Source organism: Phyllobates terribilis, unplaced genomic scaffold (genome assembly GCF_046119375.1).
Source record: "Phyllobates terribilis strain yellow unplaced genomic scaffold, ASM4611937v1 Scaffold_17__1_contigs__length_24005725, whole genome shotgun sequence".
NCBI classification, from domain to species: Eukaryota; Metazoa; Chordata; class Amphibia; order Anura; family Dendrobatidae; genus Phyllobates; species Phyllobates terribilis.
In genome coordinates, this window is record NW_027362777.1 from 1166951 (window position 1) to 1311129 (window position 144179).

At 44.4% G+C, this 144179-nt stretch overlaps 4 protein-coding genes across 4 annotated transcripts; 3 read left to right on the top strand and 1 right to left on the bottom strand.

Annotated features, from left to right (window-relative positions):
- Positions 1-2123: 2123 nt before the first annotated feature.
- LOC141176208 (gastrula zinc finger protein XlCGF53.1-like) lies at positions 2124-10057 on the top strand. The gene is made up of 4 exons (XM_073660193.1): positions 2124-2190; positions 9485-9622; positions 9752-9856; positions 9940-10057. The coding sequence occupies exons 2-4, from the start codon at positions 9554-9556 to the stop codon at positions 9991-9993; spliced, it is 228 nt and encodes a 75-aa protein (XP_073516294.1). The 5' UTR covers positions 2124-2190; positions 9485-9553; the 3' UTR covers positions 9994-10057.
- Positions 10058-10148: 91 nt separating this feature from the next.
- Positions 10149-16102, top strand: LOC141176209 (uncharacterized). Its single transcript, XM_073660194.1, has 3 exons — positions 10149-10244; positions 10441-10531; positions 12894-16102. The coding sequence occupies exon 3, from the start codon at positions 12980-12982 to the stop codon at positions 13916-13918; it is 939 nt and encodes a 312-aa protein (XP_073516295.1). The 5' UTR covers positions 10149-10244; positions 10441-10531; positions 12894-12979; the 3' UTR covers positions 13919-16102.
- Positions 16103-18913: 2811 nt separating this feature from the next.
- On the top strand, positions 18914-65825 carry LOC141176173 (uncharacterized). Its single transcript, XM_073660168.1, has 2 exons — positions 18914-19040; positions 63733-65825. The coding sequence occupies exons 1-2, from the start codon at positions 18914-18916 to the stop codon at positions 65334-65336; spliced, it is 1731 nt and encodes a 576-aa protein (XP_073516269.1). The 3' UTR covers positions 65337-65825.
- Positions 65826-79457: 13632 nt separating this feature from the next.
- On the bottom strand, positions 79458-118504 carry LOC141176174 (uncharacterized). The gene is made up of 3 exons (XM_073660169.1): positions 117929-118504; positions 96776-96866; positions 79458-80614 (listed from the first exon to the last, which is right to left on the bottom strand). The coding sequence occupies exons 1-3, from the start codon at positions 118502-118504 to the stop codon at positions 79746-79748; spliced, it is 1536 nt and encodes a 511-aa protein (XP_073516270.1). The 3' UTR covers positions 79458-79745.
- Between the last annotated feature and the right edge of the window lie 25675 nt (positions 118505-144179).

The following is a 144179-nucleotide window of genomic DNA, read 5'->3' on the forward strand; positions in this document are numbered from 1 at the left end:
CCACCTTACAATATATATATATATATATATATATATATATATATATATATATATATATATATACAGTACAGACCAAAAGTTTGGACACACCTTCTCTCTTAAAGATTATTCTGTATTTTCATGACTATGAAAATTATACATTCACCCTAAAGGCATCAAAACTATGAATTAACACATGTGGAATTATATACTTAACAAAAAAGTGTGAAACAACTGGTGCGGGGGTGCTTTGCTGGTGACACTGTTGGGGATTTATTCAAAATTGAAGGCATACTGAACCAGCATGGCTACCACAGCATCTTGCAGCGGCATGCTATTCCATACGGTTTGCGTTTAGCTGGATCATCATTTATTTTTCAACAGGACAATGACCCCAAACACACCTCCAGGCTGTTTAAGGGCTATTTGACCAAGAAGGAGAGTGATGGGGTGCTACGCCAGATGACCTGGCCTCCACAGTCACCAGACCTGAACCCAATCGAGATGGTTTGGGGTGAGCTGGACCGCAGAGTGAAGGCAAAAGGGCCAACAAGTGCTAAGCATCTCTGGGAACTCCTTCAAGATTGTTGGAAGGCAAGAAGTCCCACTTATTAAACCTGACAGGGCACACCTGTGAAGTGAAAACCATTTCTGGTGACTACCTCTTGAAGCTCATCAAGAGAATGCCAAGAGTTTTGCAAAGCAGTCATCAAAGCAAAAGGTGGCTCCTTTGAAGAACCTAGAATGTAAGACATATTTTCAGCTGTTTCACACTTTTTTGTTAAGTATATAATTCCACATGTGTTAATTCATAGTTTTGATGCCTTCAGTGTGAATGTACAATTTTCATAGTCATGAAAATACAGAAAAATCTTTAAATGAGAAGGTGTGTCCAAACTTTTGGTCTGTACTGTATGTGTATAGGGTCAGTATGTATATATTCTGTACTGTATGTGTATAGGGTCAGTATGTATATATTCTGTACTGCATGTGTAGATTTATAAAGATAAGTGATATAGTGATCGTACACCTCGTACACACACCGCTCTGCTCCGTACACCTTGTACACGCGTGGCTCCGCTCCGTACACCTCGTACAAACGCGGATCCGCTCCATACATCTCGTACACACGCGGCTCCGCTCCGTACACCTCGTACATGTGCGGCTCCGCTCCGTACACCTCGTACATGCACGGCTCCGCTCCGTGCACCTAGTACATGTGCGGCTCCGCTCCGTACACCTCGTACACTCGTGCCTCCGCTCCGTACATCTCGTACACACACGGATCTGCTCCGTACACCTCGTAAACACGCGGCTCCGCTCCGTACATCTCGTAAACACGCGGCTCCGCTCCGTACTCCTCGTACACACGCGGCTCCGCCCCGTACATCTCGTACACACGTGCGGCTCTGCTCCGTACACCTCGTACACATGCGGCTCCGCTCTGTACACCTCGTACACACGCGGCTCCACTCCGTACACCTCGTACACACTCGGCTCCGCTCCGTACACCTCGTACACACGCGGCTCCGCTCCGTACACCTCGTACACGCGTGGCTCCGTACACCTCGTACACGCGCGGCTCCGCTCCGTACGCCGCGTACACGCGCGGCTCTGCTCCGTACACCTCGTACACGCGCGGCTCTGCTCCGTACACCTCGTACACGCGCGGCTCTGCTCCGTACACACACGGCTCCGCTCCGTACACCTCGTAAACACACGGCTCTGCTCCGTACACCTCGTACACACACGGCTCCGCTCCGTACACCTCGTACACACGCGGCTCCGCTCCGTACACCTTGTACACACACGGCTCCGCTTCGTACACCTCGTACACACGCGGCTCTGCTCCGTACACCTCGTACACACGCGGCTCTGCTCCGTACACCTCGTACACACACGGCTCCGCTCCGTACACCTCGTACACACGCGGCTCTGCTCCGTACGCCTCGTACACGTGCAGCTCTACTCCGTACGCCTCGTACACACACGGCTCTGCTCCGCGGCTCTGCTACATCCACACTGTAAACCCCTCCTGACCCCACACATAAACTTCAGCTCATCCAGCACCATGACAACCAGCACAGCAGAGTCCTGCATCCACTGAGGCCCCTGATCATGTGACCCCTGACTCCTCCCCTCCTGTGACCTCATCACAGCTCCTGTGCGCACAGAGCAGCCATATATGTGGTGGCGGCTCTGCAGGTGGAGGTATGTGGAGACCCCATTACTGGGCGCAGGGGGTATTAACCCCTTCAGCACCGAGACTCTTTTGGGGTCTTGTGTTGCCCATTTATAAGAATCATAAGGTTTTTGTTCTGTTTCCTGTAATAGATACATACGACCCAACTATGGAGACAGGAAGGGAGGAAACGTATTGTTCTCATAGTACAGGACCCCTTTACTGGCCCCACAGTGTAATGCCCCCATTATGCCCCTTATGCAGGATGTTGATGCCCCCACACAGTGTAATGCCCCCATTATGCCCCTTATGCAGGATGTATGATGCCCCCACACAGTGTAATGCCCCCATTATGCCCCTTATACAGGATGTATGATGCCCCCACACAGTATAATGCCCCCATTATGCCCGTTATGCAGTTTGTATGATGCCCCCACACAGTGTAATGCCCCCATTATGCCCCTTATGCAGTATGTATGATGCCCCCACAGTGTAATGCCCCTTATGCAGGATGTATGATGCCCCCACACAGTGTAATGTCCCCGTTATGTCCCTTATGCAGTATGTATGATGCCCCCCACACAGTGTAATGCCCCCATTATGCCCCTTATGCAGTGTGTATGATGCCCCCCACACAGTATAATGTTCCCATAGTACCACCTGAGGTTTTACAGTTGGAATAATCCCTCTGGAGTTGGTTTTCCCTTTGCCTGCTCCCCTACATGTAGACCCTCGAGCATGTATACATGCATGTAGGGGAGCAGGCCTTACTAGATATCGAGGCTTTGTACAGTAATATACCGCATGAGGATGGTATCAGAGGAGTAAGACGTTTCTTGAAATCGAGATCAATAGAGTGTAGCAGACATAATGACTTCATGGAGGATCTTCTAAAATTCACTCTTACTCATAACTCCTTTGTTTTTGACAGGAAGTACTTCCACCAGCTCAGGGGTACTGCGATGGGTAGCCTCTGTGCCCCCTCATATGCTAACTTATCCCTGGACTGGTGGGAGGAATCCACAATATTCAGGGATGATGATAAGTGATGGCATCCATATATTGGGGTATGGTACAAATATCTTGATGACATTTTTATCACCTGGTCAGGGACGAGTGAACAATCTTTTGAATTTGTCGGGGAACTCAACATCAATAGAGTGGGCCTGAGATTTACATCTGAATTTATTATAATAATAATTTTTATTTTTATAGCGACAACATATTCCACAGCACTTTACAATTTTAGGGGGGACTTATACAGACAATACAGACTTTACAGAATAAGCATAACTCAGAAATTAAAAGGAGTGAGGGCCCTGCTCGCAAGCTTACAGTCTGTAAGGAAATAGGGGAGACACAAAAGGTAAAATGTATATATATTGTATAATACAGCCTTAATATACTAAATAGGGTAAGTACATAACACCACATGAACTGGTCGCCAGCCAGTATGTGCCAGTATTTTTGAAGAAAATTTTAATATGGGCCAAACTGGGACAGTTAGATAAGTGTGTTGAGGTGATAGGCCAATCTAAAGAAATGGGTTTTTACGGCGCGCTTAAAACTGTGAGTATTGGGAATTAATCAAATTGTCCTGGGTAATGCATTCCAAAGAATTGGTGCAGCATGCGAGAAAACTTGGAGACGGGAGTGAGAGGTTCAGATTATGGAGGATTTTAGTTTTAAGTCATTAGCAGAACGGAGGGCACGGGTAGGGTGATAGACTGACACCAGGGAGGTGATGTAGGGCGGTGCAGAATCGTCAAGAGCTTTGTGGGTAAGAGCAATAAGTTTATATTGAACTCTGTATTGGATGGGCAATCAGTGCAATGACTGGCACAGGGAAGAGGCATTGTTGTATCGGTTGGTGAGGAATATGACCCTGACTGCTGCGTTCAGGACGGATTGGAGAGGGGAATGTTTAGAAAGAGGGAGACCGATAAGTAAAGAGTTGCAATAGTCCAGACGAGAATGAATAAGAGCTACAGTAAGAGTTTTTACAGAGTCAAAGGTAAGAAAATTTCTGATTCTAGAGATGTTTTGGAGGTGTAGATGACACGAGCGAGCGATTTGATGTGAGGAGTGAAGGAAAGATCTGAATCAAGTATGACCCCAAGACAGCGGGCATTTTGCTGGCGAGTAATGATGGAGCCACAAACGGAGATGGCAATATTGGGCATAGGTAGGTTAGTGGAGGGAGGAAATACGAGTAGTTCAGTTTTTGACAGATTCAATTTTAGATAGAGGGAGGACATAGTGTTAGAGACAGCGGAAAGACAATCACTGGTATTTTGTAATAATGCAGGGGTGATGTCCGAAGAAGAGGTGTATAATTGGGTGTCATCAGCATAGAGATGGTACTAAAAACCGAATCTGCTGATTGTTTGTCCAATAGGAGCGGAATATAAGGAGAAAAGAAGGGGGCCTAAGACTGATCATTGAGGAACCACGACAATAAGGGGAAGGGGAGAGGAAGAGGAGCCAGCAAAAGACACAGTGAAGGAGCAGGCAGTGAGGTAGATCCACAGTGTCGAATGCTGCAGAGAGATCCAGGAGAATCAGCAGGGAGTAGTGACCATTAGATTTGGCTGTTAGTAGATCATTAGACATTTTAGTGAGTGCAGTTTCAGTAGAATGTAAAGAGCGGAAACCAGATTGTAAAGGGTCAAGAAGGGAGTTATCTGAGAGATAGCAGATTAGACAGCAGTGGACCAGTCATTCCAGGAGTTTAGAGATAAAGGGAAGATTGGAAATAGGTCTGTAGTTAGCAGCACAGTTCTGGTCGAGGGATGTTTATTTAAGTAATGGATGTATGCTGGCGTGTTTAACCCCTTTATGACCCAGGGCATATTAGTACGTATCTGTGCCCTGGGCCTGATGCGTATTAATACACCCTGGCGATTTCGCCCACACACAAGCGGTGCGGGCGAGATCGCCACCGGGTGTCAGCTGATTGTTACAGCTGACACCCAGTGCTATGTGCAGGGAGCAGCCCCGCACCGCTCCCCGCACATTAACCTCCGAAATGCGATCGAAATCAATCGCAGCATTCCGGTGGCAAGAGGAGGTAAGCTCGATACTTACCTTGTCTGCCGGCGTCCAGCGGCATCGGAGTCCGGTCCCGGATGTTGCCATGGTGACCCGACGTCATCATGACAACATCTGGGACACCAGGAGGCAGGAAGTTGCTTTGGTCATGCACAGTGCACGACCAAAGTAACTTCTCCCTGTGCAGCGCTGACAGACTGCATGGCATAGGGAGCTGCTGCTCTCTATGCCATGCAGCCGATCAGGCTGCAAAAAGTGAAAATCCCATAGTGGGACAATGTGTAAAAGTAATAAAAATGTCAGAAAAAAATAAATAAAAAATATATATATATATATATTGTACCCATAAAAAAATAATCTTATGAAAAAAAAAATAAACCAATAAAAGTACACATATTTGGTATCGCCGCGTCCGGAACGACCTGACCTATAAAACTGTCCTGCTAGTTAACCCTTTTAGTGAACACGATAAAAAAAAAGCAAAAAAACGAAACATAAAACCATGCTTTATCATCATACCGCCAAACAAAAAATGGAATAAAACGCGATCAAAAAGACAAATGTAAATGACTGTCGGCCGAAATATGGAAAAATTATAGCTCTCAAAATATGGCGATGTAAAAACTAGTCTGCAAAAAAATGTGTCTTTTAAGTGTGTGACAGCTGTCAATCATAAAAACCCGTTATGAATCTGGCATCACTGTAATTGCACCGACCCGAATAATAAAGTCGTCTAATCACTTATACCGCACGAGGAACGGTGTAAAAAATAAACTTTAGGGTTAGGGTTGTGCTAGGGTTAGGGTTGGGGTTGGGCTAGGGTTAGGCTAGAGTTAGGGTTGGGCTAAGGTTAGGGTTAGGGTTGGGGCTGGGATTTTTTCAGAAGTAGAAAAAAAAAATGACGATAAGGTGACTAATGTTGAACGCAAGTGCTCGCTACTTGAGTTTGCATCGGGTGCTCGGGTGACATGCTCGAGTCTCCGTCCCAAATGTTTTGCAGCTGTTATACAGCCAAAAAAACCTTGCGGGGATTGCCATGCACCAGCGATCCCCGCATGTTTTTTTTTTGGTGTCTAATAACCGTGAAGCATGCGGGGCGGGGACACGAGCATGTCACTCGAGCACCCGCGATACATGGTGCATATCTGAGCACCCGATGCAAACTCAAATAGCGAGCACTTGCACTCAAGACTAATGACAACTTATTAATATGATGACCTAATGTTATCAAATTCTGTGTCGTACCTCTGGGTTCAAAATGTTCACTATACCCCTTGATAAAATCCTTGAGGTGTGTAGTTTCCAAAATGGGGTCACTTGTGGGGGGTTTCCACTACTTAGGCACATCAGGGGCTCTCCAAACGCAACATGGCATCCGCCCTCGATTCCAGACAATTTTGCATTCAAAAAGTCACACAGTGCTCCTTCCCTTCTGAACTCTGCCGTGCGCCCAAACACTGTATTTTCCCCACATATGGGGTATTGGCTTACTCAGGAAAAATTGCACAACAGTTTTTGGGTTCCATTTTCCCCTCTTACCCTTGTGAAAATAAAAAAATTGGGTCTAAAACATAATTTTTGTGGTAAAAGTTAGATTTTTTTATTTTCACGGCTCCATGTTATAAACTTCTGTAAAACACTTTGGGGTTCAGGATGCTCACCACACATCTAGATAAGTTCCCTGAGGGGTCTAGTTTCCAAAATGGTGTCACTTGTGGGGGGTTTCCACTGTTTAGGCACATCAGGGGCTGTCCAAACACAACATGGTGTCTGCTAATTATTCAAGCAAATTTTACATTCAAAAAGTCAAATAGCGCTCCTTCCCTTCTGAACCCTGCCGCGCGCCCAAACAGTGGTTTTCCCGCACATATGGAGTATCGGCTTACTCAGGAGAAATTGCACAACAAATTGCTTAGTGCAATTTCTCTTACCCTTATGAAAATGCAAAATTGGGAGCTGAAAAACATTTTTGCTGAAAAAATGTGAACATTTTATTTTTACGGTTCAATGTTATAAACTTCTGTGAAGCACCTGGGTGTTCAAGTTGCTCACCACACATCTAGATAGGTTCCCTAAGGGGTATAGTTTCCAAAATGGGTTCACTTGTGGGGGGTTTCCACTGTTTAGGCACATCAGGAGCTCTCCAAACGTAACATGGCGTCCGCTAATTATTCAAGCAAATTTTACATTCAAAAAGTCAAATGGCGCTCCTTCCCTTCCGAGCCCTGCTGTGTTCTCAAACAGTGTTTTTTCCTCACTTATGGGGTATCTGCGTGCTCAGAGGAAATTTCACCACAAATTTTGGGGTCCATTTTTTTCTGTTACCCCTGCGAAAACAAAAAAATTTGGGTCTAAAGTAACATTTTTGTGAAAAAAGTTAAATGTTAATTTTTTTCTTCCACATTCCAAAAATTCCTGTGAAGAACCTGAAGGGTTTTTAAACTTCTTGAATGTGGTTTTGAGCACCTTGAGGGGTGCAGTTTTTAGAATGGTGTCACTCTTGGGTATTTTCTGTCATAAAAGCCCTTCAAAGTCACTTCAAATGTGATGTGGTCCCTAAAAAAAATGGTTTTGTAAATTTTGTTGTAAAAATGAGAAATCGCTGGTCAACTTTTAACCCTTATAGCTCCTTACTAGAAAAAAATTTTGGTTCCAAAATTGCGCTGATGTAAAGTAGACATGTGGGAAATTTTATTTATTAACTATTTTGTGTAACATATCTCTCTGATTTAAGGGCATAAAAATTAAAATTTTGAAAACTAGTTAGGTGAGTGGTGGCAGCTGGAGAAAGGGACTGAAGGAGATGTGAAGGAATAGGGTCACTGGTGCAGGTGGTAGAGCGAGAGGAAGCAAGGAGCCTTGTCACTTCTTCTTCCGTTACTGTTTCGAAGTCAGAAAATGAGCAAGATACAATGTGGGAGGGAGGAGCATGCATAACATGTGGGGATTGAGAAAAAAATTTCCTGTCGGATATGGTCAATTTTTTCTTTGAAATAATTGGCGAGATCGTCAGTGCTGAGGTCGGTGGTTGGGGCCTGTGCTTATTGATTAAGGAGAGAGTGAAAAGTGTCAAACAGGTGTTTAGGATTATTGGACCATGAGATGATTAGGTTGTCAAAGTAGGTTTGTTTGGATAGGTGAAGGGCGGCTTTATAGGTTTTAAGCATAAATTTATAATGGAGGAAATCTTCGGCCAGACAAGATTTTGTCCACAGCCGTTCGGCACACCTGGAGCACCACTGGAAAAAATGTGCTTGCAGCGTGTTCCAGGGTTGTCGCCGTCTGTGCCGAGTTGTTCTCTGTGTAGGAGGTGTGCCTTCATCCAGGGCGCATTGCAATGTTTCGTTATAATGCTTCAGTGCAGAGTCAGGGCATGAGAGGGAGGAGATTGGGGCCAATGATCATTGCAACGTTTTCATAAATTTCTGGGTGTTAATGGCATGTATATTTCTATAAGTGTGGAAAGTAGGGGTGTCTTGAGCAGGGTGACAGTTCTTGACAGAGAATGGGAGAAGGTTGTGATCAGAGAGTGGAAGAGGAGAGTTAGTAATGTCATGTATTGAACAGAGCTGTGCGAAGATCAGGTCAAAGAGTATTTCCATCTTTATGTGTAGGAGAATTAGTAAGCTGTGAAAGGCCGAAGGAGGAAGTTAGCGATAAAAGATGAGCGGCAGATAGGGAGAGGGAATCGCTAATTGGGATGTTAAAGTCTCCCATGATGGGGGTGGGGATGTCATAGGATAGAAAGTTTGGAAGTTAAGTGGCAAAGTGATCCACAAACTGACGGGAGGGGGCCGGAGGGCGATACACAACCGCCACTGGCAGGGAGAAGGGCCGGTAGAGTCTGACTGTGTGGACCTCAAAAGAAGGGATGAAAAGTGAGGGTACTGGGGGATAACCTGAAAAGTACATTTTGTTTAAAGAAGCAGACCAACACCAATTATTACCAGTTGCCTTTCCTGTATGTACTGATCAAGAAGGATTGTAATGGGACCATAGGGACACTCATCTACCATAAACCTTCAAGCACTAATAAACTATTGAAGTGGGATAACCACCACCCCCACCCCCATCCCCATAAAAAGAGGAAAACCCAAGGGCCAAATTTTACGGTTGAGAAGGTACTGCTAGAATGTCACAGATTTTAATATACAGGCAATAGACCTGAACACCAGATTAAGGGATGAAGGGTACTCATGGTACAGTTTAGATTCCGCATCATCGTTTGCAGAAAAATGGTCTTATCCATCAGCTTATCTTTTTCTCATTCAGATCTAAAATACCGGATCCTCTCAGTGAAAGTCATCTATATAAGAACATTTTCCTGATTTATCCAGGAAAATGATGGACAAGATGGTGGAGAGGATATTACACCTCACCCTAGAGATCCTTTTCCGGCTTACTGGAGAGGTGAGAGATTCTGATGACGTCACATTACATCATTCTTATCTATGGGAATAACAGATGGACAGAACTGGAGAGGTGAGGACTCTGGAAATGTCTGTAGTGAGATTTATTAATGTGTCTCTCCATAACCAGAGATTAATCACGAGGCCTCCACCTCACCCCCTGATACATGAGGACATCAATGACCAGAAGATCCTAGAACTCGCCTACAAGATGATTGAGCTGCTGACTGGAGAGGTGACACTGCTGGGAATGCTGGGAAATTATACAGTAATGATATGAAGGGATTGGCGGGATGACGGTATCATTGTATGTGTCAGGTTCCTATAAGGTGTCAGGATGTCGCTGTCTATTTCTCCATGGAGGAGTGGTAGTATTTAGAAGGACACAAAGATCTGTACAAGGACGTCATGATGGAGGTTCCCCAGCCCCTCACATCACCAGGTAATAGACAGGACTAAATGCACACGTCCTATAATAATCTGTATGTAAAGAATGAATTCAGTCCCTGTATGTGTTTCCTCCAGATCTATCCAGTAAGAGGACAACACCAGAGAGATGTCCCCGTCCTCTTCTTCCACAGGACTGTAAAGAAGAAGATCCCAATGTTCCTCAGGATCATCAGGTAGATGGAGAGAAGGTGTCATGAGATTTCCCCTATGATGTGTGGACGGCTGTAAAGGTCATGTCTTCAGTTCTGTTTTATCCACCATTATTATGTTTTATACTTGTGTAATGAGAACGGTGGAGATGACAGGATTAGAGCTGATCATAGATGGGACTTCTCCATCTGTCTGTGACTTTTACAATATTTGTTTCAGGGTGAAGATCTGACCCATATTAATACTACAGAGACATATGTGAGGGGTGATGAGCGGTGTAAAGAGGAGATTCCTACATATGACCACCCAGGTGAGTAGTAACCACTAAATGCAGAGAAGTCACAGATTCTTCTCAGTCCCCATCTGTGGCTGCTTTATCGGTTGTGTAGTCCGGCCATATCACAATCGTGTGATCACCATTTTGCCGCTAGACCACAACATTCTCCTCCGTCTGAAAATATTCAAATTTCTTTGTGTAATTGTGAAAGCCCTTTTCTATAGACCTTACAACCTGGAGGATCCACCAACCCCCTGGGATTAGGAGATGCTGACCGTTACCTGCTCAGATCTGCAAACTATAAAGACAAATGATCGCGTATGTAGAATGTGCTGACAAGTTAGAAAATCACTTGAAGAAAAATATTATGATGGGCCTGTAAGAGAAAGCGGAGGGTAATGATGCTGTTGGCTTCCTAGATCCCTGATATCTTATTGGATGAATCTACCTTCTCTCCCTTCTGTGCTGCTGAATGTGCCCATATGGTCCCTACAAGACCAGGTCCAGTCTTTCTGACCAAAGATCACTTTTATTATCGACATTAAATGTGCGGTGAGGGCCAAGTGTGAATTTCTGTACAATAACAGCAGAGTTTCCCTTTATCCTGACTTTTCAATTTCTTTTAAAACCAACTAACTTCAAACAGGATTGTGATAAACTATACAGAAAACATTACACCTGTGCCATGATATATCTCTAAGCTGTGCGTGGCTGATGGCTGTAATATACATTTATTCACGCCTGCAGGAGATGTGTTGGCATGGCTCGAGCCCTGGTTTCATGGATTCACTCCACGTCATAAATTCCATTATGTTTTCAATCCTAAGGAATTCAGATCACTGCACAATCTCTCCTGAAATGGGGGCACTAATACTTTCTCTACTCTTCTGGTCAGGACTCATAGTTGCTCCAATGGTCCACCATAAATGAGTGCAAGTCCAGTTTAGTGTTGGATTTCTCCCTTCATACATACGTTGTTGTTGGGGATGTTACATGTTTTTATATTCTTTCTTTTTTTTACAAGTTCATTCTGTATGATAGTTTCATTGTGGTTGGATCAGCCGGCCTCACTTATGTGACTCTATAACTCCCTGGTCGTCTTTCAAAAAGATCTCCATTATCTCTTCCAAATGCCCGAGATCTAAATTTAAGACGCCTCATCTCTGCAGTATTATATAAAAGTTCACTTTAAATGTCTAATATTTCTTCTTGACACTCATCTGACAGAAAATATTGTCCCTTACGATAGTTTAGATTGTAGTTACTCATTTTTCCCTGATGAAGACTGTTCAGTTTGATCATTTCAGTAGATGTTTTATTGTCTGTAGTCACAGTTTTTGACTTCAGTAATCCTCTGATTTAACCTCTTCCTGCAGCCAGTATTATGTTTCTAATCAGACCCATTTTTCAAATCTGACATGTGTCACTTTATGTGGTGATAACTTTGGAATTCTTCACAAAGGATAATAGAAAACAAATGGACCTTACAAATTATTTTCCAACTTCTCTTGAATCTGACAATCCCCTATATACGGTTGTACACTACTATCTGGGCACATGGCAGGTTAAGAAGGGAAGAAGCGCCATTAAGCTATTAGGAATGCAGATTTTGCTGGAATAGTTTGCAGACACAATGTATTGGGGGAGCTGGTCTTGGTCACCTGGAAGCTCAAAAGATTGTTACCACGAACAGGCTTGTCACTATCTACCTTTTTTACAGATTTCACAAATTACTTTGCTCATCGCCGTTTAACCCCTCTACATGGATCTGGACTTACACAGAGACCCCTAGGCTTGGGCCACGGTGTTACCTGCTGTTCTGTGGAGTGAGATGGGAAGAAGAACAGTCAGGTAGCGGGGTCAGAGCCAGGAGAGCAGAGAAAGTACAAAATCAGAAGACATAAGAGTAGTCAGTAAACGGGCCGGGGCCACAACAGGAAACAAATACACAAGCCGGGAGCTGAGCACAGATGACTGAACCAGAGGAGAACAAGGCTGGATCTGGCAGCTTCCGGCAATATGCTTCCAGCTTTAGTAGGGTGCGGTGCTCTCCAAATGGCTGAAGCAGGGAGCAGATTACTCCAGCTGGACAGCACGCACACCCATACTGCCAGACAGGATGGTACTACAGGTCCCAGGCTCCCTAATCTTAGTGGCTGGACAGAGCCTGCGCCTTTTACTCCATATTTGGGAGGCAGAATGAACAAACAGTTGAACACCACTCTCCACTGGTTCATCCTATGAGATTTTCTATTAGATGGTCATTGTCCTGGTGAATAAGTGAATTGTTTAATATAACTTGCCTTTTTTACAGTCAGTTTAAGTAGAAATGTTCAAATATATAAAATTCAAGGATTTTTTATTAAAAAATAATAATTGGTTTTCTTCTTGGCAGATGTCCGTACCAGGAGATCAGAGGGACAGCTGACACCTTCAATTTTCAAATCAGATAATTTTGAGATCTCACAGGATACAATTGAAATGAATGACATTACTCCAGATATACCATCATCCCTTCACAGCAGACCTCAATCATCTGATCCTATGAAACAGGTCCTGTCTTCTCATTCATTACCGACTACTAAGGAAAATCAAAGTCACAAAATAAGCATTAAAAAACAAACTGCTCCTAATGCAAAGAAGCCATTTTCACATTCAGGATATGGAAATAGTTTTCCTCTCAAAAAGTCTTTTCTTAAAAATCAAAAAATTCACACAGCAGAGAAAAGATTTTCTTGCTCCAAGTGTGGGAGATGTTTTAATCAGAAATCAAGTCTTGTTAGGCACCAGATAACTCACACAGGAGAGAAGCCATTTTCCTGTTCAGAATGTGGGAAATGTTTTACAGAGAAATCAACTCTTATCAAACATCAGAGAACTCACACAGGGGAGAAGCCTTTTCCATGTTCAGAATGTAGAAAATGTTTTAACCAAAAATCATATCTTAATATACATCAGAGAACTCACACAGTGGAGAAGCCATTTTCATGTGCAGAATCTGGGAAATGTTTTGCAAAGAAATCAAATCTTTTCCAACATCAGAGAACTCACACAGGGGAGAAGCCTTTTCCATGTTCAGAATGTGGAAAATGTTTTACAGAGAAATCAACTCTTATCAACCATCAGAGAACTCACACAGGAGAGAAGCCATTTTCATGTTCAGAATGTGGGAAATATTTTACTGTGAAATCAAATCTTATCAAACATCAGAAAACTCACACAGGGGAGAAGCCTTTTCCATGTTCAGAATGTGGAAAATGTTTTAACCAGAAATCTAGTTTTCTTAAGCACCAGAGAACCCACACGGGGGCAAAGGCTTTTTCATGTTCAGATTGTGGGAAATGTTTTGTACAGAAAGCGCATTTTGATAACCACCAGAGAACCCACACAGGGAAGAATGCCGCAGCTACGCCCAACTAGTCTCTGTACAGACAAGAAAGACCCTAGCTGCACAACTAGAAACGCCACCACAGACCTAACTCCCTAATAAGTCGTTGAGGAGTTTCTCATACCTCCTTAGGAATCAGAGGGGAGGCTGCAACACACTGTCAACAAGGGGAAAGGAAAGTATGAAGTAAAATACGAAGACCCTGAATGAGAAACAAAAACTCATTAATATAGGGCAAAGAAGGCAAGCTAAGGAGAACCAAAAATAAAAGGAACAAGTATAATCTCCCAGAAACCTAACATTGTTTGAATGAAAAGGTACTGGGAAGGAAAGCAAACTGACCGGGAGGATAGTTTCACCTTTGTGGTGAAACTTACAAAATTCATCCTCACCAACTGTATATGTAAAACCCGTCCATTTATAATGACCACGGACAAGATAAAGATTCCCAACTCACATCAGGACCACAAGATCCCAGGTACTTTCAGCTGCATCACAATGAACTTAATTATATGTTCCAAATGTCCAACTGGGGGTCTGTATGTAGGGGAGACAGGGCAAAAACTAAAAACAAGGATGAATTCTTATCGCCACACAAAAAAAGAAAAGAAAGAATAGACCTACTTGTGTCCACGCATATTTACGGCCACAACTGCTTATCCCTTTCCCATACTGATAGTTCTGCTTCACGTCACTTGTCTTATTTATTGCACTATTCCTGTGCCCTGTTGTGCATAAATATGTGACTCTTCAGATTTTTGTGTTATACTATATCTGATGAAGGACCTGAGTAGTCTCGAAAGCTTACTGACTAATGGCTAACTGAAAAGATGGTATCAACCACTGAGGACTTGCAAATTTTAATATTTTTCTCCATACAGCAATTTTAAGATCTCTCCACAGGTGTTCAATGGGATTTAGGTCCGGATTCATTGCTGGTCAGAACTGTCCAGAACTTTGTTTCCATCCATTTTCTGGGTGCTTCTTGAATTATGTTTGGGGTCATTGTCATGCTGAAAGACCCATGACCTAGGACGCAAACCCAGCTTTCTGACACTAGGCACTACATTGTGCCCCAAAATCCTTTGCTAATCTTCAGATTTCATGATGCCTTGCACAGTTAAGGTACCTAGTGCCAGAGGCAGCAAAACAACCCAAAACATCTTTGAAGGGCCACCATATTTGACTGTATGTGTTGTAAATTTATTGATTATGTTGCGCACCTTGGACAGAGGAACATCCGGATCTCTAAAGATGGACTTATAACCTTGAAATTATTGATATTTTTCAAAAATTTTGGTTTTCAAGTCCTCAGACTCATGCGAAGATTGAATCAACTTCTCCCTTTTTTATCTGGTTTTAGTTGTGATTTTCATATTGCCCACACCTACTATTTGCGACAATTGTGTTTGAACAAGCTTCACATGATTGAAACAAAGTTGTTTACCCACAATTTTGGCAAGGTGTCAACAATTTTGTCCGACCTATTTTATGTGGTTTTGTGTGAAATTATGTTCAAGTTGCCTTTTTTTTCTGTGTTTTCTTGTGTTGTTCCAATACACACAAAGGAAATAAGCCTGTATAACAAAACATGTAATTGCAATAATTTTCTGGGAGAATTACTTCATTTTCTGGAACAATTTCAAGGGATCCAACACTTTTCACCATGACTTGTTTTTGTTGCCTTTTTAATTTGTTGCAGCATATCATCCTTTTCATGTTCAGCTACAGTGGTGGTCAAAAGTATTGGCACCCCTGCAATTCTGTCAGATAATACTCAGTTTCTTCCTGAAAATGATTGCAATCACATTCTTTGGTCTTATTATCTTCATTTAATTTGCTTGCAAGGAAAAAACACAAAAGAGAATGAAGCAAAAATGAAATCATTGATCATTTCACACAAAACTCCAAAAATGGGCCAGACAAAAGTATTGGCACCCTCAGCCTAATACTTGGTTGCACAACCTTTAGCTAAAATAACTGCGAACAACCGCTTCCGGTAACCATCAATGAGTTTCTTACAATGCTCTGCTGGAATTGTAGACCATTCTTCTTTGGCAAACTGCTCCAGGTCCCTGATATTTGAAGGGTGCCTTCTCCAAACTGCCATTTTGAGATCTCTCCACAGGTGTTCTATGGGATTCAGGTCTGGACTCATTGCTGGCCACCTTAGAAGTCTCCAGTGCTTTCTCTCCAACCATTTTATAGTGCTTTTGGAAGTGTGTTTTGGGTAATTGTCCTGCTAGAAGACCCATGACCTCTGAGGGAGACCCAGCTTTCTCACACTGGCCCCTACATTATGCTGCAAAATTTGTTGGTAGTCTGCAGACTTCATAATGCCATGCACATGGTCAAGCAGTCCAGTGCCAGAGGCAGCAAAGCAACCCCAAAACATCAGGGAACCTCCGCCATGTTTGACTGTAGGGACCGTGTTCTTTTCTTTGAATGCCTCTTTTTTTTTCCTTTACACTCTATGTTGATGCTTTTTCCCAAAAAGCTCGACTTTTGTCTCATCTGACCATAGAACATTCTTCCAAAACGTTTTAGGCTTTCTCAGGTAAGTTTTGGCAAACTCCAGCCTGGCTTTCTTATGTCTCGGGGTAAGAAGTGGGGTCTTCCTGGGTATCCTACCATACAGTCTCCCTTTTCATTCAGACGCCGACGGATAGTACGGGTTGACACTGTTGTACCCTCGGACTGCAGGGCAGCTTGAACTTGTTTGGATGTTAGTCGAGGTTCTTTATCCACCATCCGCACAATCTTGCGTTGAAATCTCTCGTCAATTTTTCTTTTCCATCCACATCTAGGGAGGTTAAATACTTGAAGAAAGAAATACGACCATATCAACCCAAAATAATAATAAAATTTAACTTTTATTCATAAATAGTATAAAAAGTTACTTCATAATCAATATAGGGCACAGTACAAGAATACATAAAAACACATATCATGTATGATGACCATCTCATTGAAGGGACGATCCAGTCCACATGTAATAGGCTCCGAGGCACCACAGCAAAAAAGCATATATATAGTCCTTCATATAACAGACCAATAAAGAGGATTATCAAATGACCACAGTTCATAACCTATACTGTCAGGGTGCCATATACCTAGGCTAAGATATACCTTCATCATATCAAACGCCACATAAGGGACACTAGTAATAGCCACTATAGCACCATTATAATCGAGGTATAACAGCTAGAATGGTTCAGTTAATAGAGTTATGTTGACAGGGTGTATACCAAGCGAGTATAAAGATAGGTGAGTAAAAAACAAGTGCTGCGTTATGTAGGGGAGAATTACCTGGGCCACAAGCTGTGATGTCAGGGCACCCTCACGTGGACCGCTCGTCCACCCCAACGCACGTTTCGGCGTTTGCCTTCTTCAGGGGGTGTCAACTTCCTCTAGGGGCGTGTATATTTAAATGTTGTGTTGGCCAATCGAGTGAAGGGGGTGGACCCGCAGTAATGCGCGCAGCGTCCCCGCTACCAAGCAACCGGTGGCGCGGGCGTCATGCAAGGGATCACGTGATGGTCACATGGACCCAAGCGATACAGGTCCTTGCATAGAGACGCCAGGTGGCACGGGGTACTCAGAAAGCGGCGACGCTCGCGCGTAAGGTCCTTAAACCTCCCATAGTCAGGAACCATAGCAAGAGGTATAAGCTCAATTAAATGATATATATACTTCCACTACCACCACATAGATATATAGGTAGATCGTATAATAGAGACAGTATCCCAACCAAATGAATTAACAATATGGCAATCTGCATACAATATATCATCACATCAAGTAGTATATATAACAATATGACAAAATGCCTATACAGATCATGTTCAATCCCATATATATATAGAGAGAGGAATGTGGAAAAATCATATTGTCCTAGCATTAATATATAGTAGGTGGAATATCAAAAGATAACATCCTATATATCACCATGATTAAATCAAGGGGGACAATATCTAATGTAGGGGTAGCGAACTTCCCAGATATAACTTCCATTTAAACCAATTAACATATAAGGATCTTCAAACGCGAAAGGAAGATCCACAATATATATACACTGCAGTAGTCATTCCCGGATGAAATAGATTATTCAGTATATTCTTATTCACATATTCATCCATATGATATCAGCCATAATGAAGAGACAACACGCCAGAGGAAGTAAACTGCAAACGGATGATGAAGAATACTAAAAATAATAATAAAAAAATGTTAAAATCATAAAAACCACAACAAAATATGTGACAGGGGAGAGATTAAAGAAAGGGAGCGAAGCTGAGATTCTCATTCAGTCCATTGGGATGTACAGTATTTAATCGCCAAATCCATCTAGATTCGAGCTGAGCCAAGCGTTGGCTCAGTTTACCTCCACGAATACCAACTCTTAACGCATCTATCCCACGAACCCTCAGGAGGGAGCTATCGCAGTCATGATGGAGTTTAAAATGTTTAGGTATAGTCCTGAGTGTGGAGGGATCCGCGCAGTCGATCGCCGCCAATATCCCCAATACATGTTCTCTTATTCTCACTTTGAGTTGGCGCGTTGTTAGGCCAACATAAATAAGCCCACAGGGGCAAGTAGCATAATAAATAACAAAGCGTGAGATACATGTAATGCGGCTCCTTATTTCATAGGTTTTCGTGCCAGCTGCATTGGAGAAAATATTGGTTCTATCCATATTGGGGCAAGCGACGCATCGACCGCACGGAAAACTACCACATTCAGGACCCGATGCACCAAAAATTGTAGACATGCCAGACACAGTTTGGTAGTGACTATGTACAAGATAGTCACGGAGATTCTTGGAGCGGCGTACAGTAATGGGTGAGCGATCAGGAAGGATTTTTGACAATACCGGATCTATCAGGAGGATGGGCCAAGCTTGAGTCAAGCATTTCCTCATCCGTCCGAATTGTCCATGGTAGTTTGTTATAAATCTAGGTTTGTCATTGATCTTAGGATTTCTTTGCAAATAAAGCAAATCGTACCTATTTGAATATTTAGCGCGATGGTACGCTCTTTTAACCACCCGTTTACTGTAGCCCCTCTCATAGAATCTCTTCTTCATGTCCTTGGACTGTCTAACAAAATCTTCATCACTGGAACAAAGTCTGCGGAGACCCAGAAATTGCCCAGTGGGTACAGATCGAACCATCCACGGGGGATGGGAGGACGATGCGTGGAGCAACATATTCTTGGAGGTATCCTTTCTATAGATGTTTGTTTGTATCAAATTATTATGATCCCTTGTAAGGGTAACATCAAGAAAGTTCACTGTGTCAATATCCCAATTGAAAGTAATATAGATATTCATCTCATTAGTGTTGAGGAGTTGCACAAATGTTTGCAAGTCCTCAACCGAACCCTGCCAGATCAGCAGGATATCGTCAATGTAGCGCGTCCAAAAAGGGACGCGATCCATTGACGCCCGCCGATCCGGCAGGGAGAGGCCCCTCTCCCACAGCCCCAGGAACAAATTAGCATAGGCCAGCGCAAAAGATGCACCCATTGCAGTACCCTGGAGCTGTAGGTAGAAGGACCCCTTAAAAGTGAAAAAGTTGTGGGTAAGGGAAAATTCCAAGAGGCACATCACCAAGTCGACAATATCTCTCGGTAGATTAGAGCAGTGGTCCCCAACCTTTTTTGCACCAGGGACCGGCTTGAAGCAAGATCATTTTTCCATGGCCCAGCAAGGAGGGGGTGGGGTGGGCGGGGCTTTGGTCATATGGGGGCGGGGTAATGGAGGGATTTGGAGTTTAGTGCATACTTATCATATAGTGTAGACCAGGTCCCCGCCAGGAGCTATGCCAGGAGCCCCACATAATGTGCTGTGCCAGGAGCCGCATCACTGAGGCCCCATCACGCCCTGCAGCAGGACAGGGCAGCTGTCCTGACAGCTGCTGTTCAGCTGCATTTACTTCATCCCAGGGGCGGACACAGACTGTAGTGGGCCCCTGTGCAAGAAATTTTTGGGGGCTCCCCCCACCCTTCATAAGGCAACAAAGTTATGTAAACATAACCCCCCCATGTGCATCTCTCACCACCCCATGTGCAGCTCACCCCCGTGCATCTCTCATCCCCCTCCGTGCATCTCTCATCCCCCTCCGTGCATCTCTCATCCACCCCCCGTGCATCTCTCATCCCCTCCGTGCATCTCTCATCCCCCCCGTGCATCTCTCACCCCCCCGTGCATCTCTCATCCACCCCCCGTGCATCTCTCATCCCCCTCCGTGCATCTCTCATCCCCCCCGTGCATCTCTCACCCCCCCGTGCATCTCTCATCCACCCCCCGTGCATCTCTCACCCCCCCGTGCATCTCTCACCCCCCCATGCATCTCTCATCCACCCCCCGTGCATCTCTCATCCCCCCCATGCATCTCTCACCCCCCCGTGCATCTCTCATCCCCCCCGTGCATCTCTCACCCCCCCGTGCATCTCTCACCCCCCCGTGCATCTCTCACCCCCCCCCCGTGCATCTCTCATCCACCCCCCGTGCATCTCTCATCCCCCCCGTGCATCTCTCACCCCCCCGTGCATCTCTCATCCACCCCCCGTGCATCTCTCACCCCCCCCCGTGCATCTCTCACCCCCCCGTGCATCTCTCACCCCCCCGTGCATCTCTCATCCACCCCGTGCATCTCTCATCTCTCCCCTCCCTCCCATGTGCATCTCTCATCTCTCCCCTCCCCCCATGTGCATCTCTCATCTCTCCCCTCCCCCCATGTGCATCTCTCCCCTCCCCCCATGTGGATCTCTCCCCTCCCCCATGTGCATCTCATCTCTCCCCTCCCCCCCATGTGGATCTCTCATCTCTCCCCTCCCCCATGTGCATCTCTCCCCTCCCCCCCATGTGGATCTCTCATCTCTCCCCTCCCCCATGTGCATCTCTCATCTCTCCCCTCCCCCCATGTGCATCTCCCATTCCCCCCACTCCTAGTTAATTGTATTTAAAAAAAAATAAAACTTGTTATACTTACCCCCATGCGATCCCTGCAGAATCCTGGCGCTCGTCCAAATCGCTGACACCAGGTTCTCCTGACTTCCGGCCATGTGACGGCGCCGTCACATGACCGGAAGTCAGGGGAATCATGAAGGTGCTGCCGCAGCAGCGCAGCGCTAAGATGTCCCGGACCCGGCGCTTAGCATGCGGCCGGGGGCCCCATGAGGAGAGAGACGCACAAGAGGGGGGCTCCGAGGGGGCTCCTACCGGCCGGGCCCCATACTGGAGTCAGGGCAGTCATGCCCTGATGGCGGCCCTGCTGGAGGCTGGAGGGGCCCCCTCTCCCCGCGGACCGGCTGAAAAACCCCAACGGCCCGGTCCTGGTCCGCGGACCGGCGGTTGGGGACCTCTGGATTAGAGGTATTGAGGAAAAAAGCGCAAGCTCTTAGACCATCCACATGCTTGATATTAGTATAAAGTGATTCCACATCACCCGTCACAAGAATCATTTCTGGGTCCAAATACAATCCATCAACTTTCTTAAGTAGATCACATGTATCTAAAAGAAATTCTTTATTGGTCTGTTATATGAAGGACTATATATATGCTTTTTTGCTGTGGTGCCTCGGACCCTATTACATGTGGACTGGATCGTCCCTTCAGTGAGATGGTCATCATACATGATATGTGTTTTTCTGTATTCTTGTACTGTGCCCTATATTGATTATGAAGTAACTTTTTATACTATTTATGAATAAAAGTTAAATTTTATTATTATTTTGGGTTGATATGGTCGTATTTATTTCTTCAAGTATTTATCTATGTCGAACGACTTAACCTATATTCCTACCATTAGGTGCTAGCCATTGAGCAGTATATATATTATCTTTAATATGCACCAATTGAGAAACTTATATTGGATCTAGGGAGGTTAGCCACAGTGCTATGGGCTTTAAACTTCTTGATGACACTGCGCTTGGAAGACACAGGAACATTCAGGTCTTTGGAGATGGACTGACTTGTAGCGTTGAGATTGCTCATGCTTCCTCACAATTTGGTTTCTCAAGTCCTCAGACAGTTCTTTGGTCTTCTTTCTTTTCTCCATGCTCAATGTGGTACACACAAGGACACAGGACAGACGTTGAGTCAACTTTAATCCATGTTAACTGGCTGCAAGTGTGATTTAGTTATTGCCAACACCTGTTAGGTGCCACAGGTAAGTTACAGGTGCTGTTAATTACATGAATTAGAGAAGCATCACATGATTTTTCAAACAGTGCCAATACTTTTGTCCACCCCCTTTTTTAGGTTTGGTGTGGAATTATATCCAATTTGGCTTTAGGACAATTCTTTTTGTGTTTTTTCATTGAAGACAAATTAAATGAAGATAATACCAAAGAATTTGTGATTTCAATCATTTTCAGGAAGAAACGGAGTATTATCTGACAGAATTGCAGGGGTGCCAATACTTTTGGCCACCACTGTATATTAGGAAGCTTGTAGCAAAGTCCAATTAGCAGCTTTCCATTATTGCCATTTCCATGTACATCTACCCATACTGGTTTTAAAATGCAGAGGGCCAAAATGAAAAACTTGGACAAAGTTGTGGACCAACCAGTATACAGAATAATGGGCCCCACATAGTCCTCCATACAGAATAATGGGCCCCACATAGTCCTGCATACAGTATGATTGGCCTCACATAACTTTCCATACAGTATAATGGGCCCCACATAACTTTCCATACAGTATAATGGGCCCCACATAACTTTCCATACAGTACAATGAGCCCCACATAGCTTTCCATACAGTATAATGGGCCTCACATAGTCCTCCATGCAAAATAATGGCCCCACATAGGTGTGGTGGTTCTGGTGTCGTGGGTCAAATATAATCACCAAGAGTTGGGCATGTGTGCAGTACATTGTCGAAGCTCCCCCCCATATCGTCATTGAGCTTGAGGTCTTAAGTTGGTTTTAACGAAAATACCCCTCTACCTATTTTTCTTTCCTATCCGTTTCAATGTAGTCTAACCCTCTGTTTGTCACCCAGTCATGGCTTTCACCCAGCCAGCTTTCTGTAATGCCCACCACGTCGTAATCTGTGGCTGACCTAAGAGACTCTGATTCATTCATTTTGTTTTCAAGACTTCTTGCATTTGCCTGCAGACATTTAATACTATTAACACATTTATTACTGCTACTCGTCTCCTTACTTTCCTTGAATGTCTCACTCTCTGTCTACTCTACCCCCTTATTTGCACAGCTACCTTCCCTCCCCCCAGATCCTAGGTTGAAAGCTCCTCCATCCATCTGACCATTTTTTCCCCCAGCACATCTGCATTCTCCCCATTGAGGTGCAGCCTGTCCCTATCGTAAAGCCTGTAGCCGACAGAGAAGTCAGCTCAGTTCTCCATGAACCTAAGCTCTTTCTTCCTGACAATTATCTCCTTAAGTTCCCGCTGACTTTTTAGTGACGTAGTGGAATCAGCAGTATTTCTGAAGACACCACCTGTACTTCAGCTTCTCTCCTAATTCCCTGTAATCATTTTTAAAGACCTTTCACCTCCCTCTAACTTTGTCATTGGTACCAATGTGTACAATGACTGCTAGGTTTTCCCCAGCCCCACCCAATAATCTGTCTATCTGATCGCCTGAAGATCCCCCTGTTAGGGGCACACAAAATGTGTGTGTTCTCGTCTTAAGTTGTCTGCCGCCAAACTGTATATAGGATCTATACGGTTGGAGAAATCACAAATGAAAACTGAGTAGTGTCTCAAATAGGCTTTTTATAGGAAATATCAAGGACCTTTCCACACATTACCTCATTTCCTTATCTCATAATTATGGCTGACATCTGTCGCTAATGGGTCATTATTTTAATATGTAAACAATTAAGTCAAGCTGACTCTCAATTAAATCAGTTAAGTCTGTCTTGCAAGTAAGGTTCAAAGGTCAATCAGTATAGTCACTTATCTTTTATTATTCTGTAATTTCCCTAAAAGAAATAAAGATCATTAGCAAGCTCTTATTATCAGATTAATATGTTAGTCAATAATCATTAGGGATTTTCCATAATTCCATGTTCCACGTAGTATGTGGATGTTTGATCATTATGAGGTTATTGGTGCAATGTGGTACGGGCAGGAGGAGGGCATTTTGGATTGTCTGCAATTCTTAATACATAAAAGTATGGAGTTCCATTTTCATATAACTTCCATAATCATACATATATTTATCTATAACACCCCAAATTAACTTAGGAATTATTTTAAGGACCATAATCTTTCCACTTGACGAGATAATGCAGACGATACCTGACCCACCTGGAACCAAGAATTCGCCTTACTTCATACTCCCAATACCCTTCCAAATCCACCTCAATTATGTCTTGAGGTCCCCTCAAATTTTTTTAACCGCTTCCTGACCGCCCACTGTACATAAACGTCGGCGATGCCTGGGCTCTGTGCAGCGCCGACGTTTATGAACGGTCGGCGGTCCCGCAGCCCTCAGGACCCCCAGGGTCCTGCAAGTGCTGCGGTTGCGGTTCAGAGCGACAGCTCTGACAGGGGACATCTTTGGGACCTGATTGGATCAGGTCCCAATGGTGTTAATTAACCCTTTGCTATCTTCTACAGTACAGACCAAAAGTTTGGACACACCTTCTCATTTAAAGATTTTTCTGTATTTTCATGACTTTGAAAATTGTACATTCACACTGAAGGCATCAAAACTATGAATTAACACATGTGGAATTATATACTTAACAAAAAAGTGTGAAACAACTGAAAATATGTCTTATATTCTAGGTTCTTCAAAGTAGCCACCTTTTGCTTTGATGACTGCTTTGCACACTCTTGGCATTCTCTTGATGAGCTTCAAGAGGTAGTCACCGGAAATGGTTTTCACTTCACAGGTGTGCACTGTCAGGTTTCATAAGTGGGATTTCTTGCCTTATAAATGAGGTTGGGACCATCAGTTGTGTTGTGCAGAAGTCTGGTGGATACACAGCTGATAGTCCTACTGAATAGACTTAGCTGCTTTTTTCTTCCCATAATACAAATTCTAAGTAAATAAAAACGAGTGGCCATCATTACTTTAAGAAATGAAGGTCAGTCAGTGCGAAAAATTGGGCAAACTTTGAAAGTATCCCCAAGTGCAGTTGCAAAAATCATCAAGCACTACAAAGAAACTGGCTCACATGAGGACCGCCCCAGGAAAGGAAGACCAAGAGTCACCTCTGCTTCTGAGGATAAGTTTATCCAAGTCACTAGCCTCAGAAATAGCAGGTTAACAGCAGCTCAGATTGGAGACCAGGTCAATGCCACACAGAGTTCTAGCAGCAGACACATCTCTACAACAACTGTTAAGAGGAGACTTTGTGCAGCAGGCCTTCATGGTAAAATAGCTGCTAGGAAACCACTGCTAAGGACAGGCAACAAGCAGAAGAGACTTGTTTGGGCTAAAGAACACAAGGAATGGACATTAGACCAGTGAAAATCTGTGCTTTGGTCTGATGAGTCCAAATTTGAGATCTTTGGTTCCAACCACCGTGTCTTTGTGCGACGCAGAAAAGGTGAACGGATGGACTCTACATGCCTGGTTCCCACTGTGAAGCATGGAGGAGGAGGTGTGGTGGTGTTGGGGGTGCTTTGCTGGTGACACTGTTGGGGATTTATGCAAAATTGAAGGTATACTGAACCAGCATGGCTACCACAGCATCTTGCAGCGGCATGCTATTCCATCCGGTTTGTGTTTAGTTGGACCATCATTTATTTTTCAACAGGACAATGACCCAAACACACCTCCAGGTTGTGTAAGGGCTATTTGACCAAGAGGGAGAGTGATGGGGGTCACCAGACCTGAACCCAATTGAGATGGTTTGGGGTGAGCTGGACCGCAGAGTGAAGGCAAAAGGGCCAACAAGTGCTAAGCATCTCTGGGAACTCCTTCAAGATTGTTGGAAGACCATTTCCGGTGACTACCTCTTGAAGCTCATCAAGAGAATGCCAAGTGTGTGCAAAGCAGTCATCAAAGCAAAAGGTGGCTACTTTGAAGAACCTAGAATATAAGACATATTTTCAGTTGTTTCACACTTTTTTGTTAAGTATATAATTCCACATGTGTTAATTCATAGTTTTGATGCCTTCAGTGTGAATTTACAATTTTCATAGTCATAAAAATACAGAAAAATCTTTAAATGAGAAGGTGTGTCCAAACTTTTGGTCTGTACTGTATATGCCGCGATTTTTAGTGATCGCAGCATATAGAAGATAGTGAGCGGAGAGGGAGTCGTCAACTTACCTCTCCGACGGCCCCCTGATGTCTTCCAGGACCTGCCGTTGTTATGGCAGCCGGAGGTCACATGACCACCTCCGGATCTGCCATATATGGTGTCCTGCTAGGCTCAGCCTGCAGCTGAACTCTAGCAGGAGACACTGACTGTGAAACAGTCAGCAAAGATCTCATGCAATGCAATACATGTCTATTGCATTGCATGAGATCAGTGATTAGAAAAATAAAAATTAATGTCCCATACAGGGACTAAGTAAAAATGTAAAAAAAAAAGAGTCAAAAAATGTTTTCAAACTGTTAAAAATAAATCACAAAATAAATAAAAATAAATAAATAAAATATTAAACCAATAAATCCGTATATTTATGTAAAAACAAAAAAAGTACACATATTTGGTATCGCCGCGTCCGAAACAACCCGATCTATAAAATTGTCACACTAATTAACTCCTTCTGTGCACACCGTAATAACGGCCAAACAAAAAGTGGAAAAAAATGCGATCAAAAAGCAAAATGGAAATAAAAATGGTACCGCTGAAAACGTCATCTTGTTCCCCAAAAAAAGGCCGCCATACAGCTCCATCAGCTGAAAAATAAAAAAGTTATAGCTCTCAGAATAAAGCGATGCAAAAAAATTTTTTTTCTATAAAATAGTTTTATTGTGTAAAAGCGCCAAAACATAAAAAAATATACAGTAAGTGTAGTATCACTGTAAACGTACTGACCCGAAGAATAATGCTGCCTTATCACTTTTACCACATGCAGAACGGCATAAAAAAAAACTCAAAAAAGAAATCCTGAATTGTTGGTTTTTGTTAATTTTACCTCCCAAAAAAACGGAATAGAAAGCGATCAAAAAATATCACGTACCCAAAAATGGTACCAATAAAAATGTCAGCTCGTCCCGCAAAAGACAAGCCATCACATGACTGTCGGCCGAAATATGGAAAAATTATAGCTCTCAAAATATGGCGATGCAAAAACTAGATTTTGCAAAAAAAAAGCGTCTTTTAGTTTGTGAGGGTATGTGCTCACGTAGCGTTTTACAAGCGTATATGCTGCGGAATTCAAAAACGCATGGTAATCTGCCCCCCATGGTCCTCAATGACAAGCCGCACTGTCAATGCCCATGCTGCGAATTTTTCCGCAGCGTTTATGCTGCGCTCAAAAATCCGCAGCATGTCTATTAATTTTGCGGACACGCAGCGTAATCGCCGCCATTGACTTGCATTGGACTGCGTGACATCCGCATCACTACATGTGCACAAGCAGATATCACACGGTTCAATGTGCGGATGGTACCCAAGTCTGGAGGAGAGGAGATTCTCATCCAGACCTGGGTACCATAGAAACTGTGAAAAAAAGAATTGAAAATAAAAAATAAAGTTTATACTCACCTTCCGATGTCCTCCCAGTGTTATCTCTGCCGCGTCCGCTCTCTTGCATTGCTCCCACTGTTGTGAAGGACCTGCCATGACGTCACTGAGTCATGTGACCCATCACATGGCTCAATGACGTCACCGCAGGTCCTTCACACCATCGTGAGCCGCCCAACACACCTTACGCGGCGGAGAGAACACCGGGAGGACACTGGAAGGTGAGTATAAACTTTATTTTTTTATTTTTTACCATTTTATTCTTTTTTTTTAACTAACTTGGTCACACTACTATAAATCCATGCCGGTTGCATGGATTTATATAATGTGAACAAGTTGTCAAGCACTTTTCCAAGTGATGCTAAAATCGCTTGGAAAAGCGCTTGATAACCCGCATGCAGAAATGCATGCAAAGACGCTTTACAAACGCTTCTACCTGGCGGGAAAAATGTATGTAAAATCCGCATGCGTTTTTCCTGCCAGGGAGAAGCGTGAAAAATATGCTTCATTTCCGCAACGTGGGCACATAGCCTGACAGCTGTCAGTCATAAAAACCCAATATAAATCTGGTATCTCAGTAATCGCACCGACCTGAAGAATAAAGTTACACTGTGTTCCAAATTATTATGCAAATAATATTTTCTCAGATTTTCCCAAATTACCTATATGAATTGCAGTCATTGTAATTTTCCAGTCAAATAACTATTAGAGTACAATTGAAAGGTTTTTATACAAACTGCCTATGATAACAGTATAGTTTTAAAAAAATAAAAAACTCAAACTGCGCTCAAAATGCATGTTCCAAATTATTATGCACAGCAGAGTTTTCAACCTTTTCATTTTAATAAAGAACAAAAAAATGGTCATTTTTGAAATTATAAGCATTAGCAGGTTATTACAAACTGAAATCAAACAGTTTTCAACTCAAAACTTTATTCTAGGTGATGTTACATTTGCACATAGGACCCCTTGTTCGAAAGGAGCTTCTGAACTCTCTCGTCCATTGATTTTGTCAGGTTTTGGATGGTTTTTGCTTCAATTGTTTTGCATGAGGACAGAATACCCTCCCAGAGCTGTTGCTTAGATGTGAACTGCCTCCAGCCATCATAGACACTCCTTTTGATGATGCTCCAGAGGTTCTCAATGGGGTTGAGGTCAGGGGAGCATGGGGGCCACACCATAAGTTTGTCCCCTTTTATGCCCACAGCAGCCAGAGATGCAGGATGTGTTATGTGCAGCATGAGACGGGGCATTAATATTATTAATAGCCTAGGAAGGGTTCATGAATATTGGCCCCCTCCGAGGCTAGAAACAACAGCCCTCAGCCGCCCCAGAAGTGGCGCATCCATAGGATGCACCAGTTCTGTCACTTAGCCTCCGCTCTGCCCACTGCCCTGTAGCGGTGGCAGTGGGGTTATAGGGCTGGGGTTGATGTCAGCTTATAAGGCCAGCTGACATCAAACCCAGCTTAGTAATGGAGAGGCGTCTATAAGACGTCCCCATTACTAACACCATAGTGAAAGTGATATGTGAAATAACTACACTGCTCAAAAAAATAAATCTTACCAGCTTCCGCCATCATCTTCACAAGGTCTTTTGCTTTGGTCCTTGGGTTGATATGTACATGTCGGACTAAAGCACGTTCATCTCTGGGACCCAGAATCCATCTCCTTTCTGAGCGGTATGATGGCTGGACATTCCCATCCTGTTTGTACTTGCGTATAATTGTTTGTATAGATGAACGAGGCACCTTCAGGTATCTTGAAATTGTACCCAAGGATGAGCCAGACAAGTGCAAGTCCACAATTCTCTTTCTGGTATCTTGGATGATTTCTTTAGACTTTCCCATGATGCTCCACAAAGAAGCAGTGTGTTTCAGGTGTGCATTAAAATACATCCACAGGTGTGTCTGAGAAGCTTCGAAACACATGACATTGTTACGGATCCAGGTGGTGGAACCTCTGTGCTGGGATGCAAGGAGGGACTAGAGGGGCGTAACTAAGTGCCTACTCTGACCGACCCTGGTCACACGGCGGCTTAGTTGACTCCGTGAACCAAGGAGGGATCGGACAGGTGGACTAGGTACCACACTGGGACCGACCTTGTGTGAGAACAGGCAACTCCCATGGGTCAGATGGCTGAAGCTGACAGGTACAGTGGGAGAGCACAGCAGGTAGCCTGACGGGTGATCCAGGTTGGCAAGCGGGCACGGCAGGTAGCCAGATGGGTGATCCAGGTTGGCAAGCGGGCACAGCAGGTAGCCAGATGGGTGATCCAGGTTGGCAAGCGGGCACGGCAGATAGCCAGATGGGTGATCCAGGTTGGCAAGCAGGCGGGCACGGCAGGTGGCCTGACAGGTGATCTGGGTAGACAGGCTGACGGGACACGGATGGCAGACAGGCTAGCAGGAACAGCTGACAGACAGGCTGGCGGGACACGGCTGACAGGCTGGCGGGCACGGCTGACAGGCTGGCATGCGGGAACTGGAACCTGAGGGCTGAGGAGAGTGTTAGTACACAAACGACAAACTTGCACAGGCATCCCTTCCAATCCACAAGAAAGATAGTCTTTCCTCTTACCCTCTTGATGGCCAAAATGTTCTCTACCTCAAAGACGTCCTCAGTGGAGACTGGAGCTGGAGCGGTACCTGGATCGTCAGAGAATGAATTAAGGACAACAGGGTTGAGGAGAGACATGTGAAAGGAGTTGTGAATCCGTAAGGAGGCCGGGAGTTTCAGCTTGTAAGCCACTCGATTTATTTGGTTCTGAATCTCGACCGGACCGATGAACCGCGGACTCAACTTATATGATGGTATCTTGAGACGGACATATTTGGAGAAAAGCTAGACCTTGTCTCCCAGACGGAATTTTGACGGATCCAGACGTCTCTTATCAGCATGCTTCTTCATCCGCTCGGAGGACTGAAAAAGCGCAGATCTAGTGTCCTCCCAAATCACAGAAAATTCACTGATGAGAGACTCCGTGGCAGGATTGTCCACTGCAGCGGAGACGGGAAACGGAATCCGGGGGTGTTGACCGTAGACCACAAAAAATGGAGACTTAGCAGAGGACCCACTCACATGGTTGTTATAGGAAAACTCGGCCCAGGGCAGGAGCTCAAACCAATCGCTATGGTGAGCATTGACAAAGTGCCGAAGAAAGCTGGTAAGGATCTGATTGATACTTTCCACTTGACCATTGGACTGAGGATGATAGGCTGAAGAGAAATCCAAAGAGACATCCAGCAGCTTGCACGTGGCTCTCCAAAAGCGAGAAGTGAACTGAACTCCTCGGTCCGAGACAATGTGGAGGGGTAAGCCATGGAGACGGAAGATTTGACGGATGAAGTCCTTAGCCAGCACAGGTGCAAACGGAAGACCAGGCAGAGCGATGAAGTGAGCCATCTTGGAGAAGCGGTCTGCGACCACCCAAATGACTGTACAACCGGCCGATACAGGGAGATCTGTGATGAAATCGATTGCAATATGTTACCACGGAGAGGAAGGCATGGGAAGAGGAAGGAGGTGACCGGCTGTAAGGTGCCTAGGTATCTTGTTACGGGCACAAGAGGAACAAGTCGAGACAAAATCTGCAATGTCCTTGCGCAGGGTGGGCCACCAATAGTGTCGGGCAATGAGCAGAAGTGTCTTCCTCTGGCCGGCATGGCCAGCCAGTTTGGATGAATGGCCCCAGAGTAAGACCCTCTTCCGATCTTGAGCCGCTACAAAGGTCTTACCAGGAGGTAGATGAGACAGGTCAAACGGAGCAACAGTCATTATTCTGGAGGGATCAATGATGTGTAGAGGCTCCTCCTCCAGTTCGGAAGACAGAAAAGAGCGGGATAGAGCGTCGGCTTTAATGTTCTTGTCTGCTGGGCGGTAATGGAGATTGAAGCAGAATCGAGCAAAGAACAAAAACCATCTGGCCTGACGCGGGATAAGTCTCTGGGCGGTCTGCAAATACGTGAGGTTTTTATGGTTAGTGTAGATGACCACTGGGTGCAGAGCCCCCTCAAGCAAGTAGCGCCACTCCTCCAGCGCTAATTTAATGGCCAGCAGTTCTCGATCTCCTATGGAGTAATTATGCTCGGCCGGAGAGAAGAGTTTGGAGAAGAAGCCGCAGGTCACCATTCGCCCGGACGAGGATTTCTGGGTGAGCACTGCTCCGGCTCCGGAGGAAGAGGCATCAACCTCCAGGAAGAACTGTTTATTGCCATCAGGATGGTGTAGCAGAGGAGCTGAGGAAAAGTCTTGTTTAAGAGAGATAAAGGCATTCTCTGCCTCAGGAGACCACTCCCTGGGATTTGCTCCCTTACGGGTAAGAGCAGAGATGGGAGCTGTCCGGGAGGAGAAATGAGGAATGGAGAGGCGGTAATAGTGAATCCCAGACACCGCTGAATAGCCTTTAACCCCTCCGGTCGGGGCTACTTTAATACGGCAGACATGTTCTCGGGATCCATCCGCAGTCCGGTCTCCGAGTTGCTATACCCCAGAAATGGCAGGAAGGTCTGCTCAAAGAGGCATTTCTCGTACTTAGCATACAGGTGATTCTTCCGGAGCCTCAGCAGTACCTGACGAACATCCCTCCGGTGAGAGGGCAGATCAGGGGAGAACACCAAGATATCGTCCAAGTACAGCACCACGCAGGAATACAGGAGGTCTCGAAAGATATAGTTTAGTAACTCCTGGAAGATGGCTGGAGCATTACAGAGACCGAAGGGCATCATGCGGTACTCGTAGTGACCATCCCGGGTGTTGAATGCAGTCTTCCACTCGTCTCCCTGGCAGATCCGGACCAGATTGTACGCCCCACGCAGGTCGAGTTTAGTGAAGACCTTTGCGCCCTTTAGGCGGTCAAACAGCTCCAAGATGAGAGACAGGGGGTACTTATTCTTGATGGTAATCTGGTTGAGGCCCCTATAGTCGATACAAGGATGAAGAGAGCCGTTCTTCTTCTTGGCGAAGAAGAATCCTGCTCCAGCCGGAGAGGTGGATTTCTGGATAAATCCCCTAGCAAGATTTTCTTCAATATATTCAGACATGGCACGGGTCTCGGCCAGCGACAAGGGGTAGATTCGCCCGTGAGGAGGTGAAGCACCAGGTATTAGGTCGATGGGGCAATCATACGGCCTATGAGGTTGTAGTGTCTCTGCCTCCTTTTTATCAAAAACGTCCGCATAGGACCAGTAGGGTGCTGACAGGCCTGGTACGTTAGCCGGAGTAGACAGGGGTCGAGCAGGACGAACTGGAACCAGACAGGTCTTATGGCATTCCTGACCCCAACGGAGCACGTCTCCCGAGCTCCTGTTCAGGACAGGCTCATGTCTTTGTAACCAAGGCAGGCCTAGCAAGATGGAATGAGAGAGACCGGACAGTACGAAAAAGGAGAGTGCAGCATTCCCACCTGAAGAGTTACCGGCTCAGTGACCAGCAAGATGGTTGTTATGCACACGCCCGGACTGACTGGCATGTGCGGGAGTAGTGGTTCCACTGGACCATGAACCGGAGAGTGCCTGGAGGGGCGTGACTAAGTATCTGGCCGATCCGACCAAGGTGGCACGACGGCATACGACGCCAGTGCACCAGGGAGAAACCGGGCAGAGGGACCAGGTGCTACTCCAGGTCAAACTCCGGACACGGGGGTTGACCCACACAGGGATTACTGGAACAGGCAGGTTAGGCTGGCACAGACTGGTGGATATAAGCGAACACGGCAGGTATGCAGACGGGTGGATACAGGCGAGTATGCAGGCGGGGAGGTACTGGCCGAAAGGACGGGCTGGAGCACAGAGAGGACAAGACCCAGTACAGACTGGGTCACAGAAACAGAACCGCAGATGCGGTAGCCAAACACAGCAGAGAGGGAACGCCCAAAGCGGTGGGCAAGAGCAGAGCAGGACGGGACTGCCGGAGCAGCGAGCACAAGCAGAGCAGGACAGGACTGCCGGAGCAGCGAGCAGATGCAGAGCAGGACGGGGCTGCCGGAGCAGCGAGCAGATGCAGAGCAGGACGGGGCTGCCGGAGCAGCGAGCAGAAGCAGAGCAGGACGGGACTGCCGGAGCAGCGGGCAGATGCAGAGCAGAAACCGCAGGAGCGGCAAGCAAGGCAAGAGCAGAGTGGAAACCGCAAGAGCGGCAAGCTAAGCAGGAGCAGAGCGGAAACCGCAGAGCGGTAAACAAGGCAGGAGCAGGGCAGAAACCGCAGAGCGGTAAACAAGGCAGGAGCAGAGCGGGAACCGCAGAGCGGTAAACAAGGCAGGAGCAGAGCGGAAACCGCAGAGCGGTAAACAAGGCAGGAGCAGAGCGGAAACCGCAGAGCGGCAAACAAGGCAGGAGCAGAGCGGAAACCGCAGAGCGGCAAACAAGGCAGGAGCAGAGCGGAAACCGCAGGAGCGGCAAGCAAGGCAAGAGCAGAGCAGAAACCGCAAGAGCGGCAAGCTAAGCAGGAGCAGAGCGGAAACCGCAGAGCGGTAAACAAGGCAGGAGCAGAGCGGAAACCGCAGAGCGGCTAAGAAGGCAGGAGCAGAGCGGAAACCGCAGAGCGGCAAACAAGGCAGGAGCCGAGCGGAAACCGCAGAGCGGCAAACAAGGCAGGAGCAGAGCGGAAACCGCAGAGCGGCTAAGAAGGCAGGAGCAGAGCGGAAACCGCAGAGCGGCTAAGAAGGCAGGAGCAGAGCGGAAACCGCAGAGTGGCAAACACGGCAGGAGCAGAGCGGAAACCGCAGAGCGGCTAAGAAGGCAGGAGCAGAGCGGAAACCGCAGAGCGGCAAACAAGACAGGAGCCGAGCGGAAACCGCAGAGCGACAAACAAGGCAAGAGCAGAGCAGAAACCGCAAGAGCGGCAAGCTAAGCAGGAGCAGAGCGGAAACCGCAGAGCGGTAAACAAGGCAGGAGCAGAGCGGCTAAGAAGGCAGGAGCAGAGCGGAAACCGCAGAGCGGCAAACAAGGCAGGAGCCGAGCGGAAACCGCAGAGCGACAAACAAGGCAGGAGCAGAGCGGAAACCGCCGGAGCGGCAAGCAAGGCAGAGCAGGGGGGACAGGGCTCTGTTCACACGGAACAGACAGGAAGAGAAAGGCAGAGCCAGATACCCACAGGGTACTTGCAGTGAAGTAGCGAGTGGACCACAAACTCACAAACGGGAGTACAGAGACAACAAGCAGGAGTTAGGTACGAGTTCAGACTCTGCAGAAAAAGGAAGGGAACGGACATAGAGGCAAAACAGGTAAAGGATAGGAGAGAGTTCAGACTGGAACTGAGTGTACGGAGGAGACCGACACTGCAGCGGGATACAGGAGCGGGTCTGGGAATACGGCCCCCAGAGAGGCGGGACGAACAGGCAAGGAGCGTGTTCAGACAGGACAGACAAGATACTGGAGCGGGTCTAGGTAATCGGCCCCTAGAAGGCGGGAGGAACAGGCTAGGAGCGTGTTCAGACAGGCCTGGAAATACAGCCTCCAGGAGAGGCAGCAGGCAAGAGTACACAGACAGGACTCAGTTCAGACACGGGAACTGATACCGCAAGGCAGGAGACATAGACAGGACTCAGTTCAGACATGGGAACCGATACCGCAAGGCAGGAGACAAAGACAGGACTCAGTTCAGACACGGGAACTGATACCGCAAGGCAGGAGACAAAGAACGGGACCTGGCACCTTCAGAATGCAAGCACACACTGAATGAAACACTATGCTCAGGCAGGGATAGATGGGAGCAGCTGAGCTATATACCAGGTGACAGACAGCAATAGGCTGAGGACGCACAAGGGGTGTGACCCACAGCAGGTACAAAAAGCAGGAAGTGATCGGGCGCCGCCCTTAAGCAGCAGAAACAGACACAAACAGACAGCATGGAGGGAAGCCAGAGAGACATTCTGGACTGGAGACCAAGTGCGCGCTCTTGCACAGTGGGAGATGGACCACCATGCAAGGACGTCGCCAGGTATGTTACAGTACCCCCCCCCTTACGCCCCCTCTTCTTCAGGCCTGCCAGAATCTTCCACAGGGAATTCTTGGACCAGTCGTTCACTTCAAGGAGATCACTTCCACTGTCCACAGGAAAAATTGATCCCATCTGGTTAGCTAGGATGCTACCTCCTATCCAGCCATCCTCAGCAACAGACGAAACGGGTGGAGTACCAGGAACAGCACACAAGGAAGTCTCTCTCCACATATTTTCAGGTGGCACCCCAGAGGGTACAGGAGACAACTGGAAGTCCTTCACCGGGTTGGAAGGGGACAGAGACTTGGGGGTAATCTCTGCTTCGAGGTCCATCTTGTCAAGCTCACTGGAAGAAATAGACAGGTTATCAGGTACATAATGAGAAAAAGTCACTGTCTCTTTGTGATCTGGTGGTACCCCGGAGAATTCAGGAAACAACTGGAGGTCCTCCGCTGGGTCAGAAGAGTGCAGAGGCTCAGAGAAAACATCTGCTTCAGAGTACACTAGGTCGGACTCACTGGAGGAAGCAAGCGAGGTATCAGATCCAGGATATAGGAAAGTCTCTGTCCATTCACCACCAGGTGGCACCCCGAAGGGTTCTGGAGACAACTGGAGGTCCTCCGCCTGGTCAGAGGGGTGTAGAGACTCACGGGTAACCTCTGCTTCAGAGTACACTAGGTCGGACTCACTGGACGAAGCGAGCGAGGTATCAGGTACAGAGTATAGGAGAGTCTCTGTCCTTTCGCTACCAGGTAGCACCCCGAAGGGTTCTGGAGACAACTGGAGGTCCTCCGCCTGGTCGGAGGGGTGTAGAGACTCGGGAGTAACCTCTGCTTCGGAGTACACTAGGTTGGACTCACTGGACGAAGCGAGCGAGGTATCAGGTACAGAGTATAGGAGAGTCTCTGTCCTTTCGCTACCAGGTAGCACCCCGAAGGGTTCTGGAGACAACTGGAGGTCCTCCGCCTGGTCGGAGGGATGTAGAGACTCGGGGGTAACTACCACTTTGGGGTACCCATCATCAGGCTCACAGGACGAAGCGGACAAAGTATTGAGTACCGAGTGTAGAGAAGTCTCTCTCCATTTGTCATCGAGTGGTATCCCGGAGGATTCAGGAGGCAACAGGGGGTCCTCCGCCAGGTAGTAGAGGTGCACAGACTCAGAGGTAACCACAGCTTTGGAGCATCCTTGGACATGCACACCGGTTAAAGTGGGTGAAGCATCTGATGCCGGGTGCAGGAAGTTCTCCTGTGTGGAGTCTGGATGGGCAGAAGTCTCTTCGGGCAGGAGAACCGGTGCACTACCCACGCACATTACCCGTTGGGGCTTCTCCGGGATACAGGGAGATGAAGCTTCAGTAGGGACTTCAAGGTTGGGGTCAGGAGGTCTCAGGGAGGACAGACCCTGGCGTGACGGCTTGCCTCTACGTCTAGTACGTCTGGACTGCCTCTTGAGGTTGGGAGAAGTATTCCGGAAAGCGTAGTCACCCTGTGAGGATTCTGGGTGTGCAGTAGTCTCATTGGGCTGGCGGACTATTGCGCTACCCACACACATTACCCATCGGGGCTGCTCCGGGATATTGGGAGGTGAAGCTTCAGCAGGAGCCTCCGGGTTAGGATCATCGAAGACCATTAGAAAGGCCACCAGGAAGGCCATTAGGTCCAGGAGGATCGGATCCTGTGTTTCATATAGGGGGTTGATCCATTCCAAGGCATCACCCGCCAGTAAGACATAATGAATGCCACCTTAACCCGATCGGTGGGAAAACATAGAGGGTAGAACTTGAAGTGTAGCATGCATTGCTCCACAAATGCACGACTTTGTCTTGGATCCCCATAGTAACGTGGCGGATCCGCAGGAACGAGAGCAGATAGATCCATCTGGACGGGTGCGTAATTCGCCTGGAACTCAGCTGAGAAAAAAAAAAAATTATTTATTTATTTTTAATGCATGTATTCGCTGGAAAACTTCTCAGAGAGCGAAGGCCGTGGGGCTCAACGGGAACCATGGCCTGAGCATGCTGTTATGCACACGCCCGGACTGACTGGCGTGTGCGGGAGTAGTGGTTCCACTGGACCATGAACCGGAGAGTGCCTGGAGGGGCGTGACTAAGTATCTGGCCGATCCGACCAAGGTGGCACGACGGCATACGACGCCAGTGCACCAGGGAGAAACCGGGCAGAGGGACCAGGTGCTACTCCAGGTCAAACTCCGGACACGGGGGTTGACCCACACAGGGATTACTGGAACAGGCAGGTTAGGCTGGCACAGACTGGTGGATATAAGCGAACACGGCAGGTATGCAGACGGGTGGATACAGGCGAGTATGCAGGCGGGGAGGTACTGGCCGAAAGGACGGGCTGGAGCACAGAGAGGACAAGACCCAGTACAGACTGGGTCACAGAAACAGAACCGCAGATGCGGTAGCCAAACACAGCAGAGAGGGAACGCCCGAAGCGGTGGGCAAGAGCAGAGCAGGACGGGACTGCCGGAGCAGCGAGCACAAGCAGAGCAGGACAGGACTGCCGGAGCAGCGAGCAGATGCAGAGCAGGACGGGGCTGCCGGAGCAGCGAGCAGATGCAGAGCAGGACGGGGCTGCCGGAGCAGCGAGCAGAAGCAGAGCAGGACGGGACTGCCGGAGCAGCGGGCAGATGCAGAGCAGAAACCACAGGAGCGGCAAGCAAGGCAAGAGCAGAGTGGAAACCGCAAGAGCGGCAAGCTAAGCAGGAGCAGAGCGGAAACCGCAGAGCGGTAAACAAGGCAGGAGCAGGGCGGAAACCGCAGAGCAGTAAACAAGGCAGGAGCAGAGCGGAAACCGCAGAGCGGTAAACAAGGCAGGAGCAGAGCGGAAACCGCAGAGCGGTAAACAAGGCAGGAGCAGAGCGGAAACCGCAGAGCGGCAAACAAGGCAGGAGCAGAGCGGAAACCGCAGAGCGGCAAACAAGGCAGGAGCAGAGCGGAAACCGCAGGAGCGGCAAGCAAGGCAAGAGCAGAGCAGAAACCGCAAGAGCGGCAAGCTAAGCAGGAGCAGAGCGGAAACTGCAGAGCGGTAAACAAGGAAGGAACAGAGCGGAAACCGCAGAGCGGCTAAGAAGGCAGGAGCAGAGCGGAAACCGCAGAGCGGCAAAGAAGGCAGGAGCAGAGCGGAAACCGCAGAGCGGCAAACAAGGCAGGAGCAGAGCGGAAACCGCAGAGCGGCTAAGAAGGCAGGAGCAGAGCGGAAACCGCAGAGCGGCAAACAAGGCAGGAGCTGAGCGGAAACCGCAGAGCGACAAACAAGGCAAGAGCAGAGCAGAAACCGCAAGAGCGGCAAGCTAAGCAGGAGCAGAGCGGAAACCGCAGAGCGGTAAACAAGGCAGGAGCAGAGCGGAAACCGCAGAGCGGCTAAGAAGGCAGGAGCAGAGCGGAAACCGCAGAGCGGCAAACAAGGCAGGAGCCGAGCGGAAACCGCAGAGCGGCAAACAAGGCAGGAGCAGAGCGGAAACCGCAGAGCGGCTAAGAAGGCAGGAGCAGAGCGGCTAAGAAGGCAGGAGCAGAGCAGAAACCGCAGAGCGGCAAACAAGGCAGGAGCAGAGCGGAAACCGCAGAGCGGCTAAGAAGGCAGGAGCAGAGCGGAAACCGCAGAGCGGCAAACAAGGCAGGAGCCGAGCGGAAACCGCAGAGCGACAAACAAGGCAAGAGCAGAGCAGAAACCGCAAGAGCGGGAAGCTAAGCAGGAGCAGAGCGGAAACCGCAGAGCGGTAAACAAGGCAGGAGCAGAGCGGAAACCACAGAGCGGCTAAGAAGGCAGGAGCAGAGCGGAAACCGCAGAGCGGCAAACAAGGCAGGAGCCGAGCGGAAACCGCAGAGCGACAAACAAGGCAGGAGCAGAGCGGAAACCGCCGGAGCGGCAAGCAAGGCAGAGCAGGGGGGACAGGGCTCTGTTCACACGGAACAGACAGGAAGAGAAAGGCAGAGCCAGATACCCACAGGGTACTTGCAGTGAAGTAGCGAGTGGACCACAAACTCACAAACGGGAGTACAGAGACAACAAGCAGGAGTTAGGTACGAGTTCAGACTCTGCAGAAAAAGGAAGGGAACGGACATAGAGGCAAAACAGGTAAAGGATAGGAGAGAGTTCAGACTGGAACTGAGTGTACGGAGGAGACCGACACTGCAGCGGGATACAGGAGCGGGTCTGGGAATACGGCCCCCAGAGAGGCGGGACGAACAGGCAAGGAGAGTGTTCAGACAGGACAGACAAGATACTGGAGCGGGTCTAGGTAATCGGCCCCTAGAAGGCGGGAGGAACAGGCTAGGAGCGTGTTCAGACAGGCCTGGAAATACAGCCTCCAGGAGAGGCAGCAGGCAAGAGTACACAGACAGGACTCAGTTCAGACACGGGAACTGATACCGCAAGGCAGGAGACATAGACAGGACTCAGTTCAGACACGGGAACCGATACCGCAAGGCAGGAGACAAAGACAGGACTCAGTTCAGACACGGGAACTGATACCGCAAGGCAGGAGACAAAGAACGGGACCTGGCACCTTCAGAATGCAAGCACACACTGAATGAAACACTATGCTCAGGCAGGGATAGATGGGAGCAGCTGAGCTATATACCAGGTGACAGACAGCAATAGGCTGAGGACGCACAAGGGGTGTGACCCACAGCAGGTACAAAAAGCAGGAAGTGATCGGGCGCCGCCCTTAAGCAGCAGAAACAGACACAAACAGACAGCATGGAGGGAAGCCAGAGAGACATTCTGGACTGGAGACCAAGTGCGCGCTCTTGCACAGTGGGAGATGGACCACCATGCAAGGACGCCGCTAGGTATGTTACAATGGTTTCAGGGAGAAGCTTTCCATCCACAGAGGAGACTGCTAAAGGGTCAGTCAGACATATGGTAGGAATCTGAAAGTGCTCCGCAACGGCTTGTTGCATGAGATTCCCAGCGGCTCCGGAATCCAGATGGGTAGTCTCAAAAAAGCGGGTCTCACCACTGGTAACGGAAACAGACAGAGTCAAGGGCAGAGAGGAAAAACTCTTGCCTAGGACGACCTCTCCGAGCGGTTCTAGACACTGGAGTTTCCCGGTCTCACCGGGCAAGAGCAGATAAGATGCTCATTATTGCCACAATAGAAGCAACTCCCCTCAGCATCTTGACTTGGTCAATTTGCATAGGCTCTGGAGAAGACACCCGGGGGAGTGCAGGTTGGCAGACTAGACTTTGGAGGACGGGAGCGAGGCGGGGAGGTTTCCTCTCACGGGTCATCTCCTTAGCGCGTTCCAGGAAACGAAGGTCAATCCGGGTAGCTAATGACACCAGGTCGTCCAGGGAGGGAGGTATGTTACGTCCGGCTAGCTCATCCTTGATCCGTCCGGAAAGGCCCTCCCAAAAGGTGGACACCAGGGCCTCATTGCTCCAGGCAAGTTCAGATGCGAGGGTTCGGAAATGTACGGCATACTGGCCCACAGTGAGACTCCCTTGGCAGAGTCGGAGAAGTGAGGAGGCGGTAGAAGATTTTCGTCCGGGCTCATTGAACACCTTCCGGAAGGCCGCGAGGAAAGCCTGAAGATCGGACACCAGAGGATCCCCTCTCTCCCACAGAGGATTAAGCCACGCCAACGCCTCTCCGGTGAGGTGAGACATGATGAATGCCACCTTGGCCCTGTTGGAGGTGAACTGGTGTGCCAGGAGTTCAAAGTGCAGCGTGCACTGATTTATGAAGCCCCGACATAGTACGGGGTCACCACCAAAATGTGGATGCGCAGAGAGCCGGGGTCCAAAGCCGGGTGCCACAGCGCCGCAGGGTTGAGGTGCCGCTGGAGCAGGTGCCGCTTGGATAGAGGCGGACACAGTAGGGGTGGACAGCGCGTCCAGGTGGGAGTTGACTGTCCGCAGATAGGACAGGATAGTATCCTGTTGGGATCTCTAATGAGAGACCTCTTGGTACAGGTCAGAGAGCGAAGGAGCCTGGGAGCCACTGGGTTCCATGGCCTGTGCAAACTGTTACGGATCCGGGTGGTGGAACCTCTATGCTGGGATGCAAGGAGGGACCAAAGGGGCGTAATTAAGTGCCTACTCGGACCGACCCTGGTCGCACGGTGGCTTAGTCAACTCCGTGAACCAAGGAGAGACCGGGCAGGTGGACCAGGTGCCACACTGGGACTGACCTTGTGTGAGAGCAGGCGACTCCCACGGGTCAGATGGCTGAAGCTGACAGATACAGCAGGAAAGCACGGCAGGTAGCCTGACGGGTGATCTGGGTTGGCAAGCAGGCGGGCTTGGCAGGTAGCCAGATGGGTGATCCGGGTTGGCGAGAAGGCGGGCACGGCAGGTGGCCTGACAGGTGATCCGGGTAGACAGGCTGGCGGGCACGGCTGCTAGACAGGCTGGCGGGCACGGCTGCTAGACAGGCTGGCGGGCACGGCTGCTAGACAGGCTGGCGGGCACGGCTGACAGGCAGCGGGACCTGAGGGCTGAGGAAAGTGTTAGCACACAAACAACAACCTTGCACAGGCACCTCCATTTTGGAGGAGGTGCTTTATATAGGAGTGGTCCTCTGGCCATTGGCCGGGGACTCTTTAGGACGGCGCGCGCGGCCTAAGCACAGTGCCCGGGAAGCAACAGCAGGTGCAGGGGAGCTGGAGGACGCCGGACCAGGACCGCGACGGTGAGGGAAACGGCGTCTCTGCCCGGCAGGAGGCTCCGCTCCGTACACCTCGTACACATACGGCTTCGCTCCGTACACCTCGTACACCCGCAGCTCCGCTCTCTACATCTTGTACACACGCGGCTCCGCTCCGTACACCTCGTACACATACGGCTTCGCTCCGTACACCTCGTACACGCACGGCTCAGCTCTCTACACCTCGTACACATGCGGCTCTGCTCCGTACACCTTGTACACACGCGGCTTCGCTCCATACACCTCTTACATGCGCGGCTCCGCTCCGTACACCTCGTACACACGCGGCTCCGCTCCATACACCTCGTACACACGCGGCTCTGCTACATCCACACTGTAAACCCCTCCTGACCCCACACATAAACTTCAGCTCATCCAGCACCATGACAACCAGCACAGCAGAGTCCTGCATCCACTGAGGCCCCTGATCATGTGACCCCTGACTCCTCCCCTCCTGTGACCTCATCACAGCTCCTGTGCGCACAGAGCAGCCATATATGTGGTGGCGGCTCTGCAGGTGGAGGTATGTGGAGACCCCCATTATTGGGCGCAGGGGGCATTAACCCCTTCAGCACCGAGACTCTTTTGGGGTCTTGTGTTGCCCCTTTATAAGAATCATAAGGTTTTGTTCTGTTTCCTGTAATAGATACATACGACCCAACTATGGAGACAGGAAGGGAGGAAACGTATTGTTCTCATAGTACAGGACCCCTTTACTGCCCCCACAGTGTAATGCCCCCATTATACCCCTTATGCAGGATGTATGATGCCCCCACACAGTGTTATGCACCCATTATGCCCCTTATGCAGTATGTATGATGACCCCACACAGTGTAATTCCCCATTATGCCCCTTATGCAGTATGTATGATGCCCCCACACAGTGTAATTCCCCATTATGCCCCTTATGCAATATGTATGATGCCACCACACAGTGTAATGCCCCCATTATGCCCCTTATGCAGTATGTATGATGCCCCCACACAGTGTAATTTCCCCATTATGCACCTTATGCAGTATGTATGATGCCCCCACACAGTATAATGTTCCCCCAGTACCGCCTGAGGTCCTGCAGTTGGAATAAGTCCTGAGGTTTTACAGTTGGAATAATTCCTCTGGAAAATGGTTTTCCCTTTGCCTGCTCCCCTACATGTAGACCCTCGAGCATGTATACTTGCATGTAGGGGAGCAGGCCTTACTAGATTTCGAGGCTTTGTACAGTAATATACCGCATGAGGATGGTATCAGAGGAGTAAGACATTTCTTGAAATCGAGATCAATAAGAGTGTAGCAGACATAATGAATTTATGGAGGATCTTCTAAAATTCACTCTTACTCATAACTTCTTTCTTTTTGACATGAATTACTTCCACCAGCTCAGGGGTACTGCGATGGGGAGCCTCTGTGCCCACTCGTATGCTAACCTATTCTCGGGCTGGTAGGAGGAAACCACAATATTCAGGGATGATCATAAGTGATGGCATTCATATATTGGGGCATGGTACAAATATATTGACGACTTTTTTATCATCTGGTCAGGGACGAGTGAACAATCTTGAAATTGTCAGGGAACGCAACATCAATACAGTGGGCCTGAGATTTACATCTAAATTTAATTAATACCAGTTGCCTTTCCTGGATGTACTAATCAAGAAAGAACTGGATGGGACCATATGGACTCTCATCTATCATAAACCTTCAAGCACTAATAAACTATTGAAGTGGGATAACCACCACCCCCATCCCCATAAAAAGAGGAATACCCAAGGACCAATTTTTATGGTTGAGAAGGTACTGCCATAATGTCACAGATTTTAATATACAGGCAATAGACCTGAACACCAGATTGAGGGAAAAAGGATACTCATGGTACATTTTGGATTCCACATCATCGTTTGCAGAAAAATGGGAGAGACAGACACTCCTCCATACCTAACCAAGAGACCAAGAAAAAGATGGGATAACACGAGTAAGAAAAACTTATGACAATCAGAGTGACCATATCTTTAATATACTCAGAAAACTCTAGGATGTACTTGTGGCTGACCCGGACCTGAGGGTGCTGTGTGATCTACTCCCACAATAACTTTCAGAAAGGGTCGATTAATTAGGGACCATTTAGTGCATAGTTTCTACAAAAAACCTTCACCCAAGGGGACTTGGCTAGATAGAAGAATCTGCGGTTTCTTTAGATGTGGAGAATGTTGTACATTTAGTTGGATGAGACCATGTAAATCTTTCTTGAGTTCCTCCACTAGTAAGTGGGATTATTCCAACTGTAAAACCTCAGAACCACATGCACCTGCCCCCTAGATTATGTAGGCAAGACCAAGAGAGAGTCTAGGAGGAGGGTGGGGGAGCATTTGGGTGATATATGCCATCTTCGGGACACCCCATTAGTGAGACACATAAACAGTGTACATCGAGGTGAAACCGGAGACATCTCCTTTTGTATCATTGAGGTGGTTAAACCCAATGTGAGAGGAGGTGATCACAATACATGTATCCTCAAAAAAGAAAGTGAGTGGATTTTTAGACTGGATTCACTAGGCCCTAAGGGACTGAATGAACAAATTTTCTATGCCTGTTTTGTGGGAATACAGCCCCATTCTGGATTATATTTTTGGATTTTATACTCTACCCATTGCTACTCAGTTCCCTGTGAATGGGGTTCACATGTTGTACTTCATCAAGATATCTGAGCTCCTATATCAGAATTTTTTCTTATCAGTTATCTCCTACATATACTATTTCTTAAATAACAAGTGTGGTGATCCTTGTGTATCTCTAATTATGCAACAGGGGTCAAATATGACCATTTAGAAATATACTGTGGGCCATCATCCCTTATTTTATGTAGTGATAAAGTAGATCTACATGCCTATTGCATGATGGGAGGATGTGCAATGCTTGTTTTTAATCTCCCATGATGATCTCAGAGAGAGGATTTTTCTGATGATGGAATGCAATCCAATACCATATGCGCTCCGGCGTGGAACGCAGACATTCGAGCATGCGCATTCGCAGACAATGTTCCAGTGTGTTATGCATAACTATGGGAATGCGCACTCACGGGTACCAGTGGGGCGGTGGCAATCAGTTTATCTGAACATGCACACTAGAGGATGGAGATTATTGGACTTCTAGCGCATGAGAAGTAGCGCAGGCGCAGTACATTATTGTAGAAAGACTCCATTCTATATATCCTATGACAATTCACCTCTAGGAATGAGAATGGGTCTCCTAGTCTGGGGAGGGATTTTGGATGATGTGAGATATTTATACATGGAGACCTGGCTATTAGGCACACTATGCTGAACATCATGAATTAACATCCTTGTATCAAGCCTCCTGATGAAGCTGTTGGGGAAACGCGTTGAGGCAGATTACTGAAACATTCTCTGAGTACCATACCCTTCCCTTTATACATACCTTGATACATATCTGGTTTCATGACTGCCCCATGGCTGATTAAAGGGAATCTGTCACCCCTGGCTTATCTGACCTTTAAAATGGGCATACAGATGATAGAAATGTGAATCTATACTTATACTTATGTCCAGATCCTGCGCCTGTGCACTTTTTACGGTAGTGATGCACTTGTACTGTGTACAATGCTGTCATTTCACTGCAGGGATCTTGTGCCCAGGTGCCGGGAAGTCACAGTGACTCGCCTGCGCACAAGATCACTGCAGTAAAAAGTGAAATACGTGGGACTTGGACATGGTGACTGCACGTCATAGCAGGGCTGTGGAGTCGGAGCCCATTTTGGTGGAGTCGGTATAAAACTGTCTCACTAGTTCACCCCTTTACTGAACATGGAAAAAATTTTTTTTAAAAAAAACTAAGCAAAAAATGATTCTTTATCATCATACCGCCAAACAAAAATTGTGATAAAACGCGATCTTAAAAGACGAGCTTAAATAAAAATGGTACCGCTGAAAACATCATCTTCTCCTGCAAAAAAACAAGCCGCCATACAGCTCCATCAGCCAAAAAATAAAAAAGTTATAGCTCTCAGAATAAAGCAATACAAAAAATTTAATTTTTCTATAAAATAGTTTTTATTGTGTAAAAGCACCAAAACATAAAATAACAATATAAATATGGTACCGCTGTAAATGTACTGACGTTAAAAATGAAGCTACCTTATTAATTTTACCACACTCGGAATGGCATAAAAAAAAAAATTCCGGAATTGTTAGTTTTTGTTTATTCTGTCTCCCAAAAAACAGAATAGAAAGCGATCAAAAAAATGTCACGTGCCCTAAAATTGTACCAATAAAAATGTCAACTTGTCCCCCAAAAAACTAGCTGTCACATGACTCTGTCGGCCAAAATATGGAAAAATTATAGCTCTCAAAATATGGCAATGCAAAAATTAGTCTTTGAAAAAAAAATGTTTTTTTAGTGTGTGACATCTGTCAATCATAAAAACCCGATATGAGTCTGGCATCGCTGTAATCGCACCAACCCAAAGAATAAAGTCGTCTAATCACTTATACCACATGAGGAACAGCGTAAAAAAGAAACTATGGTTAGGGTTGTGCTAGTGTTAGGGTTAGGGTTAGAGTAAAGGTTGGGCTAGGGTTAGGGTTGTGTTAGAGTTAGGGTTGGGCTAGGGTTAGGGTTGTGCTAAGGTTACGGTTGGGCTAAGGTTAGGGTTGTGCTAGGGTTGGGTTTGTATTAAGATTGGGGTTAGGGTTGTGTTGGGGTTGGTATTTTTTCAAAAGTAAAGAAAAAAAATGACGATATGGCGACTAGTGTTGAGTACAAGTGCTCGCTACTTGAGTTTGCATCGGATGCTTGGGCATGCACCGAGTATCGCAGGTGCTCGAGTGACATGCTTGAGTCTCCACCCCATATATTTTGCAGCTGTTATACAGCCCAAAAAAACTTGCGGTGATTGTTTGCCATGCACGAGCGATAACCGCATGTTTTTTTTTGGGTGTCTAATAACAGTGAAAGATGCGGGGCGGGGACTCGAGCATGTCACTTGAGGACCCGCGATACTTGGTGCATGCCCGAGTACCCTATGCAAACTCAAGTAGCGAGCACTTGCGCTCAAAACTAATGACAACTTATTCAATATGATGACCTAATGTTATCAAAATTCTGTGTCGTACGTCTGGGTTCAAAATGTTCACTATACCCCTTGATAAAATCCTTGAATGGTGTAGTTTCTAAAATGGGGTCACTTGTGGGGGGTTTCCACTGTTTAGGCACATCAGGGGCTTCTCAAATGCAACATGGCGTCCGCTAATTATTCAAGCAAATTTTACATTCAAAAAGTGAAATGGTGCTCCTTCTCTTCCGAACCCTGCCATGCTCCCAAACAGTGGTTTTCTCCCACATATGGGGTATCTGCTTACTCAGGAGAAATTGAACAACAAACTGCATGGTGCAATTTCTCCTGCTTCCCTTATGAAAATGCAAGATTGGAGGCTGAAAAACATTTTTGTTGGAAAAATGTGAACATTTTATTTTTATGGCTCAATAAACTTCTGTAAAGCACCTGTGGGTTCAGGGTGCTCACCACACATCTAGATAAGTTCCCTGAGGGAAGCACAAAGGACGAAAAAAACACAGAGATCAAGAATCCAAAGTAAGCCATCAAAATCTTAATTTTATTGGGTCAAGTTGTAACATATCAGGGTGGGAGAAAAAAGGACACAATTCCAGGTGGCAATCCGGAAAAAAAATCACTTATACACAAAAGTATAAGTTTGCAGGAAGCACCATAGCATGAAAACTCAGAAAAATGCACAGACACAAAATATATATGTATGATATGTACCAGCCGCAGATGATAAAGTACAAGTGAATAAATAAATAAGTATAAAAAGGCACCCCAAAAGAGTGGAATAAAGTGCTAGTGATTGAATGCCTAAAATGGGATATACAATATATATTCGATAAATGTCCCATATAGGTAGGTAGAAATACTTATAATTAGATCCCTATATGGAATATATATAGAGGGTGAAAAGGCCACTGTGTCTATCAAAATACTGATACTTACTGTGTTTTACCGAGGACCATTCCTCTTTCCATGCGCACATTCTGTGGTAGTGGGGAATTTTCCTTATATTTATTTATGTGAATTATCTTATACACTGCCCAAACACACTCAAATAACACATCCTAGATCTGAATGAATGAATGAAATATTCTCATTGAATACTTTGTTCTGTACAAAGTTGAATGTGCTGACAACAAAATCACATAAAAATCATCAATGTAAATCAAATTTATTAACCAATGGAGGCCTGTATTTGGAGTCACTCCCAAAATTAAAGTGGAAAAACACACTACAGGCTGATCCAACTTTGATGTAATGTCCTTTAAACAAGTCAAAATGAGGCTCAGTATTGTGTGTGGCCTCCACGTGCCTGTATGACCTCCCTACAACACCTGGGCATGCTCCTGATGAGGTTGCGGATGGTCTCCTGTGGGATTTCCTAGACCTGGACTAAAGCATCTGCCAACTCCTGGACAGTCTGTGGTGCAACGTGACGGTGGATGGAGCGAGACATGATGTTCCAGATGTGCTCAATCGGATTCAGGTCTGGGGAACGGACGGGCCAGTCCATAGCTTCAATGGCTTCATCTTGCAGGAACTGCTGACACATTCCAGCCACATGAGGTTTGGCATTGTCCTGCATTAGGAGGAACCCAGGGCCAACCGCACCAGCATATGGTCTCACAAGGGGTCTGAGGATCTCATCTCGACTACCTAATGGCAGTCAGGCTACCTCTGGCGAGCACATGGAGGGCTGTGCGGCCCTCCAAAGAAATGTCACCCCACACCATTACTGACCCACTGCCAAACTGGTCATGCTGAAGGATGTTGCAGGCAGCAGATCGCTCTCCACGGCTTCTCCAGACTATGTCACGTCTGTCACATGTGCTCAGTGTGAACCTGCTTTCATCTGTGAAGAGCACAGGGCGCCAGTGGCGACTTTGCCAATCCTGGTGTTCTGTGGCAAATGCCAAGCGTCCCGCACGGTGTGGGGCTGTTAGCACAACCCCCATCTGTGGACGTCGGGCCCTCATACCACCCTCATGGAGTCGGTTTCTAACTTTGTGCAGACACATGCACATTTGTGGCCTGCTGGAGGTCATTTTGCAGGGCTCTGGCAGTGCTCCTCCTGTTCCTCCTTGCACAAAGGCGGAGGTAGCGTTCCTGCTGCTGGGTTGTTTCCCTCCTACGGCCTCCTCCATGTCTCCTGGTGTACTGGCCTGTCTCCTGATAGCGCCTCCAGCCTCTGGACACTACGCTGACAGACACAGCAAACCTTCTTGCCACAGCTTGCATTGATGTGCCGTCCTGGATGAGCTGCACTACCTGAGCAACTTCTGTGGGTTGGAGAGTCCATCTCGTGCTACCGCGAGTGTGAAAGCACAACCAACATTCAAAAGTGACCAAAACATCAGCCATAAAGCATTGGTACTGAGATGTGGTCTGTGGTCCCCACCTGCAGAACCACTCCTTTATTGAGTGTGTCTTGATAATTACCAATAATTATCATCTATTGTCTATTCTACACTGTGTTCCAAATTAGTATGCAAATAATATTTTCTCAGATTTTCCCAAATTACCTATATGAATTGCAGTCATTATAATTTTCCAGTCAAATAACTATTCGAGAACAATTGAAAGGTTTTTGTACAAACTGCCTATGATAACAGTATATTTTAAAAAAAAAATAAAACACTCAAACTGCACTCAAAATGCATGTTCCAAATTATTATGCACAGCAGAGTTTTCAACCTTTTCATTTTAATAAAGAACAAAAAAATGGTCATTTTTGAAATTATAAGCATTAGCAGGTTATTACAAACTGAAATCAAACAGTTTTCAGCTCAAAACTTTATTCTAGGTGATGTTACATTTGCACATAGGACACCTTGTTCGAAAGGAGCTTCTGAACTCTCTCGTCCATTGAATTCGTCAGGTTTTGGATGGTTTCTGCTTCAATTGTTTTGCATGAGGACAGAATACCCTCCCAGAGCTGTTGCTTAGATGTGAGCTGCCTCCCGCCATCATAGACACTCCTTTTGATGATGCTCCAGAGGTTCTCAATGGGGTAGAGGTCAGGGGAGCATGGGTGCCACACCATAAGTTTGCCCCCTTTTAGGCCCACAGCAGCCAGAGATGCAGATGTGTTATGTGCAGCATTTGCTGATGCTGGCCTGGCAGGTGATGCAAATGGCCTTTTTGGAGTTATCGGCAGAGTCTTTAAAAAACAACCAGACTCGGGAAGACCTAACAGTTGTACTGGCAACTTCCTTTGTGTTGGTGTTATGGGGAACGGTTGCCTGCTTCTGTTTGCGGCCACCACACTGCTTCTTCTTGCCTGTTGGGGTGCTCTGCCTCCCCCCCTCCCTGTGTGCTGCTGGCCTCGCTCTGCATGTACTCCTACCAGGTTGAGTCATTTACTAATTCATCCACAGCCTCGTCTTCCACTTCCGCACCCTGGTCCTCCTCCTGACTTTCTGACAAATGTGTCTCATCATCGTCCACCTCTTGTGACATTTTCCCACCGTCGCCTTTGTGTGACTGTGGCTGTTCAAATATTTGGGCATCGCTACATGCGATCTCCTCTTGCCTTTAAGTCCTCTATATCTGTGTGGATAAAGTCCTCTATATCTGTGTGGATAAAGTCCTCTGTATCTGTGTGGATAAAGTCCTCTGTATCTGTGTGGATAAAGTCCTCTGTATCTGTGTGGATACAGTCCTCTGTATCTGTGTGGATAAAGTCCTCTGTATCTGTGTGAATAAAGTCCTTTGTATCTGTGTGAATACAGTCCTCTGTATCTCTGTGGATAAAGTCCTCTGTATCTTTGTGGATACAGCCCTCTGTATCTGTGTGGATACAGTCCTCTGTATCTGTGTGGATACAGTCCTCTGTATCTGTGTGGATAAAGTCCTCTGTATCTTTGTGGATACAGTCCTCTGTATCTGTGTGGATACAGTCCTCTGTATCTGTGTGGATACAGTCCTCTGTATCTGTGTGGATAAAGTCCTCTGTATCTGTGTGGATAAAGTCCTCTGTATCTGTGTGGATACAGTCCTCTGTATCTGTGTGGATAAAGTCCTCTGTATCTGTGTGAATAAAGTCCTCTGTATCTGTGTGGATACAGTCCTTTGTATCTGTGTGGATACAGTCCTCTGTATCTGTGTGGATAAAGTCCTCTGTATCTGTGTGAATAAAGTCCTTTGTATCTGTGTGAATACAGTCCTTTGTATCTGTGTGGATACAGTCCTTTGTATCTGTGTGGATAAAGTCCTCTGTATCTGTGTGGATAAAGTCCTCTGTATCTGTGTGAATAAAGTCCTCTGTATCTGTGTGGATACAGTCCTTTGTATCTGTGTGGATACAGTCCTCTGTATCTGTGTGAATAAAGTCCTCTGTATCTGTGTGGATACAGTCCTTTGTATCTGTGTGAATAAAGTCCTCTGTATCTCTGTGGATAAAGTCCTCTGTATCTGTGTGGATACAGTCCTCTGTATCTTTGTGGATAAAGTCCTCTGTATCTGTGTGGATACAGTCCTCTGTATCTGTGTGAATAAAGTCCTCTGTATCTGTGTGGATACAGTCCTCTGTATCTGTGTGGATAAAGTCCTCTGTATCTGTGTGGATACAGTCCTCTGTATCTGTGTGGATAAAGTCCTCTGTATTGTGTGGATAAAGTCCTCTGTATCTGTGTGGATAAAGTCCTCTGTATCTGTGTGGATACAGCCCTCTGTGTCTGTGTGGATAAAGTCCTCTGTATCTGTGTGAATAAAGTCCTCTGTATCTTTGTGGATACCATCCTCTGTATCTGTGTGGATACAGTCCTCTGTATCTGTGTGGATACAGTCCTCTGTATCTGTGTGGATAAAGTCCTCTGTATCTTTGTGGATAAAGTCCTCTGTATCTGTGTGGATACAGTCCTCTGTATCTGTGTGGATACAGTCCTCTGTATCTGTGTGGATGCAGTCCTTTGTATCTGTGTGGATACAGTCCTCTGTATCTGTGTGGATAAAGTCCTCTGTATCTTTGTGGATAAAGTCCTCTGTATCTGTGTGGATACAGTCCTCTGTATCTTTGTGGATAAAGTCCTCTGTATCTGTGTGAATAATGTCCTCTGTATCTGTGTGGATACAGTCCTCTGTATCTGTGTGGATACAGTCCTCTGTATCTGTGTGGATACAGTCCTCTGTATCTGTGTGGATACAGTCCTCTGTATCTTTGTGGATACAGTCCTCTGTATCTGTGTGGATACAGTCCTCTGTATCTTTGTGGATAAAGTCCTCTGTATCTGTGTGGATACAGTCCTCTGTATCTGTGTGGATACAGTCCTCTGTATCTGTGTGGATACAGTCCTCTGTATCTGTGTGGATACAGTCCTCTGTATCTTTGTGGATAAAGTCCTCTGTATCTGTGTGAATAATGTCCTCTGTATCTGTGTGGATACAGTCCTCTGTATCTGTGTGGATACAGTCCTCTGTATCTGTGTGGATACAGTCCTCTGTATCTGTGTGGATACAGTCCTCTGTATCTGTGTGGATACAGTCCTCTGTATCTGTGTGGATACAGTCCTCTGTATCTGTGTGAATAAAGTCCTCTGTATTGTGTGGATAAAGTCCTCTGTATCTGTGTGGATAAAGTCCTCTGTATCTTTGTGGATAAAGTCCTCTGTATCTGTGTGGATAAAGTCCTCTGTATCTGTGTGGATAAAGTCCTCTGTATCTTTGTGGATAAAGTCCTCTGTATCTGTGTGGATAACGTCCTCTGTATCTTTGTGGATAAAGTCCTCTGTATCTGTGTGGATACAGTCCTCTGTATCTGTGTGGATACAGTCCTCTGTATCTGTGTGGATACAGTCCTCTGTATCTGTGTGGATACAGTCCTCTCCTCTCTACATTCTGTGAATAAGTCAATTAGACTAAGGGTTACATGTGCAAGAGACACATGCACATCGCGCAAAGTAAGTAGTATTATAACTCCATTACCTTGGGCCATGCTGGGAAGGTTAGTGGCGGCGTGGAAGAAGTTCTGGGGATATGTATCTGCTACCCATTTTTAGACTATAGTCCATCACTATATCTTTAAATCTTTATCATTGGATTGTACACTGTCTATAGGGAGAGCTATCATATGATATATCACTCCAGTGCCCATTGGTGGAATACTTTCTCTGTGACTCCTGATGAAGGGACGTCTGTTTGGGTGTATTTTTGGATTTTTATATTAATAGCCATGAGACATATACATATGTCATCGCGGACTTTCTTTAATTAATTTTCTTATATTTTGTGGCTGGCTGAAAAGGTTAACAATCATTATTTATTGATTGTTACATAGGGGATATAAGTCTCTTTGCAGGGTTCTTCCATGCTACCCTGTTTTTCTTCTCTAGCTGCCCTCCCCCTCCCTGTAACTCCTCCCCCATCATTTACTTATTCATATTTCAGAGTAATTAATTTTTTGTATAATCAATATTTTTCAATAAAGTTAATATTTTTACGATTAAATCCCATTTGGTGTTGTTTTGGAGATAACCTATAGGTATATGGAGGGATTTGTAACCCAACTCAGTGGTCCTCCTTTTTGTACATAAACAGCATGAGACCCCCATAGCCTCCCCATGTTCAGCATGAGTTCCCTATAGCCTGCCCATGTCCAGAATGAGACCCCCACAGCCTCCCTATATACAGTATGAACCCCCATAGCTTCCCCATGTCCAGCATGAGACCCCCATAGCCTCCCCATGTCCTGCATGAGATCCCCATAGCATTCCCATGTTCAGCATGAGACCCCCATAGCCTCCCCATATCCAGCATGAGATCCCCATAGCCTCTGTATTTCCAGCATGAGACCCCCATAGCCTCCCCATGTCTAGCACGAGACCCCCATAGCCTCTGCATTTCCAGCATGAGTCCCCCATAGCCTCCCCATGTCCAGAATGAAACCCCCATAGCCTCCCTATATACAGTATGAACCCCTCATAACTTCCCCATGTCCAGCATGAGACCCCCATAGCCTCTCCATGTCCAGTATGAGACCCCCATAGCATCCCCAAGTCCAGCATGAGACCCCCCATAGCCTTCCCATGTCCAGCACGAGATCCCCATAGCCTCCCCATGTCCAACATGAGATCCCCATATCCTCCCCATGTCCAGAATGAAACCCCCATAGCCTCCCTATATACTGTATGAACCCCTCATAACTTCCCCATGTCCAGCATGAGACCCCCATAGCCTCTCCATGTCCAGTATGAGACCCCCATAGCCTCCCCATGTCTAGCACGAGACCCCCATAGCCTCTGCATTTCCAGCATGAGTCCCCCATAGCCTCCCCATGTCCAGAATGAAACCCCCATAGCCTCCCTATATACAGTATGAACCCCTCATAACTTCCCCATGTCCAGCATGAGACCCCCATAGCCTCTCCATGTCCAGTATGAGACCCCCATAGCATCCCCAAGTCCAGCATGAGACCCCCCATAGCCTTCCCATGTCCAGCACGAGATCCCCATAGCCTCCCCATGTCCAACATGAGATCCCCATATCCTCCCCATGTCCAGAATGAAACCCCCATAGCCTCCCTATATACTGTATGAACCCCTCATAACTTCCCCATGTCCAGCATGAGACCCCCATAGCCTCTCCATGTCCAGTATGAGACCCCCATAGCCTTCTCATGTCAAGCACGAGACCCCCATAGCCTTCCCATGTTCAGCATGAGACCCCCAAAGCCTTCCCATGTCCAGCACGAGACCCCATAGCCTCACCTTGTCCAGCATGAGACCCCCATATCCTCCCCATGTCCAGCGCTCTGCTCTTGTCTCCGATGCATTAACTCTCCACAATGCACAGCTGACGCGATGAAATGACATCATCACATCAGCTGTTTCTCATGCTGATCGGTGGAAGAAGGGGCTGGCGGCCCCTCCTCCACCAGTGCATTCACCGCGGATGGAGATTCACCGCGGATGGAGTCGGCGGTTGGGTGGAATAGGGCACGGTGCGGCCCGTGGACCACTGTTATCAGCCCCTATGCTGTCTTGGACCAGAAGGGAACAGCCAGAGGGCCGAGTGAGGCCCGGGGCCCACACTTTGCCCAGGTCTGCATTATAATATTAACCTGCAGGTAATTGATAGATAGATAATTGATTGAGAGATAATAGATAAATAGAGATATAGATAATATGGGATAGATAGAAAGATAGATAATAGATAGATAATACATATATGATAAATACATGGATGATAGACAGATGATAAATAGATAGATTTAGATAATAGATATATGATAGGTAATAGATAGATGATAAATAGATAGATGATATATAATAGATAGATGATAGATTATAGATAGATAGATAATACATATACAGTGCCTACAAGTAGTATTCAACCCCCTGCAGATTTAGCTGGTTTGATAAGATGCAAATAAGTTAGAGCCTTCAAACTGCAAACAAGAGTAGGATTTATGAACAGAAGCATAAATCTTACAAACCAAAAAGTTATGTTGCTCAGTTGAATTTTAATAAATTTTAAACATAAAAGTGTGGGTCAATTATTATACAACCCCTATGTTTAATATTTTGTGGAATAACACTTGTTTGCAATTACAGCTAATAATCGTCTTTTATAAGACCTGATCAGGCCGGCACAGGTCTGTGGAGTTATCTTGGCCCACTCCTCCATGCAGATCTTCTCCAAGTTATCTAGGTTCTTTGGGTGTCTCATGTGGACTTTATTCTTGAGCTCCTTCCACAAGATTTCAATTGGGTTAAGGTCAGGAGACTGACTAGGCCACTCCAACACCTTGACTTTTTCCCTCTTGAACCAGGCCTTGGTTTTCTTGGCTGTGTGCTTTGGGTCATTGTCTTGTTGGAAGATGAAATTACGACCCATCTTAAGATCCTTGATGGAGGAGTGGAGGTTCTTGGCCAAAATCTCCAGGTAGGCCGTGCTATCCATCTTCCCATGGATGCGGACCAGATGGCCAGGCCCCTTGGCTGAGAAACAGCCCCACAGCATGATGCTGCCACCACCATGCTTGACTGTAGGGATGGTATTCTTGGGGTTGTATGCAGTGCCACCCAGTCTCCAAACGTCACGTGTGTGGATGGCACCAAAGATCTCGATCTTGGTCTCATCAGACCATAGAACCTTGAACCAGTCTGTCTCAGAGTCCTCCAAGTGATCATGAGCAAACTGTAGACGAGCCTTGACATGACGCTTTGAAAGTAAAGGTACCTTACGGGCTCGTCTGGAACGGAGACCATTGCGGTGGAGTACGTTACTTATGGTATTGACTGAAACCAATGTCCCCACTGCCATGAGATCTTCCCGGAGCTCCTTCCTTGTTGTCCTTTGGTTAGCCTTGACTCTTCGGACAAGCCTGGCCTCGGCACGGGAGGAGACTTTCAAAGGCTGTCCAGGCCGTGGAAGGCTAACAGTAGTTCCATAAGCCTTCCACTTACGGATGATGCTCCCAACAGTGGAGACAGGTAAGCCCAACTCCTTGGAAAGGGTTTTGTACCCCTTGCCAGCCTTGTGACCCTCCACGATCTTGTCTCTGATGGCCTTGGAATGCTCCTTTGTCATTCCCATGTTGACCATGTCTGAGTGCTGTTCACAAGTTTGGGGAGGGTCTTAAATAGTCAGAAAAGGCTGGCAAAAGAGATCTTTAATCCACACATGTGAAGCTCATTATTCTTGGTGCCTGAACTACTTCTTACTACTTTAGGGGGACCAAACAGAATTCTTGTGGTTTGAGGGGTTGAATAATAAATGACACTCTGAATTAACTTTTAACGTTTAAAAAAAAAAAAAAAAAAAAAAATTTGCTGCAGTGCATTTCCCACTTCCAGGCTGATCTACAGTACAAATGTCACAATGCCAAGTTAATTCCGCATGTGTCAACCAGCTAAATCTGCAGGGGGTTGAATACTACTTGTAGGCACTGTATATATATATATATATATATATATATATATATATATATATATATGGGGTCCAATAATGAGCATGACATTTTGGAATCCATAAATAAAAAACCTTTATTACAAAATGGTTACAATGGCACAACAAGCACAAGAATGCCCACATTCAGAATGGTAAATCAAGAACTAGTACATCAAATACCAAATATGCATAAAAACAATATCTATACAACGAATGAGAAAAATAGAGGCGAGGACCGCCAACCCATATGTAATATAATGACCTATCATTACAACATCATAGCGAAAGATATGAACAAATATTATGTGTAGATGAAAGGAGGCGCCAATTAAGATGCACACTATCTAGTGCAATGTGCCCACCAGTTATACAAGAAATATATAATATAACAATAACATATAATGTAAAGCATGTGCTGGTGTTAGAGGACATGCACACCAGACGGACACAGAAAATAATGTTGCTATGTTGCTGAATGTAAAAGCACCTAAAGAGGGGCCACCACAAATGTAAAGGGGAGTAGTTGTAAAGGTCTCATAATGGGAGAAAAAGGAAGTAAAGCGGCATAATATACCTGATAGGCAGTCCAGGAACTGAATGTGGAGCGCTCCCCGACGCGCGTTTCGGACGCAAAGTCCTTCGTCAGGGGGTAATGATAGGTCATTATATTACATATGGGTTGGCGGTCCTCGCCTCTATTTTTCTCATTCATTTTATAGATATTGTTTTTATGCATATTTGGTATTTGATATACTGGTTCTTGATTTACCATTCTGAATGTGGGCATTCTTGTGCTTGTTGTGCCATTGTAACCATTTTTGTAATAAAGGTTTTTTATTTATGGATTCCAAAATGTCATGCTCATTATTGGACCTCACGTTCGGTGATTCTCTCGGTTGCTGTGTGTTTTAACCGAATGGTCTGCCATTCATATTGCATGTCCATATAGCACACAACTTGTGATACTATGGGTATTTTACACTGACCAACTGGTCCTTGCTGAAAAACCCTTATATATATGTGGCTATATCCTTGGTGTCTTTTGCATATATATATATATATATATATATATATATATATATATATATATATATAGATATATATATGTAGATATATATGTGTAGATATATGATAGATAGATAGATAATACATATATTATATATATGGATAGATAGATAATAGATAGAAAATAGATATGTAATATATAGATGATAGATAATAGATAGATAATAGATATATGATAAATACATAGATGATAGATAATAGAGAGATGATAGATAGATGATAGATTATAGATAGATATATGGATAGATAGATGATAGATGATAAATAGATAGATGATAGATAATTGATAGATAGAGAATAGATAGATGATATAGATAGATAGATAATAGATAGATAATAGATACATAAATAATATGATAGATATTAGATAGATAATAGATAGATAGATAATAGATGGATGATAGATAATAGATAGATAATAGGTAAATGGATAGATAATAGATAGTTAAATAGATGATAGAGATATAGATAATAGATAGATAGATGATATATAGATAATAGATCGACGGTAGATAATAGATAGATAATAGATAGATGATAGATAGATGATAGATAATATATACAGTATACAAATAAACCATTAACATATTTTATTGGCTGTATAAAGACTGTTACGTTCTTTATATTGTTAAATTACCTGAATTATTTTATAACTTCCATAATCCCAACTGATAGCACATAGGTATCTCTGTATGACCTGAAGATGTATGAAGAGCTCTACCACATTATTGCTTTATACCGGCATCACAATGCTATTAATGTTTTTGGGCGATACACACAGATGCCGCTCTGCCGCAGACTGGGACCCACTAGACACCAGACACCTTGAGAAAGGCCTATGATAGGCCGAAACGTTGGAAATATCTGATTTTATTAGGGGTCTATCAAAATTAAGAAAACTTTCTTTGCTTCATTGCATAATAAAAAAATCATTTTCATGATAATTTGTTTGCTGGAATATATATATATTTTTTGACTGTTTCACTATTTTACTCCTGAGCACCACAAGCAGTGAGCACCTATTATTCACTTACTATTAATTTTATTATTACACAGAATTGTAAATATTTTACACCAACTCATCTTCAATCCACTCAGATTCCCACAATATGAGATACTAATAATTTATCTATATAATTTTCCTAGAGAAGAATGGATAGAGACAGAAAGAAGATGGCGGAGAGGATATTCCACCTCACCCTAGAGATCCTCTTCCGGCTTACTGGAGAGGTGAGAGATTCTGATGACGTCACATTACATCATTCTTATCTATGGGAATAACAGATGGACAGAACTGGAGAGGTGAGGACTCTGGAAATGTCTGGAGGGAGATTTATTAATGTATCTCTCCATAACCAGGATTACACAGTAGTGAAGATGACCTCTAGTGAGCGCTGTCAGGACCCTGTCTCTGAGGGATGGGGAAGACCCCTGAGCCCAATCACAGGGTCTCCACCTCACCCCCTGATACACGAGAACATCAATGACCAGAAGATCCTAGAACTCACCTACAAGATGATTGAGCTGCTGACTGGAGAGGTGACACTGCTGGGAATGCTGGGACATTATACAGTAACGCTATGACGGGATCGAGGGATGACGGTATCATTGTATGTGTCAGGTTCCTATAAGATGTCAGGATGTCGCTGTCTATTTCTCCATGGAGGAGTGGGAGTATTTAGAAGGACACAAATATCTGTACAAGGACGTCATGATGGAGGTTCCCCAGCCCCTCACGTCACCAGGTAATAGACAGGACTAAATACACACGGCCCATAATTATCTGTATGTAAAGAATGAATTCAGTCCTTGTATGTGTTTCCTCCAGATCTATCCAGTAAGAGGACAACACCAGACAGATGTCCCCGTCCTCTTCTTCCACAGGACTGTAAACAAGAAGATCCCAATGTTCCTCAGGATCATCAGGTAGATGGAGAGAAGGTGTCATGAGATCTCCCCTATGATGTATAGACGGCTGTGAAGGTCTTGTGCTCAGTCTTGTTTTATCCACCATTATTATATGTTTTATACTTGTGTAATGAGAACGGTGGAGATGACAGGATTAGAGCTGATCATAGATGTGACTTCTCCATCTGTCTGTGACTTTTACAATATTTGTTTCAGGGTGAAGATCTGACCCATATTAATACTACAGAGACATATGTGAGGGGTGATGAGCGGTGTAAAGAGGAGATTCCTACATATGACTACCCAGGTGAGTAGTAACCAATAAATGCAGAGAAGTCACAGATTCTTCTCAGTCACCGGCTGTGGCTGCTTTATCGGGGGTGTAGTCCGGTTGTGTCACAATTGTGTGATCACAATTTTACCTCTAGACCACAACATTTTCCTCCATCCAAAAATGTTCACATTACTTTGTGTAATTGTGAAAGCCCTTTTCTGTAGAATTTACAACCTGGAGGATCCACCTACCCCCTGGGATTAGGAGACGCTGACCCTTACCTGTCCAGATTTGTAAAATACAAAACCAAATGGCTGCGTACTTAGAATGTGCTGACAAGTTAGAAAATCAGTTGAAGAGAAAGTGGAGGGTAATGATGCTGTTGGCTTCCTAGATCCCTGATATCTTATTGGATGAATCTACCTTCTCTGCCTTCTGTGCTGCTGAATGTCCTCATATGGTCCCTACAAGACCAGGTCCAGTCTTTCTGGCCAAACTTCACTTTTATGATCGACAACATTAATTGTGCAGTGAGGGCCAAGTGTGAATTTCTGTACAATAACAACAGAGTTTCCCTTTATCCTGACTTTTCAATTTCTTTTTAAACCAACTAACTTCAAACAGGATTGTGATAAACTATACAGAAAACATTACACCTGTGCCATGATATATCTCTAAGCTGTGCGTGGCTGATGGCTGTAATATACATTTATTCACGCCTGCAGGAGATGTGTTGGCTCCAGCCCTGGTTTCATGGATTCACTCAACGTCATAAATTACATTATTTTTCAATCCTAAGGAATTCAGATTACTGCACAATCTCTCCTGAAATGGGGGCGCTAATACTTTCTCTACTCTTGTGCTCAGGAGTCATAGTAGCTCCAATGGTCCACCATAAATGAGTGTGACTCTGGTTTAGATTTGAAGTTCTCTTCCCTGATACATATATTGTTGTTGAGGATGTAACATATCTTTTATTCTGTATTTTTTAACAGGTTCATTTTGTATGATAGCTTTATTGTGGTGGGATCGGCCTGACTCAGTTATGTGACTCTGTAACTCTCTAGTCTTTAAAAGAAGGTCTCCATTACCTCTTCCCAATGCCCGAGGTCTAAATTTAAGACACCTCAGCTCTGCACTATTATACAAAGTTCTCTTTCAATGTCTACTATTTCTTCTTGAAACTCATCTCACAGAAAATATTGGCCCTTATCATTGTTTAGACCTCAGAGAGGTTTCACCACTAGTTACTCACTACTTACTGATGGAGACTGTTGAGTTTGATAATTTCAGTAGATGTGTTATTGTCTATAGTCACAGTTTTTGACTACAGTAGTTGGTGCCCAAAATACTCTGATTTAACCCCTTCCTGCAGCCAGTTTTGTGTTCCTATCAGGCACCATTTTCTTAATCTGATGTGTGTCACTTTATGTGGTGATAATTTTGGAATTCTTCACAAAGGATAATAGGAAACAAATGGACCTTACAAATTATTTTCCAACTTCTCTTGAATCCAACAATACCCTATACACGGTTGTACCCTACTATCTGGGCACATGGCAGGTTAAGAAGGGAAGGAGCGACATTTAGCTATTTGAATGCAGATCTTGCTAGAATAGTTTGCAGACACAATGTATTGGGGGCACTGTTCATGGTCACCTGGCAGCTCAAAAGATGGCTACCACCCACAAACAGGCTTGGCACTATCTACTCCATTTTCCAGATACCAGGGTTTGCCTTGCTCATCACCCTTTAATCCCAAGAAGAATAGTCAGGTAACCGGGTCAAAACAAGGGGGACAGAGAAAATACAAGATCAGAAGACACAAGAGTAGTCAGTATACAGGCCGAGGTCACAACAAGAAACAAATCCACAAGCCGGGAGCTGAGCACAGAGAACTGAACCAGAGGAGAAGAAGGCTGTATCTGGCAGCTTCCGGCAATATGCTTCCAGCTTTAGTAGGGTGCGGTGCTTTCCAATTGGAATAAGCAGATTACTCCAGCTGAACAGCACACACACCCATACTGCCAGACTGGATGGTACTACAGGTCCCAGGCTACCTAATCTTAGTGGCTGGACACAGCCTGTGCCGTCCAGAGCTTCTGGTTCCGACATCTCCTCCATCACCAGTGCCACCTGCAGAATGATAAAGGTGGCGCCTGGTGACAGATGGAGACGTTGGGGCAGCAGATCCCAAAGGAGATGGGACACACTATTTACAGAAACCTTAAAGAAGTTGTCCAGTACTTTTTATAATTGCCCCAATGTCCCCCAATGTATTTACCCTGTGCCCATAAGTCTTTTTGTAATTACCTTCTGCTGTCCTTCTTGCCTGTAAGTGACGCTATCACTGGCCGCCTACAGACATCACGTGAGGCGTGACATCAGTGACATGGTCCCCGCGGTGAATGCTAGGCTGTGGGCGGGGTTACCCCATGCCTCACACCCGGCATCCACCACGCACTTTCCCTCTCCTCATTCATTGTGAAAGCGCGCGGTGGATTCTGGGTGTGACGCGCGGGGTAACTCTGCCCACAGCCCAGCATCCACCGTGGGGACCACGTCACTGATGCCACGCCTCACTTAACGTGATATCAGTGGAAGAAAGAGCCGGCTGCAGCCAGGGGTCATGTAATGCTTGTAGGCGGCCAGCGGTATTGCCGCTCACAGGCAAGAAGGACAGCAGAAGGTAATTACAAAAAGATTTATGGGCACAGGTTAAATACATTGGCGAAATTGAAAAAAAGTACTGGACTACTTCTTTAATATAACAAAATGGCAGAAAACCAGAGTAGTAGAAATCACCATAAAGTGACTCCATTTTGGAAATTATAACCCGCAGTGAATTAATCTATAGGAGTAGTGAGTATTTTGACTCCACAGGCACTTTCCGGAAATTAGCACACAATGAATGGTGGAGAGTGAAAATTGCCCATTGGTCATTTTATTGCCCAACACATAGTGCCCAGATTGTACTCCAGGAGACACACACGGTAAATTAATGTCGGTTCTTCTCACTATAGTAATGCCAAATACATGGAGGCTAAATGTGGTTTGGGCGCACTGCAAGGCTCAGAAGTGAGGGGGAGATCTGACTTTGGGAAAGCGGATTTTGCTGCATTGGTTTATGGATGAGAAGAAGTTTTTATTGTTATCATTTTTGCCTACATAACATTGTTTGGTGGCTTTTTATTCCATATTTTGGAGGCAGAATGAGCAAACAGTTGAACACCACGCTCCACTGGTTCATCCTATGAGGTTTTCTATTAGACTGTGAATTGTCATTCTGTCAATAACTTGTCATTTCTACAGATGTTTTAAGTAGAAATGTTCAAAAATATAAATTTCAAGGATATTTTATTCAAAATTAATAATTGTTTTTTTCTTGGCAGATGACTGTACCAGGAGATCAGAGGGACAGCCGACATCTTCAATTTTTAAATTGGATGATCTTGAAATCCCACAGGATACAATTGAAGTGAATGCCATTACTCCAGATATACCATCTTCCCTTCACAGCAAAGATCTGTCATCTGATCCTATGAAACAGGTCCTGTCTTCTGATTCATTACCGACTACTAAGGAAAATCAAAATAAAAAAATAAGCATTACAAAACAAACTGCTCGTAAAGGAATGAAGTCATTTTCACGTTCAGAAAATGGAAATAGTTGTACCCTCGAAAAGTCTATTCTTAAACATCAAAAAATACACACAGCGGACAATAGATTTTTTTGTTCAAAATGTGGGAAATGTTTTAACCACAAATCAGATTTTGTCAAGCACCAGAGACTTCACATAGGGGAGAAGCCTTTTTCATGTTCAGAATGTGGGAAATGTTTTAACCGGAAAGCGCATCTTTATAACCACCAGAGAACCCACACAGGGGAGAAGCCCTTTTCCTGTTCAGAATGTGAGAAATGTTTTAACCATAAATCAGCTTTGGTTAATCACAAGAGAATTCACACAGGGAAGAAGCCTTTTACCTGTTCAGAATGTGAAAAATTTTTCAACCACAAAGCACATCTTAATATCCACCAGAGAACCCACAAAGGAGAGAAGCCTTTTTCATGTTCAGAATGCGGGAAATGTTTTGTACAGCAATCAAGTCTTATCAAACATGAGAGAACTCACACAGGGGAGAAGCATTTTTCATGTTCAGAATGTGGGAAATGTTTTTACGATAAATCTGCTTTGGTTACGCACCAGATAATTCACACAGGGGAGAAGCCTTTTTCATGTTCCGAATGTGGGAAATGTTTTAACACTAAATCTGCTTTGGTTAAGCACCAGAGAATTCACACAGGGGAGAAGCCTTTTTCATGTTCAGAATGTGGCAAATGTTTTAACCGTAAATCATTTTTGGTTAACCACCAGAGAATTCACACAGGGGAGAAGCCTTTTTCATGTTCAGAATGTGCGAAATGTTTTCGTGACAAATCAGCTTTGGTTAAGCACCACAGAACTCACACAGGGGAGAAGCCTTTTTCATGTTCAGAATGTGGGAAATGTTTTAATGATAAATCAGCTTTGGTTACGCATCAGAGAACTCACACAGGGGAGAAACCTTTTTCATGTTCAGAATGTGGAAAATGTTTTCGTGATAAATCAGCTTTGGTTAAGCACCAGAGAACTCACACAGGGGAGAAGCCTTTTTCATGTTCAGCATGTGGGAAATGTTTTAATGATAAATCAACTTTGGTTACGCATCAGAGAACTCACACAGGGGAGAAGCCTTTTTCATGTTCAGAATGTGGGAAATGTTTTAATGATAAATCAGCTTTGATTACGCATCAGAGAACTCACACAGGGGAGAAGCCTTTTTCATGTTCAGAATGTGGGAAATGTTTTAATGATAAATCAGCTTTGGTTAAGCACCAGAGAACTCACACAGGGGAGAAGCCTTTTTCATGTTCAGAATGTGGGAAATGTTTTAACCATAAATCAGCTTTGGTTAAGCACCAGAGAACCCACACAGTGGAGAAGCCTTTTTCCTAATCTTTTTTTTTTAATCCAATATATTTTTGAGATTTTTTTTCATAATCTTTTTTTTTGACAAAACAAGAAACCAGTACATATAATAATAAGATAACATACCATAGGGATGACATACATGCATCTCTCCTATATATGCTTTCAGCTTGCCCATTACCATCTGATAACTTGCAGTTACTATATCTTACACTTAACATTCCACATTCTTGAAATCTTTTATATAACTATAATATTGTAATAAACATTATAATCCTATACACATATAGGTGTGCTATATTACCCATACCACATTTAAGGAATTCCAATACACATTACAATGAAACATTAGACCTCGCCAATACCCCCCTCCCCCATAAGTCATGGTCTCTCCAACAATAACCCCCTTGATGTCATTCCAGGTGTATCCGACCATAAACATTAAATCTTGTTTTTTATATACCCCTTTTTCTAATCTGATAATATGATTTATCCTATTTTTTAGTTCACTAATTTCTGGAGGTGAGGGGTTAATCCATTTGGATGCAATATGTTTCCTAGCTTGAAATAAAATACGTGAAATCCCTATTGAAATTGGGTCAAATTCCATATCATCCTTTAATACAGGGGTCCTCAAACTACGGCCCGCGGGCCACATGCGGCCCGCCGAGGAGGTTTATCCGGCCTGCCGGGTGTTTTTGCCGCCGCTGCCTGTCCTGCTTAGCAGACGACAGTTCAATGCCGGCGGGCCCTGTAATCGTGGGCGGAACGACGATGCCGCGAGTAAAGGCGATGCGCTGCCACTCCGGAAGACTTGCTGCCCTCCGTATACAGCACAGACGACATGATGACGTCACGCGCCTGTGCCAGAAGTAGACAGAATCGAGCAGGCGCCTATTCAGAGCAGTGGGATACATGGGTGAGTACTGGTATTTTTTTTTATTTTTAACACTGGATCCGGTCTGACATGCTTATTGGGGACATTTACCTGCCTATTGGGGACATGTACCTGCCTATTGGGGACCTATGCTGCCTATTGGGGACCTATGCTGCCTATTGGGGATATTTACCTGCCTATTGGGGACCTATGCTGCCTGTTGGATATATTTACCTGCCTATTGGGGACCTATGCTGCCAATTTGGGATATTTACCTGCCTATTGGGGACCTATCCTGCCTATTGGGAACATTTACCTGCCTATTAGGGACCTATGTTGCCTATTGGGGACATTTACCTGCCTATTGGGGACACTTACCTGCCTATTAGTGACACTTACCTGCCTATTGGGGACCTATGCTGCCTATTAGGGACATTTACCTGCCAATTGGGGACCTATCCTGCCTATTGGGGATATTTACCTGCCTATTGGGGACCTATGCTGCCTATGGGGACACTTACCTGCCTATTGGTGACACTTACCTGCCTATTGGGGACCTATGCTGCCTATTAGGGACATTTACCTGCCTATTGGGGACATTTACCTGCCTATTGCGGCCCTATGCTGCCTATTGGGGACATTTACCTGCCTATTGGGGACATTTACCTGCCTATTGGAGACACTTACCTGCCTATTGGGAACATTTACCTGCCTATTGGGGACATATAACCTGCCTATTGGGGACATATAACCTGCCTATTGGGGACATATAACCTGCCTATTGGGGACATTTACCTGCCTATTAGGAACCTATGCTGTCTATTGGGGACATTTACCTGCCTATTGGGGACATTTACCTGCCTATTGGGGAAATTTACCTGCCTGTTGGGGACCTATGCTGCCTATTCGGGATATTTACCTGCCTATTGGGGACCTATGTTGCCTATTGGGGACATTTACCTGCCCATTGGGGACCTATGCTGCCTATTGGGGACATTTAGCTGCCTATTGAGGACCTATGCTGCCTATTGGGGATATTTACCTGCCTACTGGGGACCTATGCTGCCTATTGGGGATATTTACCTGCCTATTGGGGACCTATGCTGCCTATTGGGGACATTCACCTGCCTATTGGGGACCTATGCTGCCTATGGGAACATTTACCTGCCTATTGGGGACATTTACCTGCCTATTGGGGACCTATGCTGCCTATTGGGGACATTTACCTGCCTATTGGGGGCTTTTACCTGCCTATTGGGGACCTATGCTGCCTATAGGGGACATTTACCTGCCTATTGGGGACCTATGCTGCCTACCTGCCTATTAGGAACCTATGCTGCCTATTGGGGAAATTTACCTGCCTATTGGGGAGATTTACTTGACTATTGGGGACATTTACCTGCCTATTGGGAACATTTACCTGCCCATTGGGGACATTTACTTACCTATTGGGGACCTATGCTGCCTATTGGGAACATTTACTTGCCTATTAGGAACCTATGCTGCCTATTGGGGACATTTACCTGCCTATTGGGGACCTATGCTGCCTATTGGGAACATTTACCTACGTATTAGGAACCTATGCTGCCTATTGGGGACATTTACTTGCCTATTGGGGACATTTACCTGCTTATTGGGGACCTTTACCTGCCTATTAGGAACCTATGCTGCCTATTGGGGACATTTACTTGCCTGTTGGGGACTCTCACACCACACCAGTCTGAGCCTGAGGTAAAAGCGGAGTTCCACCAATATGGGCACTGGTGAGGCTGAAATTATATAGACTGGCAAGGCTTCATTGATGGGCAGTGCAGTCTGTATGTCTCTATGTGGGCAATTTTATTTTTGGTATTATTGTCTACCTGCAATTGGGGACATTTACCTGTCTATGGGGGACCTATGCTGCCTATTGGGAACATTTACCTGCCTATTGGGGACCTATGCTGCCTATTGGGGACATTTACTTGCCTATTGGGGACATTTACCTGCCTATTGGGGACACTTACCTGCCTATTGGGGACATATAACCTGCCTACTGGGGACCTATGCTGCCTATTGGGGACCTACAGTGGTGGCCAAAAGTATTGGCACCCCTGCAATTCTGTCTGATAATACTCAGTTTCTTCCTGAAAATGATTGCAATCACAAATTCTTTGGTATTATTATCTTCATTTAATTTGTCTTCAATGAAAAAAACACAAAAAGAATTGTCCTAAAGCCAAATTGGATACAATTCCACACCAAACCTAAAGAAGGGGGTGGACAAAAGTATTGGTACCCTTTGAAAAATCATGTGATGCTTCTCTAATTCGTGTAATTAACAGCACCTGTAACTTACCTGTGGCACCTAACAGGTGTTGGCAATAACTAAATCACACTTGCAGCCAGTTAACAAGGATTAAAGTTGACTCAACCTGTGTCCTTGTGTGTACCACATTGAGCATGGAGAAAAGAAAGAAGACCAAAGAACTGTCTGAGGACTTGAGAAACCAAATTGTGAGGAAGCATGAGCAATCTCAAGGCTACAAGTCCATCTCCAAAGACCTGAATGTTCCTGTGTCTTCCGTGCGCAGTGTCATCAAGAAGTTTAAAGCCCATGGCACTGTGGTTAACCTCCCTAGATGTGGAAGGAAAATAAAAATTGACGAGAGATTTCAACGCAAGATTGTGCGGATGGTGGATAAAGAACCTCGACTAACATCCAAACAAGTTCAAGCTGCCCTGCAGTCTGAGGGCACAACAGTGTCAACCCGTACTATCCATCGGCGTCTGAATGAAAAGGGACTGTATGGTAGGATACCCAGGAAAACCCCACTTCTTACCCCGAGACATAAAAAAGCCAGGCTGGAGTTTGCCAAAACTTACCTGAGAAAGCCTAAAACGTTTTGGAAGAATGTTCTCTGGTCAGATGAGGCAAAAGTAGAGCTTTTTGGGAAAAAGCATCAACATAGAGTGTACAGGAAAAAAAAGAGGCATTCAAAGAAAAGAACACGGTCCCTACAGTCAAACATGGCGGAGGTTCCCTGATGTTTTGGGGTTGCTTTGCTGCCTCTGGCACTGGACTGCTTGACCGTGTGCATGGCATTATGAAGTCTGAAGACTACCAACAAATTTTGCAGCATAATGTAGGGCCCAGTGTGAGAAAGATGGGTCTCCCTCAGAGATCAAGGGTCTTCCAGCATGACAATGACCCAAAACACACTTCCAAAAGCACTATAAAATGGTTTGAGAGAAAGCACTGGAGACTTCTAAGGTGGCCAGCAATGAGTCCAGACCTGAATCCCATAGAACACCTGTGGAGAGATCTCAAAATGGCAGTTTGGAGAAGGCACCCTTCAAATATCAGGGACCTGGAGCAGTTTGCCAAAGAAGAATGGTCTACAATTCCAGCAGAGCATTGTAAGAAACTCATTGATGGTTACCGAAAGGGGTTGTTCGCAGTTATTTTGGCTAAAGGTTGTGCAACCAAGTATTAGGCTGAGGGTGCCAATACTTTTGTCCGGCCCTTTTTTGGAGTTTTGTGTGAAATGATCAATGATTTGATTTTTGCTTCATTCTCTTTTGTGTTTTTTCCTTGCAAGCAAATTAAATGAAGAGAATAATACCAAAGAATTTGTGATTGCAATCATTTTCAGGAAGAAACTGAGTATTATCTGACAGAATTGCAGGGGTGCCAATACTTTTGGCCACCAATGTATGCTGCCTATTGGGGACGTTTACCTGCCTATTGGGGACATTTACCTGCCTATTGGGGACCTATGCTGCCTATTAGAGGGACCTTTACTTGCCTATTAGGAACCTATGCTGCCTATTGGGGATATTTACCTGCCTATTGGGGACTCTCGCACCACACCAGTCTGAGCCTGAGGTAAAAGCGGAGTTCCACCAATATGGGCACTGGTGAGGCTGAAATTATATAGACTGGCAAGGCTTCATTGATGGGCACTGATCAGACTGCATTATTGGGCAGTGCAGTCTGTATGTCTCTATGTGGGCAATTTTATTGCTGGTATAATGTTTTTGTAGCGCTGTATATATAATTGGTATTTTACTAAAAGCAATTTGGAATCCCTAGGAAATAATGATATCAAGAAAAAGAAAAATTGACGCGGAGTGTAGGATATTCAAAGAACAGTGGACTTATGATTACTTTTTCATGCAGTACAAGGAAAGAGCTGAGTGTTTGATATGTCAAAATATAGTGTCTGTGTTCTAAGGATACAATTTGCTTCGACACTATCAAACTCAATATAAAGATAAATATGATTGTTTGGTCGGAGAAAGGAGAAAGGATAAAATATTAAAACTGAAAAATACATTGACAACTCGGCAAAATACTTCTGTGAAGCAGAAGCAGCTAAATATTTCATCACTGCGAGTAAGTTTTCAAGTTGCCAAGCTCATAGCGGGCACTGGCCGACCATTCCTGGAGGGAGGATTTGTTACAGAATGCCTTCTTTCTGTTGCCAAAGAGATGTGTCCAGAGAAGGCCGAATTATTTAGTACAGTGAGTCTTTCAGGACCTACCATTACACGAAGGATTGAAGAAATGGGAGACAATTTGCTTCAGCATTTGCAAAACTCTGCAAAAACACTTTCCTATTTTTCCTTGGCACTCAACGAAAGTAATGATATTCGTGATTCTGCACAACTTCTAATTTTTATTCGTGGGACGAATGACTGTTTCGAAGTCACAGAAGAGCTTGCTGCACTGCAAGGCATGAAAGGAAGAACTACAGGAGAGGATATCTATGAAAAGGTTTGCCAAACTGTAAATGGTGTGGAGCTGGACTGGGCTAAACTAGCCAGTGTGACAACTGATGGTGCTCCTAGCATGGTGGGGTCTAAGGAAGGAGTAATTGCTCGCATTAACCAAGAGATGGACAAACATGACCATTCTCATCCAATACTGCCTCATCCACCAACAGGCGCTGTGTAGTAAATCACTGGAGTGGGACTCTGTTAGGAAAATTGTGGTATCTTGTGTTAATTTCATTAGAGCTAATGCATTAAACCACAGACAATTTCAGGAATTTCTGTCTGAGCTAAATGTTGCCTATGAAGATGTTCTGCACCACACAGAAGTGCGTTGGCTGAGTCGTGGGAGAGTTTTGAGACATTTCTATGACTTACTTCCACAGATTACAGCTTTTCTGCTTTCAAAAAACAAAGAAGTACCGGAGCTCAATGATGCGGAATGGAAATGGCACCTTGCCTTTCTGACAGATGTAACCGAGTTACTTAACAGTTTCAATGTGCAACTTTAAGGAAAGGGGAAGCTCCTCTGTGATATGCAATCACATGTGAAAGCATTTGAAGTAAAATTAGGCCTCCTCATCAAAGAAGTGAAGGAGGAAAATTTCTGCCATCTCCCCACAACCCAAAATATGTTAGCGGAAAAACCATTGGTGGCATTCCCAAACAAAACATGTGGATTCACTGGAAAAGTTACAAAAGGAGTTCCAATGTAGATTTAAAGAGCTTCATCTCCATGAACAGGACATGCAGCTTTTCCGTGACATTGAAAATGTGGATACAATTTACCAAATGGAACCGGCTGAACTGCAGAATTGTGACTCTCTGAAAGATGCATTCAAGTCAAGCAGCCTTCCTAATTTCTATGCATCTCTCCCCTCTGAGACATATCCTAATCTCAGGAACCTTGCACTCAAAATGGCAACCATCTTTGGCAGCACTTATGTCTGTGAACAGACTTTTTCCAGAATGAAACATGTGAAATCTCCAACCAGATCCAGACTAACTGATGCACACTTGCATCACTTGTTACGACTAGCAGTGACAAATATGGAACCGGACATTGACCATCTCATTAGCCAAAAGCTGGCCCATAGTTCCCATTGACATACCGGTAAGTTTGTTGATTTAACTTTACTTGTTCTTCATTTTAAATATTGTATTTATTCCCGTTTTGTTTTTTTTTACTTTAAAATAAGATATGTGCAGTGTGCATAGGAATTTGTTCATAGTTTTTTTTAAACTATATTCCGGCCCTCCAATGGTCCAAGGGACAGTGAACTGGCCCCCTGTTTGAAAAGTTTGAGAACCCCTGCTCTAATATACCTAATAGGCATTTTTTGGGGTCTGGTTGAATATCTATTTTATATACCCTCTTTATAATAGACAGAACTCCTTTCCAGTATTTTCCTAACTCCCAGCATTCCCATAGCGGATGTAATAGGCCCGCAGCATCCATGTTACATCCTGGACATTCAGAAGCAGTCCGGTATCCTATGTTGCATAGGAATCTAGGCGTCTTATATTTCCTATGTATTAATATGATCTGGGAAAATCTCTGTGTCTCATATAAAGATAATTGGGGAACCAGTTCTAATACCGCTCTTCATTGATCCTCAGAAATTGGACCTATATCTCCATCCATTTTTGTCTAGCTGGAGAAGGAAATATTGTTAAATAAGAATTAAAAGGACTCAGTAAATATCAGAAATACGACCCTTAGTATTTCCCTTCTCTAATACCAACTTAACAAAAGTATTATTTTCTACCCAAAAGGGCGTCCATCTTGATTTGCATTTAAGAGTGTTCCATAAGGACCAATGAATATCCTACTTATTCATTGTGTTATTTCTCATGGCAGCCGCTAGTTCAAAAGTATTATTTGTGGTTACTCTGTCAATTACCGCTGATATCAAAGGCACATTAGTTTGAAACCAGAAGTTTACATACACTATATAAAAAGACACATCAGCATGTTTTTCTCAATATCTGAGATGAAATCAGAATAAACCTTTCCCGTGTTAGGTCAATTAGGATTACCATAATTTTTAATATTTTCCAAATGCCAGAATAATGAGAGAGAGAATGTTTTAAGGCATTTTTATTACTTACTCCAAAGTCAAAAGTTTACATATATTTCATTAGTATTTGGTACCATTGCCCTTAAACTGAATGACTTGGGTCAAACGTTTGGGATATCCTTCCACAAGCTTTTCAGAATAGTTGTTCGGAATTTGGGCCGATTCCTCCTGACAAAACTGGTGTAACTGATCCAGGATTGTAGGTCGCCTTGCTCGCATCTGCCTTTTCAATAGGACTGAGATCAGGGCTTTGTGATGGCCACTCCAAAACATTGACTTTGTTATCCTTAAGCCACTTTCTTACCATTTTGGCAGTATGCTTCAGGTCATTGTCTATTTGGAAGACCCATTTCCGCCCAAGCTTTAACTTCCTGGCTAATGTCTTGAGATGTTGCTTCAGTATTGCCACATAATCTTCTTTTCTCATGATGCCATCTATTTTGTGAAGTGCATCAGTCCCTCCTGCAGCAAAACAACTCAACAACAAGATGCTGTCACCCCCGTGTTTCACAGTTGGGATGGTGTTCTTAGGCTTCCAAGCTTCTCCCTTTTTCCTCAAAAGGTAACGATGGTCAGTATGCCCAAAAAGTTCAATTTTAGTTTCATCAGACCACAGAATATGTCTCCAAAAATTAAGCTCTTTGTTCCTGTGTGCATGTGCAAACATTAATCTGGCTTTTTTATGTTTTTTTTTTGAGTAATGGTTTCTTCCTTTTCTTGAGTAATGGCAGAGTAGCCTTTCGGCCCATGTTGATACAGTACTCGTTTCACTGTGGATATTTACACAATCTTATCAGCTTCCGCCATCATCTTCACAAGGTCTCTTGCTTTTGTCCTTGGGTTGATATGCACATGTCAGACCAATGCACGTTCATCTCTGGTACACAGAACCCATCTCCTTCCTGAGTGGTATGAAGGCTTGACATTCCATTTTTGTTTGTACTTGCGTATAATTGTTTGTACAGATGAACGAGGCAGCTTCAGGTATCATGAAATTGTACCCACAATTTGTAATCCACAATTCTCTTCCTGATATCTTGGCTGATTTCTTTAGACTTTTCCATGATGGTACACAAAGAAGCAGTGTGTTTCAGATGTGCATTAAAATACATCCACAGGTGTGTTTCTAATTAACACAGATGCTGCCAAAAAGCTCAGAAAAAAAAATCAGAAGCTTCAAAACACATGACATCATCATATGGGCAGTCCAAAATTATTTAAAGGTATAGTAATCGTAGTGTATGGAAACTTTTGCAGTAAGCAATAAAAATGCCTTAAAACATTCTCTCTCTCATTGTTCTGGCATTTGGCAAATTTAAACTAATTGACCTAAAACGGGAAATGTTTATTCTGATTTCATCTCAGATATTGAGAAAAACATGCATATGTGTCTTTTTATATAGTGTATGTAAACTTCTGGTTTCAACTGTGTCTGTGTGTGTGTGTGTGTATATATATATATATATATATATATATATATATATATATATATATATATATATATATATATATATATATACAGTACAGACCAAAAGTTTGGACACACTTTCTCATTTAAAGATTTTTCTTTATTTTCATGACTATGAAAATTGTACATTCACACTGAAGGCATCAAAACTATGACACATGTGGAATTATATACTTAACAAAAAAGTGTGAAACAACTGAAAATATGTCTTATATTCTAGGTTCTTCAAAGTAGCCACCTTTTGCTTTGAAAACTGCTTTGAATACTCTTGGCATTCTCTTGATGAGCTTGAAGAGGTAGTCACCGGAAATGTTTTCACTTTACAGGTGTGCCTTGTCACGTTTAATAAGTGGGATTTCTTGCCTTATAAATGGGGTTGGGACCATCAGTTGTGTTCTGCAGAAGTCAGGTGGATACACAGCTGATAGTCCTACTGAATAGACTCTTAGCTGCTTTTTTCTTGCTATAATACAAATTCTAAGTAAAGAAAAATGAGTGGCCATCATTACTTTAAGAAATGAAGGTCAGTCAGTAAGAAAAATTGAGCAAACTTTGAAAGTGTCCCCAAGTGCAGTTGCAAAAACCAGCAAGCGCTACAAAGAAACTGGCTCACATGAGGACCGCTCCAGAAAAGGAAGACCAAGAGTCACCTCTGCTTCTGAGGATAAGTTTATCCGAGTCAACAGCCTCAGAAATCTCAGGTTAACAGCAGCTCAGATTAGAGACCAAGTCAATGCCACACAGAGTTCTAGCAGCAGACACATCTAGTCACCGGAAATGGTCTTCCAACAATCTTGAAGGAGTTCCCAGAGATGCTTAGCACTTGTTGGCCCTTTTGCCTTCACTCTGCGGTCCAGCTCACCCCAAACCATCTCGATTGGGTTCAGGTCTGGTGACTGTGGAGGCCAGGTCATCTGGCGTAGCACCCCATCACTCTCCTTCTTGGTTAAATAGCCCTTACACAGCCTGGAGGTGTGTTTGGGGTCATTGTCCTGTTGAAAAATAAATGATGGTCCAACTAAACACAAACCGGATGGAATAGCATGCCGCTGCAAGATTCTGTGGTAGCCATGCTGGTTCAGTATGCCTTAAATTTTGAATAAATACCCAACAGTGTCACCAGCAAAGCACCCCCACACCATCACACCTCCTCCTCCATGCTTCACGGTGGGGACCAGGCATGTAGAGTCCATCCGTTCACCTTTTCTGCGTCGCACAAAGACACGGTGGTTAGAACCAAAGATCTCAAATTTGGACTCATCAGACCAAAGCAGATTTCCACTGGTCTAATGTCCATTCCTTGTGTTCTTTAGCCCAAACAAGTCTCTTCTGCTTGTTGCCTGTCCTTAGCAGTGGTTTCCTAGCAGCTATTTTACTATGAAGGCCTGCTGCACAAAGTCTCCTCTTAACAGTTGTTGAAGAGATGTGTCTGCTGCTAGAACTCTGGGTGCCATTGACCTGGTCTCTAATCTGAGCTGCTGTTAACCTGCGATTTCTGAGGCTGATGACTCGGATAAACTTATCCTCAGAAGCAGAGGTGACTCTTTGTTTTCCTTTCCTGGGGCGGTCCTCATGTGAGCCAGTTTCTTTGTAGCGCTTGATGGTTTTTGTAACTGCACTTGGGGACACTTTCAAAGTTTACCCAATTTTTCAGACTGACTGACCTTCATTTCTTAAAGTAATGATGGTCACTCGTTTTTCTTTACTTAGCTGCTTTTCTCTTGCCATAATACAAATTCTAACAGTCTATTCAGGAGGACTATCAGCTGTGTATCCACCAGACTTCTGCACAACACAAGTGATGGTCCCAACCCCATTTATAAGGCGAGAAATCCCACTTATTAAACGTGACAGGGCACACCTGTGAAGTGAAAACCATTTCCGGTGACTACCTCTTGAAGCTCATCAAGAGAATGCAAAGAGTGTGCAAAGCAGTCATCAAAGCAAAAGGTGGCTACTTTTGAAGAACCTAGAATATAAGACATATTTTCAGTTGTTTCACACTTTTTTGTTAAGTATATAATTCCACATGTGTTAATTCATAGTTTTGATGCCTTCAGTGTGAATGTACAATTTGGTCTGTACTGTGTGTGTATATATATATATATGTATATATATATATATGTATATATATATATATATATGTGTGTGTGTGTGTGTGTGTGTGTGTGTGTGTGTGTGTGTATATACAGTATATATATATATATAAGTAAATCGTCATCATTAGGATACCATATTTATAGCCTACAATATCCGGACTAGCAATCAACATACAGGCCAAAGGTTCAATGGCTATCGCGAGAAGGAGGGGAGACAGGGGGCATCCCTGCCGAGTGCCCCTCCCCAACGCGATTGAAGCCGATAAGAGACCATTAGTTCTTATTTTAGCCTGAGGTCCAGAGTACAAAACCTGTATGTATGATAGGAATTTGGGACCCACCCCAAACCTTTTAAGAACCTCCCACAGGTATTTCCATTCTACGCCATCGAATGCTTTAGCCGCATCAAGAGAGAGAAAGAAAGAATAGCCTTATGTCCCATTATTACATCTGATCTTTGAAGAAAAAGCCTTCGTAAATTCATTGCTGTGGACCAGTTTGGAATAAAGCCTGATTGATCCTTATGAATAATCTCCGTAATAATGTGAAATAATCTATTTGCCAGGCCTTTGCAATATGTCTATCGATAGAAGAGAAATGGGACGATATGACTTGGGGTGTGTAATGTATAATGTTTAGATCTGTCTCTTTAAGAAAAGGAAGTCTTGTGACCGGAGAGTTAGAGACTGGAAGTGAGTTTTAGTTTCGGTTTCTAGTCTGCTGAGAAACATGTAATGCATTGTGCTGGAGGAAGAAGGACAAGAATAAAATACAGATAAAATCTACTCTCTTGAATTTCTTGTACTGTGAGGACATTACAACTTATATAGCGCCATTAATTCCACAGCGCTTTACAGACATTATCGTCGCTGTCCCCATTGGGGCTCACAATCTACATTCCATATCAGTATGTCTTTGGAGTGTGGGAGGAAACCGGAGAACCCGTAGAAAACTCACGCAAACACGAGGGGAACATACAAACTCCTTGTAGATGTTGTCCTTGGTGGGATTTGAGCCCAGAGCCGCAGCGCTGCAGTGCTAACCACTGAGCCACCATGCTGCCCCCCATGTTATGCTTGATTTACTTTTATCAGTCACCATTTTTATCATATACATATATATTGTATATATTTCTTAAATATTTTAATACTGTATATATATCTTAAATATTTTTAATAATTATATTTTTGTGTATGGTATAATTTCTTAATATTTGCACAGTTTACCTCAATTTGTTATTTCGGGTGGGAATTGAACTCACTCCCGCTTCATTTTTTGTTTTGCCATTCATTTTGCTCGAAGATCTCTTCTTTATTCCTCTTTCATGGCTTCTCTGGAAGATTGTACTAACATTTTCCCACGTTACGTCACGATTTCACCCAGCCTCTCACTCTAACAGCTGGGTTATCCCCGAATGCTGAGTTCATCTAAGTTCAGCGGAGGGACTTTCCCAGCAGCATAGATTTTTTCCCACGCTATTCTCTTAGCGATTTCTTTGGCCAGTATCTTTAGTTTAGTATCTTATTTCTCTTATACATTAACATTAAAAATGTGTTTTATATGTCCATATAATGTCTAATAATTAATATTCTAACATTCCAATGTGACAAACACTTTTATTCACTACAATCCACTTCTTAATAAATTTATGGTTTTATACACCCCAATCGCCCCTTTTTAATCCTCTGGTTCATTCACTCTTCTCCATTACATCGCTCACGCCAATGTCGATACTTTTGTTCTGTGACTTCTTGCCCAACCTACATAACTATATTTTTACATCACACTATATTTATATTTAGATTAAATTTATCACCAGAAATGTGTATTTTATTATTGTTTACAAGATAAATGAAATTGAGAAAATAAAAATATGTAATTTTGAAAGCTTTTATCATCATTTCTTCTTAAATTATTTACATTATTAAACTTTGACATATCATGTGTTCTTTTTTGGCGCCACATTTTTTCAAATTCACCAGTGTATATACTATATATGGCTGTGTTCTGTCATTTGTCATATGTTTTTTGCCCTGAGGAGGAAGTATATTACTTTGACACGGATAGACAATAAAATAAAGCATGTTTTTCTAGTGTGGACCTGGATTAACTGTCATCTTCCAGCAGCGCGGATTTTCCACTTTTCGTTCCTTTCCACATACTACTGTTTCAGGAAACCAACTGCACGTCAGCAGGTACCACAGTTATAACTACAGTCGGTAGCGGAGAGCTTTGGGAAGCACTCATAGTACTAGAAAACTGACCCTGCAGCTGGGACTGTGAAGATCCTAGCTTGTAGTATTTCCTGGCCAGATCCTGGATCATCTGGGTCAGATTCGCTGCCTGATCACAGAGTGTAGGAATTGGATCCATTATTGGATATAATGTGATGCTAGTCACCACTCATGGACAGGCTGTGAGGCAGATTAGTCAAACATACCGGGGTCAGATACCAAGAGAGCACTTAGAAAACAAAAGAGAAAAGACAGGCGAAGTCAAGTCATGATCTGAGGTCATAATACCAGGAAGATAGCAGATCAGAGCAAAGGGGCTAGGCAAATGGATGGTCAGAACGAGGTTTAAAGTCATACAGCAAAAGACCAACAAACAGAGCACAGAATTACAAGGCAAACAACCGAGCAGATGCTATGTCTAGCAGAGGTCTGAGACTCAGCTAAGTTACTGGGTAATCACCTGGAACAGGGAACATCTGAAAGAAGCTCAACACCTCTCAAGACTCGGATTGGATGGCTGAGCTGTCCATCAAAACACCGACAACTCAGCACACCCCTGCACCACATGGCATGACTGAGCTGTCAGTCACAGCATCCGAGACACACTAAGCAGAGAAATTGTGACACTCTGATGTTTATTAGGCTGATATTTATTTAGAGTTGATTTCCGTATAAATTATTTCTCACATTAAGAACATGAAAAAGACTTCTGCCTGTGTGACTGCTCTGGTGACTAAGAAAAGATGATTTCTTCACAAAACATTTTCAACATTCTGAACGTGAAAAAGGCTTCTCCCCTGTGTGGGTTCTCTGGTGTCTAACAAAATATGATTTCTGGTTAAAACATATCCTACATTCTGAACAAAAAAAAGGCATCTCCCCTGTGTGAGTTCTTTGGTGTTTAATGAGATTACATTTATGATTAAAATATTTCCCACATTCTGAACAGGAAAAAAGACTTCTCCCCTGTGTGAATTTTCTGGTGCGTGACAAGATTTGATTTCTGTGAAAAATATTTCCCACATTCTGAACAGAAAAAAGGCTTTTCCCCTGTGTGAGTTCTCTGGTGCTTAACAAAAACTGATTTCCGGTTAAAACATTTCCCACATTCTGAACAAGAAAAAGGCTTCTCCCCAGTGTGAGTTCTCTGGTGTGTAACAAGATCTGCTTTGTGATGAAAACTTTTCCCACATTCTGAACAGGAAAAAGGCTTCTCCCCTGTGTGACTTCTCCGGTGATTAACAAGATTTGATTTCCATAAAAAACATTTCCCACATTCTGAACAGGAAAAAGGCTTCTCTCCTGTGTGTATTCTCTGATGTCTGATAAGACTTGATTTCTCTGCAAAACATTTCCCACATTCTGAACATGAAAATGGCTTCTCCCCTGTGTGAGTTCTCTGGTGATTAACAAGACCTGATTTCTGGTTAAAACATTTCCCACATTTGAAACAAAAAAATCTATTCCCTGCTGAGTGAATTTTTTGATGTTTAAGAATATACTTTTCAACGGAAACACTATTTCCATTTTCTGAATGTGAAAATGGCTTCTTTGCATTAGGAGCAGTTCGTTTTTTAATGCTTATTTTGTGACTTTGATTTTCCATAGTGGTCGGTAATGAATCAGAAGACAGGACCTGTTTGATAGGATCAGATGACAGATCTTTGCTGTGAAGGGATGATGGTATATCTGGAGTAATGGCATTCACTTCAATTACATCTGGGATCTCAAGACCATTTGATTTGAAAACTGGAGATGTCAGCTGTCCCTCTGATCTCCTGGTACAGTCATCTGCCAAGAAAAAAAAAAACTAATTATTATTTTTGAATAAAATATCCTTGAATTTTATATTTTTGAACATTTCTACTTAAACTGTCTGTAAAAATGGGAATTTATGTAAAAAAATTTAATTATTCACCAAGACAATGACAGTTCACAGTCTAATAGAAAACCTCATAGCATGAAGCAGTTGACCGTGGTGTTCAACTGATTCTGCCTCCCAAATATGGAATAAAAGCCACCAAACAGTGTTATATAGGTGAAAATAATAACAAGAAAAGCTTCTACTCATCTCACGAAAAAAAAAGTCCCCACTCAGGTCCATCATCTGTCAGTGGAAAAACAAAGGTTTCCACATTATTAGTGGCTCAGATACTCTACAAATACACCCTAGGGCGTGGAGAGCAATGAATATTCATCTTCCTTAATAGCGCGAACACTGTAGCCACAGCACAGCTCCTGCTGTGCTCGGCGGTCAGTGTGCCTACTATTAAAGACCATGAATATTCACTACTACCCACTCTCCTGGATTGTAGTGAATAATCATGGTTTTTAATAGTGGGCACACAGACCTCCGAGCACAGCAGGAGCCGCACTGCAGCTACAGTGTGTACGCTGTTATGGAGAGTGAATGGTCACTGCTCTCAACACACACAGTCCCAGCATGGGGAGCAGTGACTATTCCGGCACAGCATCTCAGTGTGAGGGTACATGACAGGGACGCCATGCGCCCCCTGCCATGAGAGGCGCACACAGTGAGTGTCGGCAGCAGAGCGGGACGCCATGTTTTACCAGTATGGGGACCAGAGGTGGCCATGCATTACCAGGGCAGGGATCAGGGGGGGCATGCATTACCAGGATGGGGATCAGGGAGGGCATGCATTACCAGAATGGAGATGAGGGGGGCCAGGCATTACCAGCATGGGGATCAGGGGGTGCCATGCATACCAGGATGGGGATCAGGGAGGGGGTGCCAAGCATACCAGGATGGGGATCGGGGGGTGCCAAGCATACCAGGATGGGGATCAGGGGGTGCCATGCATACCAGGATTGGGGATCAGGGGATGCCAAGCATACCAGGATGGGGATCAGGAGGTGCCTTGCATACCAGGATGGGGATCAAGGAGTGCCATTCATACCAGGATGGGGATCAGGAGGTGCCTTGCATACCAGGATGGGGATCAAGGAGTGCCATTCATACCAGGATGGGGATGAGGGGTGCCATGCATATGGGGATGGGGGCCACATATAACAGGAAGGAGGGGGGCATATATACCAGGATGGGGATATTAAAAGAATTGGGGGACATTACCCCTTTAACAGTGTCAGCAGCAGACCCCCTTCCCCTAAAATAATGCATCATGACCACAATTTTTGCTTAATTTTTTTTTCTATTTTGCTACTCTAAAACCTAGGTGCGTCCTATGGTCTGGTGCTTCTTTTAGTCTGAAAAATACGATAAGTGTAGCAGCCAATAATCTATATAAAATATAAATAAATAAATTGGTCCCCTTGGGAGGTTGTGGGGCCTTGACCATATGGTATTTATCCTTACTTATATGTTATATTTATTTTTGCATATAATGTATCTAGTATAGAACTTTTATTTATATATCCACTGGGATTTAATTAAGAATTTATTTATATTTTATATAGATTATTGGTTGCTACATTTATTTATTATATCTATGCACGTTATCATATATTTAGGATTAACCATTCATTGTCATCTACATGCTATACCCCATATATATAGTTTTCTCCTTGTAATCCCTTCCTTTTTTGGTTTTATCATTTATATTAATAAAAATTAAAAAATGTTATATTTTAAATACATTTTTCTGTTTAGTCATTATTTATTTGAGTAGGTTTAGTGCATGAAATAAGTATTTGATCATCTACTAACCAGCAAGAATTCTGTCTCTCATAGACCTGTTGGTTTTTCTTTAAGAAGCCCTCCTACTCTGCACTCCTACCTGTTCTAATTGCACTTGTTTGAACTCATTACATCTATACAAGACACCTATCCACACATAATCAATATCACTCCAACCTCTCCACCATGGCCAAGACCAAACAGATGTCTAAGGACACCAAGGACAAAATTTTAGACCTACACAAGGTAGGGATAGGCTCCGCGACAATAGGCAAGCAGCTTGTTGAGAAGACAACTGTTAGTGCAATTAATAGGAAATGGAAGAAACACAAGATGACCGTCAATCTTCTTGTCTGAGGCTCTGTGACGACACAGCTTATCTTAATCAGCCATACGTCTAGATTTGTTAAGCCAAGAGAAATGCACTATTGTGTTTGTGTTGACTTTAAAACTTGTGTGTGTTTCTTTGGTAGGTCAAGAAGAACAGACCAGTATTTGTATAACGCTGAATGTTGTCTTCTCTTGGTTCTGAAACAATGACGTTTGTTACTATACTAATTGCATATTATACTAAAGCCAGCTAGATGTTGATTTAAAGAACCACCCCCCCCCCCCCCTGCTATGTCGGCTGTGTGGGTGATTGCCCTGTGGATGTGTACTTGAAAGAACAAATGTGAACTATTTAAAGAACCCATGCCTCTGTAGCAGGCAGAATTGAAAGAGACTTTACAAGTAGAATCAAAGATCAGACTCTCTTCAGACCATCAGCTTGGTAGCATCAGTTTATTCAAAGAGACACAGATTTGTATTCTACAAGATTCCAGCCTAAGGGTATATGGCCCTGACTGGAAAGATACGTATCTGCTCCATTGACCATCAGAGAGCCCATGGAAACATTTGGAGAGACCAGGTTGGGACGATGAAGTCACCTGGCCCCTTGGATATGTTGTTTGGGGTTGCCAGGTGGGACCCTCCGGTAGCCTGGAACCCATGGAGACATTCTATCTGAGAAGCCAGATTGAGACCAGCTGGTCATCTGGCCCCATGGAAACTCTTGGAGAGGCCAGGGTGGGACCCTTGGGTCTCCTGGCCTTGTACCTCGATGGACTGTCAGCTTCCTAAGCTTGTCGATACCTTCTCTCTGTGGGGGCCCGCCAAAAGCGGGGAGCCTCTGGTTGAGGTAATTAGCCTTGGAAGTCCAAAAGTTGCAGCTGTTCTATCCCAGGCGGGCCAGCAGAAGGGTGAGACTGTGTAATGTTGTGCCATCTTAGGTATTTGCTGGGACTGTTCTATGGGTTTATTGTCCATTTGGTGGTTCAATAAAGTATTGCCACACTGTTTTACCCTCACCCTGTGTTGTCTGAGTAGATTTATGCCCACGAAAGACCCTGTTTCTTCACAGGCTCCATGCAGGCTTCATCTCGCCTCGTGCGGTAAGGATGATTCTGAGAAAGGTCATAATCAGCCCAGAACTACACAGGAGGATCTGGTCAATGACCTGAAGAGAGCTGGGACCAGAGTCTCAAACATTACCGTTAGTAACACCTCGCCGTCATGGATTAAAATCCTGAAGCACTCCCAAGGTCCCATTGCTCACGCCAGCACATGTCCAGGCCAGTTTGAAGTTCGCCAATGACCATTTGGATGATCCAGAGGAGGCATGGGAGAAGGTCATGTGGTCAGATGAAACCAAAATAGAACTTTTTGGTATCAACTCCACTCTCAATGTTTGGAGGAAGAAGAATGAGTACAACCCCCAGAACACCGTCCCAACTGTGAAGCATGGTAGGGGAAACATCATACTTTGGGAATGCTTTTCTGCAAAGGGTTCATGTATTGCGAGATTTTGGCCAATAACCTTCCCTCAGTAAGAGCACTGAAGATGGGTCATGGCTGGGTCTTCGAGCATGACAAAGACCCGAAACACACAGTCAGGGCAACTAAGGAGTGGCTCCGTAAGAAACATTTCAGGTCCTGGAGGGCCTAGCCAGTCTCCAAACCTGAACCCAATAGAAAATCTTTGGAGGGAGCTGAAACTCAATGTTGCCCAGCGACAGCCCCGAACCTGAAACATCTGGAGAAGATCTGTATGGAGGAGTTGACGAAAATCCCGGCTGCAGTGTGTGCAAACCTGGTCAAGAACTACAGGAAACGTCTGACCTCTGTAATTGTAACAAAGGTTTCTGGACCAAATATTAAGATCTGTTTGTTTATTGTTTCAAATATTTATTTCATGCAATAAAATGAAAATTAATTATGTAAAAATCATACAATGTGATTTTCTGGATTTTTTTTTGATTCTGTCTCGCACAGGTGAAGTGTACCTACGATAAAAATTATTGATCTCTCCATTCTTTGTAGGTGGGAAAACTTGCAAAATCGGCAGCGTATCAAATACTTATTTTCCTAACTGTTATGTGTTGCGCAATAAAATGGCAAATGTGCAATTTTCACTTTGCAACATCGTCTGTGTGCTAATTTCCAGTAAGTGGATGTGGAGTCAAAATCGTCACTAGTCCTATAGATTAATTCACTGAGGGTTATAATTTCCAAAATGGAGTCACTTTATGGGGATTTCTACTGCTCTGGTTTTCTGACATTTTGTCATATTAAGGTTTCTGGTGGGTCCCATCTCCTCTGGGATCTGCTCCTGCGATGTCTGCTTCTCTCGCCAGAAGCCGCCTTATTCATCCTGCAGGTGGCGCTGGTGATGGAGGAGACGTCAGAACCAGAAGCTCTGGGCGGCGCAGGCTCTGTTCAGCCACTAAGATTAGGGTTGCTGGGACCAGTAGTACCACCCAGTCTGGCAGTATGGGTGTGTGTGCTGTCCAGCTGGAGTAATCTGCTCCCTGCTTCAGCCAACTGGAAAGCACCACACCCTACTAAAGCTGGAAGCATATTGCCGGAAGCTGCCAGATCCAGCCTTGTTCTCCTCTGGTTCAGTCCTCTGTGCTCAGCTCCCGGCTTGTGTATTTGTTTCCTGTTGTGACCTCGGCCCATTTACTGACTACTCTTGTGTCTTCTGATTTTGTATGTTCTCTGCCCTCCTGGTTCTGACCCGGCTAACATACTATTCTTCTTCCCATCTCACACTACAGAACAACAGGTAATACTGTGGCCCTACAGATACACTAGAACTTAGTGATGTTTTTTTACATAGGGGTCTCTGTCTAAGTCCAAATCTATTTAGAGGAGTTAACCCCTTTACCCCCCAAGGCTGTTTGCACCTTCATGACCAGGCCAAATTTTACAGTTTTACACTGTCACTTTATGAGGTAATAACTCTGGAACGCTTCAACGGATCCCCCTGATTATGAGCTTTTTCGTGACATATAGAACTTTATGTTAGTGGTAACATTTCTTTGATATTACTTGTGTTTATTTGTAAAAATAATCAAAATTTGGCAAAAACTTAATTTTATGAACTTAAATCGGTTATATCACACAAATTAGTTAATAAATAACATTTCTCACATGTCTACTTTATATCAGCACAATTTTTTAAACAATTTTCTTGTTTGTTAGGAAATTAAAAGGGTTAAAATTTGACCAGCGATTTCTCATTTTTCCAACAAAATTTACAAAACCATTTTTTTAGGGACCACATCACATTTGAAGTGACTTCAGGGGCCTATATGACAGATGACATATACTCAAAAGTGACACCATTCTAAAAACTGCACCCCTCAATGTGCTGAAAACCACATTCAAGTAGTTTATTAACCCTTCAGATGCTTCACAGGAATTTTTGTACTGTGGAAGGAAAAATGAACATTTAACTTTGTCACAAAAATTTTACTTTAGACTCAAATTTTTTTTATTTTCGCAAGGGTAACAGGAAAAAATGGACCCAAAATTTGTTGTGCAATTTCTCCTGAGCACGCCGATATACCATATGTAGAGGAAAACTACTGTTTGGGCGCGCAGCAGGACTTGAAAGGAACACCATTTGACTTTTTGAATGCAAAATTTTCTGGAATAATTAGCGGGCGCCATGTCGCGTTTGGAGAGCTTTTAATGTGTCTAAACAGTGCAACCACAAGTGACACCATTTTGGAAACCTCTCAGGGAACTTATCTAGCACCTTGAATCCCCAGATGCTTCACAGAAGTTTATAACATTGAATCGTGTAAATAAAAATCACATTTTTCCAAAAACAATGTTATTTTAGCCCCAATTTTTTTATTTTCACAAGGATTGCAGGAGAGAATGGACACCAAAATTTGTTGTGCAATTTCTCCTGAGTGCGCAGATACCCCTTATGTGGTCGAAAACTACTTTTGAGGCACAGTGCCAAGCTCAGAAAAGAAGAGGTGCCATATTGGAGTTCACATTTTGCTGGACTGGTTTGAGGGTACCATGTCACATTGGCAGAGCCCCTGAGGTGTCAGAAGAGCAGAACCCCCCATATGAGACCTCATTTTACAAACTACACCTCTCAAGGAATTCATCTAGGGGTGCAGTGATCACAACAGGTGGGTCACCGAATTTTATACTATTGGGCAATTAAAAAAATAATTCCATTTTTACCACTAAAATTTTGTTTTAGACCCAGATTTTACATTTTTACAATGGGAAATGGGTAAAAATTGCATCAAAATTTGTCCCACAATTTCTGCTGACTGTATACCCCACATATGTGGTTGCACAGTACTGCTGGCATGACTCTGTTGTCGGGTATCCCGGGGGCAGGAGCTCCTTCCTGTCCCTAACATTAGGGGCACCCTAGCTGGTCCTGCTCCCCGGATTACTTCTGAAGGTAAAGACACCGGGCGCCACGTACCTTGTCTGAGTTCCTCAATCCGCCCACAGTCTGTTCCCTTCCACCACCCAGGGAAGAGGGGAGTAGTAATGTATGGCTGAACCCCAACCAGACTAACAAGGTAATACAAATAGGGCTAAAGGAAAATACCAATCATACAAATAAATGCACACAAACAACAGAGGTTAACACTGGGAAGTGGAGGATGGGGGACAAACCTAAATAGAAGAAGAAGAGGATAACACACAAACTAAACCACGCAACAGTCTTAGCTTAATCCTCCAAACGCCTTCTCAAACAACAACAGTCCAGCACACTCCTAGAACCATGCAGCATAAGCTAGCTCTGGTAGGATAGCCTGCCAAAGCCCAGTATATATAGGAGCGGGGAGTGGCTAACAGCGAACAGGTGAGAGCCTAAATGATGGTAAGCTTCTAGGAGCTTACAACTGAGCAGATTAACCCCCGGCAGAAACCTGCACTGTTTAATATGAAGGTGAAAGGCTTTTAATGAGTGGGAGGAATTAGAAGCTGCAGTCTTCGGGCTCCTCTCCGTCACAGTAAATCCATGTCAACTGCTTAGCCATACGGTGAGACTCGGGAGGGACAGAGCGCTATTGGTTTTAGCAGAAACCCAGTATAGTAATACAGTAGGCATCCTGGAGCACAGAATTTTCTGTATTAGTTTACGGACTCCATATACAGAACCCCTAAGTGCTACAAGAGCACAATCACCGCTCAAGTTACCCCATTTTGGAAATTATACCCTTTGGGAATTTATCTACAGGTGTTGTGACGATTTTGACTCCTTGGGTTTTCCAGAAACAAGCAGCAGTGGATGTTGCTGAGTGAAAATTGCAAACTTCCGTTGTAGTGACCAGTACGCTGTAGTGACCAGTAGATTATTCCCGGCTTATGCTTCTGGAGACATGCACCCATACAGTAAGAGGGCTCTCATCACTACAGAAATGCCAAACATGTGGACACTAACTGCGGTTTAGGCTTACTGGTGCTCAGAAGGGAGGGGGCATTTAGTTTTAGGAGCACAGAATTTGCTGAATTTATTTTGGGGTGCAAGGGCCATTTCGATTTTCCAGAGCCTTTGTGCCATCAGTAACATGGAAGCCCCCTATATTTCCGCTAACAGATGACGAACCCGAGTGGGAACTTGCTTTTTTTGTGGATTGAGTTGAAGCTGGGAACATTTTGGGAACATTTTACATAACATTTTGGATCACATTTATCCTGCACTCTATGCTGAGCACTTACATAAGGGTTTCCTTTTAAATCTCAGAGTGACGTAATTCAGATGAAACCCCGAGGCAGCAGAGTTACTCTCGACTCTGTCTGGCCTCTGTTCAGTGATGTCCTTTTTTCCCAGAGGTGCACAGAACTGTGGCCGATGACACTTTTATGCAAACCTAAAAAGACGGACACCGCCAGATCAAAGGCCAGACAGCATCCATGGTGCCTCCACCTGCCTCATTATAGGGAATATTCAGAGCGCAGGATAAATGTGAGCTGAGCCTTACTGCGATATTTGGGAGTTAGAATCAACAAATCAACAGCAGGTGAAGAATTGGTTTTATTTATTTTTTACGCTGCTCCTGTGCGGTATAGGTGATTAGACGACTTTATTCTTCGGGTCGGTGCAATTACAGCGATAGATTTATAGCGGGTTTTTATGTTTGGCTGCTATCACATACTAAAATACGCTTTTTTTCCCCAAAAAAACTAGTTTTTGCATAACCAGATTTTGTGAGCTATAATTTTTCCATATTTCTACTGAAAAAGTCATGTGAGGGCTTGTTTTTTGCAGGATGAGTTGACGTTTTTATTGGTACCATATTTGGGCAGATTACATTTTTTGATCGCTTTCTATTCCGATTTTTGAGAGGCAGAAAAAACAAAAAACAACAATTCAAGAATTGTTTTTTTTTTTGTTTTTTTTATGCCGTTCCACGTATGGTAAAATTGATAAGGCAGCTTTATTTTTCTAGTCAGTACGATTACCGCGATACAACATTATGTAGTTTTTTTATGTTTTGACGCTATTACAGAATAAAAACAATTTTATCGAAAAAAAAATATTTTTGCATTGCTTCATTCTGAGAGCTATAATTTTTTGATTTTTCCCCTGATGGAGCTGTATGGCGGCTTGTTTTTTTGCAGGACAATGTGACGTTTTCATAGATACCATTTTTATGTACAGTACATTCATCTTTTTGATCGCATTTTATTCCACTTTTTGTTCTGCGGTATCATGATAAAGCATTGTTTTTTGCCTAGATTTTTACTTTTTTATGGTGTTTACTAATTGTATTAACTAGTGGGATGGTTTAATATGGTTGGGTCGCTCTAGACACGGCGATACCAAATATGTCTACTTTTATTGTTTATTTATCCATTTGATTTATAATAATATTTATTTATGGGTACAATATATTTTTTATTTTTTTAATTAGTATTTTGTGATTTTTTTAAAAAATATTGTTACAACATTTCTCCACTTTTTTACTTAGTCCCACTGTGGAACTTCCCAGCTTTAAAGGGGATACCCACCAGGCTAGGGAGCCTTTTAAGTCTGGAGTTAAGGGCATCTTTTTGTCCAGGCCTGACGGACGTTTGTCCCAAGCGGAGCTGATTTCATTCTGAAGAATTCTGGAATGTGCCTGACACCACTTTACACAGGGGATGCACAATGTCATGGTCCCCAGAACACTCATAGCTTCCCTGACCGTTACTTCCCTCTTTCTGCAAAAGGAACTGAATTTTTTTACTATGTCCCGAGCTTTCTTTTGAGGGAGTTTGGACAAGCCCCGGTGCGAATCTAATAGCACTCCCAAGAATATCTTCTGGTTGCTTTTAGCTAGGTCTGATTTTCCTAAATTTAGAACTCACCCCAAGTCTGACAATACTCGCATTACCCGACGCTGATGAAGAATTAACTGCGCGTCTGAATCTGCTACTAGAAGAAAGTCGTCTAGGTAGGGAATTATGACTATGCCCTCTCTCCTTAGACGGGAGACTACTTCCGTCACTATTTTGGTGAAAATACGGGGTGCCGATGACAGGCCGAACGGAAGACATTGGAACTGATAGTGGCTTACGCCACCTTTCCCTCTTGTTGCAAACCTGAGGTATCTCTGTCTTGAAGGGTGTATGGGAATATGGTAATATGCCTGCTTCAAATCCAAGGTACACATCACCGCGTCTTTGGGTACCAGAAGTATCACCGATTTTATTGACTCCATTTTGAACCTCTTGTACTTTACCCACTGGTTCAGGGGTCTGAGGTTTATAATTGTCCTGTACTCTCCCGATGGTTTTTTTAATGGAGAACAGTCTGGAATAATGGCACCTGTATCTCTCTGAACGAGGGACCGGTGTTATTGCTCCGTCCTGGAGAAGCTGCCTGATGTCTACTTCCAGCCTTCTGAGGGCCGCTGTTGAACTGGTTTCCGTGATCTGAAATCGTCGGGGGGGGAATTGAGAAAACTCGATCTTGTACCCGTGTTCTATAAGTTGTAAAATCCACTGATTTTGGGTTATTCTCTGCCAACTTCCTAGGAAATGCTGCAGCCGAATGCTGTCCAGTACAGGTCCAAAAACCTGTAGGCCGGAAAATGGGATAGCACAAAGTTTGTTTTTGGACTGCATATCGCCTGTCCAAGACCTCAGCCAGAGTGCCCTACGGGCCGAATTCAACAGCGCATCATTACTTGCCGCGAACCGGACAGATTCTGCTGACGCATCTGCCATGAAATTTACTGCCATCCTGACCATGTATAAAGCCTCGGCTATATCCTCCCTGGAAGCACTCTTTCTCAGTTTGGCTTCCAGGTCCTCCAACCATAAGCCTGCTGATCTGGCCATGGACGTGGCCGCAATATTGGTCTTGATGATTGCAGCTGAAGCCTCCCAGGCACTTCCTCTTTAATCATAGCCTTTACTTCGGCTCTAAATGTGGCCTGCTCCTCCGCCATAACTTTTGCTATACAGTCCTTGCACAGCTGTTTGTTATATGTGTCCAGAAGCCTGGTAGTACAAGTTGGGCATCGCCTAGCCCTCTTCTTAGGAACTGATCCCTTTGGGGTCCCTTTATTCTATGGACAGTATCAGACACAGGCAGTTTGTCAGGATAAATCACCATAGCTCAGCTACAAAAAAAGGGGGCCCATAGATGCTCACTTACATGACCCAGGGAGATGGCCGTGGAATCCGTGTGCTGCGCGGGGCTACCCTCCATAGCTCACTATAGGTGCAGTGCCTAACCGACAGACACACATGGACAGATTTTACCTGTCTGCCGTCTTCGCCGCCATCTTCCCCAGGCTTCTCCTTCCTGCTGACCTCCTAACCGGAAGTGCGTTCCAGGGTGGAACTCATGCCGCAGCCGCGTCACTGGAATTGCGCTGGCCGGCAGAGGCAGCACGCCCAGAGCCCTCCGAGGAGGGAAGCGGCGCCTTCCAGGAGCTCCGCTCCACTGGGCTGGCTGAGGGACCAGGACGGGTTTCAGCCGGCAGCCTGTCTCGACAGCGGGAGGAGACAGGTATGGCAACCCCTCCGTCCCCTGGGCTGCTCCTATGCTTTCAGCGCTGCCGCGCCCTCTCATGTGCCTGTCCGACTAGGGACAGGAAAAACACAGGCGATGGAGGGTGGGGAGGGGCCTTTAACCTCTCGTGTGTTCCTGCCCCTAGTCGGACATGAAGGACTACCTCCTGGTGTGCTGTCAGGAGGGACGTCCTGGAAAAAAACATTACACTCACCTTCCGATGGCCCCCGGTCTCCTTCTCCGATGCGTCCGGTCTCCTCGGTGTCTCGCAGTGGTGTAAAAGGACCTTCCATGACGTCATTTAGCCATGTGACAGGTCACTCGACCGCCGACGTCAGCACTGACACCCACCCACAGCGCTGATACACACCCACAGCGCTGACACACACCCACAGCACTGACACACACCCACAGTGCTGACACACTGAGCTTCCTAGTTTTGATTCCTACGATACCACAGTGTCTATCGACTCCTGTAAAACATGATATTAGACCTTCCTAGCTAGCACTAAGCTGAAGTTCAAGCCTTACGTGTTTCATCATTTTTTTATAACTGCCATGATCATCAGGGGCTAGCAGTCTGTTTAATATCTAAATAGAATTCGTTACTATGATAGTTTCTTGATAAACATATCGGCATGGTTGCTGGCCATGTTCGGCGGCCAAGCAAGCATGTCTTTATAGGTAGGAACATCCCACCTCCTTCCTCCCTATTCTCAACTTGACCAATCCTTGGACGGAAGTGTGAAAAACTTATTGCATCATTCCCTAGAAGACTCATGGCTGTACTAGCTCAAAGGGGGCTTCTACTCAATACTGAGTAAAGGGTCTGAATACTTATGACCATGTGATATTTCAGTTTTTCTTTTTTAATAAATTTTCAAAAATTTCTACATTTCTGTTTTTTTTCAGTCAAGATGGGGTACAGAGTGTACTTTACTGAGAAAAAAATGAACTTTTTAGAATTTACCAAATGGCTGCAATGAAACAAAGAGTGAAAAATGTAAAGGGGACTGAATACTTTCCATACACACAGTACTTTCTATCTGTGCAGCATTATTCATAATCTTACATCTACCAGAAATATATGCTTTGATCCAGGGTGGGCACCTTATTACATGTAATATTTCATAAATTTATGTATATTTATGTATGTGCCTTTTATAAGGTGGTTTACATCTAATGCTTTTTCTGCCTTTTTAATTATGTTTTAACTTTTTGGTGCTTGTGTGTGGTATTTAATAAAATTTATAATTCTTCTTAAAATTATTATTTATTGTTATTGACTTACTTATTCAGAATGTCTGGTGCCCATTTTTACACCCTTTTATTGTTCTTCTCTATATATTTCCTTGGATGCTGGGGCACAGCGTTCCTTTATAAATGTGTGGTGCCAGGTCTTCTTGTCTCTATACCCAGCTCTCTTCAGGGAATTGACCAGGTCCTCCCATGTAGTTCTGGGCTGATTCCTGACCTTTCTCAGAATCATCGCTGCCCCACCAGGCGAGATCTTGTATGGAGCCCCAGCCAGAGGAAGATTGACAGTCATCTTGTGTTTCGTCCATTTTCTAATATTGTGCCAACAGTTGTTGCCTTCTCTATTGTCCTGTAGCCCATCTGAGCCCTGTACAGGTCTACAATTTTCTCCCTGGTGTCCTTATACAGCTCTTTGGTCTTGGCCATGGGGGAGAGATTTGAGTGTGATTGATTGAGTGTGTGGACAGGTGTCTTTTATACAGGTAACGAGTTCAAACAGCAGCAGTTAATACAGGTAGTGAGTGCAGAGTAGGAGGGCTTCTTAAAGAAAAACTAACAGGTCCGTGAGAGCCAGAATTCTTGCTGGTTGGTAGGTGATCAAATACTTATTTCATGCAATAAAATGCAATTTAATTATTTAAAAATCATACAATGTGATTTTCTGGATTTTTTTTACATTCTGTCTCTCACAGGTGAAGTGTACCTACGATAAACTTGAAAAATCAGCAGTGTATCAAATACTTATTTTCCCCATTCTTTTGCCTCTTGAGAAAGCCCATAATATAGGGGCAAAACGCGCGTCGAGGTTCTCTTCTGGTCACTTGGCACCTTAAGTTCATCCTGTTCCCGGTCTGCCTGTCACTTTTTCTCTACTGGCCCCCCCTACTAGCGATTGGTAAGGGATACTTGAATTTTTCTTGATATCTTACATATACCTGCACACTTGTGCGGCTACCCCTCATCTATGGTATATCTTACATGCTATTTGCTTGCCTTTCCCCTTCCCCCTTTTTTGTTTGGGGGGGCCTTTGATAAATACATTTTCTATATATGTTACCATGTACTGTATTTTGTAATCTGCTATTTACTCTGTGTTGCCACTGCTGTGGCCTTTTTACTATTTTGTATCCAATAAAGCTATATTGATTTTATGCCTATATATACTCTGTTTCTCCTGTTATATCTGCATTCAATATTGAGTAGGCTTGTGGCTATTAGAAGCTATGTATTTCCTAGTTGTCTTTTCGCCACGACTTTAAAAAATGAAGGCCGTCTTGCATATACTTATTTTCCCCACTGTAGCAGCAGCTAGGGACGTCCATCACGATAGCTTCATCCTCATCGCTAATGCTATAATATGAGAAGTTCAGCTAACAGGCTCTTGTGATTGGCATTATGTAGGAGACAGTGTATTGTACTATATGACTGTTGACAAGATTAGGGATAAAGCAAGAGAATCTCTCAATATCCTATAACTGCTGCTATAAGCACAAGATAAGAGAAACTGCCAATGTGTCGGCTTCATGAATTTTAAAGCTTACCACAGTGAATTTATTCACAGTTCTTCTGAATAAATTGTTCTGTTAGATACAAACGGTAGGAAGATCTGTTATCCTGATTAAATAAATATAATTGATATACAGTACAGACCAAAAGTTTGGACACACCTTCTCATTTAAAGATTTTTCTGTATTTTCATGACTATGAAAATTGTACATTCACACTGAAGGCATCAAAACTATGAATTAACACATGTGGAATTATATACTTAACAAAAAAGTGTGAAACAACTGAAAATATGTCTTATATTCTAGGTTCTTCTAAGTAGCCACCTTTTGCTTTGATGACTGCTTTGCACACTCTTGGCATTCTCTTGATGAGCTTCAAGAGGTAGTCACCGGAAATGGTCTTCCAACAATCTTGAAGGAGTTCCCAGAAATGCTTAGCACTTGTTGGCCCTTTTGCCTTCACTCTGCGGTCCAGCTCACCCCAAACCATCTCGATTGGGTTCAGATCTGGTGACTGTGGAGGCCAAGTCATCTGGCGTAGCACCCCATCACTCTCCTTCTTGGTCAAATAGCCCTTACACAGCCTGGAGGTGTGTTTGGGGTCATTGTCCTGTTGAAAAATAAATGCAAACCGGATGGAATAGCATGCCGCTGCAAGTTGCTGTTGTAGCCATGCTGGTTCAGTATGCCTTCAATTTTGAATAAATCCCCAACAGTGTCACCAGCAAAGCACCCCCACACCATCACACCTCCTCCTCCATGCTTCACGGTGGGAACCAGGCATGTAGAGTCAATCCGTTCACCTTTTCTGAGTCGAACAAAGACACGGTGGTTGGAACCAAAGATCTCAAATTTGGACTCATCAGACCAAAGCACAGATTTCCACTGGTCTAATGTCCATTCCTTGTGTTCTTTAGCCCAAACAAGTCTCTTCTTCTTGTTGCCTGTCCTTAGCAGTGGTTTCCTAGCAGCTATTTTACCATGAGGGCCAGCTGCACAAAGTCTCCTCTTAACAGTTGTTGTAGAGATGTGTCTGCTGCTAGAACTCTGTGTGGCATTGACCTGGTCTTTAATCTGAGCTGCTGTTAACCTGCGATTTCTGAGGCTGGTGACTCGGATAAACTTATCCTCAGAAACAGAGGTGACTCTTAGTCTTCCTTTCCTGGGGCGGTCCTCATGTGAGACAGTTTCTTTGTAGCGCTTGATGGTTTTTGCAACTGCACTTGGGGACACTTTCAAAGTTTGCCCAATTTTTTGGACTGACTGACCTTCATTTCTTAAAGTAATGATGGCCACTCGTTTTTCTTTACTTAGCTGCTTTTTTCTTGCCATAATACAAATTCTAACAATCTATTCAGTAGGACTATCAGCTGTGTATCCACCTGACTTCTGCACAGCACAACTGATGGTCCCAACCCCATTTATAAGGCAAGAAATCCCACTTATTAAACCTGACCGGGCACACCTGTGAAGTGAAAACCATTTCCGGTGACTACCTCTTGAAGGTCATCAAGAGAATGCCAAGAGTGTGCAAAGCAGTCATCAAAGCAAAAGGTGGCTACTTTGAAGAACCTAGAATATAAGACATATTTTCAGTTGTTTCACACTTTTTTGTTAAGTATATAATTCCACATGTGTTAATTCATAGTTTTGATGCCTTCAGTGTGAATGTACAATTTTAAAAGTCATGAAAATGCAGAAAAATCTTTAAATGAGAAGGTGTGTCCAAACTTTTGGTCTGTACTGTATATTGCAATAATTTTGAGTGATAAACTCTTTACTACTAATATCCTAGCTGACTTTCAGTTCAGGGACCACTGAGTCAATCATTTTTACATTTTGCTACTATATTTCTAGTTTTAATCGTGAAAAAATAAAAGTTAATTTTTACCCTTTACTCCAATTGGATTAGTCTGTGAATTTTGGAAATATAAGTTTTGGAGATATATAATAATTTGTCAGAGCAATGAGTGGATTTACAGATCTGGGCAGTTAACAGTCAGCATCTACTAATCCCAGGGGGTAGGTGGATCCTCCAGGTTGTAAATTCTATAGAAAAGGACTTTCACAATTTCATAAAGTCATTTGAACAGTTTTAGGTGGAGGACAATGTTGTACTTTAACGGCAAAATGGTGATCACATGACCAATAAAGCAGCCACAGCCGGTGTCTGAGAAGAATCTGTGATTTCTCTGCATTTAGTGGTTAGTACTCACCTGGGTAGTCATATGTAGGAATCTCCTCTTTACACCACTCGTCATCCCTCACATATGTCTCTGTAGTATTAATATGGGTCAGATCTTCACCCTGAAACAAATATTGTAAAAGTCACAGACAGATGGAGAAGTCCCATCTATGATCAGCTCTAATCCTGCCATCTCCACCATTCTCATTACACAAGTATAAAACATATAATACTGGTGGATAAAACAAGACTGAACACAAGACCTTCACAGCCGTCTACACATCATAGGGGAGATCTCATGACACCTTCTCTCCATCTACCTGATGATCCTGAGGAACATTGGGATCTTCTTGTTTACAGTCCTGTGGAAGAAGAGGACGGGGACATCTCTCTGGTGTTGTCCTCTTACTGGATAGAGCTGGAGGAAACACATACAGGGGCTGAATTCATTCTTTACATACAGATAATTATAGGCCATGTGTATTTAGTCCTGTCTATTACCTGGTGATGTGAGGGGCTGGGGAACCTCCATCATGACGTTCTTGTACAGATCTTTGTGTCCTTCTAAATACTCCCACTCCTCCATGGAGAAATAGACGGCGATATCGTGACACCTTATAGGAACCTGACACATACAATGATACTGTCATCCCTCGATCCCTTCATAGCGTTACTGTATAATGTCCCAGCATTCCCAGGAGTGTCACCTCTCCAGACAGCAGCTCAATCATCTTGTAGGTGAGTTCTAGGATCTTCTGGTCATTGATGTCATCATGTATCAGGGGGTGAGATGGAGGTCCGGTTTTTGGGCTCAGGGGTCTTCCCCATCCCTCAGACACAGGGTCCTGACAGCGCTCTCTAGAGGTCTTCTTCACTACTGTGTAATCCTGGTTATGGAGAGACACATTACTAAATCTCCCTCCAGACATTTCCAGAGTCCTCACCTCTCCAGTTCTGTCCATCTGTTATTCCCATAGATAAGAATGATGTAATGTGATGTCATCAGAATCTCTCACCTCTCCAGTAACCCGGAAGAGGATCTCTAGGGTGAGGTGTAATATCCTCTCCGCCATCTAGTCTCTATCCATATCCATCCTTGATGGGTAAATCAGAAAAATTTGCTTATATAGAAGATATTCACTGAGAGGATCTGATATTGTAGAGACCTGAATGAGAAGATGATGAGCAGATGTAACGTCATAAAAATCCTGTGTAATAATACAATTACTGGAGATAATAAGGGAAACATATGAGGAGATTTATTATTTTACAGTATTTAGTTTTCTTATATACATATACTAATAAAATATATATAATTTAAGCCACAAACAACAAGCAGTTTCTTCCTTGGAGTCTGTAGCTGAATACGTTTCTCATAGACTCATCTTCCATAAAGCTAATTCTCGCCTCATTTACAGACACCGGAATCGGCATTAGTAATACTGCAGGAGATATTACACGTGACATGAGAAATAACTACTTCATGATGAGGACATCTTCATCTTCTACTTTGGTTCTAGAAACATATTTGGCCAAAGTCCGTCACTGACTACATCACCACCGGCCGTCTATATGAATGTTTCCCGTCTTCGAACTGTAATGTTCTATCACGTTAGATCTCAGGTCTGATTCAGACATAGAAATTTGAGACATTTATAAAAGTTTGTTTGTAAGAACACAAAGACAAGAGATATTTAATGCCAAATACTCCATGTACAGTGTATTTTTCTCTCTGGATATGATGGGATTTTTTTTTAGCATTTTCGCATAGGTTTCCATATGATACATGAAAAACACCCCAAAAAAATAAAATTGGGGATTTATATTATATTATTGGGGGATTTATATCATATTGGGGATTTATATTATATTATACAGTGTGTGGGTGGATGGCGATACTAGGGGAACAGTATACTGTGTGTGGGGGCCAAGAAAGGGGCACTGTACTATGGGAGCAATACATGATTCCTTCACAAAAACACCCTAAATGTAACATTTTTTAAAACAACCCCACAATTTGTGAATCTTCAGGGTAAATCGCTATCTAACCATTTGATTAGAGCTGATACTATTACGCTAAAGTGTCTAAACAGACTTTCTTTCAGATCCATAAAGGGGCACTTTTCCGTGTTTGTCATGTCAGAACTGTGCGAGGATTATTACAGGTGACAGTTTTCCCACCAATTAGAAGGGACACCTGTGGAAATTGGTGTTTTTTTACCAGCTACAGTTCTGATGTGATTTACTCTGTAAAGTGCCTTGTGGTAAAGTGGACAAAAGTCATGATCAATTACAATCAGACTGAAGGAACATCGCTCCTCTATTCAGCTCTATGAACCTAGGATGAAATCCACTGCGGCCACTGCAAGAAAAAGAATGAAGAAGAGCAGAAGTTTGGTGAGACCACCGTGGCCAGACATTTCTTGGATGGTGATAAAAGTTCTGATCTCCGATGGTCGGTGTTAGAAGAGACGACCGCAGCGGATTCACAATCACAACGCAGTAAACTTCTACAGAGACGTGTTCTGAATTTACTCCCTGGAATCACTTTCTCCCAAAGGGTTAAATGACGTCTGTAACTTCATTGTCTTTCTATGAAGCTTCTTCTCTGAACTTTATTGCTCTGTTTTCTGACGTATTTATATTACTCTCCAGAATCAGGAATGTATTAAGTCCTATATAAACTTCTGAGAAATAATTCTCTCTAATTCTGTGTTTCCAGGATTATTCTTGTGGGAATTGGCTGCGATATCCCCTGAGCAATATATTTCTAGTATTAACCCCTTTACGACCTTGCCTGTAATAGTACGTAGCTGCGCCCTGGGCTTTATTGACCAGCTATGTACTATTACGCGTGCGGCGATGGGGCCCGCACACAAGCGGTGCGGGGCGATCGCCGCCTGGTGTCAGCTCATGGTCACAGCTGACACCCGGTGCTATGTGCAAGGAGCGGTCCCGCACCACTCCCGGCACATTAGCTCCCACAATGCTGCAATCGAAGTTGATCGCAGCATTGCGGAAGTAAGAATCGGTACTCACCTCCTCTCCCGGCGTCCCGTGGCATCTGAGTCTGGTCTCGGATGTTGTCATGACGGCTCGATGTCGTCATGACAACATCCGGGTCAACAGAGGCAGGAAGTTACTTTGGTCATGCGCAGTGCATGACCAAAGTAACCTCCCTGTGTGCAGCGCTGACAGGCTGCATAGCATAGGGAGCTGCTGCTGTTCTCTATGCTATACAGCCGATCAGGCTGCAAAAAGTGAAAGTCCCATAATGGGACAATGTAAAAGCAAAAAAAGTGTAAGAAAGTTTAAAAAAAAAAATTAAAAGAAAAAAAATTGTAAAAATATAAAAAAAAAAATGAAAAAAATAATACCCAAAAAATAAAAATATAATATACCCATCAATAAGTATTATTATGAAAAAAAAAAAACAATAAAAAGTACACTTATTTAGTATCGCCGCGTCTAGAATGACCTGACCTATAAAACTGTCCCACTAGTTAACCCCTTTAGTGAACACTGTAAAAAAAATTTAAAAAACTAAGCAAAAAATGATGCTTTATCATCATACCGCCAAACAAAAAATGGAATAAAACGCGATAAAAAAAACGAATGTAAATAAAAATGGTACCGCTGAAAACGTCATCTTGTCCCACAAAAAAACAAGGCGCCATACAGCTCCATCAGCCGAAAAATAAAAAAAGTTATAGCTCTCAGAATAAAGCGATACAAAAAAATTATTTTTTTTATAAAATAGTTTTTATTGTGTAAAAGCGCCAAAACATAAAAAAAACTATATAAATGTGATACCGCTGTAAACGTACTGACCCGAAGAATAAAGCTGCCTTATGAATTTCACCATACGTGGAACGACATAAAAAAACAAACCAAAAAACAATTCCTGAATTGTTGTTTTTTGTTTATTCTGCCTCCCAAAAATCAGAATAGAAAGCGATCAAAAAATGTCACGTGCCTGAAAATGGTACCAATAAAAACATCAACTTGTTCTGCAAAAAACAAGATGTCACATGACTCTGTCGGCCAAAATATGTAAAAATTATAGCTCTCAAAGTATGGCGATGCAAAAAATAGTCTTTGCAAAAAAATGCATCTTTAGTGTGTGACACCTGTCAATCATAAAAACCCGATATAAATCTGGTATCGCTGTAATCGCACCGACCCGAAGAATAAAGTCGTCTAATCACTTATACCGCACAAGGAACGGTGTAAAAAATAAACTCTAGGGTTAGGGTTGTGCTAGGGTTAGGGTTCCGCTAGGGTTGGGATTTTTTCAAAAGTAAAAAAAAAAGAAAAAAAAAATGATGACGATATGGCGACTAGTGTTGAGTGCCAGGTGCTTCGGTATGCACTGAGTATCGCGGGTGCTTGACTAACATGCTCGAGTTTCCGCCTCATATGCTTCGTGGCCAAAAAAAACTCGCGGGGATTGCCTGCCATGCATGAGCGAACCCCGCGTGTTTTTTTTTGGGTGTCTAATAACCGTGAAACATGCGGGGCGGGGACTCGAGCATGTTACTGCATACCTGGTGCAAACTCAAGTAGCGAGCACTTGCGCTTAAGACTGATGACAACTTATTCAATATGATGACTTAATGTTATCAAATTCTGTGTCGTACCTCTGGGTTCAAAATGTTCACTACACCCCTTGATAAAATCCTTGAGGGGTTTAGTTTCCAAAATGGGGTCACTTGTGGGGGGTTTCCACTATTTAGGCACATCAGGGGCTCTCCAAACGCGACATGGCGTCCGCACTCAATTCCAGCCAATTTTGCGTTCAAAAAGTCACACAATGCTCCTTCCCTTCTGAACTCTGCTGTGCGCCCAAACACTGTATTTTCCCCACATATGGGGTATTGGCGTACTCAGGAGAAATTGCACAAAAGTTTTTGGGGTCCATTTTCTCCTCTTGCCCTTGTAAAAATATAAAAATTAGAGCTAAAACATAATTTTTGTGGAAAAAGTTTGATTTTTTTATTTTCACAGCTCCATGTTATAAACTTCTGTGAAGCACCTGGGGGTTCAGGGTGCTCACCACACATCTAGATAAGTTCCCTGGGGGGTCTAGTTTCCAAAATGGTGTCACTTGTGGGGGGTTTCCACTGTTTAGGCACATCAGGGGCTCCCCAAACGCGACATGGCATCTGCTAATTATTCAAGTAAATTTTACATTCAAAAAGTCAAATGGCGCTCCTTCCGTCCAAACCCTGCCGTGCGCCCAAACAGTGGTTTTTCCCCACATATGGGGTATCTGCGTGCTCAGGAGAAATTGCATAACAAATTTTGTCCATTTTTTCCTGTTACTCTTGCGAAAATAAAAAAATTGGGGTGTAAAGTAACATTTTTGTGAAACAAGTTAAATGTTCATTTTTTTCTTCCCCATTCCAAAAATTCCTGTGAAGCATCTGAAGGGTTAATAAAGTTCTTGAATGTGGTTTTGAGCACCTTGAGGGGTGCAGTTTAAAGAATGGTGTCACTTTTGGATATTTTCTGTCACAAAGACCCCGCAAAGTGACTCCAAATGTGATGTGGTCCCTAAAAAATGGTTTTGTAAATTTTGTTGGAAAAATGAGAAATCGCTGGTGAAATTTTAACCCTTATAGCTCCCTAACAAAAAAAAAATTTTGGTTCCAATATTGTGCTGATGTAAAGTAGACATGTGGGAAATGTTATTTATTAAGTATTTTGTGTGACATATCTCTCTGATTTAGGGGCATAAAAATTAAAATTTTGAAAATTGCAAAATTTTCACCAAATTTCCATTTTTTTCACAAATAAACGCAAGTGATATTGAAGAAATTTTTCCACAATCATGAAGTACAATATGTCACGAAAAAACAGTCTCAGAATCAGGGAGATCCGTTGAAGCGTTCCAGAGTAATTACCTCATAAAATGACAGTGGTCAGAATTGTAAAAATTGGCCTGGTCATTAACGTGCAAACCACCCTCGGGGTGAAGGGTTTAATGCGCCAATAATGGTGGTCTCCACATACCTCCACCTGCAGAGCCGCCACCACATATATGGCTGCTCTGTGCGCACGGGAGCTGTGATGAGGTCACAGGAGGGGAGGAGTCAGGGGTCACATGATCAGAGGCCTCAGTGGATGCAGGACTCTGCTGTGCTGGTTGTCATGGTGCTGGATGAGCTGAAGTTTATGTGTGGGGTCAGGAGGGGTTTACAGTGTGGATGTAGCAGAGCCGTGTGTGTACGAGGTGTACGGAGCAGAGCCGAGCGTGTACGAGGTGTACGGAGCAGAGCCGCGTGTGTACGAGGTGTACGGAGCAGAGCCGTGTGTGTACGAGGTGTACGGAGCGGAGCTGTGTGTTTACGAGGTGTACGGAGCAGAGCCGCGTGTGTACGAGGTGTACGGAGCAGAGCCGAGTGTGTACGAGGTGTACGGAGCGGAGCCGCGCGTGTACGAGGTGTACGGAGCAGAGCAGCGTGTGTACAAGGTGTACGGAGCGGAGCCGTGTGTGTACGAGGTGTACGGAGCGGAGCCGCATGTGTACGAGGTGTACGGAGCGGAGCAGCGTGTGTACAAGGTGTACGGAGCGGAGCCGTGTGTGTACGAGGTGTACGGAGCGGAGCCGCGCGTGTACGAGGTGTACGGAGCAGAGCAGCGTGTGTACAATGTGTACGGAGCAGAGCCGCGTGTGTACGAGGTGTACGGAGCAGAGCCGCGTGTGTACGAGGTGTACGGAGCAGAGCCGCGTGTGTACGAGGTGTACGGAGCGTAGCCGTGTGTGTACGAGGTGTACGGAGAGGAGCCGTGCGTGTACGAGGTGTACGGAGCAGAGCAGCGTGTGTACGAGGTGTACGGAGCAGAGCAGCGTGTGTACAAGGTGTACGGAGCAGAGCCGTGTGTGTACGAGGTGTACGGAGCGGAGCCGCGCGTGTACGAGGTGTACGGAGCAGAGCCATGTGTGTACGAGGTGTACGGAGCAGAGCCGCGTGTGTACGAGGTGTACGGAGCAGAGCCGCGTGTGTACGAGGTGTACGGAGCCGTGTGTGTACAAGGTGTACGGAGCGGAACCGTGTGTGTACGGAGCGGAGCCGTGTGTGTACGAGGTGTACGGAGCGGAGCCGTGTGTGTACGGAGCGGAGCCGTGTGTGTACGAGGTGTACGGAGCGGAGCCGTGTGTGTACGGAGCGGAGCCGTGTGTGTACGAGGTGTACGGAGCGGAGGCGTGTGTGTACGAGGTGTACGGAGCGGAGCCGCGTGTGTACGAGGTGTACGGAGCGAAGCCATGTGTGTACAAGGTGTACGGAGCGGAGCCACATGTGTACTAAGTGTAGGGAGCAGAGCCGTGTGTGTACAATGTGTAGGGAGCAGAGCCGTGTGTGTACGAGGTGTACATAGCGGAGCCGTGTGTATACGAGGGTTATGGAGCGGAGCCGGGTGTGTGCGAGGTTTTTGGAGCGGAGACATGTGTGTACAAGGCGTGCGGAGTGTAGCCATGTGTATAAGACATGTACAGAGCAGAGCTTTGTGTATAAGACATGCACGGAGCGGACCCATGTGTGTACGCGGTTTACGGAGCAGAGCCGTGTGTGTATGAGGTGTGCGGAGCGGAGCCGTGTGTGTATGAGGTGTGCGGAGCGGAGCCGTGTGTGTACGAAGTGTACAGAGCGGAGCCGTGTGTATACGAGGTTTATGGAGCGGAGCCGGGTGTGTGCGAGGTTTTTTGAGCGGAGCCATGTGTGTACGAGGCGTGCGGAGCGTAGCCATGTGTATAAGACGTGTACGGAGCAGAGCTTTGTCTATAAGACATGCACGGAGCGGACCCATGTGTGTACGCGGTTTACAGAGCAGAGCCGTGTATGTACGAGGTGTACAGAGCGGTGCCGCGTGTGTACGAGGTGTACGGAGAGGAGCCGCGTATGTACGAGGTGTACGGAGAGGAGCCGCGTGTGTACGAGGTGTACGGAGCAGAGCCGTGTGTGTATGAGGTGTACGGAGAGGAGCCGTGTGTGTATGAAGTGTACGGAGCGGAGCCATGTGTGTACGAGGTGTACGGAGCGGAGCCACATGTGTACTAAGTGTAGGGAGCAGAGCCGTGTGTGTACAATGTGTAGGGAGCAGAGCCGTGTGTGTACGAGGTGTACATAGCGGAGCCGTGTGTATACGAGGGTTATGGAGCGGAGCCGGGTGTGTGCGAGGTTTTTGGAGCGGAGCCATGTGTGTACAAGGCGTGCGGAGTGTAGCCATGTGTATAAGACATGTACAGAGCAGAGCTTTGTGTATAAGACATGCACGGAGCGGACCCATGTGTGTACGCGGTTTACGGAGCAGAGCCGTGTGTGTATGAGGTGTGCGGAGCGGAGCCGTGTGTGTATGAGGTGTGCGGAGCGGAGCCGTGTGTGTACGAAGTGTACAGAGCGGAGCCGTGTGTATACGAGGTTTATGGAGCGGAGCCGGGTGTGTGCGAGGTTTTTTGAGCGGAGCCATGTGTGTACGAGGCGTGCGGAGCGTAGCCATGTGTATAAGACGTGTACGGAGCAGAGCTTTGTCTATAAGACATGCACGGAGCGGACCCATGTGTGTACGCGGTTTACAGAGCAGAGCCGTGTATGTACGAGGTGTACAGAGCGGTGCCGCATGTGTACGAGGTGTACGGAGAGGAGCCGCGTGTGTACGAGGTGTACGGAGAGGAGCCGCGTGTGTACGAGGTGTACGGAGCAGAGCCGTGTGTGTATGAGGTGTACGGAGAGGAGCCGTGTGTGTATGAAGTGTACGGAGCGGAGCCGCGTGTGTACGAGGTGTACGGAGCGGAGCCGCGTGTGTACGAGGTGTATGGAGAGGAGCCGCATGTGTACGAGCTGTACGGAGAGGAGCCGTGTGTGTACGAGGTGTATGGAGCGGAGCCGCATGTGTACGAGGTGTACGGAGCGGAGCCGCATGTGTACGAGGTGTATGGAGCGGAGCCGTGTGTGTACGAGGTGTACGGAGAGGAGCCGTGTGTGTACAAGGTGTATGGAGCGGAGCCGTGTGTGTGCGGAGTGGAGCCGTGACTATAATCAGCTTTTGGGGGCTAAATGGTTTTCTTACCTTGAGGGGCTTACTACAGTTTGATTTGCACCAAGAACGGTGATGAATGGAAAATAGAGTTTTTAACGTCTGAGGGTTTACTCGATAATCTCGTTCTGCTATTTGGATTCTCCAATGCACCAACAGGATTTCACAGCTTTCTGAATAATATTTCTCTGATTACATTGGGAGATTTCTTGTGATTTTCCTTGATTATATATAATTTTTTCTCGTGATTTGGATTCTCATCAGGAACATGTCCGTGTTTCTTCTCCAGAACCTACATCCTCCAGTCTACCTAAAGGCACTGCGGTTTTCTGTGGTATCCTTGGAGTTGGAAGCTGAGATCCGTAAAGTCCAGTCATTGGCCCCTTCCGCCACTTCTGGGTCCAAATTATTTGTAGCTTTGTACCTAAGATTGCGTCTGTTGCAGGAGTTTCATGATTCCATCTTGAATGGTCATCCTGAGGTCACAGCTATGCAGAAAGCTATTGCTAGGCTTTTTGGTGGCTATCTATGAATAATGATATTAAAGGTTTTGTATCCACTTGTGAAGTTTGTGCACACGATAAAGTCTGTCATAACTGACCGGCCGGTAATTGGCTCCATTGCTAATTCCTGAAAGACAGTGGACTCATCTGTCCATGGATTTCATCATGGATTTGCCTCGGTGTGGTGAGAAGACTGTTATTTGGGTTGTGGTTGACTGATTCAGTAAACAGGCTCATTTTGTTCCTTTGTCAGGGTTACCTAATGCTGAGACACTCTCCAGGTTGTTTATTCGTCATGTTGTGAGATTGCATGGAATTCCTCTTAACACTGTGTCTGATAGGGGAGTGCAATTTGCTTCCAAATTCTGGAGAGCGTTTTGTAAAACACTGGGGATTGACTTGTCATGTTCCTGTGCCTACCACCCTGAAACCAACGGTCAGACAGAAAGGATAAATCAATCTTTGGAACAAATTTTAAGGTGTTTTGTTGCGGCTCAGCAGGAGGACTGATCTTCATTCTTACCTATTGCTGATTTTGCCTTTAAGAGTCAGATCAATCAGTCCACTGGAACCTCACTGTTTTTTTCAATTATGGTTTTCATCCCCATTTTGGTGTATTTTATAAGATAAGTTCTGAATGTCCTGGGGTGGAGAACGCTATACAGAAAGTTGGGGATGTTACCTATGTTGAAAAAAGACCTAAGTCCATCAAGTTCAAGCTTTCTCCACCAATTATACATTTGTTGTCACTAAATTATCTATAATCCACAATGTTATGTTTACTGAGGAAATCATCCAGCTCTTTTTTAAAAGTTGTTATAGTGTCTGCCATTACTACCTCTTATAGTAAAGCGTTCCACAGTCTGACTGCTCTAACTGTAAAAAGCCCTTTCCTGTTTGCCGGAATGATCATTCTGCCACCTGTAATGAGTGCCCACTAGTCCTTAGCATCTTTGGAAGAAATAAGTCCGCTAGAGACTTATTCCTTACACCATTGTGCTGTCCAGAGACCCCCGAGCATACCCTAGGTATAAGAGTAAACGGCATACAATGGGTCCCATATTTAAATAAATTTATCTAATTACTGCAGCAAGAACTTCAATTGCTATTGCAAACAGTAAGGAAGACAGGGGGCATCCTTGTCTTGTACCTCTGTGCAATAAAAATCGATTAGTGATAGAGCCATTCGCTCTTATTTTAGTCTTTGGGTCTGAATAAAGCAATTGCACCCATTATATAAATTTGTCACCAAAGCCAATCTGCCTCAACGTAGCCCACAAGTATTGCCATTCTACACTGTCAAAGGCCTTAGTGGCGTCCAAAGACAGGATCACCCTTTGACCAATATTATCAGCCCTTGCTTGCATATTAATATAAAGCTTTCCGAGATTGATCGTGGTGGACATATTGGGCATAAACCCAGACTGACCCAGATGTATTATTGAGATCACTTTTCAGAGTCTGTTTTCTAGCACCAGGGTCGGCTCCAGGTTTTCGTGGGCCCCGGGACGAAAGAGTGGGCCCCTTTAATACTTACCACAATTCATGATGCACAGATAAGAAATATAAATAGTACAATGCCAAAGATTGTACTATTTGTCGCACAGTGTGTGCCCTGGGGGGAGTCAAACGTTTTCATTTTAGACCGGACAATATAGTCCTCCATACAGTATAATGGACCCCAAATATTGCTCCATACAGAATAATGGACCCCATATAATGCTCCATACAGTATAATGAGCCCCATATAGTACTCCATACAGAATAATGGACCACATATAATGCTCCATACAGAATAACGGACTGCATATAATGCCCCATACAGAATAATGGACCCACATAATGCTCCATACAGAATAACGGACCCCATATAATGCTCCATACAGAATAATGGACCCCATATAATGCTCCATACAGAATAATGGCCCCCATATATTGCTCCATGCAGAATAATGGACCCCATATATTGCTCCATACAGAATAATGGACCCCATATATTGCTCCATACAGAATAATGGACCCCATTTAATGCTCCATAGAGAATAATGGACCCCATATATTGCTTCATACAGAATAAGGAGCCCCATATAATGCTCCATACAGAATAATGGGCCCCATATAATGCTCCATACAGAATAATGGGCCTCATATAATGCTCCATACAGAATAACGGACTCCATATAATGCACCATAAAGAATAATAGACCCACATAATGCTCCATACAGAATAACAGACCCCATATAATGCTCCATACAGAATAATGGCCCCCATATATTGCTCCATGCAGAATAATGGACCCCATATATTGCTCCATACAGAATAATGGACCCCACATATTGCTCCATGCAGAATAATGGACCCCACATATTGCTCCATACAGATTAATGGACTCCATATAATGCTCCATACAGAATAATGGACCCCATATATTGCTCCATACAGAATAATGGGCGTCATATAATGCTCCATACAGAATAATAGACCTCATATAATACTCCATACAGAATAATGGACCCCATATATTGCTCTATACAGAATAATGGACCCACATAATGCTCCATACAGAATAATGGGCCTCATATAATGCTCCATACAGAATAAAGGACCCCTTATAATGCTCTATACAAAATAATGGACCCCATATATTGCTCCATGAAGAATAATGGACCCCATATATTGCTCCATACAGAATAATGGACCCCATATATTGCTCCATACAGAATAATGGACCCCATATATTGCGCCATACAGAATAATGGGGCATCATATAATGCTCCATACAGAATAATGGACCTCATATAATGCTCCATACAGAATAATGGACCTCATATAATGCTCCATACAGAATAATGAGCCCCATATAATGCTCCATACAGAATAATGGGCCTCATATAATGCTCCATACAGACTAATGGACCCCAAATATTGCTCCTTACAGAATAATGGACCCCATATAATGCTCCATACAGAATAATGGGCCACATATAATGCTCCAAACAGAATAATGGACCCCATATAATGTTCCATACAGAATAATGGACCCTATATATTGCTCCATAGAGAATAATGGACCCCATATAATGCTCCATAGAGAATAATGGACCCCATGTATTGCTCCATACAGAATAATGGGCGTCATATAATGCTCCATACAGAATAATGGACCCCATATAATGCTCCATACAGAATAATGAACCCCATATAATACTAATTACAGAATAATGGGCCACATATAATGCTCCATACAGAAAAATTGGCCCCATATAATACTAAATACAGAATAATGGGCCACATATAATGCTCCATACAGAAAAATTGGCCCCATATAATGCTCCATACAGAATAGGCCCCATATAATACTCCCTACATGATGGGCCCCATATCATGCTCCATAGAAGATGGGCACAATATAATGCTCCATACATGATGGGCCCTCTATAATGCTCCATACATGATGGGCCCCATATAATGTTCCATGGAAGATGGCCCCCATATAATGCTGTGTACATGAAAAAAAATCAAATACTTCCCTCTCCTCGTTCCTTGCTGGCTGCAGCTCTGGACTCCTCAGCGTCGCCATCTTCCTACTCTCTGTGATGCTCATAGCACAGGGTGCGCTGATGTCATCGCTCCCTCTGACTTGAGAAGTCACAAGTCAGCAGACGCGGAAGAAGCTGGAGCTGTGGGGAACAGGGAGAGGTAAGTATTCCAAGTGCTGGCAGCCTGAGCAAGTGCGGCACTGGCACTGGGCTCTCCCAACTCACTGGCCCCATAGAGCGCCAATGTCCCCGACGGTGAGTGGGCCCGCCCCGCTGGCTCAGGGCTGACGCCAGCCCTGGATGGCAGCTTGGGAAGAAGTTTGACTTTACTGTTAAAAGAGGGATGGGTCTATAGGATGCCGGCAAGCTAGGGTCCTTGCCTTGTTTACGTAACACCATTATTATGGCTTCCTGCATGAATGTGGGCATTCATACAGGAAGCCATACAATTGCCTTCTACCCTCTTATCCCTCTATCCCAGTGAGAGTCCGGTATATTATTAAAGTCCTCTATTATAATATAGGGGATTTGTGAGAAGCCGGAAATAATAGTGAGAATTTTATGTATAATTCTCCTGGAATATGGTGGTGGTATGTAGATAGATTATATTAATAGAGATTTAGTAATTAATTTACAGAACAAACATATCTAGTGACCCTCTGTATCTCACTGTAAGACGCTCACATTGTGCACTAGGGTGTACTAATATACTGACTCCCCGAGAGTATGGAGAGCGCGTGGAGTGATAGTCGGCTGTAATCTCTTCTTGTTTAGTAGATGAAGTTTCTCAGAGGTAAGATGTGTTTTTTCCATTTAAAGATACTGAAAGATCACCTGTCTTTTAACACTAGAAGAAAGACCCCTTACATTCCAGCTATTTGCACTGACCCTGCCATATTTAATGTAGTAGATATGTCATTTCCAATATCCTATCAGCAGAGCATTTCTGTTTTACATAGATAGTTAAGCGCTAATTACAAGATTGTCAACAAAATAAAACATACCCCAAAAAATAAAAAAGACCTCCACCCATAAAACCCCAACCATAATAGTCAGATATAAAACACCTTTCTCCGGGTGAGAGACTGGGCGAAGTATTTCCATTTTTAAAGTATAAAAAATGGCGGCTCAGTCACTGTTGAACATATGGGAAAATCCCCCCTAGAATTTACGTCTCCTTGGGAGATAATTCAACCCCAATTATACATAAGGACTGTGATAAAATCATAATAGAACCTGAAGAAAAAACAACATTTGTAAAGAACTGTCCAACAAGCAGGGACACTTCTTCCCATACACTCACGGATCACTGTGTTTTTGAAGAATTAGTGTTTGTACCACAGGATCTACAACTTGTAACATCCTGAATGTGATCCCGGAGTATTTCATATTTGATCCTCTCATTCATATCCAGCCAGTGAAGGGTTTATGAATCTTGAATAAAGTGCACAGTACCTCGGGCTACCACCCTTAACTTGGCAGGGTAGATCATTGAATATCAGGATCTGGAGATATTTGTGGATACTTCCCAGGCTGCTGGTTTATTCAAGACGTCAATTCAGAAAGGTTTATTAAATTTCTGTTTTTATTCGAGGAGTTTCAAAGTGACAAGCACTTCTTCTTCAGGAGACAACCACATACAGACAAAATCCTGCAAGACAATGTGAAGGCTTGAGGTTTGAATTAAGACACCAAATCAACACATGACGGTCTGAGTTGTGTCAAAGTTCACTGGATTGGCAAACGATTACATCGGAAAATAACAAAATTGTGTGTATTTCAATTATACAAAGAAATTCCTCCTAAAAATGTATCACGATTCATATACTATAAACCTATTCAGCATTATTTAAAAATTGTATATATATAAGTTCAAATGTTCACTAAAATAAATGTATTTATTCACTTATCCTAATAGCAGGAGTTGGGCTAGAACCTATGTCTCTATAGGGAAAACCACTGTGTCCTGTGTTCTTTACTCGTTAAGCCGCTATGTGTATTTAGGAATTAGCAGATGATTAAAAAGAAAAGCAAATCCAAGGGTCGGAGAAAAGTGTGTAAAAAACTTGTAGCTCATTGTATGTCAATAAATTCTTGTTTTATTTTATTTAATGTCTTTTTGATGAGCTCAAATGCTCTTATCCGAATTCCTCTAAATATTATTTTAGTTTATTATATTTGTTACAGGCCATTTGTCGTGTTTCATATGTCAGAATATTATTTTGTGTCATTATACTGATATCAGTGTGTTTTATCAATTCCTGTATAATTTTATTAGAGGAAAAATAAATATCATTATAAATAATTTCCACGCTTCCTTTTTTAATTAATTAGTTTCTCATACAATGTGATGGTGAAATATGGGGAGAGAGCGTGGTTTACCTCTGTCCATGAATATGGCCGCTGGAGTAAATATATGGCTATGTGTGTAACTTGGAAGGATTTCATCTGCTGAGGGGTCACCTAGGGCAGTGGTGACGTCACGGGGGGATCCGGTCAGGGAGATCTTTCTTTTTACTACAAGCCTTCGTTATCAGGGACTGTAGGTAATAGAGGACGGGGAACATCAGAGGAATCCCGTGCTTGCTACATGGATTCTCTCAGAAGGTAAAACGGTAGTGACTGGAATTACAATGAGGGGAGTTTTATACTCTGAGAAAAAAAGACAATCACTTCATGGAGATCTAAATGCTCGATGTTCCGGGAGTTTGATAAAATTGTGACATCTAAAAAATATACAGGGTGGGCCATTTATATGATACACCTAAATAAAATGGGAATGGTTGGTGATATTAACTTCCTGTTTGTGGCACATTAGTATATGGGAGGGGGAAAACTTTTCCAGATGAGTGGTGACCATGGCGGCCATTTTGAAGTCGGCCATTTTGATCCAAACTTTATTTTTTTCAATGGGAATAGGGTCATGTGACACATCAAACTTATTGAGCATTTTATAAGAAAAACAATGGTGTGCTTGGTTTTAACATAACTTTATTCTTTCATGAGTTATTTACAAGTTTATGACCACTTATAAAATGTGTTCAAAGTGTTGCCCATTGTGTTGGATTGTCAATGCAACCCTCTTCTCCCACTCTTGACACACTGATAGCAGCACCGCAGAAGAAATGCTAGCACAGGCTTCCAGTATCTGTTGTTTCAAATGCTGTACATCTTGTATCTTCACAGCATAGACAATTGCTTTCAGATGACCTCAAAGATAAAAGTGTAAGGGGGTCAGATTGGGAGACCTTGGTGGCAATTCAACTGACCCACGACTACCAATCCACTTTCCAGGAAAATGTTCATGTAGGAATGCTCAGACCTGACACTCATAATGTGGTGGTGCACCATCTTGTTGGAAAAACTTAGGGAACGTGCCATCTTCAGTGCATAAAGAGAGCAACACATCATCATGTAGCAATTTCAGATATCCAGTGGCATTGAGGTTTCCATTGATGAAGAATGGCCCCACTATCTTTGTACCCCATATACCACACAATACCATCAATTTTTGTGTTCCAACAGTCTTGGAGGGATCTATGAACTGTGCGTTAGTGTCAGTGTGTGGTTTTGTGTGTGGTTTTGTTCACCATTCACAAAAAAGTTTGCCTCATCATTGAACATAATGTTCTGTGTAAACTGAGGATCCTGTTCCAATTTTTGTTTTGCCCATTCTGCAAATTCAGTGCGCCGATCTGGGTCATCCTCGTTGAGATGCTGCAGCAGCTGGATTTTGTAAGGGTGTCATTTGTGAGTAGCTAATATCCATCGAAGGGATGTTTGACTGATGCCACTCTCAGGTGACATGCGACGAGTGCTACGCTGTGGGCTCTTGCTGAATGAAGCAAGGACAGCCACTGATGTTTCTTCATTAGTGACAGTTTTCTTGCATCCACATTTTGGCAAATCCAACACTGAACCTGTTTCATGAAATTTGGCAAGAATTTGCTAAATGTAGCATGGGAGATGGGTGGTCTCATAGGGTGTCTTGCATTGAAATCTGCTGCAATGACCCGGGTACTGCATTCACCAAACATCAACACAATTTCTATCCGCTCCTCACGTGTTAACCTCTGTGACATGTCAATGGCTGTAAACAAAGAGAAACTTGTAATAACTCATGAAAGAATAAAGTTACGTTAAAACCAAGCACACCATTGTTTTTCTTATGAAATTCTCAATAAGTTTAATGTGTCACATGACCCTCTTCCCATTGAAAAAAATAAAGTTGGATCCAAAATGGCCGACTTCAAAATGGCCGCCATGGTCACCACCCATCTGGAAAAGTTTTTCCCCTCCTATATACTAATGTGCCACAAACAGGAAGTTGATATCACCAACCATTCCCATTTTATTTAGGTGTATCCATATAAATGGCCCACCCTGTACATAGGATATTAAAAGATTATCATTGTACCATAGTTAAATGTCTTAATCATAGGAAATATATCTATATAAGAACGAAATATTAAAATTTGAAAGGTCGAGGGTTTTATCTAAAATAATTAATTTATTTTAATTGGTTAATAAAACCATGTCACAGATCATGGATAATATTGTAGTAAATAGATATTACAATAAAATATCTTATTAAAGATCATGTAAATTATTACAATTAATACTAATGTTAAGGGAGCTTCCACATCAGACTTTCTATCTCCAAAATGACCATATATGTAGATTTCTTACCATCTAAAGCAATGGTCTCAAACATGCGGCCCGCGGGCCACATGCGGCCCCTGAGGCAGGCATCTGCAGCCCGCGGTGCACCACAAGTCTCACCCTAGCAGAGAGGATGAGTGCGCCGCTCTGTAGTGGCTATGGCCCTGCGTTATGACATCCCTCTGGCGCTGCGTTATGACATCCCTCTGCAAGGAGGTGGGCACTGCTATAGAATAGTGAGCAAAACGGGGTGCTACAGTAACCTGATATAATAGTATAATATAGTTTGGAAGAAAAAAGACTCAGGATATACAACCGTGCACACCCAATATTAGAAAAATGAAAAAATCTTTATTACATGATTGCACACTGACAACACAAGAAAAAATAAAAACATTTAAAAACAGACAAGGCATAACAATATTCATGGGGGAAGAACAATAATAGTGTTCCAAAGCAATAAATCCCCCCTTAGGCCACAGGTATAATATATATAATTTTAATATCTCATAATACAATAATGGTTTTTAACCAAGCTATGTCGCCCTAGTGGAGGGTAGCACAGCACCACTAGACCAAACATAGGTAATGGACCAGGCACTCCCAAATAATCAGACTATACATCATAATAGATCAAGGAATGAAGGAATGAGTGGGAGTAATAACCTGCTAGCACTAGGGGCCCGTATAGTATCAGCATTTACCAAAAAGTGTCATCCCACGTAAGGTACGACATCGGATCATGAGTTAAATCATGTATGGCAAAACGGGCACTCCTGAGTAGTCAAGGGATAAATCAAAAATAATAAATTGACATAGTTACCTGTTGGCACCGAAGACCCTACGCGTTACGCTGCTGGACCGCAGCTTCGTCAGGGGTATGTTGTCAGTGAACACATGTGTACATTAAATAATCTATCCAATTTAGTGTGATTCCCTTCAGGTGAGTATAGATGCCCTCAGAAAGTCTCTCCAGCATCGTGGCAAATCGGACGGTAACTTCCTGTTTCCACAGCGTGCCGCCCACGTGCTGTGATGTAACGCAACCGGAACTGGATAAGACGTCATATCCGGTCGGCGAACCGCCGCCCCTTCCTATCTCTCATGCGTTCCACCCAGACGCTATGGTGGAACGCAACCGGAACTAGGTAAAAGATCATATCCGGTTTTGGAAACCGCCCCCTCAGAGATAAAGAGGGATGTAGTCCCTTGGGATGGTCACAATAGGAAAGAAGCTGGCATTCCCGGGGAAGATAGAACGCAAAAAATATATGTATACCCCCGGAAGTAGCGCGTCCGCTACAAAAAATTACCGGTACAAAGAAAAGAGGGCTGGCCCTGATCAAGGAAAGTGCCTGGCCAGGCCAAAGAGCAAGATGAAAAGTGTGATTGGAGTCAGAAAGTCACCAAATGTGCATAAAAGTGTGACCAATAATAACAATACAAACAAAAACATAAAAGACTTACCAGACAAACCAACCACAAACAAACATAGAACAAACAATCATGTACAAATTGTGGGCCATTACAAAGGTGGCTAATGAAGCCAAACAGCAACATATATGGATATACGTACAATTATAAATAAGGACCTGGCATTTAAGATGATAAGAATGCTGGGGATTAACTTGTTATGGGATGGAGGAAATGCACAAGCCAGCCACACGAGAAGAGATGGAAGGATAAAAAGGATAAAGAGGAAAAAGGTTGAACCAGAGAGCCCTCAATCTAAAGCGGGATTCCAATAGCAAGGATACCATGGGAGTTTAAGCCAAGTAACCAGTAAATGAAAAGTCCTCATTTATACCCCTAGGGGCCACTGTATCAAGAACAAAGATCCACCTAGATTCAGATCTCAATAGATCCTTGGTGTGATCTGAATTACGTGAATTGGGCCTCATCTTCTGGAGGCCCATGACTCGCAATTTATTGGGGCTACCAGAGTGGCATTGGAAGAAGTGCAGAGCCACCGAAGAGATGGCTTTGCCCTTCTTCAAATCCTGTTCAGCAAGATGGATGTTGGAAACATGTTGCTGTACCCGTCTACGGAGTTCCTGCGACGTTTGACCAATATAAACCTTCGGACAGGGACAGGTCAATGCATATACAACATTAGTGGACCTACAATTGATAAAGTCCCTCAAAGGGTATTGATGGTTGTCAATCGGATTAGTGAAAGTTTTACCAGAAAAGAGAAATGGACAAGCAGAACAATCGCCACAAGGGAATGAGCCCTTAAATTTACTGCCGCCCGAGGTACTACAACTGGGGCGTGTATAGTGACTATGCATAAGTTTATCCCTTAAATTTGGGGCGCGTCTAGCCGTCAACAACGGTCTCTCTGGTAAAATGCTAGAAAGACGACTATCCGTCTTAAGTATATTCCAATGTTTCCAAAATAGACTACCCACTTTATTCCATTGATTGTTAAACGTGGTGATAAATCTAATCTGTGTATCCTCCATATTGACACGTGATTGTAGCAACATCTCCCGTGGTTTGACCAAAACCTTCTGGTGAGCCTTGGAAATTACCGCTTTAGGATATCCGCGCTCCCGAAAACGTGAGGTTAAATTGCTGGCCTCGGTTTTGTAATCCTCCTGTGTTGTACAGTTCCTTTTGGCCCTTGAGAATTGTCCCACCGGTATGCTGTCTCTCAAGTTTCTAGGATGAAAACTTTGGTAGTGTAAGAGACTGTTTGTGGCAGTCGATTTCCTATGTAATTTGGATACAAGTGAGCCACCCACTTTCCTGATCTCCAGATCCAGGAAGTTAACTGCAGAGGAAGATATACAATGGGTAAGATGAATGTTAAAATCATTAACGTTCAGCCTATCAATGAAGGTAAGTGCCTCGGCTTCCGTGCCCGTCCAGATAATCAAGATATCATCTATGAAGCGTAGCCACTTGAAGACCCCCCGATTGTATGCCTGTGAGGGGTACACGTGTGTGTCCTCCCACCAACCCAGAAAAAGGTTGGCAAAGGAGGGCGCACACCGTGCCCCCATGGCGGTCCCAGAGATTTGTCGATAGAAGATATGATCAAACACAAAATAATTGTGGGTAAGAATGAAGTTCAAGAGGTCCACAATGAAAGAGTCATGTAAACGATTACCTCCACTTGTAGCATTCAGAAAATAGAGGACTGCTGCTATGCCATCTTTGTGGGCTATATTTGAATATAGCGATTCAACATCAACAGTGATGAATAAGAACTGGTCAGGTAAGCAAAGAGAGTTGAGAGTCCGTATCAGATGAGATGAATCTCTGAGATAAGAGGGTAAACTGGTAACGAGGGGCTGCAAGAAAAAATCTATGTAAATACATGCCTTTTCACAAATGCTTCCTATGCCTGACACAATAGGTCGACCCGGTGGACATTCCAGATTTTTGTGGACTTTGGGCAAGACATAGAAAGTGGGTATGGTAGGTTTCCTCACTATCATAAATTCCCTCTCTTGTTTATTAATGGTTCCCATAGAGAAAGCCTTCAAAAGTAGTCGTTCAAGCTTAGCCGAGAAGACCTGTGTGGGGTCCGAGGGAAGTCTCAAATAAAATCTGGTGTTATTGAGCTGTCTATGTACTTCAGCAGTGTACATGCCACGAGGCCATAAAACAATATTTCCCCCTTTGTCTGCTTCCTTTATCAGGAATTCCTGGTTTTTCTGCAGGCAAAGGAGGGCACGCCTCTCCATCATGGTTAAATGTTGATGAGATATGTTATTGACAGGTAATCTCCTGATCTCATCTTTCATAACCTCAAAAAATGTAGAAACTGCTGGAACCAAAGACAGGGATGGTAGAATATTAGAAGGTAATCGATGCGGAAACTTTTTCCTACCTTGGTATGACTGGTTGTCCTCTAGGAGTTCAAGTAAGTCACGGAAGACCTGTTTATCAGTAGGGGAAGAGAGGTCTGAGAATGAATCAGATTTAGTGTAGATGACTTTGAGAATAATTCTTCTACAAAAAAGATACAAGTCTTTTAGCAAGATAAATTTATCGACCGGTACCATGGGAGAGAAAGAGAGACCCTTCTATAATACAGAACTTTCAACATCATTTAATGTATAAGTAGAAAGGTTGATGATCTGAAGTTGGTCAGAGTTCTGACTTAAAATCTGTTCCTCTTCTTGTATGTCCTGGTGGCCATGGTCCTCACAGAATTTGATCCTGTTTTTTTGCTGCCGTTGCTTACGTTTCCCCCGTCTCGTCCGCCGTCGGTATCGCTCGTTTCTGAGCTTAAAAAATGATCACTATGGCCTATACTTGACAGAGATCCTCCTTCCGTATATTTTACAGATGAAGGTTTACGCAAGTTACCCCTATGTTTCCATTTATAGGCTTGGTTCCTGTCATAATCAGCTTTATCCCTGTTTAACTTGGCTCTTTTCCTCTCCATGGTATCTTTATCAAGACGATCAATGGTGTCCCTCAACTCAGTTTGGAAGGGCACTATAAATTTATTATAATCATATTTGGACATCTGTGTTTCCAATAATTTAATACGAATTTTCAATGTCTGAAAAAGATCCCTGTCATGTTGGATTAGCATATTGACTAGGACATTAGAACACGGTGATAGACCTGATTCCCATGTGGCCTTAAATTCTGGGGTAGGTTCCCAGGCTGGAAATATCTGGACTCTCAATCCACGTGGATAGATAGAGAGTCTCTGATATTTAATTGTCTCGCACGGGATTTGACGGATCTGCACAAGTCAGTCATACGAGTCTGGTGGAACATATCTAGCCTTGAGGAATATCAGAGACTCTCTATCTATCCACGTGGATTGAGAGTCCAGATATTTCCAGCCTGGGAACCTACCCCAGAATTTAAGGCCACATGGGAATCAGGTCTATCACAGTGTTCTAATGTCCTAGTCAATATGCTAATCCAACATGACAGGGATCTTTTTCAGACATTGAAAATTCGTATTAAATCATTGGAAACACAGATGTACAAATATGATTATAATAAATTTATAGTGCCCTTCCAAACTGAGTTGAGGGACACCATTGATCGTCTTGATAAAGATACCATGGAGAGGAAAAGAGCAAAGTTAAACAGGGATAAAGCTGATTATGACAGGAACCAAGCCTATAAATGGAAACATAGGGGTAACTTGCGTAAACCTTCATCTGTAAAATATACGGAAGGAGGATCTCTGTCAAGTATAGGCCATAGTGATCATTTTTTAAGCTCAGAAACGAGCGATACCGACGGCGGACGAGACGGGGGAAATGTAAGCAACGGCAGCAAAAAAACAGGATCAAATTCTGTGAGGACCATGGCCACCAGGACATACAAGAAGAGGAACAGATTTTAAGTCAGAACTCTGACCAACTTCAGATCATCAACCTTTCTACTTATACATTAAATGATGTTGAAAGGTCTGTATTACAGAAGGGTCTCTCTTTCTCTCCCATGGTACCGGTCGATAAATTTATCTTGCTAAAAGACTTGTATCTTTTTTGTAGGAGAATTATTCTCAAAGTCATCTACACTAAATCTGATTCATTCTCAGACCTCTCTTCCCCTACTGATAAACAGGTCTTCCGTGACTTACTTGAACTCCTAGAGGACAACCAGTCACACCAAGGTAGGAAAAAGTTTCCGCATCGATTACCTTCTAATATTCTACCATCCCTGTCTTTGGTTCCAGCAGTTTCTACATTTTTTGAGGTTATGAAAGATGAGATCAGGAGATTACCTGTCAATAACATATCTCATCAAAATTTAACCATGATGGAGAGGCGTGCCCTCCTTTGCCTGCAGAAAAACCAGGAATTCCTGATAAAGGAAGCAGACAAAGGGGGAAATATTGTTTTATGGCCTCGTGGCATGTACACTGCTGAAGTACATAGACAGCTCAATAACACCAGATTTTATTTGAGACTTCCCTCGGACCCCACACAGGTCTTCTCGGCTAAGCTTGAACGACTACTTTTGAAGGCTTTCTCTTTGGGAACCATTAATAAACAAGAGAGGGAATTTATGATAGTGAGGAAACCTACCATACCCACTTTCTATGTCTTGCCCAAAGTCCACAAAAATCTGGAATGTCCACCGGGTCGACCTATTGTGTCAGGCATAGGAAGCATTTGTGAAAAGGCATGTATTTACATAGATTTTTTCTTGCAGCCCCTCGTTACCAGTTTACCCTCTTATCTCAGAGATTCATCTCATCTGATACGGACTCTCAACTCTCTTTGCTTACCTGACCAGTTCTTATTCATCACTGTTGATGTTGAATCGCTATATTCAAATATAGCCCACAAAGATGGCATAGCAGCAGTCCTCTATTTTCTGAATGCTACAAGTGGAGGTAATCGTTTACATGACTCTTTCATTGTGGACCTCTTGAACTTCATTCTTACCCACAATTATTTTGTGTTTGATCATATCTTCTATCGACAAATCTCTGGGACCGCCATGGGGGCACGGTGTGCGCCCTCCTTTGCCAACCTTTTTCTGGGTTGGTGGGAGGACACACACGTGTACCCCTCACAGGCATACAATCGGGGGGTCTTCAAGTGGCTACGCTTCATAGATGATATCTTGATTATCTGGACGGGCACGGAAGCCGAGGCACTTACCTTCATTGATAGGCTGAACGTTAATGATTTTAACATTCATCTTACCCATTGTATATCTTCCTCTGCAGTTAACTTCCTGGATCTGGAGATCAGGAAAGTGGGTGGCTCACTTGTATCCAAATTACATAGGAAATCGACTGCCACAAACAGTCTCTTACACTACTAAAGTTTTCATCCTAGAAACTTGAGAGACAGCATACCGGTGGGACAATTCTCAAGGGCCAAAAGGAACTGTACAACACAGGAGGATTACAAAACCGAGGCCAGCAATTTAACCTCACGTTTTCGGGAGCGCGGATATCCTAAAGCGGTAATTTCCAAGGCTCACCAGAAGGTTTTGGTCAAACCACGGGAGATGTTGCTACAATCACGTGTCAATATGGAGGATACACATATTAGATTTATCACCAGGTTTAACAATCAATGGAATGAAGTGGGTAGTCTATTTCGGAAACATTGGAATATACTTAAGACGGATAGTCGTCTTTCTAGCATTTTACCAGAGAGACCGTTGTTGACGGCTAGACGCGCCCCAAATTTAAGGGATAAACTTATGCATAGTCACTATACACGCCCCAGTTGTAGTACCTCGGGCGGCAGTAAATTTAAGGGCTCATTCCCTTGTGGCGATTGTTCTGCTTGTCCATTTCTCTCTTCTGGTAAAACTTTCACTAATCCGATTGACAACCATCAATACCCTTTGAGGGACTTTATCAATTGTAGGTCCACTAATGTTGTATATGCATTGACCTGTCCCTGTCCGAAGGTTTATATTGGTCAAACGTCACAGGAACTCCGTAGACGGGTACAGCAACATGTTTCCAACATCCATCTTGCTGAACAGGATTTGAAGAAGGGCAAAGCCATCTCTTCGGTGGCTCTGCTCTTCTTCCAATGCCACGCTGGTAGCCCCAATAAATTGCGAGTCATGGGCCTCCAGAAGATGAGGCCCAATTCACATAATTCAGATCACACCAAGGATCTATTGAGATCTGAATCTAGGTGGATCTTTGTTCTTGATACAGTGGCCCCTAGGGGTATAAATGAGGACTTTTCATTTACTGGTTACTTGGCTTAAACTCCCATGGTATCCTTGCTATTGGAATCCCGCTTTAGATTGAGGGCTCTCTGGTTCAACCTTTTTCCTCTTTATCCTTTTTATCCTTCCATCTCTTCTCGTGTGGCTGGCTTGTGCATTTCCTCCATCCCATAACAAGTTAATCCCCAGCATTCTTATCATCTTAAATGCCAGGTCCTTATTTATAATTGTACGTATATCCATATATGTTGCTGTTTGGCTTCATTAGCCACATTTGTAATGGCCCACAATTTGTACATGATTGTTGTTTGTTCTATGTTTGTTTGTGGTTGGTTTGTCTGGTAAGTCTTTTATGTTTTTGTTTGTATTGTTATTATTGGTCACACTTTTATGCACATTTGGTGACTTTCTGACTCCAATCACACTTTTCATCTTGCTCTTTGGCCTGGCCAGGCACTTTCCTTGATCAGGGCCAGCCCTCTTTTCTTTGTACCGGTAATTTTTTGTAGCGGACGCGCTACTTCCGGGGGTATACATATATTTTTTGCATTCTATCTTCCCCGGGAATGCCAACTTCTTTCCTATTGTGACCATCCCAAGGGACTACATCCCTCTTGATCTCTGAGGGGGCGGTTTCCAAAACCGGATATGATCTTTTACCTAGTTCCGGTTGCGTTCCACCATAGCGTCTGGGTGGAACGCATGAGAGATAGGAAGGGGCGGCGGTTCGCCGACCGGATATGACGTCTTATCCAGTTCCGGTTGCGTTACATCACAGCACGTGGGCGGCACGCTGTGGAAACAGGAAGTTACCGTCCGATTTGCCACGATGCTGGAGAGACTTTCTGAGGGCATCTATACTCACCTGAAGGGAATCACACTAAATTGGATAGATTATTTAATGTACACATGTGTTCACTGACAACATACCCCTGACGAAGCTGCGGTCCAGCAGCGTAACGCGTAGGGTCTTCGGTGCCAACAGGTAACTATGTCAATTTATTATTTTTGATTTATCCCTTGACTACTCAGGAGTGCCCGTTTTGCCATACATGATTTAACTCATGATCCGATGTCGTACCTTACGTGGGATGACACTTTTTGGTAAATGCTGATACTATACGGGCCCCTAGTGCTAGCAGGTTATTACTCCCACTCATTCCTTCATTCCTTGATCTATTATGATGTATAGTCTGATTATTTGGGAGTGCCTGGTCCATTACCTATGTTTGGTCTAGTGGTGCTGTGCTACCCTCCACTAGGGCGACATAGCTTGGTTAAAAACCATTATTGTATTATGAGATATTAAAATTATATATATTATACCTGTGGCCTAAGGGGGGATTTATTGCTTTGGAACACTATTATTGTTCTTCCCCCATGAATATTGTTATGCCTTGTCTGTTTTTAAATGTTTTTATTTTTTCTTGTGTTGTCAGTGTGTAATCATGTAATAAAGATTTTTTCATTTTTCTAATATTGGGTGTGCACGGTTGTATATCCTGAGTCTTTTTTCTTCCAAACTATATTATGACATCCCTCTGGCGCTGCGTGATGACATCCCTCTTGCGCTGGGTGATGACATCACGCCAGTGCACAGAGAGCAGAGGCGTGACTTTCCCCCCCATTGCTGGATTTTGTAGGTGACATATGCTGTGGCTGTACATGTACAGCAAGATGATAGCGCCGGCTCACATGCAGAGCCGACCCTATCATCCGCTGAGGTAAGCTGTACATCACAGCTGACAACCTACTTTAATGGCCACGATTGGTATTAACACCGATCGCAGCCGTTTAACCCTTTAGATACCGCCATCAATTGTGACAGCGGCATCTAGATGGCTATTTCAGGGGAGGGGCTTACTCTTAAGCCTATGGTAACCTGAGGCCAAGTAATGGCCTTTGGGTTAGCCATCTTTGGGGCCTGGAATATGCAGGGTCCTACATGTGAACGGTCAATATAAGACAGACAGACAGACCTAATATTCTGCAGTACAGAAGCATTGCAGGATATTAGATCAGTGACTGTAAAGTAAAAGTTAAAAGCTACATAAAAAAATCTAAATAAAATATGAAATAAAAGTATTCTGCTACTAAACTTGAAAGTGAAAAAAAAAAGTACACATTTGTGGTATAAATCTGTACCATATCCCTGGCTTACTGTGCCTTCACATTACGCTCAATGTCCCCATCGGGGCATACGTCCGGACCCCCCCACAAAACGGGATTCAGACATATGTGCCTATGGGGCCATATACTGTAATGGTGCCGACACAGCGAACGTGCGTTCTGCTGGCATCATTTTCGGAAGTGTACACATACTGGAAGCGCACATTCAGATGCAGTCTATTATGTCTGACTGTCCGCCTCCTGTAGGCGTGCACTCCCGAAAATTATGCAGAGCACACGTTTGCTCTGCCGGCATCATTACAGTCTATGGCCCTGTAGGCACAAATATCCGTATCCCGTTTTCTTGTAGGGTTTGAACGTATGCCCCAATGGGGACATTGAACAAAAGCGTTTTTGCAGCGTTTTTCACCCATAGCAATAAGAAAGTGGGAAAACACTGATTTTGCAGGTTTTTTGGTGAATAAAACTGACTTTATTAAACGTACTGTAGATTCCTATAATCTCCACCAAAAAACGCCACAAAACCTGTTTTTTAGGCCGGTTTCGCATATATTTCCGTTACCGGAGATATCCGTTTTACATGTTGCATCCGTGTGCGGCCCATGTGCTGCATCAGGATCACACATACCGGCACCAGGGAATCAGCGTACAGCTAACGCTGTTCCCAAGCGCCGGGTGCTGAATGCTGCACTCATCATGATTCCTTGCCTGCGCTGCAATCAGCACCAGCAGGGACAAGGATGAGGGTAGTGGTAGTGTCTGCTCCCACTGTGTCCCTGTGTAAAACTAAGAATAAAACAATAAAATCCATATACTCACCTCTCCTAGGTGTCCCCCGCTGTAATCCTTTGATACCGAGGAGTCGGGGAGAATGAGTGGCTCCAGAGCTGAGCTCAGAAGCCGTGTCCTGTTACTCACTGAGCGCAGCTCCGGAGCCGCTCATTCTCCCCTGCTCCTTGGCAGCATTGGTCAGAGGATTACAGCGGGGGACACCTAGGAGAGGTGAGTATATGGATTTTATTATTTTTATAGTTGGAAACTGAGAGATCAGACACTACTACCGTCATCATTGTCCCTGCTGGTGCTGATCGCAGCGCCGGCAGGGAACCATGATGAGGGCAGCATTCAGCACCCAGCGCTTGGGAACAGCGTTAACTGTAGCGCTGATTCCCAGGCACCGGTACGTGTCACACGGATGACACATGGATGTCATCCGTGTGGTACATTTTGCGGACCGTGCATCTGCAAAAAAACAGACATGTCAGTATGTGGAGCACATGGACACACGGTCTGTGGAAACACACTGAGATGTGCACAGACCAATTCATTTGAATGGGTCTACCTGTATCAATGTCTCCAGCATTGGAGATACTGACATGTGAAAGAGCACTTATAAGCAAGAGCAAATTTTGGTTGCAGAAAAAAACACTGCAAAAACGTAATGTGTGATCATAGCCTTATGATGAATAAAAAATAATAAATGCACCAAAAATGTAGCTTTTCCATCATACTGACAGAAAGTAGAATAAAAAATTATCAAAAAGCCATATACCAAAAATGGTATAGCTGAAAATGTCAGATACAGGAATAATCTGCAGGTAAATAGTGTTACGACGTTTCCTGGCAGCTTTACTAAAAGTTCAGCTACTGGGAAACTGAACTATATTTCTTTCAAGAGCCATCGGCTTTCAGTCATGCAAGGAGTTCCTTAAGCCTGTTTACTACACTATGAGTAGTTGCTGTAAGCACGCTCCAGCACTTGGATTGCCAGCTCAGTGTGCAGCGCATCTGTGCGGAGAAAATCAAAAGTTCTGGGGCGTGCTTACAGTATAGTGAGCAGTGCTGTGAGCGATGAATGTAACTTCTATGACTGAAAGCCCATAGCTCCCGGGAGGAAATAAGTTACTTCTTTCCTGGTAGCTGCACTTACAGTAAGACGGCCATGTAGCATTGTAAAGATATTTACCTGCAGATTGACTCTATATCACCAGGTAAATAGCGTTTTCTGACATTACAGGTTCTCTTTAATATTGACATGTATGGCATTGCAATGGTGAGAAGCTACATAAAGAGATTCTGCAGGACTTAAAGGGATTGTCCATTGCTTTTATATTGATGGCCTATCCTTTATAATGGCTGCAACTGGGTAATGCAAATCTACGCCTCAATAAGAGTGGATATGAAGTGCCCAGCCGTGCCCACTATGCAGTTGATGGAGCTGTGAAGTTCAGCTCCGCAAGTGAGCACATACCACAGGCACCGGGAACTGCTGATCAGTGGGGGGAGCTGGATGTTGCATCCCACCGATCAGATATCGATCACCTGTTCTAATGATAGGCCATCAAAATAAAATTGTCTGACAACCCCTTTAATGATTAAATGGCCACTTCATTGAATAAATCAGTGATATGAAATCAGTGGGGTGCGGGCGCCCGGCACACCTCTTTATCAGTTGAAAACTGATCTGGCAGTGAACTAAGCAATGTATGGGCAGAACACAGCAGCCTCATATATTGCTGACGCCTCTTTCACATTGTGTTCTTGCCCATGTGTGTTGGTCCCGTCGGGGCTTATGTCCGAACCAATATAAAATGGGATTTGGACATATGTGCCAACGAGGATCATAGAATATATAATGGTGCTGACAGAGTCAACGTGTGCTCTGTCGTGCATCATTTTCGGGCGTATACACCTACTGGACGCAGTCTACTATGTCCGAGTGTCTGCCTCAAGTAGGCGATGCACGACAGAGCGCATGTTCACTCGGCCAGCACCATTATAGTCCATACTCTGCATACGCCCGCAGACTATGATGCATTTCTATGGGAGCAGGACGGAGTTGCTAACAGACATATTTTTCAATACACAAAGCACCTGTTTAACATCATAAATGGCATCGTCATCAAAAAAGCGCAAGATTGCTGAGGAAAAACGAATATTTCAGGAAAAGTGGGAAAACTTATATTTTGTCACAGAGGTCGGAGAGAGAGCCCGGAGTCTGATTTGTCTTCATTTGTCGCAGCTTAAGGACTACAATGTGCGTTGTCATTACATGACGCAGCATGGAGGACAGTATGGAGCAATGTCTGGCAAACAGAGAGGAAAAGCTTCAGCAGATGAAAGCGTCTCTTCAAAAACAGCGAAACTTCTTCCCAAGTATTAACGGGTCAAGTGAAGCTTCTGGAAAAGCGAGTTTTGTACTCAGTAACATGAGAGCAAATCATTCACGACCATTTACTGAAGGTAACAGATACTCCATACTGTGCTGTGTTCATTCGTGGGGTTGATGAAAACCTAAACATAACCGAGAAATTATTGGATTTATTACCAATGAAAGGCACAACGACCGGTCGGGACATTTTTAAAGAGCTTGAAGGTTGTATTAACCCAGCAGGACCGCCATGGGATAAACTGGTGTCTGTGGTAGCGGATGGGGCACCAGCAATGTGTCCTGAAAACATTGGTGTTGTGGGATTATTGAAAGCAAAACGAAGCCAGCGTTCATTGTCAGGTCCTTTCAGTGCTATACACTGCATTCTGCATCAGGGGGCGCTGTGCGGAAAAAGTGTACAAATGAAAGAAGTTATGGACTTTGTGCTTAAGACTGGTAACTTTATACGGGCAAGAGGTCTTAACCATAGGCCGTTCACTTCATTCCTGTCTGATCTGGACAGTGAATATGGAGACTTGCTGTAGCATACCGAGGTCAGATGGTTGAGTCGGGGAAGAGGGTTGGAAAGATTTTTTGCTTTGAGACAGGAGATAGATTTTTATGGCGCTGAAAGATAAAGATGCTTTCCAACTTTCCTTCCCAGCTTTTCTATCTGACTTAGTGTTTCTAACAGATGTCACAGAACACCTCAACGCACTCAACTTGAAGCTCCAGGGCCCAAAGCAGATGATTACAATGATGTTTGCTGGTATAAAAGCAATCAGATGTAGCTGTCTATGTGGCCCAGCAGCTGCAGTCTGGCAATTTGGCTCATTTCTCAGCTGTGCAGTCGCTGGTACGAGCTGAACCAGAACGCTTGAACTACTCTTCCAATATAATTTCTCAGTTACTACAAGAGTTTGATAGACGTTTTCATGGGTTTCAGGATCTTGAAGCTGAATTTACACTCTTTGCCACTCCGTTTGCGGTAGACATTGCTTGTGTTTCAGAAGATCTGCAGATGGAGATTGTGGACTTGCAATGCGACGCTGTTCTTAAACAGAAGTATATGGACATTGCTGTTCCAGATCTCTATAGGTTTGTCGCACGAGAAAAATTTCCAAATCTTCTTAAAGCCGCTGCCAGGATCATGGCCATGTTCGGAAGTACATACGTACAGTACAGACGAAAAGTTTGGACACACCTTCTCATTTAAAGATTTTTCTGTATTTTCATGACTTTGAAAATTGTACATTTACTCTGAAGGCATCAAAACTATGAATTAACACATGTGGAATTATATACTTAACAAAAAAGTGTGAAACAACTGAAAATATGTCTTATATTCTAGGTTCTTCAAAGTAGCCACCTTTTGCTTTGATGACTGCTTTGCACACTCTTGGCATTCTCTTGATGAGCTTCAAGAGGTAGTCACCGGAAATGGTCTTCCAACAATCTTGAAGGAGTTCCCAGAGATGCTTAGCACTTGTTGGCCCTTTTGCCTTCACTCTGTGGTCCAGCTCACCCCAAACCATCTCAATTGGGTTCAGGTCTGGTGACTGTGGAGGCCAGGTGATCTGACGTAGCACCCCATCACTCTCCTTCTTGGTCAAATAGCCCTTACACAGCCTGGAGGTGTGTTTGGGGTCATTGTCCTGTTGAAAAATAAATGATGGTCCAACTAAACGCAAACTGCATGGAATAGCATGCCGCTGCAAGATGCTGTCGTAGCCATGCTGGTTCAGTATGCCTTCAATTTTGAATAAATCCCCAACAGTCTCACCAGCAAAGCACCCCCACACCATCACACCTCCTCCTCCATGCTTCACGGTGGGAACCAAGCATGTAGAGTCCATCCGTTCACCTTTTCTGAGTCGCACAAAGACACGGTGGTTGGAACCAAAGATCTCAAATTTGGACTCATCAGACCAAAGCACAGATTTCTACTGGTCTAATGTCCATTCCTTGTGTACTTTAGCCCAAACAAGTCTCTTTTGCTTGTTGCCTGTCCTTAGCAGTGGGTTCCTAGCAGCTATTTTACCATGAAGGCCTACTGCACAAAGTCTGCTCTTAACAGTTGTTGTAGAGATGTGTCTGCTGCTAGAACTCTGTGTGGCATTGACCTGGTCTCTAATCTGAGCTGCTGTTAACCTGCGATTTCTGAGGCTGGTGACTCGGATAAACTTATCCTCAGAAGCAGAGGTAACTCTTGGTCTTCCTTTCCTGGGGCGGTCCTCATGTGAGCCAGTTTCTTTGTAGCGCTTGATGGTTTTAGCAACTGCACTCGGGGACACTTTCAAAGTTTTCCCAATTTTTCGGACTGTCTGATCTTCATTTCTTAAAGTAATGATGGCCACTCGTTTTTCTTTACTTAGCTGCTTTTTTCTTGCCATAATACAAATTCTAACAGTTTATTCAGTAGGACTATCAGCTGTGTATCCACCAGACTTCTGCACAACACAACTGATGGTCCCAACCCCATTTATAAGGCAAGAAATCCCACTTATTAAACCTGACAGGGCACACCTGTGAAAACCATTTCCGGTGACTACCTCTTGAAGCTCATCAAGAGAATGCCAAGAGTGTGCAAAGCAGTCATCAAAGCAAAAGGTGGCTACTTAGAAGAACCTAGAATATAAGACATATTTTCAGTTGTTTCACACTTTTTTGTTAAGTATATAATTCCACATGTGTTAATTCATAGTTTGGATGCCTTCAGTGTGAATGTACAATTTTCATAGTTATGAAAATATAGAAAAATCTTTAAATGAGAAGGTGTGTCCAAACTTTTGGTCTGTACTGTATAAGAACAGTTTTTCTCTTCAATGAAGCTTAACAAATCAGCATTATGGTTAAGACTTACAGATGAACATCTTCGTGCAACATTGCGATTGGCCAACACTCAGGATTTCAAGCCCAATCTTGACATTCTCGTATCTGGCAAATGCTGCCAACTGAGCAGCCAGATTGAATTCTGCGACACTTGAAGTGGAAAACTGGATTGTTAAAATAAGCATGTGGAGTAAGCCGGCAAATTTCCGTTAAGTTTAAACCTAGCAGTATTATAGTAACGTAATGGAGAATTGTTATAGTAGTTCAAATAGATAATTGTTTAACAATAATTTTGTACTGTATTAAATTTGAAAGGAATGCGGCCCGCCAGCTTGCAATTTTTTTAAGTGCGGCCCATTTACTCTATCGAGTTTGAGACCCATGTACTAGTGGAAGTCACGAGTGCAAGGGTTCATGGGCGCCAGTAGTGGAAGACATAGTGCGCGAAACCGAAGAACAAGTAAGCAGACCTGCTGATCAGCACTGCAGTGCTGAGGCCGAGTTATGGCGAAATAGGGAGCGACAGTGCGCCTCACCAGTCCTGGAGTATATTACAGAGGAAGGAGACTGTGTGGAAAATGCTTTATACTGTAAAGGAAACGTCCAGAACACTTTGTGCCCCCCGATATCCCTTGTATGTCGGGACGTTGCTAGGGTCCTAAAAGATCAGGGGCCAAAGCCCCAAAGTAGGTGTTTCCCCATACAACCTCCCCGCCACTTAAAAGAGGACCTATAGATATATAATTACAGTACACCATTGTTGCTAACTTAAAATACACAACTGAAAGACCAATATTCCCAAAATTACTTCTGCACAATGCAATAATAATCCCGCTACACAATGCCCTCTACCATCAACACTACACAGTGAGTACATAGTATTATGATATGACCATTGCCTCTACATAAAAAACACCCTGTACAAAGACCATCTGACTTCTCACATTTCTATTCCCACCCTGCACAACCTCCCCATGCTGCCTGCTCTTCCGACGTGGAATAGGAACCACAATACTTCAAAAATTATGTCATTACTATGATTACCCTCCACCAATTAATGCTACAAAGACTGTGTGCCAGATAGAGGGGACCTATAAAAATAATAGTGTCCCATAGAAAGTAGTAAAGACCCCACTGTGCTACCTAGCAAGTAATAATGCCAGATATGCTCTTATGAAAGTTTCAATATCTGAAGTGTTCCCTCCAAGCAACAAATACCGTTGAGTATCCCCTTTAAGTAATAATGCCCCCTTAAATCCACAATCAAACTACACCCAACTACAAAGTTCTTCTTCAAGTCTATGGACGATGATTTCTGGGAGGTGAAAGAAGAAATTTCTGATGATGCACCCATTTAAAATAAATAATGTCCTTAGTGCCCCCATAGCACCCTGTATATTGTATGATAGTCCAACAGCTCACTACACACTGTATGATGGTCCCCACAGCTCCCTATGCACTGTATGATGGTCCCCACAGCTCCCTATGCACTGTATGATGGTACCCACAGCTCCATATGCACTGGTATCATGGTCCCCACAGCTCCCTACGCTCTGTATGATGGTCCCCACAGCTCCCTATACACTGTATGATGGTCCCCACAGCTCCCTAGACACTGTATGATGGTCCCCACAGCTCCTTAGACACTGTACGATGGTCCCCACAGCTCCCTAGACACTGTATGATGATCCCCACAGCTCCCCCATGCACTGTATGATGGTCCCCACAGCTCCCTATGCATTGCATAATGGTCCCCACAGCTCTCTATGCTCTGTATGAGGGTCCCCACAGCTCCCTATGCTCTGTATGATGGAACCCACAGCTCCCTATGCACTGTATGATGGTCCCCACAGCTATCTAAGCTCTGTATTATGGAACCCACAGCTCCCTATGCACTGTATGATGGTCCCCACAGCTATCTACGCTCTGTATGATGGTCCCCACAGCTCACTATGCACTGTATGATGGTCCCCACAGCTCCTTGCTCCTTAGATACTGTATGATGGTCCTCATACTTCCCTATACACTGTATGATGGTCCCCACAGCTCCCTACACACTGTATGATGGTCCCCACAGCTCCTTAGATACTGTATGAGTGTCCCCACAGCTCCCTAGACACTGTATGATGGTCCCCACAGCTCCCTATGCTCTGTATGATGGTCCCCACAGCTCCCTATGCTCTGTATGATGGTCCCCACAGTGCCCTATGTACTGTATGATGGTCTTCACAGCTCCCTATGCATTGTATGATGGTCTCCACAGCTCCCTATGCATTGTATGATTGTCCTCATAGCTCTCTACGCACTGTATGATGGTCCCCGCAGCTCCTCATGCACTGAATGATGGTCCCCATGGCTCCTTATACACTGTATGATGGTCCCCATGGCTCCTTATGTACTGTATGATGGTCCCCGCAGCTCCCTACGCTCGGTATGATGGTCCCCACATCTCCCTATGCACTGTATGATGGTCCCCACAGCTCCTCAGGCACTGTATGATGGTTTCCACAGCTCCCTATGCATTTTCTGATGGTCCCCACAGCTCTCTACGCATTGTATGATGGTCCCTGCAGCTCCTTATACACTGTATGATGGTCCTCACGGCTCCTTATACACTGTATGATGGTCCCCACGGCTCCTTATACACTGTATGATGGTCCCCACGGCTCCTTATACACTGTATGATGGTCCCCACGGCTCCTTAAGTACTGTATGATACTCCCCACAGCTCCCTACGCTCTGTATGATGGTCCCCACAACTCCCTATGCACTGCATAATGGTCCCCACAGCTCCATATGCACTGCATAATGGTCCCCACAGCTGCCTACGCACTGCATAATGGTCCCCACAGCTCCCTATGCACTGCATAATGGTCCCCACAGCTCCCTATGCACTGCATAATGGTCCCCACAGCTCCCTATGCACTGCATAATGGTCCCCACAGCTCCCTTTGCCCTGTATAAAGGTCCCCACATCTCCCTATGCACTGCATAATGGTCCCCACAGCTCCCTATGCACTGCATAATGGTCCCCACGCTCCCTATGCACTGCATAATGGTCCCCAAAGCTCCCTATGCACTGTATGATGGTCTCCACAGCTCCCTATGCATTGTCTGATGGTCCCCACAGCTCCCTATGCACTGTATGATGGTCTCTATAACTCCTTATAACTGGCATGATTGTCCCTACAACTACCTATATCCTGTATAATGGCCCTCACAGCCCCATATATACAGTACTGTATGATGGCCCCCGCAGCCCAATATATACTGTATGATGGCCCCCATACCCACTTGTACACTATATTATGGCCCTTACAGCTCCCTTTATACTGTATGATGGCCCCACGGCCCCTTATAAACTGTATTCTGGCACCCACTCCCCATTTTATATAATATGATGGCCCCACTGCCCCTTATATATAGCATGATGACTCCCATAGCCCCTTATAGTATGATGGCACCCACACCCCTTATATATACAGGTGCATCTCACTAAATTAGAATATCATTAAAAAGTTTATTTATTTTAGTTCTTCAATGGTGAAAATGAAACTCATATATTCTATAAAGTCATTACAATCAAAGTGATCTATTTCAAGTGTTTATTTCTGTTAATGTTGATGATTATGGCCAGGGGCGCACATAGAAATCATGAGGCCCCATAGCAGAAGCTCTAATTGGACCCCCCGCCCAAAAAAATAAATAAATATTTGTCTGTGTCACAGAAGAGCCGATCTCACAACTTTCCAGCCTTTACTTCGCTTTTCTAATGTTCCTCCTACTGAAGTCCTAGATCCCTCTTTCATTGCCCCCATGAAGTATGATGCCAATAAAAGTGCCCCCCAAACACAGTATGATACCCCATGGTGCATTCCTCCACATTATCCTCTACATGTACAGTATAATGACCTTATTGTACCCCACTTCAACTCCCAAGGCAAAGTATGGTGACCCTAACACTGTATGATTCCCCCAACTGTGACTCCCACACAGCCCTCCATACAGTATAATGGGCCTACATACAGTATAATGGCCCACACTAGCCCTCCAAACAGTATAATGGCCCCACACAGCCCTCCATACAGTATAATGGGCCTACATACAGTATAATGGCCCACACTAGCCCTCCAAACAGTATGATGGACCCCACACAAACCTTCACACCGTATAATTGCTTTCATACAGTATAACGGCCCCCCACATAGCCCTCAAAATATCATAATGACCCCACATAGACTTCCATATAGTATAATATGCCACCCATAATCCTCCATATAGTATAATGCACCCTCCAAAATCCTCCATATAGTATAATGCACTCCCCATAGTCCTCCATACAATATATTTCACACCCCAAAGGGTAAAATGCAGCCCTCATATAGTATAATGCACCACACAGTCCTGCAGTATTATGGGCACCACATACTCACTGATTTTAAAATACCATATGTTTTAAATAAGACGACCCGAGTATAAGCTGAGGCCCCTAATTTTACCACAAAAAAACTGGGAAAACGTATTGAGTTGAGTATAAGCCTAGGGTAGGAAATGCAGCAGCTACTGTAAAATGTCACCATCCTGGTATGTATGGCTCCATCATCACTAATCCTGGTATGTATGGCACCCCTCATCCCTCAATCCTGGTACATATGGTACCCCTCATCCCCCAATCCTGTTATGTGTGGCCCCCTCATCCCCCAATCCTGGTATGTATGGCTCCCTCATCACCAATCCTGGTGTGTATGGCACCCCTCATTCCTGAAAACCCCTTTAATCTGACTTTATAGAAAAAGTCTATATCCGGCTACTGTCCTCCCCTCATGAATCACAAAATATGCCAAGTGTGAACAACTTCTGTCCCCAAATGAGGACTTGCAGGCGATCAGTTGATAGTCGGGGATCTGGCAGTGAACACCCTCAGGCCACACCACTGCTATGTAGCACGTGAGCCTCGGGGGAGCGAGGAGGATAGGTGAGTATTGGGGGGTGGGAGGTTGCGGCGGCGGAGGAGCGGGCACACTCAGTAGCGGCTGCTGTAGCTACCACGTGTGCCCGCTGCTAAAGGGACATGAATATTACCTCTTCTCCACTTCCATGGGCGTGGAGAAGAGGGAATATTCATTCTCTTTAGTAGCGGGCACGGAGGAGCGCTGAGCCGTGGCTCCTGCTTACAGTGCCTGCTACTAAAGAGAATGCATATTCACGCTTGTCAATGCTCATAGTCCCGGCGTGGAGAGGAGTGAATATGCCAACAGGTGAACGGCTCAGCGCTCCTCCGTGCCCGCTACTAAAGAGAATGAATATTCCCTCTTCTCCACGCCCATGGAAGTGGAGAAGAGGTAATATTCATGTCCCTTTAGCAGCGGGCACACGTGGTAGCTACAGCAGCCGCTACTGAGTGTGCCTGCTCCTCCGCCGCCGGAACCTCCCACCCCCCAATACTCACCTATCCTCCTCGCTCCCCCGAGGCTCACGGGCCCCATAGCAGTGGTGTGGCCTGCCATCATTGGCGGTACGCCACTCATTATGGCTTACAGCCAATGAAATCACAAAAGTCATTATCTCAGTAAATTAAAATACTTTATAACATCAGCTTGAAAAATGTTTTTAAAATCCGAAATGTTGGCCTACTGAAATGTGTGTTCAGTAAATGCACTCAATACTTGGTCAGGCTCCTTTTGCATCAATTACTGCATCAATGCGGCGTGGCATGGAGGCGATCAGCCTGTGGCACTGCTGAGGTGTTATGGAAGCCCAGGTTGTTTTGATGGCAGCCTTCAGCTTGTCTGCTTTGTTGGTTTGGTGTCTCTTATCTTCTTCTTGACAATACCCCATAGATTCTCTATAATAGATTCTCTATGGGGTTAAGGTCATGTGAGTTTGCTGACCAATCAAGCACAGTGATACTGTTGTGTAAACCAGGTATTGGTACTTTTGGCAGTGTGGACAGGTGCCAAGTCCTGCTGGAGAATGAAATTTCCATCTACAAAAAGCTTGTCAGCAGAGGGAAGCATGAAGTGCTGTAAAATTTCCTGGTAGACAGCTGCGCTGACTTTGGTGTTGATAAAACACAGTGGACCTACACCAGCAGATGACATGGCTCCCCAAACCATCAGTGATTGTGGAAACTTCACCCTAGACCTCAAGCAGCTTGGATTGTGGCCTCTCCACTCTTCCTCCAGACTCTGGGACCTTGATTTCCAAAGGAAAATTGGAACTCTGGGACCTTGTGGATGGTGTTAATGACTGCCTTCTTGGCATTTGTCAAGTCAGCAGTTTTCCCCATGATTGTGGAGCCTACTGAAACAGACTATGGGACATTTTTAAACACTTAGGAAGCCGTTGCAGGTGTTTTATGTTAATTATTCTAATTTACTGAGATAATGACTTTTGTGTTTTCATTGGCTGTAAGCCATAATCGTCAACATTAAAAGAAATAAACACTTGAAATAGATCTCTCTGTCTGTAATGACTCTATATAATATAGGCGTTTCACTTTTTGTATTGAAGAACTCAAATAAATTAACTTTTTGATGATATTCTAATTTAGTGAGATGCACCTGCATATGATGACTGTTGCCCCCAGTGGAATATGTGCGGTGTCTATTTTGGGATATTTTAGTACACCCATGATGATACTATAGACAGCCATTATACCTGGAATGGCCCCTTCCTTGCGTGCCTTGCTTTTTTTGGCTTACATGTCTAACAATCACATATGTGTTGTGTCCCTTCCCCCATCATCCTATTCTTCTATTGCTGAATAAATATGATAGATTTTATACTCCCTGGACTCCTTTGATGGTCTTTTACCCTGTGGGGTTTTCTTTCATATATGGACTCGCTGTGTGGTGGTGATGGTAGAGGACATTGTGTAGCAGGATCATTTTGGCCTTGTATAGTAGTAATTTTGGTAATATTGGTCTTTGTATAGTGTATTTTAGATTAGTAACAGTGGTATACTGTAATTATATATGTATAAATCCTCTTTTAAGTGGCAGGGAGGTTATATGGGGAAACATGTACTTTGGGGCTGGGGTCCCTGATCTCTTAGGACCCCAGCAACGCTCCTGCACTGGGGAAAAGCAGGGTCTGGAGGCCACTTTAATATCATCATTTTATGGATATGACGCCAAAGAAACTAATGAAGTGCTTTGCAAAGTGCCATAATTAAAAAAATAAAATGGCGCAATTTTACAAGACCCGTAGCGTCTCCATTTTTCGGGATCTGGGACCGGGTTTATTTTTTGCACGCCGAGCTGAAGTTTTTATTGATACCATTTTGGGGTAGATCCGATGTTTTGATCACCCGTTATTGCATTTTATTGCAATGTTGCGGCGACCAAAAAACATAATTCTGGCGTTTAGAATTTTTTTCTCGTTACGCCGTTTACCGATCGGATTAATTCTTTTTTATATTGATAGATCGGGCGATTCTGAACACGGCGATACCAAATATGTGTATGTGGGTGGTATTTTTAGAATTATATTTTGAATGGGACGAAAGGGGGGTGATTTAAACTTTTATATATTTTTTATTTTTTTTTAATATTTTCAAAAACATTTTTTTTGTACACTTTTTGCTTGCTTCTATAGTCTCATTAGGAGACTAGAAGCAGCAACTGTCCAATCACCTCTGCTACATAGAGGTGATGAGCAGATCAGCTCTATGTAGCAGAAATGCTCCTGTGCTATGAGCGCCGACCACTAGGTGGCGCTCATAGCGTCAGTACATGACAATCACTGGGGTCTGCTGCAGACCCAGAGTTGTCATGCCCACCCATCAGTGACCCGCGATTACGTGACGGGGTCACCGATGGGCGGGGTAAGTGATGCGCTTCCGGCGCAGCGCTGTTAAATGCCGCTGTCAGAGATTGACAGCGGCATTTAACATGTTAACAGCCGCGGGTGGATTGCGATTCCACCCGCGGCTGTTGGGGGCACATGTCAGCTGTATAAATCAGCCGACATGTGCCCGGTTCAGTGGGGGCTCAGCGCCGGAGCCCTCACTGAACCGGGGGTGATAGCCTAGTGCGTACTATTACGCCCCATGCTTTAAAGGGGTTAAATGGAGTATAATATTTGACAGTTCCCAAAAATTTCAGGATGTTTACGGCAGTAATATGGGATCACGTCTGATGACCACGGTTTTAGGCACTGGCCTTGTAGTGTGGTATTGGTCTGCGACCAAGTGTGAATAGGTTCAAGAAAACACAGCTGGCAGACTTTAAATGGAGAGTAGTATTTGGCACGCTCCACAAAATGTCACGGTTATTAGGTAAGGTGTGTATAGGAAAATGTTATTTAAGGAAATAAAATGTACATTTTATTGGGGATTCCACCACAGTCAGTGATTTTAGTCCAGTGTTTTCCTGTAACTCACATAGCAGTAGAAGACAAAGACAGAAACACAATACACAAATCCCCTGCAGTAAAATAAACCGCAATAGTGCATGAAAATAACAAAGGGGACTTAGTTAACAGAATTGTGAACAAAATAATGTGAAAGCCATCGGTAAAGTTTTAAATATTAGAGTTAGGACTGTCCCATAAGGGTCGCCGTGACGACACGGGATGGCTTTCGCATTATTTCAATCAAAATTATGTTAACTAAGTACGCTTTATTATTTTCATGCACTATTGCGATTTATTTATTTATTGCAGGGTGTTTGTGTATTGTATTTCTGTCTTCGTTTTTTTTCTGGCTAGTGGCCATGTGTGAACATGCTCTTACATGCTGCATGCACGACAATTAAAATTCCAGTTCAGGTCTCGAGTGTTTTTCATATAGCAGTAGATTATATGGATTAAAATAAAGGTTCATTTAAATAGCTGTCATGAATTATAACATGGGGCTGTGGGATATTTGCAGTCTGTGACTTTTTTGTTTAGTAATTTATTTCCTGAAGTGTAAACTTGATACATAAAACAGCAGTGTCCGTTATGAAGCACATGACAGCACCGAGAACATGACATCATAGACCTCACATGACATCATAACTGCTACAGAATGTACAAAGTTCTATTCCTGAGCCATCTTGTGTCACAGCTTGAAGAGGACCAGTCCAGGTAAGTAGCTCATCACTGAACGCTGGGGATCGGGTCACATCGGAAAGGGAGGAGGACTGGCTGCACAGCACTGTGTCACAGCACAAACAGCAGAGTAGGATCAGGAAGAGATCTGCAGTGTGTGCTGTATGGACTGTGTCCTCATCCCCATGATATTTCCAGATGATTATTAGCTGCATTGTTTTCTTTCTTCCTGACCTTCCTCAAGGCTGTTCTGAGATCTGTGGAGTAACTATCATACGTCTGGCAATTATCAAGTGAGTAGATTTTTTGGGATTCAGCAAGAAGGTAGGTGTGTGTGCATGTGACTGTGTGTGTAGGCACAGCATTGAAGGTTTGTGTGACCCCAGATCTAAAGGGAAGTGTGTCTGTGACGCCAGCACTAAAAGGATGTGTGTCTGTGACCCCACCAATAAAGGGATGTGTGTCTCTGACCCCACCAATAAAGGGATGTGTGCCTATGACCCCACCAATAAAGGGGTGGCTGTGTGATGGTTTGTGTGTCCCTGCACTAATGGGGTGTGTGTTTGTGTCCTCAACACTGCAGCACTGAAGGGGTGTGTGCACGTGTGTTTGGCACATGTGTACATGTCCCTGAAATTCAGCACTGAAGGGATGTGTGTGTGGCCCCAGCACTGAAGGTGTGTGACTGTGTCTGTTTGTGTGACCTCAGCACCAAAGGGATGTGAGTCTGTGACCCCAGCAATAAAGATGTGTGTCTCTATGGCCCCATCAATAACGGGGAGGCTGTGTGATGGTTTGCGTGTCCCTGCACTAATGGGGTGTGTGCTTGTTTCCTCAACACTGCAGCACTGAAGGGGTGTGTGCACGTGTGTTTGGCACACGTGTACATCTACCCTGAAATGCAGCACTGAAGGGCTGTGTGTGTGGCCCCAGCACTGAAGGTGTGTGTCTGTGTCTGTTTGTGTGACCTCAGCACCAAAGGGATGTGTGTCTGTGACCCCAGCAATGAAGGGCTGTGTCTCTATGGCCCCATTAATAAAGGGGTGGCTGTGTGATGGTTTGTGTGTCCCTGCACTAATGGGGTGTGTGTTTGTGTCCTCAACACTGCAGCACTGAAGGGGAGTGTGCACGTGTGTTTGGCACACATGTACATGTCTCCAGAAATGTAGCACTGAAGGGCTGTGTGTGTGGCCCCAGCACTGAAGGTGAGTGTCTGTGTCTGTTTGTGTGACCTCAGCACCAAAGGGATGTGTGTCTGTGACCCCAGAAATGAAGGGGTGTCTCTGTGACCCCATCAATAAAGGGGTGCATGTGTGATGGTTTGTGTGTCCCTGCACTAATGGGGTGTGTGCTTGTTTTCTCAACACCGCAGCACTAAAGGGGTGTGTGCACGTGTGTTTGGCACATGTGTACATGTCCCCTGAAATGCAGCACTGAAGGGCTGTGTGTGTGGCCCAGCACTGAAGGTGTGTGTCTGTGTCTGTTTGACCTCAGCACTAAAGGGATGTGTGTCTGTGACCCCAGCAATAAAGATGTGCGTCTCTAGGGCCCCATCAATAACGGGGAGGCTGTGTGATGGTTTGCGTGTCCCTGCACTAATGGGGTGTGTGCTTGTTTCCTCAACACTGCAACACTGAAGGGGTGTGTGCACGTGTGTTTGGCACACGTGTACATCTCCCCTGAAATGCAGCACTGAAGGGCTGTGTGTGTGGCTCCAGCACTGAAGGTGTGTGTCTGTGTCTGTTTGTGTGACCTCAGCACCAAAGGGATGTGTGTCTGTGACCCCAGCAATGAAGGGCTGTGTCTCTATGGCCCCATTAATAAAGGGGTGGCTGTGTGATGGTTTGTGTGTCCCTGCACTAATGGGGTGTGTGTTTGTGTCCTCAACACTGCAGCACTGAAGGGGAGTGTGCACGTGTGTTTGGCACACATGTACATGTCTCCAGAAATGTAGCACTGAAGGGCTGTGTGTGTGGCCCCAGCACTGAAGGTGTGTGTCTGTGTCTGTTTGTGTGACCTCAGCACCAAAGGGATGTGTGTCTGTGACGCCAGAAATGAAGGGGTGTCTCTGTGACCCCATCAATAAAGGGGTGCATGTGTGATGGTTTGTGTGTCCCTGCACTAATGGGGTGTGTGTTTGTGTCCTCAACACTGCAACTCTGAAGGGGTGTGTGCAAGTGTGTTTGGCACACGTGTACATGTCCCCTGAAATGCAGCACTGAAGGGCTGTGTGGGTGGCCCCAGCACTGAAGGTGTGTGTCTGTCTGTGTGACCTCAGCACCAAAGGGATGTGTGTGTGTGACCCCAGCAATGAAGGGGTTGTGTCTCTATGGCCCCATCAATAAAGGGGTGGCTGTGTGATGGTTTGTGTGTCCCTGCACTAATGGGGTGTTTGTTTGTGTCCTCAACACTGCAGCACTGAAGGGGTGTGTGCACGTGTGTTTGGCACATGTGTACATGTCCCCTGAAATGCAGCACTGAAGGGCTGTGTGTGTGGCCCAGCACTGAAGGTGTGTGTCTGTGTCTGTTTGTTTGACCTCAGCACTAAAGGGATGTGTGTCTGTGACCCCAGCAATAAAGATGTGCGTCTCTATGGCCCCATCAATAACGGGGAGGCTGTGTGATGGTTTGCGTGTCCCTGCACTAATGGGGTGTGTGGTTGTTTCCTCAACACTGCAACACTGAAGGGGTGTGTGCACGTGTGTTTGGCACACGTGTACATCTCCCCTGAAATGCAGCACTGAAGGGCTGTGTGTGTGGCTCCAGCACTGAAGGTGTGTGTCTGTGTCTGTTTGTGTGACCTCAGCACCAAAGGGATGTGTGTCTGTGACCCCAGCAATGAAGGGCTGTGTCTCTATGGCCCCATTAATAAAGGGGTGGCTGTGTGATGGTTTGTGTGTCCCTGCACTAATGGGGTGTGTGTTTGTGTCCTCAACACTGCAGCACTGAAAGGGAGTGTGCACGTGTGTTTGGCACACATGTACATGTCTCCAGAAATGTAGCACTGAAGGGCTGTGTGTGTGGCCCCAGCACTGAAGGTGTGTGTCTGTGTCTGTTTGTGTGACCTCAGTACCAAAGGGATGTGTGTCTGTGACCCCAGAAATGAAGGGGTGTCTCTGTGACCCCATCAATAAAGGGGTGCATGTGTGATGGTTTGTGTGTCCCTGCACTAATGGGGTGTGTGTTTGTGTCCTCAACACTGCAACACTGAAGGGGTGTGTGCATGTGTGTTTGGCACACGTGTACATCTTCCCTGAAATGCAGCACTGAAGGGCTGTGTGTGTGGCTCCAGCACTGAAGGTGTGTGTCTGTGTCTGTTTGTGTGACCTCAGCACCAAAGGGATGTGTGTCTGTGACCCCAGCAATGAAGGGCTGTGTCTCTATGGCCCCATTAATAAAGGGGTGGCTGTGTGATGGTTTGTGTGTCCCTGCACTAATGGGGTGTGTGTTTGTGTCCTCAACACTGCAGCACTGAAGGGGAGTGTGCACGTGTGTTTGGCACACATGTACATGTCTCCAGAAATGTAGCACTGAAGGGCTGTGTGTGTGGCCCCAGCACTGAAGGTGTGTGTCTGTTTGTGTGACCTCAGCACCAAAGGGATGTGTGTCTGTGACCCCAGCAATAAAGATGTGTGTCTCTATGGTCCCATCAATAACGGGGTGGCTGTGTGATGGTTTGTGTGTCCCTGCACTAATGGGGTGTGTGCTTGTTTCCTCATCATTGCAACAAGGGGTGTGTACACGTGTGTTTGGCACACGTGTACATGTTACCTGAAATGCAGCACTGAAGGGCTGTGTGTGTGGCCCCAGCACTGAAGGTGTGTGTCTGTGTCTGTTTGTGTGACCTCAACACCAAAGGGATGTGTGTCTGTGACCCCAGAAATGAAGGGGTGTCTCTGTGACCCCATCAATAAAGGGGTGCATGTGTGATGGTTTGTGTGTCCCTGCACTAATGGGGTGTGTGTTTGTGTCCTCAACACTGCAGCACTGAAAGGGAGTGTGCACGTGTGTTTGGCACACATGTACATGTCTCCAGAAATGTAGCACTGAAGGGCTGTGTGTGTGGCCCCAGCACTGATGGTGTGTGTCTGTTTGTGTGACCTCAGCACCAAAGGGATGTGTGTCTGTGACCCCAGCAATAAAGATGTGTGTCTCTATGGCCCCATCAATAACGGGGAGGCTGTGTGATGGTTTGCGTGTCCCTGCACTAATGAGGTGTGTGCTTGTTTCCTCAACACCGCAGCACTAAACGGGTGTGTGCACGTGTGCTTGGCACACGTGTACATATCCCCTGAAATGCAGCACTGAAGGACTGTGTGGGTGGCCCCAGCACTGAAGGTGTGTGTCTGTTTGTGTGACCTCCGCACCAAAGGGATGTGTGTCTGTGACCCCAGCAATGGAGGGGTTGTGTCTCTATGGCCCCATCAATAAAGGGGTGGCTGTGTGATGGTTTGTGTGTCCCTGCACTAATGGGGTGTGTGTTTGTGTCCTCAGCACTGCAGCACTGAAGGGGTGTGTGCACGTGTGTTTGGCACACATGTACATGTCTCCAGAAATGCAGCACTTAAGGGCTGTGTGTGTGGCCCCAGCACGGAAAGTGTGTGTCTGTGTCTGTTTGTGTGACCTCAGCACCAAAGGGATGTGTGTCTGTGACCCCAGCAATAAAGATGTGTGTCTCTATGGCCCCATCAATAACGGGGTGGCTGTGTGATGGTTTGTGTGTCCCTGCACTAATGGGGTGTGTGCTTGTTTCCTCAACACCGCAGCACTAAAGGGGTGTGTGCACGTGTGTTTGGCACACGTGTACATGTTCCCTGAAATGCAGCACTGAAGGGCTGTGTGTGTGGCCCCAGCACTGAAGGTGTGTGTCTGTGTCTGTTTGTGTGACCTCAGCACCAAAGGGA

Bases quoted from the DNA above. Each gene is read 5' to 3' on its own strand.
- LOC141176208 (XM_073660193.1), top strand. From the start codon at position 9,554: ATGATGGACAAGATGGTGGAGAGGATATTACACCTCACCCTAGAGATC. The intron at 9,623-9,751 runs GTGAGAGATTCT...CTCCATAACCAG, and splicing joins TTTTCCGGCTTACTGGAGAG to AGATTAATCACGAGGCCTCC. The intron at 9,857-9,939 runs GTGACACTGCTG...TGTATGTGTCAG, and splicing joins TTGAGCTGCTGACTGGAGAG to GTTCCTATAAGGTGTCAGGA.
- LOC141176209 (XM_073660194.1), top strand. From the start codon at position 12,980: ATGAATGACATTACTCCAGATATACCATCATCCCTTCACAGCAGACCT.
- LOC141176173 (XM_073660168.1), top strand. From the start codon at position 18,914: ATGGTACGCTCTTTTAACCACCCGTTTACTGTAGCCCCTCTCATAGAA. The intron at 19,041-63,732 runs GTGGGTACAGAT...TTTTCTTGGCAG, and splicing joins GGAGACCCAGAAATTGCCCA to ATGACTGTACCAGGAGATCA.
- LOC141176174 (XM_073660169.1), bottom strand. From the start codon at position 118,504: ATGGTACCGGTCGATAAATTTATCTTGCTAAAAGACTTGTATCTTTTT. The intron at 96,867-117,928 runs GTGAGGAAACCT...TATTTGTTTCAG, and splicing joins AAGAGAGGGAATTTATGATA to GGTGAAGATCTGACCCATAT. The intron at 80,615-96,775 runs GTGAGTACTAAC...TTTTCTTGGCAG, and splicing joins TCCTACATATGACTACCCAG to ATGACTGTACCAGGAGATCA.